Source organism: Prionailurus bengalensis, chromosome C2, assembly GCF_016509475.1.
Source record: "Prionailurus bengalensis isolate Pbe53 chromosome C2, Fcat_Pben_1.1_paternal_pri, whole genome shotgun sequence".
NCBI lineage: Eukaryota > Metazoa > Chordata > Mammalia > Carnivora > Felidae > Prionailurus > Prionailurus bengalensis.
In genome coordinates, this window is record NC_057350.1 from 2,139,833 (window position 1) to 2,275,880 (window position 136,048).

Genomic DNA, 136,048 nt, shown 5'->3' on the forward strand with positions numbered 1-136,048 from the left:
TGAGAGCCATTCCACTGACTGAAAGCACACGGCGGAGGATCAGTTAATATTTCAAGAGACAGCAATCACGCAGAGCTCTGGGGGGGCAGGCACGGGCGGTCTGACTTTGGCTTCCGAGTATCCCAGGGCCTCTGTGGGAACGTCGGTGAAGGGGAAGCAGTACGTGAAACAGGCTGCTGACCAAACATCAGCGCTCATGTCGCCCCTGTGGCTCCTTCCCTTCCAGAAAAAACCACACATTTCACAAGAAGGCCACGTTGCATCTGCCAGGACGCCGTTGCAAGAGCAATTATGAAACATCCCATCCCATAAAAATAAAGAGGCGTTTGGCCATAAAGCAGGAACGCAGCAGTCCTGACTTTGATTGCGACTTGGCTCACATCCAGCGAAAGGAAACGCGGAGGACGTTTTCACGGCGTGGACAACACGGCCAAGGTAAAAAGTTCTGGCAGCGAAAAGAAAACTCAGTCAGTGAAAAAGAGAGCAGTCTGGCCACGTGGCATGGGCATGCTGTGGCCGGCCGTGAATAATCCACGGGAGCAGAGAAGCTGGCTGCTGGGGTGGGTCCAGGGCGTGGGGCGACAACACGGCCAGAGTCTAGGGCGGGGCTGCAACGGCTTCTCTAAGGGCCACTGGTAACGCTTCAGGATCCGCAGGCCCAGGGGCTCCGTTTTAACTACTCAGCCCCCTGCAGCCAGGAAGCAGCCATCAGCCACAGGTACATGGATGGGTGTGGCTGTGTGCCAATAAAACTTTATTTACAAAAACAGGCAGTGGCTGTGGCTTGCAGAGCCCTGGTCCGGACAGAGCACCAAGAGAAGTGGGCTTCATGCTGGGGACACCATCGTCCCTTCATGCCTTCATGCCTGAGGTTGACAGATCATCTGCATTCTGGGAATGACCTCTCAGAAAGGACGGTTGAGATGTGATGGTGACGAGGGAGCAAATCGGCGCAGGGGCCAATGCCCTGCACCACGTGCCTTCCCGACAGCCATAGCAGGCAGCGCGTTTCCAAGCAACAGATATGGGGACAGAGCTGGGAAGGACCCCGAGGCCCAAACAACCTCTCAGGACACTGTGTTAAATGAACACATGCAGGCTACTCTTCTCACACAAGCCGCGTGAACGAGCCCGGACCCCACTCAGGTCTCCAGAGACGGCAGCCCTGGTCCCCAGCCCCCGGCCCCGGGCCCACAGCCTGACCCCACGAGAGGCCCCAGACCAGGCCAGCAGCCCCACGGCTCCCAGATTCCCGCCCCTCAGGCACCGTGAAGAGGTAATGTCTCCCGCCGTCAGCTGCTAGGTTTGGAGCCATTGTTACATAGCTGCGGATAACCAGATAACCAAAGGGTTTGGAGGTTGGGGTAGGGGTGGGTAGAGAGAAGGGAAGCTAGGGGAGAAGCTGGGGCAAGTCCCAGTCACCCCCGGCCCCGCGTGGTCAGAACACGATCGCCAGCAGGCCCAGCGTGGAGTCCCCCACCAGGCACAGCATGGAGGGAGCAGGCAGTGGTTGTTGCCCTCAAGGGTATTCCTGGGTGTGAGAGACAGCTGGCCCCACGCTGGCAGGCGAGGCCTCAGGGAGCCCTGGACAGCCGGCTCGGGGAGACGGGCCAGCGGCTCCAGGCCGCCCGAGTCCGGTGCTCTCCCAGGAGCCCCAGGGAGCTCTGAGGCCGGGTGGCCCTCCAGCTGTGCACCCAGAGCCACAGGGCCCGCCTTTGTACCCCAGCAGTGATAGGCCGGGGGCCGTGCCCGGGAGGGTCTCAGCTGAGAGCGGAGGCAGAACCGGAGGCAGAGTGGCTAAAACACACGGAGGCCGAGTCCCCAGAGGAAAACCAGGCAGGAGGAAGGTAGGCAGGTCTGGGGACGGTCCACCCTGGCGTGACCTTGCTGGCTACTGACAGTTTCTGCTGCCATCGGAGAAGCAGAGCTCACACCTGGAGGAGGTTCCTCCCTCTCCACCCCAGGACCTTCTTCTCTGCCACCGTCCAGCCCAAACACCCCGAACTTTCCTCAGTCCCCACCTGCTGTGGGGCAGCCCCCTGGGGATGAAGGCGGAGTGGTCAGCCCGTCCAGGGTCCTGAGAGGAGAGCAGGCCCTGTCCCTGGGTCCCTGTCACGCCTGCTGGAGCAGTGCTATCTCCCAGACTGCACAGGGGCCAGGACCCCAGCAGAGGGAGGACCATGCCTCCCGGCCTGGAGGCCACCTGGCCCCTCCCACTCCCCCTCCAACCCGGGGGCTTCAAGGAGCCACAAGGAGGAGACGCTGGGGGTGTAGCTTCCAGAAGCTCACAGGAGTTCGGGGAAGCCACGCGGGTCTCTGGGATGTGGTGCTGGCAGAAATGAAGCTCGTGATTCAGCTGGGCTAGAAGTGAGGGAAGGACACTGTCCTACAGTAGCCAGGGCCACGTGGGAATCCAGTGAGCAGAGCCCCAGAGTGACCGCTGGGAGAGGGAAGTTCCCTTGGAATAAGGAAGTGTGTGCAGGGGACACAAGGAGAGAACGTGGTGGGGGCAGAAGACAAGGCATGTTCGGGCTGTCACCTCTCCCACAGCAACCGCCAGTCTGAAGCAGCGGGTTCCCTTCTTCTCTGATGTTCCTCTGGGTCACTTCCCCTCCCTCACTCCCATCATCCACCTTGGGCATGTGGCTCAGGCCGGAAACCCGGGCTTTGCACAGCCAGCCACAGAGCCGGATTCGGGGTGCATAGGACTGATGCCAGGCCAGTCCCCAAACAGGCACTTGAGTCACTGGGAAAAGCTTGCTTTCTGCTGGACTCAAGCAGCCACGGTGCAGGCCTGAAGCAGAGGGCAGACAGCATCTGATGCGGGCGAGTGTAAGCTGGGAGCGGGAGTAGAGGCCGGGCCCCAATAACGAAGACCGAGGCCCTGGATCCAGCCACACTTGAAGCCACTGCCCTTGGCTTCTTGACGACGGGAACCGGTGTTTCCGTTTTGGTTTAAGCAAATTGGTGCTGCATTTCTGCCTGTGTCAGGGTTCATTCCAGGAAGCAGGAGCCCTGGGAACACGGCAAAATAGGAGATGTGTTACAGGCGCTCATCTTTACACAGTAGCGGGAAGGAGCTGGGGACACAGAAGTCCGGGAGAAACTGGAGAAGGGGGAGCGAGAAGCAGTTCTCCCAGGGCAGGGGGGCAGATGCACAGGAGCGAGCTTGCAGGGGAGCTGGGGAGCTCGGCGTGGCCAGCTCTGGAAGCAGGACCACGAGGGGGGCTGTGGAGAGGTCTGTGGACGGCGGTGGCCTCCTCAGAGCTCTGCCACCGTGAGTTTGCAGCAACAAGACCTGCTGGCGGCAGGTAAGGCCACTGTCGGCAAGAAGAGAACAGACTTCAGGGAAGACCTTGGGCCCCCACCCCCACCCCACCCTTCTGAGTCCATCCATCTCTCCCCATCTCTGCCCGGGACGGCCTTCCACCTGCTGTCTTCCACCTTCCAAAGGGCATGCAAATCTCTCGTCGGAGCTACACGGGGAAGGGAGTTCTGGGGATGCACAGGGACCCATCCAAACCGACACACTTCTACTTAAGCAGGCACAGAATCCTCACTTTACAAGAGTCACCTGAGTCACCAGGACCTTCAACCGGTTCACACCCCAGCCACCCTCTTGAACAGCCACACAGCCAGCAGGGGCTGCAGAGGCCCCCAGAGGCCAGAGGGCCGTAAGCACACCTGTCTCCTCCTCCCCTCTGTGTGGGTGCCTGACAGGGGCCCATCCTCAACTTCCCAGAGGCCCAGGCCGCCTGGACTCAGGGCCCAGTGGTTCCTGTTCCCCAGTGGTTAGTACAGGGAAATCCACACACCCTGAACCTGAGGGTCGACCTACTCCAGGCAGACCTGCAGGGTCCTCACACCTTCCCCTGTCACCGCCATCGCCTACACAGAGCCTCCCAGGTGCAGCCCTGTTGCCGAGAGCTGGGGCCTGTCCCACAGCCTCCCTGGCGTGGCTCATGCCCCACCTGGTCTGGTTCTTGTACCTGGACCACACCAGTCCTGGTAGGAGGAGGAGAGGCCATCTCAGCCAGGTGGGGACAAGCAGGGCCAGCAACTGCAAAGCCCCCTTCCCACATGTCCCCGGCCCACGGCCACAGCACACCGTGCCCTGCCTGTTCCGCCTTCCCCAGGACTAGCTTCTGCAGATGTTGGCTTCCATCTGCTGGTGGCAGGTCACCCACACCTTGGGCAGACTCTCCTGTCACCTGATGCGGCTCCCAAGTTGGGACAGCCAGAAGGCCTCTGCAAGCTTGCACAGCCTGGGCTTCTTGGACTCTTCCTGCCACTCTCAGTGAGGCTGCACTCCTGTCCTGCCCTGAGACCTGGACAGGTCGCCAGAGCCTGATGCTAGACCCATGGTCCGTCTGAGAGCTCCGACTGGCACTATTTACGGGCTTCCTTCCTCCTCAAAGAACAGCACTGCTCTCTGTTGCCTGAGGAGGCTCACACACCATTTTGGGGGGGCCACCTCACCCATGCACTGATGAGAGGCCTCAGGGCAAGAATCTGACCGATAAACTGCTCACGGCACCCCGTGGCCCAGCAAAACACAGCACGTGGACAAACCCCACAGAACAGCAATAATTGCTCAACTTCCATGGGCAGACTTTCCTCTTTGTAAAATCCCTATGTCGTCTTTGTGATACAAGCAGCAGGGCTGAGAGGGACGGGAGACCCCATGGGAAGTCTACTCTCTCCCACGGCGTCTCCCCCTCCTGTCGCGCAGTAGGCCCCTGGTACGGGCAGGCCCTCCACCAGTCTCAGGGGCCCTGGGCTTCAGAGGTTGCTGTGACGTCCTGGGAAAGCAGTCTCTGACCTCCGCTCAAGAAAAAGTTATTCTGACACTTCTTAAAACAGTAAGGAAGACTTTATTCAAGGCTATTGGAATAGGGGAGAGAGGCTGGCCTCAACTCCAAATACAAAGACAAATGGGGTTTACAGCCAAGGTCAGCATGGGGGGGGGGGGACCCAGGGGACGGAAAAGTACTGAGACATCGCGGGTCGGGGGTCTTGCTAAAGGCAGGCGGAGAGGATCAGATACCACCTGCAGGAGAACCGGATCAGACAGTGAGCGCGAACAGACATCAGGGGTGGAGCGACTTAGCAGGCTCTGCCGATGGGCCGGGCAGGCCAAAGGCAGAACAGGGGGGCCAGTGGAAAAGGGGACAGAGGAGGATGACTAAAGCTGGGTCCTGTCACCTTCAACAGCTCTGAGATCCCAAAGACAGTCAACGTAAGCTGCGCCTCTGGCTTCTGAAACGCCTAATACGGGGTGGGGGGGTACCTTTATGCTCAAGGGGAAAGGGAATCCACCCTGGCCTAGGGCTGGCTTCTTATCTGAACAGTGTAAATCTCCGTTATTCAGGGAGTCAAGACACTGTCACGTCTACGTTCCAGGCTCCGAGCTCGGGGGCTCAAGAGCTAGAAGGCTCGGGGCTGGGGCGGTTCAGGATCTCAGGGCTCGAAGACTCGGAGCTGGGGGCCTCGCTGCTCGGTGCTCGGTGACTCGGTATCGCGGGTCTGTCCCGACGAGGGGCCTCACCTGGGTCGCAGCAGAATTACGTCAGAAGCAGACACTTCTCAGTCCCCCGTCCCCCCACGCCGCGCACGCGCAGGCCTGGACGCGCGCAGCCGGAGGGGCGGGGCGGGGCAGGCGAGGGCCGAACCAACGCGTTGAGCGCTTGCCCGGGCGGCCCCACCTCGCTCGCGCCGCTTCGCCCCTCAAGGAATGGCCAATGGGCTCGCAGGGCCCGCCCCTGACGACGCGGGCCCCGCCCCCTGGAGACAGGCCGCCATGGAGCCGGGAACCCGTGGCTAGCGGGCGGCTGGTCCAGGGCAGGGCCGGGCCGGGGGCCGGGGGCCGGGGGCCGGGGGCGGGTTCCGGGAGGCCCTCCACCATGAAGCTGACTCGGAAGATGGTCCTGTCCCGGGCCAAGGCCTCGGAGCTGCACAGCGTGCGGAAGCTCAACTGCTGGTGAGGGCCCAGAGCCCGGGGCCGTCCCCTCACGTCCTTCCGGCTGCCCAGCACCCCCGCCCGGCACCTGGGCTCTGGGCGGGGGGCGGGAAGGGCCTGCGGAGCGGCCAGAAAAGGGTTCGGGACGGAGGAGAGCAAGTGCCAGGGCCCGCCCGCCCAGCATGCAGGAAGTGCTGCCACCAGCCCAGGTGGCCTTTGGCAAGGATCATTCCAGAATCTTTGCCCCCGCGGAGTGGTGGTGCTTCAGACCCAGGCCCCAAACATGCACTCATTGAGACAATTGGCATTACCGCGAAGTCTCTTTGTCAGCCCTCTAGATGGCATTGGGTCCAATGCAATGGACAAACGGGTAGATGGGGCAAACGGGTCCCCTCTGGAAGGGTCTGATTTCTGACATTGCCAGCCACTGGGAGCCAGGTCTACTAATCGGGTGGGGGATCGAGGTGATTAACACCATTTCTAGTGGGAAAGAGAGAGAGCTGAGACTCCCAAGTAAGGAATCCATAAACATTCTTGTAACTGGGCCCTGTTGGGGAGGGGCTGTCCCCAGGTGACTCCCTGTCTGGGGGGTGACCAGGTCTGGCTGGGCTGAGGAAGGACCAGAAGCACTCCATGAACTCTGGGAAGGTCTACAGGTGTTCACTGGGGACTCAAAGCAAGGCTTCACGCACCCCTGTACACTGGACAGTTCAGGTGGGGCGTGGGGAGCCCAGCCAGGGGCAGACCGGCCTCGCAGGAAGTGTGGGCAGATTGACCGAAGTGGGCTCTGCCTGTGCATTAAAAAGCCTTTCCCTCTGCCCTGGCACTTCTGACATTTGGCTCTGCCGTTTGTTCTCAACAATACGCTTCTTTGTCTTGCGTGGGGTGGCCATGCTTCCCCAGAGCGGGGAGAGACAAGGGCCCTATTTCAGGCTCTCTAGTGTTGGTCTCATAAGCTGCGTGTTCAGCCTTTGAACGTGGCCTGTTACAAGGACTTGCTTGTCTGCTTACATCAGTGAGGGAAGTGGTCCTGCCTTGCGGCAGCCTGGAGGGTGAGTGGGTCTTTGTGCCCTCCAAGTGGGGCAGCCCTCCGGCTCCTCAGTCTGAGAAGCACCCCTCAGGCACCAGACATAAACAGTTTTCAGTCGTGTGACAACTTTCGACACCTTTGTGAGTCATCTGGGCAAGATTTCCCTCACTTTATCATTGGAATTATAGAATTTTAGTTTGTAGACATTTGTCACTAATTTGTGTCTATTTGTTTTGTTACTCAGCTTTAACAGAATTAAAGTATGTCTTCTCTCTCCATAGGGGCAGCCGCCTCACAGATGTAAGTATTCTGCTGATCATCTCCAGATGCCCCCTGGTCCCCAAAGGTGTCACCTGTCCCTCAAGAGAACTGTTAAATTTACAGAACCGCACACATTCAATTCAGCCCCTAATCTGGTACTTTGTTCATTTAGCAGTGCTTGGAATATAGAATGACTAATGAAAAACATACCCCCAAGTGCCCAGCTTTATTCTGAAGTTCCTTTCAGTATTTAGTCGATGAAAGGCTTCATGTCCCAGGTCTCCCAGGGGAGGGGGAAGGCTTTGGGTCACTGAGGAGTTGCCCGTTTTGGCCCTGTTCTTGGTCAGATCCAGCATTCTGCTCCCCACCCCCACCCCCACCCCCACCCCCCGGGCCGTGGCGGGAAGAGATGGGCACCTGGGGTGGGCGGGGGCAGTGCCCCGAGCTGAGCTCTGGGTCTGTGAACGGTCTTGCCTTCTCCCTCTCCGAGAGTGAACGTCCCGGACTTACACACGGATTGTGTACCTGTGGTTTCTTTCTCACTTTTGTAACGTGAACCGTCCCTTTCCTTGAAAACAGTCAGAAGTGCTGCTGAGACACTGGGCTATCCAGAAAAGCTGATTCCACCTCCTGCTATAGCTGAAATGCTGCATATTCAGCAGCCCCCAAAAACCCCTAAAACCCAAAAATGCCACTGTAGCAGAAAACAAACCCATTGCACATGTAAAGCACTCTGAGCCAACCGTGAGCCTCTGGAGGTCAAGGGCCTCATCTGGCTCCACGCCTGGCACGTGGCATCACAGACGTTTGTGGGGGCTGTACCCCCCATCGGCCTTCCAGGCTGACTTTATGGACCCAGCCAAGCGCCCCATTGGTCTTTTCCCTGAATCAACAGTATTAATGTGGTGTGAGGTCCAGTTCCAATCCTGTCTCCCTTTTGCCCCAGCTCCGTTGGCCAAGCCTTCTCCCCGTGCCTCAGGGACAGCAAAAGAAAGGTTCTCTGTCTACGCAGGGGCCATTGAGGTCCCCGCCCCTGATGTCTTCTGCGGGCATCTCAGGGATTCTGGCAGCCTCTGATAGCGGCGATGCTCTCCAAAGTCCTAGAGAGAGCGCGTGCTTCTTCATGTTGAGGGAGTGTCTGGGTGCAAAGCGGAGTGTCGTGCGGAGCCTGCCTGCTGTCACGTGTCGTGTCAGCCCCCATGAGGCCAGCGGCTGCCCCGCGTAGGCGCGGAGGGCTGAGATGGGGCTGTCTGTGGTGCCACCCCGTCCCTGTGCCGGGCCCGTGGAGAGAGCGCCTGGCGGTGTCTGCCATCACATTCCTTTCCTTCCTAGGTCTCGATCTGCCGGGAAATGCCCAGCCTGGAAGTGATCACCCTCAGGTACCTAAACGCCTGCTGTGCTCTGAGTCACGGGGCTCAAAAGGAGAAGGCTCAGATCCCCTCAGATAATCTGAAAGCTCCCAATAAGAGTCTGTCTGGGGGCGTGGGGGTGGGGAGCTTCTGTGCGCGGAGCAGGGTCGGCGGCACAAGGCCTGGCTGTGCCTCAGCCCCCCTGAGCTCTGCCTCCTTATGAGGGTCCCCGGCCGTCCCCTCGAGCACGCCCCGCTGCATCTGTGCCCAGCCTCACCATGCTCAGTGGGTGCAACCCCCACGTGATGAGCAGCTGCCCTCGAGGTGGCCACGTCGGCCTCCAGCACCCCCACCATTTCTGCCCTCTGGTTCCGGAGCTGCCAGGAGCTCCACCAGTGTCCCCGCAAAACACGGCCTCTGACCGATCATAGCCACCTCTTCCGGAGACCTTGGCATCTTAACAGACTAGGGAATCCGTGGCTGAACCAGGTGCTGCCGGGACTTCTGGCAGCTGGGCTGTTTGGAGAGAGCCCGTGAGTCATCACCGCTTGCCAGATGCCGGCCCTCCCACGTCGGGCAAGGCTCAGGTCCCTGGGCCTCAGTTTCCCTATCTGTAATATGGGAATAATACCAGCGCCTGCCCCTTGGGGGCAGTGAGGAGGGGCTGCAGCGCTGAGCCAGTGCGCACACACCAGCTGTCACTGTCACTGCCTCGTATCAGTGAAGCCGAGGTTTGAGCCCACACCCCAGGAAGCCTTACCTGACAAATAAATATATTGCCTTCCATTCCCCCAAGTAGCAGGAAACCTGGAGGTAGGCGTGGCTTGAACCCCGGCTCTGCCGTGCCTGGAGTGGTTTGGGGCAGGTCGCTGGGCCTCTCTGAGCGCCCTGTGGACGGCTCTGAGAAAGGACAAGGCCCTGGGGTTGTTGACTGAGCCCAGGTTCCAGGGCCTGGGTATCTGGCGGCACTGGGACTGGGTGTAAATTGCCTTGTGAACACAGGGTGCCGGTCTTTGGTGAGGTGTGGTCATTTCCCTACGGTCTTAGACCTCGTGTGTACAAGGCCTGTCTCAGTCCATTCTGGAGCCGCAAGTCCAAGATGAGGGTGTTGGATTTTCAGTGTCCGGTGAGACTTGTTTTCCGGTTCACACGCCATTTTCTCGCTGGGTCCTCAGGTGGGGCCGGGAGCTTGGGAGCTCGGGGGTCTCTTTCCTAAGGTCCCGTTGTGAGGGCTCCTCTGACCCAGCCACCTCCAAACACCGGCACCTTGGGGGGTAGGTTTCAACGTATGAGTTTGGGGGGCACAGACATTCAGTCCAACCACAGATAGCCCGGTGGTCGACGAGGAGGACCGGGCCAGCGTGTAGCCTCGGGTCCCACCGCACCCCTGCCTGTGCCTTGGGCAGCTCCCGCACACCTTGAGCGCTGGTAACTGCAGTCAGTGAGTGTTCAGAATTGCAGGGGTGTCCCTGGAAGAATCAGGACATCGCTGCCAACGCAGATACAGACTCCAGAGAGAATGTTCTAGATAGGTCTCGTCGGGCAGGGTCTCTTGGAGTGGCCGCACCCGTGCCCTCCGGCTCTGCAGGGAGCAGCAGCGTCCCCAAAGCTGTGGAGGAGGAGCTCCCACCAGGCCCACGAGGACGCTGGGCTCTGAGCTCAGCTGGACACTGTGTGAGCATGTGTTCATGGTCCGTTTGCTTTTGTGGAGGTGCGAGCTTTCTGCTTGTGTCCGTTTAGACCGTAGAGTCTCTGCCTAGATGCCTGGGCGACCTTCTGTCTGTGATGTGCTCACATCTCTGCGGAAAATGTAAACCCATATACCCTGCTGCTCAAGTCGGGGCTCAGAAGTTCGGTGCCCAGCGTGTGTAGGGTAGGGCTTCCTTGTATTTGCTGTGGGTTCTGCTGGCTGCTGCCTGCTTTGGGGCACGGAGACGGTCCCTTGGAGGCCTGTTTCCTGTCCTGTGAGGGAGAGTGGGCCCTCCTACCTCCCCATTGACTCGGTGAGCCTAACAACTCACCGAGTTGGGGGTTGCTCACTGCTGCCCGTACTCCTGACGCTTTCTCCTCGCCCCGGGCACCTCGTTGAACGTGACTCGTGCCTCCCAGCTTCGATCAGCTTCCCTGGGGAGGGCGGATGGGCGCGGGCCTTACAGCTGACACCGTGCTGTCCCCGTGCAGCGTCAACAGCGTGTCCACCCTGGAGCCCGTGAGCCGGTGCCAGCAGCTGAGTGAGCTGTACCTGCGGAGGAACCGCATCCCCAGCCTGGCGGAGCTCTACTACCTGAAGGGCCTGCCGCGCCTGCGCGTGCTGTGGCTGGCGGAGAACCCGTGCTGCGGGCCCGACCCACACCTCTACCGCATGACCGTCCTGCGTAACCTGCCGCACCTGCAGAAGCTGGACAACCAGAGTAGGTGTCCGCGCCGCCCCGACGGGGGCCCCTCCCCTCCCCCGCCCTTCCCAAGTGTTGCTGATCCTTGTGGACCTGGCAGGTGTACCCCACCCCCCACCATGGTCTCTTGGGGGGAGCCCCCAGGTTTGCACTCCTCACTTTGCAAGCGTGAGTGGGGCGAGGGGCCCCGGGCACGGCCCCACGCTGCCCACGGGCCCCACGCTGCCCACCGGCCCCACTGTCAGAGCAGAGTTGTTTCCGCTGCCCTTTTATTGTCAGAATGCACTGCTGCACTTCCCTGAGCGCCCTGGCGAGCGCGTCGAGGGTCCGGGAGGGCTGGCAGCGTCCCTGCAGGCAGAGGGGACCCTTGCCCTCCAAGCACCGGGTCCCCTGGTTTTCCTGTTGGAGGCGGGAGGGCGCCTCCCTGCAGCCCGGGTCTGCGCCACACCCGTTGTCCGGGGCCCGTGCCTGTTTCCTGGGGTCCACTGTAATGGCCGTGCCGGTCCCTGGCCCTCCCCACGTGTGCAGTTCTGTTCCCCCGGGTGAGCAGTTTTCATATACGTTGACTCCGGGAAATTAAGCCGCGTGTGAGTGAAACGGACTAAATGTTGTGCACTCTGTTCCTTTTTAAAGTGTACCTTAATTTCACTTCTTTTTTTTTTTTTTTGATGTTTTATTTATTTTTGAGACAGAGAGAGACAGAGCATGAGCAGGGGACAGTCAGAGAGAGAGGGAGACACAGAATCCGAAGCAGGCTCCAGGCTCTGAGCTGTCAGCACAGAGCCGAATATGGGGCTTGAACTCACGAACTGTGAGATCATGACCTGAGCTGAAGTCGGACGCTTAACCGACAGCCACCCAGGCGCCCCTCACTTCTTATGAGTACTTGCAGAACTGCTGAAGTTCAGGCTCTCATCCGGCACATGCCAGGGTCAGGGTGTGACAGGCACGACCCCACCGTGCTGTTGAGCTGGCCAGTGGGGCGGACAGGCATGCCTCTTGTCTAAAGCAGAGCCGAATGCTGTGGTCCAGGGGGCTTGGGGGCGGGGGGGAGGGAGGGTCCGCACTGATGCTTCTGCTCCCTTCCCGTCATCTGAAGCGGTGACCGAGGAGGAGCTGTCCCGAGCATTGCTGGAGGGAGAGGAGGTCACGGCCCCCGGCGGAGAGGGAGCAGGGAACGGCCGAACCGAGCTGTCCTACGGCCTGAGCGCCCTGAACACCGCCGCCGAGACCCAGCGGGACGCGCTCAGCTGTGGCGAGGAGGAGGCCAGGTGAGGCCGGAGGGACGGCAGGCCTGTCCCTGGGGTCCTGCTGTGGGGTCAGTGGGCCTTTCCCAGGCCTGCATGACTGGGGAGTGAGGGAAGGGAACCCCCCAGGGTGGTTCTTCCCCATCCCGGGTGCTCCCCATCCCAGCCGGCTTTCTGCTGTGTGTCGCAAGGCTCAGGGCCTGGGGCCTGTGTGGGTCTGGACCAGCCCTGGCAGTGGAGCAGCCCCAAGGTGGGGGCGGGTAGAGCGGACCGGCGGGCACGGGAGCGTTGCTGGGCCCAGCACTGCAGAACCTGAGGGAAAGTCACGTGGCTGTGACCGTGGCCTGCTGAGCTGCCACGGGGGAGGGGATGGGAGGGGCGTGTGCCCCGAGGGAGGGCCCTCTGGGCCACAGCACTGCCGACACGGCTGACACGGCTGACGTGGCCTTGGGGGGCGGGTTGCACTGTCGTGGGTGTTTCTGAGCATAAACCGCACATGGGGAATGTTGTAGAAACCGTTGCTCCCAGTGAGGCTGTCGGGCTGAGTCCAGGTGACGGCAAAGCCACCTGTTCCGTTTGCCCCGCGTGCGAGGCCATATGGACGCCACCTTGGGGGCGGGCTTTGCAGCCCCTGCTCTGCGTTAGCTTTGTGTGTTCAGAGCCCCAGCCCCGGTGGGAGCCCAGGCGCAGCAAAGTTGTCTCTGGCGGGGGGTTGTGGAGGGTAGACCCACCGTCCCCCTGCCCCTTCCCCACCCCATCCCCCCAGTCCCCCTGCCCTTCCCCTGCCCTGTCCCCCCCACCCCACCCCCCTGCCCCTACCCTGCTCTGTCCCCTCCCATCCCCCCGCCCCTCCCCCACCCTGTCCCCCAGAAACATCACAGAGTGGCAGTCTGCCTCCCTCGCTGCGCTCAGCCTCCGGAGGGTTTGACATGGGGCCCCGAGCAGGTCAGGCTCACACACCCTGTGCTCTCTCTCCCACCTGCAGCGTCCAGGGCCAGCTCAGCCCGAAGCCCCCTTCCCGGGACCCGTTCCCCTCCTTCTCACAGAGGGAAGCCGTGAGCGGTCGCAGGAACAGGGTAAGTGTGACAGAGACAGCCTGGCTGGAGGTGGCTGCCCCTTCCCTCTGCCCAGGATGTGGAGAGTGGGGGCGGCGGGGTGGGGGGATGGTTGGATGGGCTGGAGACACCCAGGGACACCGAGCCAGGCCCCAGAGGGCGGGACGCTGGCTCTAAGCTCAGTCAGTGGGAAGGAGCCGGCCTAGAGAGAGAGGAGACCCCCCCCCCCCCCCCCCCCCGCCGCAACAGCTGCAGGAGAGCCCTGGCTCTGGCCTGGGGGCGGGGCGGCTGCTGCGGTGGCACGAAAGCTGTAGGGGTTCGCTGCTGGGGGGCCTCCCGCCTGCAGGTGGACACGGTCCTCATCCCTGGGAGGAGTAATGGGTTGTTGACAAGAAGTCGGTTATGTGGGCAGCTCGGTCAGAGACCCCGGCCCTTTCCAAGTGTCTGTCTACCTCCTGTGTCGTTCTGGCTCGTGCTGGGGCTTGTTCCCCTGCTGGTCACAGGGCTGGCCCTCCGATCCAGGCTCACACCGTTTCTTCCCGTGTGTGTCCCCTCATTGGTAAAGAGCAGCTGTCGCGTGTACCCCCAGCCAGCAGGCCCGGCTTCATCAGCTGGAACTGCTTACGTCCCCAGTGGAAGCCGTCATTGGCCAGGAGGACAGGGTTACCGCCATTAGCTTGGCCCAGTGGGGACCCCGCCACCTGGTCACGTGGGAGGGTGCTGCCTGAGCAGAGCCATGGGACTGGTGCGGGCCCACGAGGCAAAGGCTCCACAGTCGGGGGGCGGGGGCTGCCAGCACCCCCTCGAGGAACTTGTCAAGCTTGTGGGGGGCACAGAGGGAGAGGGACCGAGGCCCTGTGCCGGGGAGGGGCCGACCCACCCTCCGGGAGAAGCGTCCCCCCAGAGCCGCCGACAGAAGTGACCGCAGACTGAATGCCAGTCTTGGCAGCTGCCCCCGGGGCCTGGGGACCACACCCTGCACAGCTGACGGTCCCGCGCAGGGTGTGTGCGTGGGGTCAGCTCAGCAGTCTGTGCAAGCTTCTCTGACACCTTTCAGGAGGAGCCCCCCCCCGTACGCAGCCCCGGGGCAGGGCAGGCCCTGCGGGCAGGCCCAGGCCTCTGGAGGGCACTGTGGGGGGGGGGCGGGGGGAGCCCCGAGACTAAACACTGACCCAGCTCAGTGCCCTCCACAAAAGCAGACTCAGAGTCACCAAAGCAACTTCTGGGGACGGGAAAGAAGGAGGCCCTGGTTCTGCTGTGAACGTGGACCTGGACCATGGCTCCTCCCTCCCCCAGGGGTGGGCAGGGGGGTGTCCTGCAAGCCTAAGTGCAGAAGGCCAGGGGGAGCCTGGAGATGTAGGGAGACGGGGGTGGAGCGGGACACCCGAGCGTTGCTGAGGCCACGGGTCAGCGCTCTGGTGCGCGCAGGGACTCTGTGTCTCAGCCAGCGCAGGGGCTCTGTGGCTCAGCCCGGTGACCCTCTGAGCACGTCCCTTTGCTCACACATGACTCTCCTGTCACCCCACAAGAAGAACGAGCTGGAGTCCTCACGTGCAAAATCCTTTCTTGCTCAAGTGCAGACAGAAACCTGTTGTGGGTGCACGTGTGCTCACGTGTGCCATGCGTGTGTTGTGGGTGCACGTGTGCACACGCATGGCACACCTGAGCACACGTGTCTGGTCACACGTTACTGATCGCCGTCCCGGGCCACTCAGCTCCCTTCTGCCTCCGGCTGCCTGGCTCGCTGTGTGACTGAGGGCTGGCCGCTTAGCCTCTCTGGGCAGTGCCCGCAGGCGGCCACAGCTCTGTCTGCCTGAGGGCCTGCCCGGTGTCTCCTGTCTGGAAGGCTGTTCACCCGGGACGTGCACATCAGGGTGGGGGCAGCCTAGCCGTGCCCGGCCTGGCCCTCAGCCAGCGACTCTGTGCCCCCAGAACAATGTCCTGACCGCCATCCTGCTGCTGCTGCGGGAGCTGGACGCCGAGGGGCTGGAGGCCGTGCACCAGACCGTGGTCAGCCGGCTCCAGGCTCTGCACAAGCAGGAGCCGCAAGAGGACGTGGAATGACGGTCAGCCGGGACCCGAGCCGCCAGGCCTTCCTCCCAGGACCCTGTGCCCCAGCATCTGGGAGGTGTGGGGTCCACAGCCACGGCCTCCACTGCATCCTGAGTGTCCGCATGCGGGCTGTGTCCCCAGAAGCTCAGCCCCGCCTGGGAAGGCCACGCCCCGGGTATAGAAGGCGGGAAGGGCGCCGGGCACTGCGCCGGGCTCGCTCTGCCGTGCGGGGCCCAGGCGTGTGCCGCCTGCCTCACCTCGCCTCGCCTCACCTCACCTCTTCTCAGGTGGCGTTGCAGCCACTGTCCCTAATAAACATCTTCCCCAAGTCCAGTCTGGAAGCAGACGTTTCCTAGGAGGCGGACGTAGCCTTGACGTTGTTTTGAAGCTAAGGGCCACGTGCACGTGCATTTCCCCTGTCGGCTCTCCCACCGGGTCGGGGGTAGATTCCGCCCAGGATGGTGCCGTCCTCGAAGCAGCAGCGGCTCCGGGCTCCGCCTCAGCCTCGGCAGACCCACGCGGCCGTGCCCACCGCTGCCCACGTGTTTGGCAGGGTGCAGGGGTCTTGTACGCCGTGCGGGGGGAGGCCAGGGGTGGGCAGGCCCGCGCTCCTGTCTGGAGACTCAGGTACAGCCATAGGACAGGCAGCGGGGCCGGGGAGGATGCCCGGAAACCCCATCTAAAACGTGTTCTCCCGTGGGCAGAGCCACAGGCCTTGCCGTGGTGCACAGGCCCCGAGTGGTAGTGTTGCAGCCCGGGGCCCTTCCTCCTGCCCCCCAGCAGCTCCGGGGGCCGGGGAGGAGCGTGGCCTCTGAGCCATTAGTCTTACTGGTGCTGAAACGGCGGGACCGGAGAGGGGGGTTCCCTCCGCCCTGGCTCCCGTTAGTGTCTGTGTCGCCCTGTAAGCGAAGGGGTGGGACTTCACCCACTGTGTGCGAGAACCCAGATGGGGTGACTGCCGGGGAGACCGTGGCAGGCCGCGCTCGCACTGGCCCGGCCACACTGGGCGGGTGGTGGATATCGGGTGTCGTGGCTCCTCGGGACCTGGGGGGCGGAAGCAAGGGGTCGCCACGTGGGGGTATCCGGAAGGGGGGCCGCAGGGTCCGCGCGTGCCTTCTGTTGTACGTCTGGATGGTTGTCACACTCAATAAAGCGTTGTCTTTTTTAGAGCCAGTTGGGGTGGTCCTGTTAAATCCAGAACATCTTCCCTTTCCTCGCCCACCAGGCAGCTCACACCAGCTTCCCGCCTGCCCACGACCTCGGTTAGTGACCTTGAATCCGCCCCACCAGGCAGCTCAGAAGGGCCTGAAGCCCGGTGGTCCCGGTTGACATCTGTCCCGGCTGTCCTTGAGCCAAGGACCCAGCTAGGCCGTGCCCGCGCCCCTGAGCCTCTGTGAGTCACAAACGGGGTTGTTGAAGCCTCTGTGTTTGTGGCTGGAAACCAACACCGCCTCCTTGGGCGGGGGGAGCAGAAGTCCTGAGGGAATTCCAGCCCACAGCTGAGCCCTGCTGCCTGCCCACAGCCCCTTCCCAGGCACGGCCCACCGCCCGCTCGCCACGACCTTCCTGCGGTGCCCGCCCCACCCACCCCTGTGCACGGCAGGACCCACAGGAGGGATCCGCCGTGGGCTCCCTCCCAGCCACGTGCGTGTCTGGCTTAACCAGAGGCAGACTTGTCAGGGCCTCGGGTGTGCGCTCCCCAGGAGTCTCTCGCCTGCCCTGGGCGGGGCCTCCCACGGCGGCAAGCCCCTGGCCCTGGGTGCAGAGGGCACATTTGTTAGCGCACTGTGGCCAGGCCACACACCCCCTGCTGGCACCTTCGGGGAACATGGGCCCTGCACCTGACACCTTGTCATGCTGGCCCCACGCGTGGCGTCCTCGAAGCTGAGCCGGAGGGCAGAACCCATCGGGTCTGGGTTTCGAAGCCTGCCCTCCAACGTGGGATGGCCCCAGGACACCCAGGCCTGGGGGGGCTTCCTCCAGGACAGGGAGCCCCCCTGTGCTTGGGGAGCCGGGGCCTGGCTGCCAGGAGGAGCCGACGGGACAGCAGGGGCCGGGCCGCAGTCGCGGCCTGCGCGGCAACCCCCAGAAGAACGTGTCTCCAGACACGGCACGTTCAAGAAAAAGTAGCAAAAACATCCTGGAAAGTTGGGCTCCCAAGCCTCTCTGGCTCCCTCCCTCCAGCCGGGCACTGGGTGCACTGGGAGGCCTCACTGGCACTTGGAGGCCGGGAGGTGGGGGGTGGGGGGTGCGGCTGGCAAGGGAGAGGTCAGCAGGGAGCAGAGCCTGGGCCAGTGTGGCGTCTGGGCTGGGTGTGGCCATGGGACCGACCGGACTCGCGGCTGTACCCTGGAGGGTGTCTGCCACAGCCAGGGTCTCCCCCGGGAGTCCCCACCCCACGCCTAAGTACACCCGCGTGCACTCACACGCACAGACGTCCACGCACGTGCACACGCACACACATAGGCATTCACACACAGGCACACTGAGGTTTCCGGGACCCAGGAATTTGTCCCTGGTCTCTTGAGACAGGGGTTTAAACACTTGGGACCCGTTCCTTGGCCTGCCCCAGGACCACCCAATCTCGTGGCAGGCAGAGCAGACCAGAGGCACCCCAGCTCCAGCAATGGGCACCTGGGAGCCCTCAGGCTCTGGGGCCCGCACGGTGAGGAGGGTGTGGTCCCCTGGCAGGGGCCCCAACCACGCCTGCCGCTCCCCGGGGAGCGACCACACGCACCCTGCCAAGGTCGGGAGGTGCAGGCAGCCGGAGGGACAGCGGGCACCAGCAGGGGCCCTAGCCCTGGATGTGGCCTGTGAGCCCAAAGGCCAGGGGCTCCCCACAAAACCCCGTGGGTCCCAGGCCCTCCTCTTGAGCCTCGGCAGGTGCTGAGGGCAGGTGCCCAGGCAACCACAGTGGGACCAGAAGTGCGCTGTGCGGTGACCTCAGGAGGAACGGGGCGGGGGTGGGGGGGTGCCCAGAAGTTCAGGTGGTGTCACTGAGGTTCAGCTTCTCCTCCCGAGACCCCGGTGCCGCGTCATGCTGCAGAGCAAGCCTCCGTGCCACCCCCAGAACCTGTGCTGGATGGATCAGCGGGTGACGTTTCTGCCTCCCTCGTCACCCACCTCCACCAGTGTCTCCACGGATACTCCCTCGCTCAGATCAGCCGCTTGCCCCTGGGTCTCTGGCTCTGTTGCCGAGACCCCAGCCCGGGCAGCCTGGGGACCGTTCCAGGAGGGTGCCCAGGGCTCAGAGCCAGGCTCAGAAATGCTCCCAAGCCTGGGGGAGGCCAGGCCCTCCCTGTGTGTGCAGGTCGGGGGGCACCACCAGCTGCCCACTGCCACCCCCCCCACCGCCCCAGATCACAGAGGGCCTGCTCCCCGCAGACCGGTCACCCTCCACAGTCAGGTGACTTTATTTCCAGAAAAGGTGACAAGCTCTCCTCCAGGGTGGCCAGTGCACACAGAAGCAGGGTCACAGCAGGGCCCACAGCAGGACAGTGGTGTCCCCACATGGAGGCCCCCTCCCTCATCCCCTCCCCCGGGGCAGCACTCCCCCCGGCGGGCAGCGGAAGAGAGGGGGAAGCCGTGGGGCCAGACCCAGAGGGCTGCAGCCCCCGCCCACCCACCGCCCGCCCGCAGACTCCAGGGAGGGAGAGAGGGGGCGGGGAGAGGCAGCTGGGGCGCAGCTTCAGAAGCCCTTGTCGATGCTGAGGGTGCGGCGGGTGACGTGCTCCAGCTCCCCGGACACGTAGTCGGCCATGCTGATGCGGTAATGCGCCAGCATCTTCAACATGAGCCGCAGGTTCAGCCACCACTGCTCCCGCGGCATGCGGTGCCTGGCGGAAGGGCGCGGTCAGCGCTGGGGACACCGTCCTCGGAGCACCGGAGACCCCCTCCCCTGAGCACCCCCAACACCCTGTCCTCTGAGCCCCCCGACACACGACACGCCCTCCTCTGAGCACCGGAGACCCTCTCCTCTAAGCACCAGATACCCCCTCCTCTGGGTACCCCGACACCCCCTCCTCTGAGCACCAGATACGCCCTCCTCTGTGCACCGGGAATCCCCTCCTCTGAGCACCCCTGACACCCCCTCCTCTGAGCACCAGATACGCCCTCCTCTGCGCACCGGAAATCCCCTCCTCTGAGTACCCCCAACACCCCCTCCTCTGAGCACCGGACACCCCCTCCTCTGAGTACCCCGGCACCCCCTCCTCTGAGCACCAGACGCCCCATCTTCTGAGAACCCGGGCACCCCGTCCTCTGAGCACCGGGACACCGCCTGGAGTGGAGCCAGGCAGCGGTATCTGGGGTGTCCGTCTCTGGGGGCTCAGCACAGGCTGGCTGGGGGAGCGAGGCGGGTGTCCGCAGCCGGACCAGCCCGCTGACCCCACCCTATGGGAGGAGCCCCGGCCTGGGCTCAGGCCTGGGCAGGCAGACGGGGCAGCCCGGTGGGGTCAGGGCCCGAGCGTGGCTGGGCAGGCCACCCCTCTCTTCGGAGGCACTCACTCAAAGTCGGTGTCCTTCTTGAGCTCGGTGACGGGGCTGAAGGCCACCGCCTTCTTCTGCAGGCCGATCACGCAGGCTGAGTCGGGGGCGTTGGCGAACACCCGCCCTGTGGACACAGGCCGCCCTGAACCCTGGGTCCGGGCAGAGGGCGAGGGCAGGCCCGGAGCCGCCACCCCTTCCTGCCACATACGCACCATTACGGTAGACGGCCCGCAGCTTCTCCGACATCCAGAGCATGGCCTTCACCCCAAGCTTCGTACCGTAGTTCCGGTCAAAGGGGGTCGGAGCTCCGCCCTGGAAACGCAGTGGGTGAGGGCGCCTCCATCGCGCCAGAGACGGGGGGGGGGGGGGGGGGGGGGGGGGGGGGGGGTCTGGCAGGAGCCCAGCAGAACGGCCCCGCCGTGACCGCAGGAGAGCCCTCCCGGCTCCTGACACCCCATCCCGTCCAAGCTCCCTGCATCTCTGTCTGCGGCGCCCCAGCCCTTTTGTCTACCCCAGTCCAGCCTAAGAGCCATCTCCAGAGGCCGGGCGGTGGGCTGACTGCCCGTCCCGTCGGGCGGCCCCTGTGGGCCCCGCACAGCGCAGGCTTCCTGCAGGGCCACCAGGAGGCCACGAAGGAGGGGACCAGGCAGGGCGGAGGTGGCCACAGGGGTCCCGGCCCTGCCCTGTCCTGGTGGTGAGGACTCAGGGGGACAGGAGCCTCACCCCCCACCCCTCACACGCACGGAGGGGTGACGAGCAGGTGAGCGCGGGCATGAGGGGGAAGGGTCGGGTGCCCCACGAGGTCATGCACAGGGAAGGGTCCCCATCCTGCCATATCCTCCTGGGGCCCCTCAGCTCGGGTCAGATGGAGGCAGAGGCCAGAACCAGGCCCCTGGGCCCCTACCTGCTGCAGGTGGCCCAGGACGTTGGTCCTGCAGTCAAAGACGCCCTTCCCCTCGGAGGAGTACAGGTTATACAGAAACTCCGTGGTGTAGTGTTCATGGCACTTCTCGTTTCTGGAAAGAGGGCCGGGGCCGGCTCGGGTCTCGTCCAGACGCTGAGCCCCCGCCGGGCCCGGCCACAGACCAGTGCTGGGGGAGGGTCCGGTGCCCCTCAGCAGCCCCGAGCCACCCTCTGGGTCCGGCAGCCTCACCGAAGCACCAGGCCCCTCTGGATGTGTGTCTTCATCTTCTCGGTCATGTGCTCCACGTTGGCCTGCGGGCATGGGGGGTACACAGGGTGAGCCCGGAGCGAGAACGGCAGCCGCACAGCACCCACCCACAGCCCCAATGCTGTCTGGGAAGGAATATTCCAGGCTAACCGCAGGGCCAGTGTGACCCAGGGGTCACGGGGACGCACGCAGGTCGGCTGACGTTGGCGGGGCCCTTGGTGATGGGGCTGGGCCGCGAGGCCAGGTGGGTGGCTGGGGCCAGGAGGCCACGGCAGCGACAACACGGACGCTGGGTGGAGGTCTGCACGGGGTCGGGGAGGAGGCGCTGGGGGTCATGAACGGGGTCCCCTCGCCGGCAGGGAGCCCCCAGCCTGGCTCGTGTGTGTCTCAGGAGAGGATCCCCGCTCAGCCCCGCCGGGACATCTATGGCAGGAGAAGGGCTCGGGGCCTCGGCTCACTTTTAAGTCTTGGATGTTGAAAGGGTCTTCGAAGACGTAGGCGGCGTCGGCCCCCACGGCGATGCCCGTCACGGTGGCCAGGTAGCCGCAGTAGCCCCCCATGGTCTCCACGATGAACACGCGGCGCTTGGTCCCCGAGGCCGACTGCTTGATGCGGTCACAGCTCTGGGGGCCAGAGGTGGTCGGGGACTTCCCCGTGGGCCACAGGGAGCCACTGCCCCTCAGGGACCCGGGTCTCCCCCCAGAGCTGCCCAGGGTGTCACAGCCCACACCGCATGCTCTCCACAGGGCCCTCAGAATCAGGTCCTCAACTGGGGCGACTGTTCGCCCGGGGGACAATGGGGGTGTCTCCAGCACCTAGCGTGTGGAGGCCAGGGATGGGGCCGGGAGGCTCTGACGTGGGGCCAGGGAAACACTGGGCCTCATTCCTCTCATCTGTACACGGAGCGACGCTCCAGCCACTGTAGGGTCATTGTAACAAGGGACGAGGCGACACGTGAAGGTACACATCCTACAGATGCCAGTGATGATGCGACACAGGATGATTCTAACCCAAATGTTCAGAGTTTGAGAAAAAAATTATAACATTAAACAAAGAATTGAGAAAGGACCAACAAGACCAGTGGGTTAGTGGGATCTGAACCATGAGGCTAAACCCCAAGTAAGAGACAACCAGCAAAGTGGAGGAAACAGCTCCAATGTTTGCCAAAGGATCGGTGTCCTACATACATAAAGAGCACTGACAAATACAAAAGAAAACTCACCAGGAGGAAAATGGACAAAATACAGAAAAAGGTAATTTTCCATAAAACCCATAAATGGGCAATAAATATAGAAACAAAAGTTCAACTTCATCAAAAATCAAGGTACAGAGGAAAACAACACAATTCTTCCTGTCGTAGAGGCATGAAAAACAGGACGATGTTTGGTGCTGGTGAGGGGCAGAGGCACAGAAGTTTCAGAGGAGCCGTGGGAGGCCCCTATATAGCTGCCAGGATGGCAGGGGTGGGGGTGAATTTGAAGAAAACCCCTGCAAGACCACAGGTCCGGGTCAGCAGATCAGGATGGGGCGGGGGAGGTCTGTAGTCTTTTGTTTGCTTTATTCTTATTTTCTCCTTTCTCCTTTCTCTAGCGTGATGCAGAAGCTGCTTGGGTTCAGTCCCCGGGGCCCCCTGAACACAGAAGTGCTGGACCCTGGGGGAAAGCCCCCTGTGGGGCCACGGATGGCGTGGGAGAGGTCTAGAGGTGGAGAGCCGTGAGGAGGCCCCCATGGAACACCAAATGGGGCCAGCCCTGCTCTAGGGACGGCACATTCTCCCGAGTGCCCACCCTCCCACGTCCCAGCCACGGGGCTGGGCTCCCCCCCGTCCACGTGTGGCTGCTCACTGGACAGAACCGTGGCCCGACGTCCACACGTGCATTAGCTCAGCTGAGTCAGCTCTGGCCCTGACAGCCACCGTCCCCACTCCGCAGTGACCCCAGAGCCAAGTCCTGCCTGCCACCCATGAGGCCTCGAGGGACAGCCCACCTGGGAGCTCGCCACCGTGCCACTCGCCACTTTCTCCTGGGGCCACCCCACGCCCGCCCGCGTCCAGCCTGGCACCCCACCTACCTCCATGGCGGCGTTGACGGCGGTGTCCGATCCCAGACTGAAGTCGGTGCCCGGTACGTTGTTGCTGATGGTGGCCGGGATGACGCACATGACAATGCAGAGCTCCTCGTAGCGCCCACGCGCCTCCACCAGCTGCAGCACCCCCTCGTAGGCCTGCGGGCACATAAGGCTGCGCTGGGCGGCGAAGGCGGGCTCCCGGCCCGGGGGTGCTTCGGCCCTGCTCCCCAGCTGACGCGCTATGTGCCTGGGGCTGGGTGCCGGGACCCCTGCAACCACCCCGGGGCCGCGACCCGGCGGACCCCACCCAGGGGCTCCGCAGCCCGTCAGCCAGGGAAACGGGGCCCCAAGGAGGACAGGAAGGAGACTCGCCCACCCTGCTGGGACCACCTTCGACACCGGGCAGGCTGCAGGGGGCCTGGGGCACCTCAGGGAAAGGGCAAGAATGGGCATTTGTCACTGGGGCTGGCCAAGCACCATGTCACACCAACGATGGCCTACCATGCACAGCACAATGTCTGCGAGCTGCCACAGGGACACCACCATCTAGGAATCCCACCTCCCAGGGGCCCCACCTCCCAGGGACCCTGCCTCCCAGTAGTCACACCTCCCATGGCCCGCCTCCCAGGGACCCCGCCTCCCAGTGGTCCCACCTACCATGGCCCCGCCTCCCAGGGACCCCGCCTCCCAGTGGCCCCACCTCCCAAGGGCCCCCGCCTGCCAGTAGCCCCCGCCTCCCAGGGACCCCACCTCCCAGGGACCCTACCTCCCAGTGGCCCCACCTACCATGGCCCCGACTCCCAGGGACACTGCCTCCCAGATGCCCCGCCTCCCAGGGACTCCACCTCCAAGGGGCCCCACCTCCCAAGGGCCCCCGCCTCCCAGAGACCCCGCCTCCCTGGGACCCCGCCCCCAGGGACACCACCTCCCAGTGGCCCCACCTCCCAGGGACTCCACCTCCCAGGGGCCCCACCTCCCTGGAACCCCACCTCCCAGTGGCCCCACCTCCCAGTGGCCTCACCTCCCAGGGACCCCACCTCACCAGGACCTCACTTCCCAGGGAACTCACCTCCCAGTGGCCCCACCTCCTAGGGACCCCACCTCCCTGGGACCCCACCTCCCAGGGACCCCACCTCCTAAGGATCTCACCTCCCAGGGGCCCCACCTCCCAGGGACCCAGCCTCCCAGTGGCCCCTCCTCCCAAGGACCGCGCCTCCCAAGGGACCCACCTCCCAAGGGGTCCCACCTCCCATGGCCCCGCCTCCCTGGGAACCCCACCTCCCAGTGGCCCCACCTCCCAGGGACCCCACCTCCCAGGGACCCTACCTCCCAGTGGCCCCACCTCCTGGGACTCCACCTCCCTGGGACCCTACCTCCCAGTGGCCCCACCTCCCTGGGACCCAACCTCCCAGTGGCCCCACCTCCCAGGGACCCCACCTCCCTGGACCCCACCTCCCAGGGGCCCCACCTCCCAGTGGCCCCACCTCCCAGGGACCCCACCTCACTGCGGGGGGGGGGGGGGACGGGGGGAACAGGCCAGAGCAGAGTGGGGATGGACCAGGAGGCCACAGGGTTTCCTGCCCTGGGGCTGCCCACCCCCACCAAGAGCTGCTGCTCAGAAGGTCAGAGCTGCCCCCCACCCCCCTGCTTCTCCCCTCCCCCTCCCCCTCTCCAGCACCTGGGAGCCAGCACGGATTTAAACTCTGTGAAGCCTATAGGAGAAGGTAAAAACCTTCCCAGAGCCGAACACCACACCGAGCCCCATGGCCCCATCAGTCGGCTGACTGGTGTGACTCCCCAGCCAGGAGCATGGGGATTCCAGAAGGGCCACCCCAGCGGCCCCAGGCAGAGAAGACATTCTCCAGGGTCCTTGCCCCAACCTCGTTCCCTGCAGTGGCCCGCACCTCAAAGCCGCCGATGACCAGCAGGGCCTGGATGTTGTAGGTACGGATGTTTTCCACTACCTTCTGCATGTAGCTCTTGGGCAGCGTCCTGCAGTGGACAGAAGTCAAATAAACGTGGCCCAGAGCGCCTGGACAGAAGGACACGCTCCCACACGGCACCTGATCGAGACGCGCGGGTGGCGGTGGGGGGAGCCAGCCCTAGATGTGCTGCTGTGATTCTCGTTCAGCGCCCGGGCGTCAGTGGGGCCCACAGTGGGACAGGGGAGGGGGAGCTGCCCGCCAGCTGCCTGACAAGATGCTTTCTGCGGGCGGGGGGCCACCCGGGCCACTCTCCTGTGCACAGGTGGTCTGGGGAGGGGGTGCAGCCCACCGCGGGCCAGCCGCCAGCCAGAAGCTAGGACCTAGTCCAGGCCACGGGGCTGGTTTCCCCCGGCAACGTCCACTCCTCCTGAGCCTGCCTCTGGATCCCCCGCCCCCCGCTGCCCACGGTGGCCAGGGAGCCGGGCCCATCAGCCAGCAGCTCACCTCTTGGTCCCCAGCATGGAGCCGCCACGGCCCAGCCAGCCGGCCACATCGTGCCAACTCACTTCCTGTACCTGCGGTGGGGAGGTGCAGCTGTAGGGGGCCGGGCCAGGCGCTGACCATCACTGCAGGTCAGAGCAGAGCCCCAGGCCCCTCTCCCGAGGGCCTCTCATCCGCTTTCTTCAGGGACCTGCCCTGGGGCATTGCCTGAGACTTCTACCGTGAGCCCCCCGGTCCTTGTTACAAGCTGGGGGTGGGTTATAAACACACCAGCACACACGCGGAACCATTGGTTGCCGTCACAGCCGCACCTACCTGACCCTTGGCCAGGCCTTCAAAGCCATCGTGCACGACATACACCGTGTGGCCCTGGGAGATGCCAGACCGCACCGCCGAGCGCACAGCTGCATTCATGCCGGCCGCCGGGGCGCCCACGTTCAGGATGGCCAGGGAGAAGTTGGTCTTCAGACAAGAGGAAGGAGACGGCAGCGTGAACACGGGGCGGGGGGGAGCCAGCCGGCCCAGACACAAGTCAGCGAGGGGGCGGCCCCCGGAAAAGGGGCCAGGCTCCCCTGCCTGCCTGCACACCGTCCAGCGAGTGGACTCCGCTGGGAAGGGCACACATCTGTCCCACAAGTTCCTGGCAGAGACCCAAATGAGCCACAGTGCAGGCCCGCCCGGCTCATCAGCTCAAGTCCTCTGGTCGCTCTCGGCCAAGTGCAGCTCGTGGGGGGCAGCGCGCGGGTTCGGGCCAGAGCCAGCGCCTGTCCTGAAGCCTCCAGCAATCACCCCACACCCTGGGCTCAGAGCAGCCAGCGCCCCAAGATCTTGGCGAGCGGCACGGATGCATAGCGGAGGGGGCCACATTCATCAAGTGCAAAGAAGCGGGTGACGCTATCTTAGTACCGGAGTTGTGGGAGGTAACCAAAACATCACCCCGACCTAGAATCAGCCGAAGAAATTACCAACGGACTATTCCACGGTTTTCCAGACCGTGTCCCCAGAACCCGGTGTGTGTGGCACATACAGCCCACCTTGCTACAGGCAGCCTCGTGGCCAGGACTCCGTGGTCACATGTGGCTCTGGTGGGTCCTGGTCACACAGCCCTGTGGCCCCAGATGTGGTCACGCCAGCGGTTCCAGGAGGGGACATGGAGACAGCTCTGCTGTACTGGGGGTACGGCCTGTCCCTGACCAGCCCCTGGGACAGATGGGGGCCAGGGCCCCGCTGGCTGGGACAGTCCCAGCGGGACCCTTTCCTCATCCCCGGGTTTCAGAAACAAGTCCCGTTATCATTCTTATTTTGAAGAAAGCCCATTTCATGAGGTTTTGGGCTGTTTTATGACATTTCATAAGCACTAGCTCCCCTCTGTCCTGACCTAAGCCTATAGGCCTGACTTAATTTTCTCCAGCTGTTTGATACGTGACCGGTCAAGGTCACCTCCAGGCCCAGACGCCGGCTGTCTGGGACCCGCTGGTCAGGCAGAGGCCAAGCCTCTCAGCTCATGGCTCTGACCCAGACAGGAGGGAGGGTCCATAGGGCCAGCTCAGAGCTTCCTGCTCCCAGGGCAGACCCCGGCTCCGCGGGCGGGCGGACCCAGGGGCAGGCTCCAGAGGTGACGGTGACGAGGGCCCTGCGGCTCACCCCCCCTCACCTTCTCTGTGGAGACCTTCTGGTGTGCGAGCAGCTTGTAAATGTTCCAGTTGTTCTCAAAGCTCCTGGAAGGGAAGCCGGTCATGCCTCATGCAGCGCACAGCCCACAGCCACACAGCTCAGCACAGCCCGTGGCCCCACCACGCGGCCACGAAGAAGCTGGACGCCAGCGTGGCTCACCACCCCACTCTGGTGGCTACAAAAAGCCCCGAAGAGCACGGCCCCCACGCCCCTCTTAGCAAAGCGACAGCCCCGCATCCGGCCTGTGCAGGGGGGTGGGGAGGGGGTGCTGCGGGTCCAGCCCTCCCGGCCGCTGCAGGTTGACCCCCACCTTCCTTCTGTGGACGCCCCTCCGGGTTCCCGCCCCAGCCGCCCCTCTCCCCTCCACCCTGCGTGGCAGCTCCCGTCCACCTCGCAGCCCGCCCGCTTCCCCCGTCACAGGGACCCTGAGCCTCCGTCCTGCTGCTCCACTTCCACGCTTGGCCACACACACTCGGAAGGAAGGGTCTCTGCCAGGGCGTGCGCCCTGAGGGCCAGGGGCACAGCCACGTGGGCGTCTGCCGAGGGCCTGTGGAACAGACTGCGCTCGGCGCCGGGCCCCGGGAGCCCCTCACCTGCCGCGGAGCTGGATGGCCTCGTCGAACCTCTTCTCATCCATGGCCTTCTGTACCTCCTTTGTCTTCACCAAAAGAGAGGTACAGGCTGGAGGAAGCCCGGGGCACGCTCACGGCCGCCGCCCGACTCCAGGAGCTCAGTGAGCTCCGGCCGCCCCCACACCTCTCGTGGGGCCCACCTTGAGGACACGCTCACGCCTCCCTCGCCTCCCTGGAGGGCTGTAGGCCCCCGATACCCCGAAATGCGACAGGAGGTGGCATGTGACAGGGGAGCAGCGGGACAGGGTGGGGACATGAGGTGGGGACGGGGCCTGTGCCCTGACAGGACCTGGAGGGACGGGTGGTCCCGGCCAGCCGGGAAGGGGGCGGGTGAGCAGAGCAGGGGGGCAAAGCCCCCCCCCCCCGGAGGCATCTCTGCAGGGAGCACCCCCACCCTGGCCGGCCCGAGGCGGGGCTGGTCACTCACCACCTGCACACACTCCATGAGGGGCAGCCGCACGGACTGGTTCCCCGACAGGCTGACCACGCAGGCCTGCGTGTCGGGAGTGGCCTCCAGAAGCGCCATCACCGCCTCCATGCCCATCTTGCTGCTCTGAGCAGGGAGAGGGGCGGGCGGGGCTCAGGGAGGGGCGGCCCACCCCCGAGCCACGTGCACCCACACACAGGCCGGTCCAAGCTTCTGGAGCAGGTGATCCCAGAAATGACTTCATGTGACCACCGTTCACAACAGCCCCTCCGGGGTCTCAGACAGCCCCACTAGGACACCACAGTCGCTCAGCCTGACGGCGACAGGTGGGAGGCAGGATGGGCTTCCAGCGCCCTTTGCTCTAACAAGGCCGCTGGCTTGGGCTCCATGTCACGGCTCCTGTGTCCCCACCCCACACCTCAGCATGCGTGAGAAGGAGGGCTGGTGGGCTGGGCTGGCCAAGACATTCAGGACCTGCTCTCCTCTGTCTCTGACCCGGGCACCTTGTGTCTTCCACCAGCTTCTACGAAACTGGCAGGCCACTCTTTTCTTGTAAGCAGGGGACACCTAGACCCGTCCCCTCACATCTCTGCCCCCCTGGTTTGCGAGGAGGACAGTGCTCCGTCCCGCCGTCCTGGGGCCCTCAGGAGGCTCTCCCAAGTGCTGAAGCCTCGTGCAGGCTGCAAAAAGTGCCCAGCCAGGCGGGCAAGGCCCCTGTCCGGGGTCAGCGTCCCTGCTTCTCTGTGTGGGACTAGGGGGACAGCACACGGGGTCTCCTGGGGAAGGCAGGTGCAGGCCCCAGGCGCAGGGTAACCAGCCCTCGTGTGTGGACACTTTACCACCCGTGGGGACTTTCCGGGCCCCAGACCCTGTCTCCATCTGGTGGCACAGGATTCCCACTTTGCAGAGGACGAGGTGGGACCCAGCAGTGATCAGCTGGGCTGATCAGTGACGGCACTCAGGCCACAGGCCAGGTCTCTGCCTCCCCAGGGCCTCCCCCAGGTCATAAGAGCTGTTGTGCTGGCACTGTGGGCCACACTCAGAACCACCAGACTTCAGACCCTAGAAGGGCGGAGCCGGGGTCCTGCCCTCCACGCACCGCCCCCTTTTCCGGGGGCCAAAAGCCATCACCGGGAGGCCCGGGAGCCCAGGTTGCGGAGGTGAGGGGCGGGGACACAGGTCCCCAGCCCTGCGTTTCCCACCCACACAGAAATGGAGGGGCCCTGTCTCCATTTCATCTGTGAGACCAGCGGCAGCGAGAAAATGCCCGCCGCGCTCACCCACTCGTGCACGCCCGGGACAGAGCAGCGCCCCACCTACCAGGATGCGGTCAAACGCCGAAGGGGTCCCTCCCCTCTGCACGTGGCCCAGCACAGTCACACGGGTGTCGAAGCCCAGCCTCTGGACCACCAGCTGCTCATGGGGAGAGAGTCGGGGCCGGGGGGGGGGGGGGGGGAGGGGTCCTTGGGTTCAGCGCCCACCCTCACTGCCCTGCCACCCCTCGGGCCCCTAACCCTGGTCCTCGCCCCTCCCGATCTCAGGGATACCAGGGTGTCAGCCCCCCAGGGCCCCGTGAGCTGGCTCAGGATTCGTGCCCACGGGGCGTGTGTGTGTGTGCATGTGGAGCTCCCGTGGGGCGGGGGGGCATTTCTCTGCATGTGTGGACGTGTGATGGTGTCCCTACAGCCCCGGTCCTGTTGCTGGCAGCATCCTGGTCCTCAGCCCCCCGGGTCAGGCTCCCCCAGGCCCTGAGTCTGTGCAGACGCAGCAGGTGGGCTGGCTCCTGACCGGGGACACGCGGACAGTGTGGCAGCCAAGAAAGGGAGGAGAGGCTCCCAGGGGCTGTGCCCTGTCAGGACGGGGGCCCGGGGCCCGGGGGGTGGACCGTGGTAGGTGGGTGGAGGTCACAGGGAAGAAGGGCTCCCCGCAGTCTGTTATTGGGCTGTGAGCCCTGCACAGGGTGGGAGTCACCGTCCCCCCGAGGGGTCACCGGCAGGGGCAGGGCCCCATCGTTGGGATGGCACTGGGGGCCTGGACTCGGCCTCTGGGATGGGGAACGGGCCTGGCCCTGCAGGGAACGTGTTCTGAATGGAGACTGGGAGCCAGGGGCAGGCGGCTCGCGACAGATGTGGGGCCACACCTCAGCCTCGGGGCCGGGCCTTCTCGGGGGGCCCCTGGCACACCTACCCCGCATCTGGCTATCACCGGGAATGAAGAAGCTCCCTCCAGGAGCCTGCTGTCTATGGGGTGCTGGGGGCGGGCCCCAGCAAGAGCACTTGGCACTGGAGATAAAGGGGTGCCCATCCCACCGAGGCCCCACCCACCCCATGTGACCCCCCCCCCAAACTCACGTCCTTCACGTAACGGGACGAGATGGGCTTCCCGTTACGGTCAATGGCGCCCTCCGCGATGATGATGATGTTCAGTCGGGACCCTCTGCTCCGAGTCTAGGTCAGAGATGCCCCAGGGCTCAGCGGCCCGCCTGCAGACATCTGCCCGGGACACCTGCCGTCTGCGAGCCTCCCCTGGGGTCCACACCAAGGGGCCCACAATCCACATGAGAAGAGGGCAGGCGTGGACTGAGATGTGCCAACGGGGACCCTACTCCCCCTGCCGCCCCGGGGGTGGGGGAGGCGCTGGAGGAGGGCTCTCTGCCCGCACACCTGGCAGGTGGGGGCAGCAGGGGAGGACGGGGGGCCCTGGGGCTGGGAACCGGGCAGACGGTACAGGGAGGTCGCTGCACGTGCTCCCAGGGAACACCTGCAGCCCCCTCGGGACTCGGGAGCCAGGAGCTGGGATGGGGCCAGAGGGACCCTGAACTTAGGTCCGCGAGCCAATCAATCCTCAGGCAGCTGGCCTGACACACTGAGGCAGGCCTCCGGGCCTCCGTTTTCTTAGCCCTAGAATGGAGTGACCTCACAGCGCTGGCCACCACCCAGGCCTCCCTGGACACCCGGCACTGTTGGCGTGAGACCCCCACCCCGGGCTGTGGAGGGGCCAATGGGGCACCGAGGGGACCCACAGCATCCTACACCAGCCCTTGGTGGGATTAATCATCACAAATCCAAAGCTCTCTGGGGAGAACACTTCTCAATCATTTCTTTCTTCGAAAGCATACAAAATATTCACTCTGGCCGACAAGCCGTGTCTGCCCCCCAGCATCCAAAGAGCCTCAGAGAACACAGGGCCTGAGCCGCTCCTGTGGGGTCCAGGGCAGTGGGAGGGACAAGTGGGAGTGGAGGGCTGCCTGGAGGAGGTGATGCTGGTACAGGTGAGGTGAGGGAACCAGAGGCAGGGCCGCAGGTGGAACAGAAGAGGCGGGGAGGTGGGTAAAAAAGGGGTAGCACCCGCACCTCACAGAGGGTGTCTGAGGCTCAGGGAAGCCTAGGGAGGGCCCGAGGGCCTCACACAGCAGGAAAGAACTGACCCTGAGGGCAGGCACCTCAGGAAAGGCCCAGCCCCAAAGTTGTAGCGAGTGAGCCAAGGCCGAGGTCAGCCAGAGACCATGCTACAGAGCCTCACTCCACGTGGTGAAAGCCACGAGGCCCCGGACTCTACCCAAGGACAACATGGGCCTCCGGCCAGCCCCACCCGCTGGGCTCCGCGTGGCCCTGCCCTCGGCTTCACCAGCCCTGGGCAGAGATGCAAGGCCAAGGGGATGGAGGCAACATCGCAGTGGATGAGACTGATGCCACCCTCACCGTCACGCGGGGACGGGGACACTCGAGAGCCAGCCCCGGGCCCACCCGTCAGACTGACCTCCCGGGGCTCCTGAACTGAAGAAAGGGCCAAGCCCCTGGGCTGCCTTGTGCTCGCCCTGAGGTCGCAGTCCTGGCCTGAACGTGAACTTCGGCGCACAACCGTGAGGCCCCCTGCCTCAAATCCAGACCGCAGCCCCTTGATCTGAAGGCCCCCCCCAACTCCCACCATAGTCCCCCCACCTCAGGGTCCTCCTGTCCTCCACTGAGCCCTGGCCTGGCTGAGGGGCCAGCCCGTGCCGGCTGGGGCATCTTGGGGGTCCCCGGGGCAGACTCCATCCGGGGGCGGCCCGAACTGTATTCCAAACACCCTGCTCCTCCCCCAGACAAAGCCTCAGCCCCCACTGCCTTCCCATCCTGCCCCCATGGCCCATTTGGGGCCTCGTCTGCTGGGGTCACTGCCCGGTGTCCCATCCACCCATCGTCATGAGGCTACTTCCCTTGGCTCAGGCTCAGCGGCCACAGCCCCCGGAGGCCGGCACGACCATGTCCCACGCCTGCCCTCTCCCCATGTCAGCACTGACCAAGGAGCCGAGCCCAGGCCCGCCCAGGCCTGCGTCCTGAGCGCCCTCCCCTGCTTCCTCTGCCCAAGGCCACGCTCCTGGGGGACACCCATCTCTCTGTGTCCCAGCGGCTCGCGGCAGGAACCTCCAGGAGAACCCCACTCCCCCACACTCACCTCCCCAAGTCTCTCACACATGAAGTTCTCCCAGCCGTCCTCGGGGGGCGCCTCGGGGATGAACAGCCAGTCAGCCCCCGAGGCCAGGGCGGACACCAGGGCCAGGTACCTGGGCGAGCAGGACGCTTAGGGGCTCCAGCGGGCGGCGGGGTGTAGCCAGCACCACGTATGGCTCTGAGCTGTGATGGGACTCACCACACCCGAGCCCCCAGTCCCTCGGCACCAAGTCAACACCTGCACCGTTCGGGCCCCGCGGAGGCGCCGCAGCCCCAGGCCTGCTCCCCAGGAGCCCCTCCCCGCCCTCCCGCCCGGCAGGGCGGTCCCCTTACCCACAGTGCCGCCCCATCACCTCCAGCACAAAGGTCCTCTGGTGGCTGTGGACACGGAACAGGGGGACGCGTCAGTGCCGCCCCTGGGCCAGCTGCACGAGCGGGCACAGCCCAGCAGAAGCAGCCCGGGCACAGGGGCAGTGCCACGCCGCCCACGGCCCCCGCCCTGCCAGGGAAACGCCCTGGAGACACAGCAGATGTAGGAGAGACGGCCTTTCCCACGCCCAGGGCAGCCGAGACCCTGCAGTGCGGGCCACCCGTGGCTGGGCTCACAGCCCGCCTTTGGGCCAGTTTTCACTGATCTGCTCCTGGGGCCGAAGGCCACGAGCCCTGCCTGGGCCCGGGGGTCCCCGCCGGCAGCCTGAAGGCCCCTCGGGGACGCACGGTTGCTCCGGGGCCGGCGGGCGGCCTAACGGAGACTGGGTGCACAGCTGGGGCCCCGTGGCTGGGAGACGGGACCCCAGCTCGCTGGCGGGGGAAGGGGGGCTCGCTCACCTCTGGGCGGTGGTGGTAATGGCGTCGATGACCTCCATGATGCGGTGCAGGGCCGAGTCCGTGCCGATGGTCATGTCGGTGCCGCAGAAGTCGTTGTCGATGGAGCCCACCAGCCCCACGATGTTCAGGTGCGAGTAGGTCTGTGCCGTGCTCTCTGAGATCTTGCCTGCACGAGGAGCCAGCCCTGAGGCCCCGCCGGCCTGACCCTGCTCCCTTGGCCCCCTGTTGCCCACCCCCAGCCCCCTAGCAGCGTGGCCCCCCGCCGGTCCCAGGCTCCGAGGCCCCCTGTACCGCACCGGGTCCCCAAGTCCTGCCGCAGGGGTGGGGGAGGGGCGGGGCGGCTGAACCGCAGACGCTGAGGCCACGAGGCCTCCCAGAGAGCCTTGGAGGGGGCACCCCTCATCGCCAGGTCCCCACTAGGGCCACCGAACTGAACTCCAAGAGGTCACTTTCCGACTGGCAACCTTGGGACTCTGTCTTTCGTTACCAACGCTTAGTTCTTCTGTCCCCGAGAACGGTGACCAGGTCTGTAACCCACGCCCGGGAATCAGTGACAGACAGGGCGTGTCCACACAGCAGAGGATGTCACCCTGGAGCCATCGTCCCCACCAGGAGCACAAACGCTGCCCGGGGGTCCCCGACGCTGCGCTCCCAGAGGCCCTGGGCTCGATCACTGACCTCACTCCCGGCCGAGCCCAGCCCGAGGCTCCCGGAGACGGCCGGGGTTGCCCTGACCTGGGGCCAGGCCGGGCCCCCTCCTCCCGGCCAGCGGCCAGACGCATCTCACCGGCCCGTCCCCACTGCCCTGCAGCGGTGGCACAGGGGTGCTGGGGGCGCCGTGCCCCCCCCCCCGGCCCCAACCCACCTGCTGCCACCAGCTCCTCCAGCAGGCTGCCCCACTCGCGGCGGAAGATGTTGGCGCCCGTCAGGCTGCCGTCCCCGCCGATGACACACAGGTTGGTGATGCCACGCTGGACCAGGTTGTAGGCCGCCGCCAGGCGTCCCTCCCGCGTGGTGAAGGCCTGGCAGCGGGCACTGCCGATGACCGTGCCGCCCTGTGGGGACGAGAGGGAGCCTGGGGGCGCCGCGGGGGCGCCGCGGGGGCACCGCGGGGGCAGGGAGGGACGGGCAGACCCTGCACAACTCGGAGAAGGCCAGGGACTTCTCTGGAAACCTGGGCACGCGTCCCCACCTCCCTGTGCCTTTCTCCTCATATTTGCAACGAGGAGAAGGATCTCCCCGTGTCAGAAAGTGAGGAGGCTCGGAAATCTAGGACATGCGTGTGCACGCACGTACACATGAGCGTGAGCACACAAGTACACGTGTGCACACGGGCGGGCTCGATGCGGGGAGCTCCCCGAGCCCCAGGGGGACCTGCCTTCAGTCCCGGGCTCCCCCGGCACACGGCCCTCACAGGCTCCGGCCAGACTCCTGAGTCAGTGGGCTGGTGCAGGGGCACCACCCTGGAGGCAGAGAGCGAATCCTCCCCGTGTGCCCCCAACAGCACCTCGGGGCGGGAAAGGAAGGATGGCGGGAGCTTCCCTGGGGCCCTCCTGAAAATGCCCAGCATTCCTCCCGAGAGCCCCTCCTGCCCCCTGTCTCCCTCCTGCCTTCTCTGTCCCCTCCTGCGCCCTTATGACCCTCTGTCTCCCCCCTGCCCCCTCTTGCCTCCTTCCTGCCCCCTCTGTCTCCCTCCTGCCTCCTCGTCTCCCTCCTGCCCCGTCTCCCTCCTCCACCTCTGCCCCCTCTTGCCTCCCTCCTGCCCCCTCTGTCTCCCTCCTGCCCCTCCTGCCTCCATGTTCTGGGCTCCCTACTCCTCCCCCAAACACCAGCTCTTTCCAGCTCCCTCCACCTGCTGGCCTTTAGGCAAGCCTCACAGCCCAGTTTAGTACTCGGCCCAAAGCCCCCTCCCCGGGGCTGCTCACTCAGAGCAGAGAGGCCACAACCACCCTCAGACACAGAGTTAGAGAAGAGTAAATGGCCAGATCGGGGTCTGAGGCCTGAGGGACGCCTCTCTAGACCCCTGGGGTGGAGGACAGGGGAGTGGCCAGGCTGCAGCCCCACTCCAGGATGGGGGGGGGGAGCGGGCGGGTCTAATGACGCCCGAGAAGGAAGCTCATCCCCACCCCAGTGGACTGAACGGAACGGGGACAGCAAACTGGACCTATCCCTCAGGTGCCCGGAGGGGCAAGGTCCACAGGTAACGCCTGCCCTGGGCAGGAGGGGTGGGCAGCACTGGTGGAGTGGCCATGCCTGGGCACCGGGGTCCAGCCCTGGCCCCCCACCACTCCCGCTGACCCATTCGGGGCTCATGATGATAACTGGCCACTTGAATACACAGGGCGTCAGCTGGCAGCCTGGGAGAAACAGGTGACAAGGATGCACACAACCCAGCTCTGGGGGCAAAGACCACCCCTCCCAGGAGCCCCTGGCCCCGGCAAGGTGGGGAAGGACAGCAGCAGCCTGCCTGCCGCCTCAGTCACTGGGAAGCTCAGGACCATGACCACGGGGAAAACCAGGTGGAGGCTGGGAGAGGCCGTCCAGAGGCCACGGCACACCTCTCCCGAAGAGTCCTGCCCCCCTGCCCACCCTGCTCTGAAAGCTCCGTCATCTCCTGTCGCAGAGGCCACCTGTCGAGGGTCCCCATGACCCCGGAGCAGCCGATGACCTGGTCAGTCTGGAGCCTAGCCGCCCGAGGTGCAAGGCGTGCATGTGTGTTTCCGTGAGCGCGCACACACGTGTCTACACATGTGCCCCCGGGCAGGAAGGGGCCGTCCCACTGCAGGCCTTACCAGCTGGATGATGTTGGACACGCTGAGCCAGTTGGCCTGCTTAATGTTCTCGCCTCCTTCCACGAGGCCCTCGTAGCCCTGAAACCAGAGAGGGGCGGGGCGAGACAGGCGCCCCACAGCACCGTCGGCTGCGGGCAGGGCACTGGGGTGTTCTGCCCAAACCCCGTCTGGCTGGAAGTGGGCCCACGGGTCCTGCCCCCCGAGGTCCCCCCGCCAAGCCCCGGGCCCTGGGTGATGAAGCGGGGTGGCCAGCAGCCAGCGGTCACGGGCTGTTGGCTGGAGAGACCCAGGTGCCCAGCTGGTCCTTCCAGAACACCCTCTGCAGGGCTCGAGAGCCTATTTATCAGAGAGTTTACACAGGGCAGAGGCTGGTGTTGGAGCCGGCCGCCTGCTGAGTTCTGGAGCCACGCACACCAGGTCACCCAGACCGGCAACATAACGAGCCCAGTGCCCAGCGGCCCTCTGCCCGGGACCCTCGTCGCAGAGGAAGCCGCCATCCTGCCTCCTAAAGGGATTGATTGGATGGGGTGGGGGGACGGGGGGGGGGGGGAGACAGCCAGAGTGTCTGCTCTTGAGTCTGGCTCCTCCCCCTCAGCCCGGTGTCTGCACGGGTCCCTGTCATCATGCGGTCCCATAGGGCTGCGATCCGTCCGCTGCTGATGGGCATGTGGGAGGTCTCCAGTTTGAGGCTTAGAGACGAGGCTGCTGAGAACACACACGCCCAAGGGGGATGCCCGTGGTCTCCTGGTGCGTGAGCAGCGGACCGCATGGCCACACATGCTCGTGGTCCCCTCCCCGCCCACCAGCAACTCGGCCGGGACTTCTGGGCCAGTCTCCATCCCGGGGGGCTGCGCGTCAGTCCCTGCAGGTGGTTCTGGCTTGACTTCCCTGATGGCCCTGTGCTGCTTCCCTGGGACACAAGCCACCTGCCTCCTGGAAGGCCCTGGGAGGAGGCCTGTCCTGCCATCAGGGGGCCCACCTGTCTTAACTGGAGGTCTCCATACCGTCTGGACGTAAGGCACGTGCACTTATAAACAGCGAAAAGACTCAGCCCCACTGCGCTGAGAGGAACGGGGCCACCGCCTCCCTGCAGCCCTCCCAGCTCCTCCAGTGAAGCCGTGAGTGAGCCACTGTCCTGCCTGGGGCCAGAGCCCAGTGTGGCTCTGGATATCTGCCCCGCCCCCTCTGCTTCGTCCCCTCCAGCCAGTTCACCCTGTTTCATCACCCGGGGCTGCAGGGTCTTGGGCAGCGGGGCTCTGGGGCAGACAGGGCAAATGGTCCCATTCCTGGCGGTGGAGGTGGGGGGCAGGTACCCCCCTGCCAGGAGCCAGAACCAGAAGAAGGCCCTTGGGGCCACAGAGGGACTGTGGCCCCCAGTCTGAGGGACCACCAAGCTACTTTCTCCCACTTAGGCCAGGCCAGGACCTTTACCCCCCCTGCCTCCCCGACTCCCTCCAGAATTTTCTGCCACTAGGACACAAGCCAGCCCCTCCCCACAACCCGTGCAGAAAAAGGCAGGAAAATGACCTGAAAACCCGCAGCAGACCCTGCCCAGAGCAAGCAGCTACAAACAGGCAGATCTCAGTCTGCAAAAGCCCAGGACTGGGCACCGAGCCCAAGCAGAGTGCCGGTCTGGCCCCTGCCCCACTGTGCGCCCAGCATCCCCGGGAACCCGGAGACAGCCGGTCAGCTCAGCTGAAATCAAAGTCTGACTGACACAATTGTCCTTTCCTAGCCTCAGAACCTTCTAGAATGTCTTTGCATGCTCCTATGCACTTCGTATCACCCCGCCCCCCAAGCCTTCTCCCTCTCCAGCCCCTCGTGCGGGCCCAGCCCTCTGGCAGCGAATCTGTGAGGTCTGGTGTTGGTTCCTGGGCCAGTAAAAGCAATCCCTCTTCCTGAGCCCTCGTGGTGTCACGACTGTGTGACGAGTGCTTTCACTCACGATGTCACAGCAGTTGTGCCCCGACATCCCCACCTAACAGAAGAAACGGAGGTCACGGAGATGAAGGACACACCTGTCACGTGCACACAAGCCCAGGGAGGAGGGGCGGGGACCTTCCTGTCTGGAGGCTGCTTGTCCATGGAACGAGGCCACTCCCTTGAGAATCCCACCCTGTCCCCCTGAACATTCTAGACCATTACCAGGGCGTGGGCCCCCCCCCCCCCCCGTGAGGCTCCTGAGACTTTGAGACCTGGGGCTTTGCAGGAGCCCAGCCACCCAAGCCTGGTCGGAGGGTCCAGAGCCCCATGGGAGGGGGCTGCCTAACCACTGGCTCATTCACTGCCTCCGACATCCCTGCACCACCCAGCGCAGGGTGTGGACCGGCCTACCCTGGGGCGGGGGTGAAGGGGCCGCGGAGCCAGCCCGCGGTGGCAGGGAAGATCGGGGTCGCTACAGTTTGCTACGGTCCTAGTCAAAAGTGAAAACAAAGTAACACAACACAGGCAACACAGTGCAAGGGATTCCACATGTGTGGGTGTGGGGGCACCAGGCTGGAGGGAAGGGTCACCCCAAACCTGAAATAGGTGGGGGGGGGGGCAAGGGGCCTCCATTCTGCAGAACAAAATGGAGCGATGATGCTCTTGCCCTGTGATACTCCGTTACCCGGTGATACTCTGTTGCCCAGCTGTTATTACTAGGTAATTCACACACACATTCACACGCACAGTGTGCCCAGTGCTGCTAAGGGTGCAGGAGGGCTGAGTGGATGGAGGAAGCCAACAGAAGGACAACTGGTGGGGCTGAGGCCCCAAACCCCTGAGGGCCACAGCTTCCTACCCTCCTGCATGTCAAGGGCCACGGTCTCCCCCACAAGCACCCAGGGTGGGCTCCTTACCTGCTCCCCAGAGCCAGGGCCCAGCCCCTCCCCGCCTGTCACGTCCTAACCAGCCCCCACGTCAGCATCCCTGCTCTCTAAACCACGACCAGTGGCCAGGTGGCCCAGTCCCTCCCCACCGTGCACGGCCCCCTTTAGTGGCGGTGTGGGGGCCAGAGACCCTGCACGGCGCCTCACCTCATAGATAAGGAAGACTTTGGCTCCCACGTAGATGCCCATGCGCGTCACAGCTCTGACAGCCGCGTTCATACCTGCAAGGGGGTCGGGGTGACATCCATCAGTGGAGGTACAGACACATCAGGACCCGGGGACTTCCTCCACTGCACCTCACAGGGCACCGAGCCAGGGGTTCGAGGTCCAGCCCCGGGGAGCCCGGTCAGGCGCAAGGTGAGCCGCAGCAGGAGCATTCGGAAGTGGGACGAGCCAGAGACCCAGAGGAGCCATTCAGAAGTGGCCCGAGCCAGAGACCAGGTGTGTGTGAACGTTCCAGACCCTTTACCGCCTCATCCGCTCCCAGGTTCCCCGTGCGGCCCCTGAAGCTCAGCAGAGCGACCCCCGCCCCCTGCCCGCCTCCTAGACCCACAGGCCAGGCCCTGCCCTTGGGGGAGGACAACGAGGTGGGTGCTTGGCCCAAGATGAAAAGCAGGGGCCGTGAGACACAGGACAGCACCTTCCAAACCCACCTCTCCCCCTCTGCTGCAGAACCCCCCAGCCCATGGCACTGGGGGGCAGCTCAGGGAGCACACCAAGGACAGCGCCCACTGGCCCAAGGCCACGAGCTCCCTGCCCCCCCCACCCCCGGGGGAGGGCTATGAGCCGGGAGAGGACGGTGCCCCCAGGGCGGCCTCTACCAGGGGACCCAGCAGCCTCAGGCAGTGCAGCTAAGTGGGCCCCAGCTCCCGCCCTCCAGCCCACACGTGCAAACAGAAGCCACCAGACTCTAGCAGGACCCCCTCTTCCCCGTCACCCAGCCACACCCCCCTCCATGCCCTGGCAGCTGCCCGGGGGCAGGAGAAGGCGCAGCAGGAGGGAAATGCTCCAGGCCCAGAGGAATCTCAGCCCCCTTCCTCACGGCTGGTTCTGAGACTGACACCCACAGAGGGCAGAGGGGTCTGCTTGAGGTCCCCTCCACGGGGGTCACGGGCCCCCACCGTGACCTTGGGCCCCAGCATACAGTGGTGCTTACGAGATGCAGTGCAGCTGTTGGGGGCGGCCCTGTGGGGGCTGCACAGTGGTCCCCCCGCTGCTCTCTGACGGTGGGACGGGGCCTGGCCCAGGGAGCAAGTGTCCCAGTGGCCACATGGTCACAGCAGCAGCCACGGAGGCTCGGCAAAGGCCGCAAGGACCCTGCCCAGTGGCCCCAGAGCCACGCCCCCTGGGTCCCATCTTCTGACACTGGGTCTGGGGGCCAGATCACGGAGGTGCCCCAGGCTGGTCTCCCCCAGAGGACCACCCCCCCGTTCATCCCGCCTTCCTCCCTGTCAGTCCCCGCCTGGAGCACGCACACACATCCCGTGCTGTCCCACGCTCACGGAGCCTTTTCCCTGGAGGAAGACTGGGTGCGTCCAAGCCCCCCGAGCCCCCCTCTCTGGCCCCTGAGCTGGTGGAGGCAGGCAGGGCCTATGTGCTCGGTGTCCTGCGGGGGCTCCACAGCGTCTGGGGTCCCTCACAGTGTGTGGGCTCCTCGTGGTGACCCCAAAGTGACATCTCTGGCCCTTTACCCCGGTTACACAAGCCTCGCCGGGTGTGCGGCCTGGAAGGCAGTGGGGAGACAGCAGGCCCCAGACACCCCAGCTGCACGGCGGCCCTCAGGAGGAGCCAGTGTAGGCTCACGGCACGGGGCTCCCCGGAAAGCAGGTGCGCCCACCACTCTCTCCATTCTACAGACGGGAAGCCAAGGTCTCAAAGGGAGGCTAGAGGACCTGGGGAGCCCCAGCGGGGGAGGCCAGCAGCAGGATGTACCCCGGACACCTCCTCAGTCACAGCGAGCGGAGGGTCCTGCTGCCCGATGTCCATTGCCAGGGGGTCCAAGTGCAGGGGCACCCAGATGTCGGGGGCAGAGCACAGAGGCCAGCCGGGGCCCGAGCCGGCCACGCTCACAGCTTTCACGCTTGACTTTAGCGAGAGAACCCTATCTCTAAAGGAATCACAAATGTCCCATGAACCCCCAAAGGGAGGGAAGTGGAGTGTCAGAGAACAAAATCAGGGCAGGGGCCCAGAGGGCACCGTGCACCCAACAGCTGGGGTGCCCTCGATGAGACACCAGCACAGCGTCCTCCCCCCACGTCCCCACCCCAGCCCCAGGCCCCCAGCCAGACACCTGGCTCACTGGCCCTGGATGGCCCAGGCTTTCTGCTCCCTGGTACCCTGGGGCGAGGCCAGCTGGGGCCCACTGTGGGCTCAAGGTCCAAGCCCCACCTCTGACACAGGAGGTGAGGACAGAGGGCACAGGTGGGGACCGGGGGGTGGGAGGGCACAGGCTGGGCACCCAGGCCCACCGTCCAGCTGGAGGTCTCTCTGGGTGCCCCCGGCTGTGCGTGCCACTGGACGGGCCAGCCCCGCAGTCATGATCGCCTCACAGCCTGCCCGGCGGGCCCGCCTGGAGCCCCAGACAGCAAAGGGCCTCCGGGGCTATGCTATGCTAACACGTTCAGCCTTTCAGACCCGGTTCTGTCTCAGCGAGACTCAGAGCAGGTCTGTGCTGTCCCCACAGAGGCCGGCCTGAGGGCGGGTTGCCCCTGCCCTGCACACCTCCCTGTGCTGCGTCTTAAAAGGGCCTTTTAATTGTCCTTTAATCTGCTTTTCTTTCTCAAAATAACCCCAGCCCTAAGCCGGGGGGGGGGGGGGGGGGGGGGTTCAGAAGAACAGGAGGCTGCCGCCTCCCGGATGCTGGATCCCCCTCCCAGACCCCCCCCCGACCCACCCCTGGGACCCACCACCCACCCCCCTGCTGCCAGAGGGACCGCTGTGAAGTCCATGCGTCTGCTCATCACGTGACTTTTTTCAGCAGCTCCCAGAAAAATAAAACGTGTGAGAAAGTGGTGGCCATGCAGTGACACTGGGCTCAGACAAGCAGCTTTAATTGTGGGTTCACTTGTAGCCGAGCCGGCTGGGACGCTGAGAGGGGGAGGGAAGCGGGCGGGTCCTGGCCTACAGAGACAGGACATCCCGGGCCACACCGATCACCGGGAACAGGCCGGTCCTGCGTGTTTCTGGGGGGCAGGGAGGGCCCCGCTCGCCCCAGGGGAGACCGACGGTGGGGGTGGCAGGCAGACCGTGCCGTTTTACAGTCTTCTAGTCACTTCTGCACCAAGTGCTCCTGTGTCCTTGAACAACTGGCTGACAGGAAGGGTGAGGCTGCACACCCCCCCCCCTCCCGCCTCTGTTTACAGAAGGGGAAACCAAGGCCCCGGGGAAGTGCTCGGGTCACGGCCCAACCATGACCAGGTCTGGCCCTCGGCTCCATGAGGGTGTCTGGTTTTCGCACCTTCCAACAAATGCGGACTTTGGCATCCGGGGGGAAGTGCACCTCACGGGTCCCACTCTGCACGGCGGCTGTCTGCCCGGCACCCACACGGGAGGTCAACCTTTATTTGGAAGGCAATGGGGAACCCTTAAACCGAGAACCTGCCCTCTGGAGCGACATGGTCAGGGCAGCCCTGGCAAGAGAGCGGGCCGGCCCAGGGCGGGCACCCACTGCCCGGTTTCGGGCCTTACGGGACAGAAAGGCTCCACTCTCCCCGGAATAGCAGCTGGCCCCTGCACCTTCCTTCCAGGGTCGGCCCTGAGCCCTAAACCGGAAGTCTGTGGAACTTAGGTCCCCCACCTACACATCACAGAGAGCACACAGGAGAGACGCAGAGGCCGCCCGGGTCTGGGGAAGTGAGGACGCCGGCGGGGAGAGGGTCGAGGCAAGGTGGCCGCGGTCAGCACGCAGGTGCACGGACAGCCACCCTGCATCCGCGTCCAGGAAGCACGGCCCAGAGGGGCCGAGGCACCAGGGCCGGGCTGGCTGAGTGGAGACCCGCAGCTCAGACAGGCTCCGCTCTCACCCGCTCCGTCTGTCAGGCGGGCAGCACCCTTGCTCTCTGACCCCTCAGCCGCCCCCACCCATCCCCCAGCCTCTGTTCAGTCTGTGCCGGGAGAGGGCAGGCCCCGCCGTCCACAGGGCTTTGCACCCGTGCCTAAATGCGTGCCGTTTCACCTTCTCAACCCCTCAGGGGCTGCCGTTCCATCATGGAAGAAGGGACTCAGGGACCCAGCGCTCCTGGGATGTGTCTGGCCTTTCCCATGGTCTGATCTCACGGGTGATGCTTCTGCAAGGCCTCCCTCCACTCCACGGCTGCTCACCTCAGCCCCTGGGCCATGCCCTCAGGAGCTGACAGGCCCGGCCAACGGGCACCAAGTGCTCTGGCCACGAGGGGCTGTGGACGTGCAGCAGGGCACGCTGCCCGCTGACCACACCAGGCCTAGAGGGCTCAGCACACACTGGAGACAGCAGCTGACTCTGCCCTCCTGGGCTTGGGAAAGCCTCCTCCTCCTCCCTCTTCCCTGCTTCCGGATGGGGAGTCAGGGGAGGAGAGGGGTGTGTCTGCACTCCCTCATCTGGAGGGAGGCACCCAGGGGCTCCCAGGTGGAGGGTCCGAGGCAGACCTGGTCCCACCGCACAGCAGTCCCGGGTTCCTCCTGGGACTCAGGACAGGTGCCTCACCGGCCCTCCCAGCCCAGAGGCCCACCGCGCAGCACCGAGGACAAGAGCAGGCTTCGGGGACGGGGATAGACAGCAGCCCAGCTCTGCCAGGGCTGGGCTGTAGGACCCTGGGGGTGGGGGGTCGGGGGGAGGGCAGGCCACCAGAAGGCTGCTTGGGCTTCCCCTGCACCAAGCAGGTGAGAACAGCTCTAGAAAACTTCCCAAGCTCCAGCCAGCACACCTCCAATCCTGCCCTCTTCCCCACCCAGGCCTCCAAATAGAAGGGCTGTTCTGGGTGTCCGCCACTCCCAGCGCTGCCAGCCCGGACGGGGGCGGGGACGGGGGAGGGGGTGCGGCGGCAGAGCTGCCCCGAAGGCCGGGGAGGCGGCGGTTCGGGGGCGGCACGAAGGCCCCAGGTATCGGAACCAGGAAGGGCGAGGCTCTCCGCGCCTGCGGGAGGTGGGGAGGCGGCTGTCCAGCTCCAAGTGACCTCGGCTAGGCGACCTCCGGGAAACGGGGTCCGGACACGCGCTGCCCGGAAGGGACGCGGGGAGCGCGCGTCCCGGGGCCAGGGCGGCCGCGCAGACACACCCCCGGAGGCGGGGGGCGGGGCGCAGAGGCCGTGGCCGGAGGCACGTCCGCGGGCGGTCAGGGCGGTCGGGGCGCGGCGGGCGGGGAGGGCGCCGGCACCGGGGGCGCGGGCTGCAGCGCGGGGTCGGCGGGCCGCGCGCCCCCGGGTCGCGGCCGAGGGGGACGGGCGTGCGCGGAGGGACTCGGGGACCGGCGGACGCCCCCCGCCCCCCGCCCGGCGACAGGCCCCGCGCCCGCGCCCGCGCCCACCTTGCGCGTCGCCGCCGCTGGTCAGCACGCCGATGGCCTTGCCGGCCCCGGACATTCGCAGCTTCTCCAGGTCCACGGTGGCCATGGCGGCGCCGACACGGGCCGCGCTCGCTCCCGCCGGGGCCGCGCACTGTCGCCGGGCCCGCCCCGCGCCGCTGTCCCCGCCCCGCGCCACGTGTGAGGTCATGGCCGGGGGCGCCGGCGGGGCGGGGAGTGCGGCGCGGGGCGGGCTCAGGCCCGGGTCCGAGGACGCCGGGCATCACCCCTGCCGCCGGGGACCCTGCGACCTCGGCCCGACCTGGCATCTTGTTCAGGTCCCCAAACCTCTCGGATCCGCCAACGCGCCGCGTTACCCGGGGTCCGCGTCTGTAGTCCAGGCGCCGTCAACCTGCAGCAAAGCTTTCCCGGGCGGGAGGGGAGGCCTGGGGGCGGGGGTCGCACAAACAGCCCCCTGCCGCACTCCTGAGTGTTTGCAGTTCTGGGCCAGGGTCGGCTTTAACTCCGCTTCTCTGGAAGTTGGTAGCAGGAGCCCAGGGACCCCTCCCTCCTGTTCAGGCACCCAGGGAGGGCCTTCAGTCTTCAGCCGCGGGCCCACTGAGAGGACACGGCTGCTCGGTCAGGAAAACCAGCCAGCCTCCATTTATTCATTGTTTCCTTACTTCCGCAAATATCTGCTGGACCCCTGGAAAACCCACATCACGTGGGGGTGGGACCTGGGCCAGGACGGGGGGCCTCCACCTTGCACGGTCAGGTGGAATGATGGAGCCCCTCCTGCGAGTCAGGCCCCCAGGAGTGGGGACCCAGCCGGGATAGAACAGACCAGCTGCTGCTCTCGGGGAGCCTGGTCGTGACAATCCCTGGAAACCGAATCAAGGGCTCTGGGGCAAAGCAACCATCCCGGGAGCCCTGACCCGGGGCTGGCGGCCGACAGCCTTGGCAGGCAGGTCACACTGTGTGTCTTGAGCTGAGTGGCGACATGCTGTGTGCACTATGAAAACTCAGCAAGCTGACCGCCTATGATTTGTGCATTTTCTTCGCGTGTGTTACGTTCTGTTAACGGTTTGCCTAAAATCATTCTCTTCTGGGGGCGAAGAAACCGGGAGGTATTAGTCGCAGAGAGCAGAGGTGGGTTTTGCAGGACGATGCGTCCTGGAACCCCACCCTCCAGCCTGGCACCTGTTGACGATTCTTCGATTCTTCTGTGTGCCTAAAACTCCTGCTGAGGGTTTGCATCGCAAACGAGGACAATAACGATGATGGGAGGAATGAATGAAGAGGGTAAGACAAAACATCTTTAATTTCTTTCCACAGAAAAAGAAATATGGGGGAAGAGTAGAGGTTTGGGATTGGCAGGGAGGCAGGGGGCCTGGCGAGTGGTGAGTGTGAACACGGACCATGCCTCTTATTTAGCTGTGGAAGTGAGAACACAGTGAGCTCTGTGCCCAGGATGGAGAGCGTGAACATTCTAGTTTTACACACGTGTGAGTGCGTCTGTGTGTGTGCCTAAAAACACGTGGTTTAGCTGTGAAAAGCCAAGTGGCAAACACAAGGGTCACTGGGCAAGGAAAGGCCGCTGTAGCCACTGTTGGCTCAGGGCTCCCAGCCAAATGGAACGCTCTCTGGGCCACCGTCTGCCCGTCTCCCTGAGAGCTGACGGTGTCAGATCCCGTCGCTCCGTGACAGAGTGCCCCAAAACTTGCAGGCCTGTGAAGCGACATGCATTTGGTATCTCCTTCTGAGAGCCAAGGCTCTGAGAGTGGTTTCATGGGCGGTTCTGGTTCAGGATCTCTCGTGAGTTTGCAGTCAGCTGGGGCTGCGTCATCTGCAGGCTCGACTGGGGCTGGAGGGGCCGCTTCTGGGATCACACTGCACGTGGCTGTGGACGTGGCTGTGAACGTGGCTGTGGATGTGGCTGTGAACGTGGCTGTGGGTGGGACCTCACCACAGGGCTCCTTGCACGTGTTCAAACATGGTGCCGACTTCCCCAGAGAAAGCGATCCCGGGGAGAGCCCCAGTGCTCCTGATGATCTGACCCCAGGAGTCACACATGGCATGACCAGCACTGTTGTTTGTTTTTTTTTTTTTAAGTTCATTCATTTATTTTGAGAGAGAGAGAGAAAGAGCAGGAGCCAGGGGAGGAACAGAGAGAGAGGAGAGAGAGAATCCCAACCAGCTGTCAGCACAGAGCCAGACACGGGGCCTGATCTCACCACCCTGGGATCATGACCTGAGCCCAAATCAAGAATCGATTGCTTAACCGACTGCGCCATCCAGGTGCTCCCGGCACATTCTATTCATTAGAAACTGGTGGCTAAGTTCAGCCCACGCTCAAGGGAAGAGCTATGAGGTATAAAGCTGCCCTTCTCAGAGACGGATAGCAAGGAACGTGCTGACATGTTTTAAAGCCACCACCAGTCCCTTCCAGGGAAGGCATGGGCAAGGCGGTCGCCAGGGGACCAGTAGTGGGTCCCCAGGTCAGCCACACTTCTGCCTGACTTGGCCACATATTGGGGGTTCCAAGGACTCCCCTTCCTCAGGCGTGATAATTTGCTAGAGCAGCTCATGCAGAACTCAGGAAAGCACTTTACCTACTATGCTTTATTGTAAAGGGTATGACAAAGGACGCAGATGAACACCCAGATGACGAGGTCCATAGGGCAAGGTCTGAAAGGGTCCCAAGTGCAAAAGCTTCTGTCCCATGGAGTTGGAGTGTGCCACCCCCTGTGCTTAGAGTTTTTAGGGAATATCCAGCGTGTTAACACAACCGATTAAACCACTGACCGTTGGTGATTAATCTCTGGCCCTTCACCTCTCTCTGAGGTTGGGGGTGGCTGAAAGTCCCCACTCTCTGATCACTGGTTGCTTCTGGTGACCAGCCCTCATCCCCCAACAGTCCACTCGCTGCCACAATCTCAGGTGTGGCTGGAAGGGGCTTGTTATGAATAACAAAAAGTGCTCCTCTCAACCCCCTACATGAGGAAATTCCCAGGGTTTTAGGAGCTCTTGTGTCAGAAATCTGGGAGAAAAAAAAGACAAATACATATTTCCTGTTACCCCAGAGGGGAACTAGGAGCCTTATCAGTCACAATTACACCGAGTCAGGTCGGATAGGAGTCTGGGCCACTCACCTGCCCCTCTGCCCCCAGACGAAGAAGATGGAACGATGGTGGGGACAATGTGTTTCTGAGGAAAGAGAGTGCTCAGACTGTGCCCCGAGGTCTGCTGCCCCAGCATGGACGGCGGCCATCACCGTCAGGTGCACAGCTGTCACCCTGGGATCTCTGCCACCGTCAGTGGCCCTGGTGATCCTCAGGGCCACCAGCTCCCAGATGTGGGCAGGTCACATCTCCTAGGAGCTTCCTGATCCAGCACCCGAGGGAGGCACTGCATGTGTGGAAATGGCATTACGCACCCCGACGCCTGAACGAAGGTCTGCTGAATACAGAATCGTAGGTGAGAAAGCATCTTCCTACACAAGTGCCGAGGCCTGTTCCATTGTTCTGTTGCTTCCAGCGTTGCTGTTGAGAAGTCAAAGCCTCTCTGACGCCTCCTCGCTTGCACACGACCCGGTATTCTCTCTCCAGGAGCCCGTAGAATCTTCCTTTCCCGGGTGGTGGAATCCCACGATGAAGTGCCTCTCGCGGGCCTGCTTCCCACCGCGGGGCTGGGCCCGCACTGCCCCTCCCAGGGCAGAAGTGCATGTTTTCTGTCTGGGACAATTTCCTCTTCCTGGAGCACCTGCCACTTACAGCTTGGACTTCCGGGTGGGGGTGCTGATCGCCTTGTATATTGCCTGTACTTTCCTCTTTTCAGCTCGTTGCTGCTCTGCTTTCAGAGAGAGATCTCTCCCTTGACATCCCAATCTTGTGTGAAGTTCTTTGTTTCCTCTGGCGCAGTTATGATGTCCTAGAGCCGCTGTTCTCTGAATGTTCCTTTTTTGCAAGTTTATTTCTTTATTTTGAAGGTGGGGGAGGGGCAGAGAGAGAGAGAGGGAGAGAGAGAATACCAATCAGCTGTCTGTCAACGTGGGGCTCGAACTCACCAAGCATGAGATCATGACCTGAGCCAAAATCAAATTGGACCCTCAACTGACTGAGCCCCCCAGGCGCCCCTCTCAGTGTTCTTTTAACAGAGTTTTATTCTTCTTTCGTAGATAGAGGGCCAGAATCCCTAAGGGTCTTGCTGGTTTCATTTAATTGTTTACCATTCTCTCCTCCCTCCCTCTCTTGTTTCATCCACTCAGCCTTATTTCTTTTTGTTCGTCTTGGTCTCAGCCATGTTAGAGGACTTCCGAATGTCTGGGGGCCCTGGGTGTCTGTGATTAAGCAGTGAGGCCTCTGGCTGTGACAGGGGATTTACAGTCGTTGAGCCTGGTAGGGGAGCTTGTGGGGCCATTTGTCCCCCCCCCCCCCGGGGGACATTGTCCTTTCAGGCTGGTCAGACTCAAGGGAAGAAGCTTCTAGTCTCTTGTCTGGAGCTGCATGAAGAGATGGGATGAGTCCCGACATTCACCGTCCTGCCTGTGGTGACCTGGCCACGCGCGTTCCGTGTGGAGCCGCTGCCTCGACTGTTTGTGGCTCTCTCGGGTCCAGACACTCTGCTTGCCCCAAGAACAGACCTCCCGACCTCTGCTGGGGTGACGGAGGGGCCGCACCTACTCCTCCGCCAGCTGGCCCCCTCCCCTCCACTGAGGTAGGGTCCCCGGCAGGCACATCTGCCGAGGCCTCAGAACCACCCAACGCTGGCCTGGGGATCTTCTGAACACCAGGCATGGGAGTTGGCTTGCAGACATCCTGGGAGCCCCCCGGCCTGCCCACCCCGGCTCTGAACTTGCCCAACCTGGTCATCTGCACCCGCTGTGGAAGCATCCAGAATGCCTGCACCTCAGCCACAAGGAAGACCCTTTCCAGGGTTGCCTGTCCCTGGCTCATGGTCTGTGGGCCACTGGGAGACGCGGGTGCTGCAAATGGGGTACAGAGTCTGACACGGGGACCTACCCGGGGAGGTGGCGTGGGTCAACAGTGAGTGTTGAGATGTGTCCTCTGGGAAGGTTGGCAGCAGATGCGGCTGCAGACTGAATTAGCAGCTGTGATCACCTGCCTGCAGCCTGGGGGAGGCCAGAGGGTCTGTCGGTGGGGTCTTGTCTTTGCTCCTGGGCTGGCTTCCCCATTTCGCTGTGGTGGGTTTTGCGTGCACTTGAGTAGAGATCAGTAAAATGGCCCCACGTGCCCCCCACCCCATCCCCTCCTCTGACGGGGCTTCCGGAAGGTTTCTCTGGGTGGAGAAAGGAAGGGAGGGGGCAGAGGCAGTGGGGGTGGGGGGCTATCGTCGGAGGCACAAGTAGTGCTGGCCAGTGGTGATGGGAGAGAAGGGGACAGGTCTGTAGGGTGTTTGGGGCCCAACCAGAAAGCCTGGGAACGTAGGGTGGGACGGTGGAGGTGCCAGCCAGGGCCAGATGGCCCCGCATGGAGGTGTGCCACCCTGTCCTCCCAAGCGCCCGTGTAGCGTCTCCCAGGCTGCCTCTCACCTCTGTGTAAGGTCGGTGCCCGTTGGCAGCGTGATGGCTCTTCAGGGAACAGGGAGCCAAAGCCCCAGCTCTGCAGTGGGAAACACCACTCTGAACCGTGGGATGGCAAGGCGGTGCTCGCTCACTCATTCGTTCACTTGTCCACCCTTTCCCTCTTGCACAGGCTTTGTGGAGACTGGCAGGCCTGGGCTCCGGCCAGGGGGGCGGGCGATCCCCGCCCACGGGCTCCCAGCCCTAGGCACGCGTGCCCGGCACGAAGTGGGTGCCTTTCAAGACTCGGACTTTCACAGTTATTTAAAAACAGTCTGAATGACGGAACACTTTACAAAAGAAAAGTCACCTATAATCCCTGCTCTAACAGCCTGTCTTCACCGTTCAGTGTTTTCTTCTGGTGTTTCTCTCTCTCTGCGCATGTACACACACCCATACACACCCGTACGTGTGCACATATTCACATACTCGCATATGTGCGTGTATGCATACACATACACATATTCTCCTTTTGTATGTACCCTGTGCACGTACGTTCTATATATCTTCTTTATATATATATATATATATATATATGTACTCTATATATGTATGTGTGTATACATAGATATTATACATGTAAATGTAAATATACAAGTAAGCAAATTTAATTTAAACGAATACTCACTGGTTTACCCACCAGCTTTGTACTTGTCATTTTTATTGTCTGGATGATATCCCAATCTGTGGCTATAATATTATTTCTCAAAATATTCCTTGGATACTGAATGTTTGGTTCATTTTCAAAGTCCTATTCTCTAAATCTGCAGGTGCTTAGCAACCGCCCCCGCACCGGCCCTGGTAGACCTGGGCCTCACCATGTACAACACAGACCTGCCCCCAACACACACGGTGTGGGGGCGGCAGGCAGTGAGCAGGTGACTAGACAAAGGACGGTCACAAAGGGAGTGTGCGCTGAGGGAGGGACACAGCGGCGGCTCTGGGACGGGTGGACAGCTGTCCTCATCACATGGGAACGGGCTTCCGCTGGCAGGGTATTTCTCTCCAGGGGGCTGAGGCGCCCTGGCTGGGCTGCGTGAGCACATCGTGCGGGTTCACCTGTTATCAAGCACCTTGGGGCCAGTGTGTGGGTGGCGGCTGGGGAAACTCTGCACGTCCCTGCGGCCCCTGTGAGAGGCCACCAAGACGGGCTTTCGGAGTCCCGTAAAACTCGGCGGAGGTGCAGCCCTCAAAACTGTGCTCGAAGCACCGGATCGCAGTCGGTGACACAGAGCGCCTGTCCCAGGTACGCCTATGAGGCATGAGTTCAGTCCAGTTCAGATTACGGGCGGGATCTCCAGTCCTGATTTGCTATCTTGAGTCTCTGGCCAGGAATACTGCCTTTTCCGAGCCCAGCGGGCACGTCTACGGGCAGCAGGCTCTTTACCCACATGGTGGTAACGTCTGGACCCTGAACCTGCCCGGCCCCCTCAGTCCGCCACACGGGCCCGGGCACGTCAGGGCAGGACAGGCACAGGGCCCGGCACAAATCAAAACTCAGACCCCTTGCTCGTAACTTGTTAATAATTTCAAAACAGTGACAATGAGCCTCCAACCACGCGCTGGCCTGTCCACAAGGCCTTTGCTGCCTCTTTGGGTCAGAAGAGCTGTTGTTGATATTCTGGCCTAACTGTGTCCCCGCGTTGGGGAGAAAAAAGTACTCACCCCATTGCTAACAGGGGTAAGGGACTTTTTCCAGGGAACCAGCCAGCAGGGGGGAGGTCAGGCGCAACTCTGACCACAGCCCCCAAACGTGTGACTTACGGAGGCCAGAGAGCAGGAGACGTGCCTCAGGGCGGATGGAGGAGACACCCCGAGGCACTGGGCCCAGCCTCTGACGGGACCCTTACCGAGAACAGGCCAGGTGATCAGCATGCGACAGTGGCCCCAGCACCAGCACGTGATGGCATCTGGAGACAGGGTCTTACAGAGGCGATTGGGTTAAAATGAGGTCACAAGGGTGGGTCCGACCCCAATGTGAGTGGGTCCTTATGAGAAGAGATCAGGACACAGATACACGCAGAGGGAGGGCCAGGTGAGGACTATGGCGGGGCGGGAGTGGGGAGGACAGAGCCAGCCCCGCCCCTGCCTGGTCCTCGGACATGCAGCCTCCAGGACAGAGAACGACAGCTTGCTGCCTGAGCCGCCCCCCTGTCCACCGCGGGAAAACAGTGAGGCTGGTGTGTGTCTGCCAGACCCGTGATGCTGGCTCATTCCAGCACGAACCGCTCACGTGCTTGGCACACAGACGCTTCAGGGTATTACAAAGGCGGCCGCCGTTCCAGAGCTGGACGAGCCAGACAGACTTCGCCCCCGCAGAGAGACAGACAAGAACAAGTAGCCACAGGATCGCTGCGGGAATGTCAGCTCTGGGCCGGGCCCACCTGGGAGGCCGCCCTGGTCACTTGTGTTACTGTTTACGGTTCCAGATACCCCCCGGGGAAGGTTCCAGGCGATGGGAACGCAGGCTGGCACCCGGCCGGGAGTGAGAGACGGAAGACAGGCGCGCAAGCCCCTGCCCGGCCTCCCCCACCCTGCCTGGGTGGGGTCCTTCTGCAACCCCCGTCCATGCGCGGCACAGGGCGAGCGAGCCTGGGCCTGCGTGTGGTGCTCCCTCCCAATCCCTGTCTCTGTCTGTCCCCGCCAGGAATGTGACCCACCCTCTGAGCCTGACCGGACCTTCAGCACTGCTGTCCCAGGTAGGCCTGCCCCTCCCCCCCCAAGGGGGACCTGGAGGTCTCGGGAGTGACAGCCAGACCCCTGAGAGGCCGTGGGCCGTGGGACCCTCCTCCTGCTGTTGTCCCCACCTGAGCTTTCCTGGGCTGGGGACACGTGTCCCAGCTCTGCAGCCCACACGTGGCAAGGCCTGTGGCCACTCCCTCTCTCCCCATCCGGGCGTTCTACCACGGGGTCCCTGCAGGTGGGGGCTCTAGCAGCACCGACATCTTCTGCCAACAGCACTCCAGCAGCTGTGCCCTACACAGGGTCCTGGGTCCCGGGCCCCCAGCCACGACCCGTCTTCTGACTGTGGCAGGTGCCGTGAGGAAAGTAAGGCACGGTGCTGTCCGCGTGGCCTGCTGCCCCCCAACCGCCTGACTTCCTGTCTGTCCCTCACACCCTGCCTGCTCCCGTCTCCGCCTCGTCCTGCTTCATGCTCCACGGTGGTCACCCCGCCTGAGGTCACCTGCTTCTGGCACGTGATCTGTCCCTCCCACTGGAATACCCCCCTCAGACCCCCATGCCAGGACGATGTGCACCGTAGAGATGACCCACAACAGAGCTTTCTCGAGTAAATGTCCGACCGGACGAGGAGGTGGCACTGAAAGGGACGTATCATGATGAGGAAACAGACGTGCCAAGGCCCTGGGGTGGGGATGAGCTGGGCCCTAGGACGGGGGAGGAGGGAGGAGCCCATGGGGGTGCAGCAGAGGTGGGCGGGCCCAGACCTCACGCTTGGACCATACTGGGGGCTCTGGGGAGCACTGGAGTGCTCCCAGCAGAGACAGGAGCACGCTGTCCACTTCTGGGGGCCATTCCCACCTGCGGGTGTCTCCCTTCCAGCCAGTGTGACCGACACTTCAGGCAGCAGAAACGCAGGGGCACGGAGCTCCCAAAGCAAACACACCCCTTGAAGAGCACATCGAAACCCCACAGAAGTGGTTTTTATTTCAGTGCGCACAGCGCTCTGCATGTCCACGAGGACAGGCTGTGTCTGCGGGCCCAGTGTGGGCAACACCTGGACCTTTCGGTTTTTCTCGGTCCTAATGTGACCAGCTTCCGGGGATGGGAAGCGTGTCCTGTCGGTCCCTCTCAGGGCGGGTCACCGTGAGCACGAGTGGGAACTCGCTGGCATCTGTTGATTCGGAGATGGGAGGGAGGGTCCGCTCTCAGCTGAGGCCGCGTCTACGGGGGCCTCCCCTCCCCCGGTGCTGCCCCGCAGACCCACGCCGTGCTGGATCAGGAGGGGAAGGTGGGCGCCTCGGCCAGCGGGCGGGCCATGCTCTGGATGGCCCACTGCAGGATGCCGTCAAAGGAGTGCTGGAAGACAGGAGCGCAGAGGACTGGGAGACCTGCCTGAGCCCCCAGGGGACAGGTGCACACACCGTGGGTTCCAGCGTCCCCTGGAGTCACGAGCATCCCGCCCCGCCTAGTCACAGGTGGGGAAACTGAGGCCTGAAGCACCACAGGGCACGTGAGGTGAAGGAGGACTCCTCTTTTGGTGCTCTGCCATAGCATCCTGCAAACACGGGGCACGGCCGCCACGGCTCTTCTGCCTCCGTCTTCTTCCCGGCTCCGAGGCAAGACCGGTTCTTCCATCGTGTGCTCCCGCAGGACGGAGGGGGCACGGGGAGACCCAACATTCCAGCATAATGGGGCGACTGCTCCCTTTCTCCAACGGCATCAGGCGACCGCCCCGCCAGAGCCACAGGGCCAACATCCAGTGCCCGGGGTCACCCTGAAAGACTCCTGCACTGAGACCCACCCGTGCCCAGCCCACCGCACCGGGCAGGGCCCCACAGCCCCAGGAGGCCACGGGCGGGCCACCTGGGTGTGGGAATGGCTGGAGGAGTCTGACCTCCTGTCAAAAGAACATGGAACCCCAAAAAGGCCCATTTCCTTCACAGCGACTATAGCTGTTCATCTTAGGGTGGAGAGGCTGGGGCTGGGAGGGGCCGTGAGAGGTCCACCGGAGGCAGAGGTTCCGGGGCGCCCACCCCCCCCACCCCCAGGGGGAGTCATGGCATCAGAGTCAGACTTCAGCGGTGCTGGTGCTGAGGTCCTGCAGCCACTGCCTCCCCCCCCCCCCCCCCCCCCGATCTGGGAACTCTGGACCAGGCTAGAAGCAGAAAGGGCTCAGGGGCTCCTTTCAGCTCCTTTGTGCACTAGGGGCTCCCGCATATGCTGGGGGGCCAGAGCCGTGCCCGAAGCAGCCTGGGCCTGTGGTGCTCAGTGCACCCAGCAGGGTCTCCCAGGCCCTCCTCTGGCTCCCGTGCTGGCTGCTTGGGGCTGGGGGGAGGGGGGGGAGGGGAGGAGAAGGAGGAGCCCCAGCCAGGTGACGCATTACCTCGCTTAGGAGGGATTCCAGGTCGTCCCTGTGCACACCCGGCTCGTGACCAGCAGAACCGTCCCCTGCCTGCAGCCCAGGAAAGGGAGGTCAGCCCAACTCCTGCACCCCTGCCGGGCACAGCTGGAACAAAGCGGGATGCCCTGCAGAGGCAACAAGGGTCTAGGGGACAGTGGCTAATGCCAGGACAGAGGGCATGCTGCCCCCAGCAGGGCCCTGGGAGCTGAATTCTAACACCCAGCTCCTGCCAGGGTCGTGGGCACGAGCGAGCTTGGGGCTCTGGAAGCTGTCTGCCCAAGGCCCCCAGGCCTGCCTGCCTCCACGTGCTGCATGCAACCTTCTGGGGAAAGCCAGGTGACTCAGAACCAGCTAGAAGGGACCGTTGGGGATGGAGAAACTGAGGCCCAAAGAGGAAAGCGTCTGGTGTGGTGCCAGCCATTCATCCATCCGACTAGCATTGCCAGGGCCAACCGTTCCCCCTCCCACCCAACCCCTCCCTTAAGGGGCCAGAGCCCGGCAGCAGGCTGTCCATGAACAGCCTAGGAGGGAGAGAGGACCATGCTAAGTGGACCCACATGAGACTGCCAGGTTCTGGCTCAAAATAGCCAAATCTGAGCTCCTAAACACAGGCCCTTGGAGGCAACATCAGCCCCTGGGGCGTGAAAAGGGACCCAGCTCCAAGGTGGGGGCGGGGGGAGGGGGCTGCTGGGGAAAGCACTGGGGCCACACCCACATTTTCAGGACAGCCCCTGGGAAGGGAGCCAAGGGGCTGGGACTTCTTAGTCTCCAAAGTCGTTACATTTTACATCACAAAGACAAGGGGGTCTTTGCTAAATTGAGAAAAGAACCCAAGAGTCAATGAAGAAGCATCTTCTGGAGGGAGGGACCCTCTCTGGGGCGGGGTGGCACCCGGCAGGGTGCACACAGGTGTGGGCTGAGCCGTGGGCGAGCACGTAAGCCCCCTCGTGGGCAGAACAGGGGCCCCCCGTGCCTGGGCTGGCATCGCACAGGCACAGTGTGTTCGCGGGAGGATGCGGCGCGGCTGGGGAGCACGACGGGGCACCGGTGGGGTAGGACTTGCCACCACCCAGGGCCCTGAGAGGTTCTTGGGGGTGGGGCGGCAGGGACACGGTCAGGCAGGGTGAGGTGCGCCACCTCGAGGCTCCTGGGAACACACGGGTTCTGAGGGAGCCCGGGGTGACTGCTGGGTAGGAGGGCAGAGGGAGGCCACTTCTCCCCGACGGCGACGGCTCCTGGCCGCAGGATGGGGCTGGACAGGGCCCCGGCGCAGGGCCATGGGGGGACTGGGGTCACACTGGGGAGTCAAGTGGGCTTGCTCATCCCCGGTGGAGCCTTCTTGCTGCGGCCGCTTCACCCCCCACCCCACTGTGGGGATCGTGCGCCCCAGGCACTGGGAGAAGGAGGCCTCGGGGGAGCCCTGCGCTGGGAGACCAGGGGCCTAGGGGGGGCCCTGGCTCAGTCATCACCAAAGAACAGCCATCCCACAGCCGCTGGTTTCCAACACACGTGATCCGAAGGGAAGCTATTTAAACAACTAAATTGTATGAAACAGTGAACGCAGGGCCACGGGGCGCGGCGCATCCGCCAAGCTGGCACTCGAGTGTCCCTGGAGGTGTGCTCGCCACCTCGACCCCGCGGGGTCCCCGCCTCCCTGGGCAGCACTGACCTTGGCGGGCCCGGGCGCGGCTCGGGCGGGGGTCGGGGCGGGCGCGCCCTCCTCGGGGGCCGGGGCAGTGTCTCTGGAGCAGGATCGGCAGCGCGGGACGGCCCTGCGCACAGCGGAGGATGGTGTCGTGGGCTGCCGGTCCCCCGCGGTGTCCCTCCCGGTCCTGCGCCCAAGCCGCCGCACTCACCCGGGCCGCGCTGCGCCCGCGGGGAAGTGGCAGCGCCAGTGGAAGGCGGCGGCGCAGTGCGCGCACCGCAGCGCGTCCGCGCCGTCCCCGCACACGCCGCACCGCGCACCTGCCGGGCCCTGTGAGGGGACAGAGTGGTCACGGTGGGGGGGAGGGGCGCCCACGCCCTCTGCCCCGCCCCTGGGAGCCCAGCGACACCCAGCACCTTTGCTCTGCAGTCCCGAGACACCTTGCTCCGCCTTAGTGGACCCGGACCCCCTTTAGGGCTGGTCAAGGGGACCCCAGAACCGCCTCCCTTATTGTCCTGCCCCTGTGAGGGTGGGCTGGGGTAGGGATTCCAGGAACCGGGGCGGAATGTATCACCCCTGCTGGAATCCCTCCGGGAGCCTCCCCTCCCTGGTTCTGCGTGCACAACCCCTGCCCCCCAACCCCCGTCTGGCTCCTCCTCCCTCAGCCCTGACCCCAGCCCCCCACCTGACTACTGCCCCCCTTCCCCGCATGTCACTCCTCCTATTTAGGCTCCGTCTGGTTGTCCTGCGGGCCCTGAGCTCCCAGAAAACAGCCACCCCCACCTCAGCACCCCCTCACCTGCTGCCCCTCGGGGCCCACACACAGTAGGGGGCGCAGGGCTGAGGGGTTCAGCACTGGCAAGGGGGCTGCAGAAGGCGGGGCCAGCAGGTGCTTGTAGGGGCCGGCAGCGTCCATCCCGGCTGAGGGCTCCCTGGACAGCCCCTTGGCCTCTTCCCCCGTCAGCTTCAGCCCCAGGAGGACCTGGAAGCAGAGGGCCGGTGCTTGGAGAGGCCACGGTAGCCTGTGCCTCACCACCCAGGGAGTCAGCGATCACTGGGACCCGGGAAAGCCCCGGGGGCTGGCGTGGGAACCCCACATGGGGTTGGAAAGGTTTGGGTGAAGCTCCTGGCTCTGTCTCCTCAGCAAGGTACTTGACCCTTTTGCCATCTACAGACGGGGTGCCCGTGGCCCTCACGGGCTGTCAGGGAGGACTCCGGATCTACCTGGACGTGTGTTGCATCATTCCTGTCTCTGTTGCAACAAAACGCTTAAAACATTTTTAGAGAATGTTATTAGTAGCCAAAGTGCATCCCCTGAGCCGGGCGACAGAGCCAAGGCCCCACATGGAGCCATTTCCCAGTGTTAGAAGCCAAGCTGATGAGGCCAGCCCGGGGGTGGGGAATCCCGGTTCCAAGCCTGGGGCCCCACCCATAGGAGTGGCCGGGAAGCCGGGGGGGGGGGGGGGGGGGGGGGGGCGCTGCGGGGGGCCTGGGCCTGGGCCCGGGCGTACCTGGGTCTCCGCGGGCGGCTCCTGGGGCTGGGGCTCCTTAGCCTGGGGAGGGTCCCGCTGGCCTCCTCCCCGGAGACAACTGTAGCACCTCCAGGTCCCACTGCTCACGTGGCCCACGTGGTCACCAGCCAAAGACATGCAAGGGGGACAGAGGGGACCACAGACTCCCAGATACACAGGCAGGGGAGGCCTGAGGTCTCCTCCACGTTGCCACTTTCCTTTCGCAGATGGGGAAACTGAGGCCCAGGCTGGACAGTGGGCAGAGCCAGGATGGGAGGACTGCCCCGGCCAGTGAGCAGGAGGGCCCGGGAGGCTGGGAGGCTGAGCCCCGGGGGTCGGAGGGGGGGTGGCCCTCGCCAGTATGGTCAATGTTCCCTCTGCTGAGCCCCAAGAATCTGGACATCTGTTGACCTGCAGAGCCCCGTGCGTGGCTCTCGCTGGCCTTGCCCTCCCGACGGGGCCTCTCTGAACTGGGGACCCACCCCCATTTCCGCAAGGGGGACAGTGCCCAGCAGAAGGGGACACGGTCAAAAGCAGGAAAAAAGAGAAGATGACCGCCCCACCCCTGGAGGCGAATGATGACCTCGGCTGGAACGCCCTCATTTAGTGACAAGCATCAGAGACAAGTGGCCTGGTGAAGGCCACTCAGGGAGCAGGGGCAGGGCCAGGGCTCGAAGGTGGGTCGCTTCTCCCACGCAGGCTCTTCCCCGCCAGCTGTGGTCACCCGTGGGAGCTGGCAGTAGAGGGCAGGACACGGTGGGCGGGGGGAAGGGAGCGCCAGGAGGTAGACGCGGGAGGACTCTGGCCCTGCCCAGGACGGGCACCCACTCTGCCCGACTTCAAGTAGGACCTTGTTTGGAGGAGGGGGGCCGGCTGCTTGTGGGACTGTGGGCTGGGGGTGTGTGGAGAGATGGGACAAGGTGGCCGCTCTTCACTGGGGGGCCTCATTCTGCTTCTCTGCCCTCTGGGGCCCTGCCGGCCAGGCTGGGAGGACCCAGCCTGGGTGACCCGAACAGAGACACTTCCGGGCAGCCCCACACCCAGGTCAGTCGGGCAGAAGTGGCCGTGAAGCCAGCTGGGGGCGGAGAGCGGCCTGCCGGGCTCACCTGGGAATCTCCCGGAGCGGCGGGGACAGGCAGGCCAGGTGGAAGGCCCGGGGGCAGCCGTCACAGCAGATGAGCTCCCCGCCGTCCCGGCACACGGCACACTCATCCTCGTTCTTCTGACACGGGCAAGACACGCGTATCCTCTGGGAGACCCGGGGCGGCGCGGCGCCCTCCCCGAGAGCCTCCCGCAACAGCTCCGCTGCGGCATCCCCAGGGGCCCCCTGCCTGCCCCCAGCCCTCCCCCACGACACTCTCCCTCTTGGAGACCCTAGTCCCCTGCACGCACCCCCGGGCCAGGCCATCCCTCTTGGGAGGACGGAGCCTCCAGAAAGCCCCGCTTCCCGTGGGTGCCTGTGTCCCCAGCAGCGTCCACACTGCCCGCCCCGCACGCCCTTCTTCACAGCGCAGCGGAGCGATGGCCGGCGGCGTTGCCATCAGCCCCAAGCACCCGCCGTCCCCGCGCCTGGAGCCTGGACGCTGCCTGTGCCCCTGCCCGAATGGCACCACAGGGCCCTCCGGGATGCCTCCTCCAGGCCAGGCCGCCCTGCACAGCGATGAGCTCGCTCACTGTAATCACCCCTGATCCTGCCAGCCGGGAGCTTGGAGGGGGGCAGGGGCACACGGGTCCTGCTCCCTCCTGGGCGCCCGGGGCCCAACAGCGCCTGGCGGGGGGCCGGAGGCGGTCAGATCTGTGGTGGCTTCTGTGCTGTGCTGGATGCTCAGGTCCCTGGCTCCCAGGAGGGGCCACCTCCCTACCCGCTGGCCTTCTGGGAGACTGTGAGACCGGGGACAAGGGCACCCAGCTCAGACCCGTGGTTTTAAACACCTGGTAGGACTCACTTTCTCTGAGTTATTTGAACACAAGTTGTGTGTTATCAGGAAAACTGTTACTAAACAAGGAAGCTCGACCCTGTGAACAGAAGCTTAAGGCTCCGTCCTCATCACCCAAGGGAGAGCCCTGGACAGGGGCAAAGGGGCAGAGGGACCCCCCGTGGACGGTGGAGACGAGGGAGTTCCACTGTGGCCTGGGCATTACCTGGTGGGGCTGGGGCTCGCTGGGGAGGGCGGGAGGGGCCTGCACCCTGCCCTGTGCGCCTGCTCTCGGGTCGCCTCCACCCTGCTAGGGAGAAGGGGGCGGGTCACCGGAGTGCGGAGCGCCCTCTGGGCAGGCCCAGCCCCAGCTGAGCTCTGTGTTGGGGGGTGGCTATCAAGGGCAGGGCTTACAGGGGCGGAAGCCTGGGTCCCCTTGGCTCGGACCAGGGTCTTTGGGCCACCGCTACGGGCCTTGTTCTTCCCCGCACCGGGGTCTTCGAACTTGCTGGGAGTATAAAACTCCCCCCCAACCTGGATGCACTTCTTGGAACCACCTGGGAGGAGAGGGTGGCTGACCTGGGAGGCCCAGGAGGGTGGGGGGCAGAGTGGGGGGACAGAGGGGGGGGGTGGAGTGGGGGGGCACTCTGCAGCTGGCTGCTCCCCACCCCCCACCGCCCCAGCCCCAGGCAGCTCTGGGACCAGGGTCCTGGGCACAGCAGGGGTCCTCTGCAGGGGACGAAGGGGGTGCTGCACCTGGCCAAGCGTGTCCACCTGGAATCTCAGAGTGTGGCCTTATTTGGAAGCAGGGTCTTTGGTGATGGGATTAGTTAAGATGGGCTCCCGAGGGACACTGAGTCCAGTGACGGGTGTCCTCAGGAAGAGTGGAGAGGATGCAGACAGATACAGGGAGGACACCCTGAGACTTGGGGGCAGCGGCTGCGGCGGTGGGGCCCGTAGCAAGGACTGCTTGCGGGGAGAGGCAGGAAGGACTCTGCCCCGGGGCCTCCGGAGGGAGCACGGCCGCCCACGTCTCCACTTTGGAACCTCCTGCTGTTTTAAGGGCCCGGTGCGTGGCCACTGGTTATAACTGCCATGGTGAACTACTTCGGGATCCCCGGGACCCTCCCTGGGGGGTGAGACCAGGGCCCGCATTGGCTCCCGGGAGCCAGCTGGCCCTGGCCGTCCGCAGCATCCCCGGCCAGCGTCTAGCAGGAGGGAGGGGAAGAGGGTGGTATGGGGGTGGGGCAGGTGCTGGAGAACTTCCCGGAAGGGGATGAGCCCAAGACCCTGAGGGGCCCCTCAGGGTGGGCAGAGTGACCCGGGAGGTGGCCCTGGACCGCCGACCTCCCAGAAGCCCAGGAGCCCCCACCCTGAGGGACGCCCTCGGTGCCCGTCCCCCCTGCAAAGGTGGCCACCTGCGCGCCAGCTGCACGTGCACCCGGGGCCTGCGTCCCCCTGGCAGCACCCTGGCCTGGCAGTGCCGTCTACCTGACTCAAACACCTGCTGGATGAGGATGCCCTCCACTGCCCCATGGGCTCCGGGGACGTCCCCAGACGACACGGTCACGGCTCTCTGGACCGAAGTGGACGACATGGTCTGAATTCCTGGGGAAGGGAGCACAGGGCGGGGGGCGGGGGGGGGGGTCATCGATTGGAAAGATGGCCCCTGAGCACCCCCTCCCTGCAGGCCGTGGGGAGTGAGAGGCGCCTGGGCTGTGGAAGCCTTTCCTTCTGTCCAGGGCAGGCCTTGGAGGGGGCCCAGCCCCTCCACGGACAGACAGACAGCCAGCCCATGTGTAAGTGCAGAAACAGGCCATGGGTGTGTGTGGGGGGTGAGGCTGTGTGGTGTGTGTGTGCGTGTGGAGTGTGGCATCCGAGCTGACCTAACACAGCAGGCAGGGCCGGACAGGGACCCCCAGGACATGGCCCCGGGCGGTGCTGGGAGGGAGGCCGGGTTCCCAGGGTCTGTCTTCAGGTCAGGTGACTCAGGTCTCCGGGACCCCGCACCCTGGGGCAAGGAGGGGACAGAAAGGGGCCAGGCTTCATCCGGCTGAGGGACCAAGAAGGATTCTGCGGAGGAAGCAGTCTGGGCCGGCCCTGAGGACGGGGACACCGAGATGGGCACACGTGGGGTAACCCGAGGTGCCCCTCTTTCCCCAGTGAGGCTGTGCAGCCAAGGCTGTGGGGTGACATGCCAGGCCTGCAGGGTCCCGGCTCCCAGGACAGGCCGGCAGAGGGTAGCACCCCACGGGGCCCTTGACTCGGTGACCCCAGCCCAGGAGGTCGGGAACCTGGCTCACCGTTCCCCAGCAGGGGGCGCTGCGGCTCTGCGTTGCTGTCCGGCTTCCTGGGGTGCTTGGCCTTTGCCTGGGAGCCTGCAAGGGGAGTGTGCAGGGGGAGCCACACCAGCCTGGGCCTCCGCTCCCCACGGAGGTGGGGGGCGGGGGGGGGGGTGAATGCTGGCAGCCAAGGGCGCATGCATGCGGGCGGGGCCTCCCAACTCCCGTGGTCCCCTTGCTTTACCGGCTCTGGTGTCCCCGTCAGTAAAAGGAAGTGACCCCCACCTGCCTACTTCTCGGGGTCCTGGGACGAGGGCCGGCTGGGCTCACCCACGAAGCACCCACAGGGATTCTCCGCAGCCCCGGCGGCTGGCCGGGGCGGTGGGGAGAGGGGGGCTCCACCGCAAGGCAGGAGGGGGACGGCCAGTGGTGTCGGGCCGTCTGTGACCGACCAGTACCTCCAACCAGATACCTGGGTTGGAGGTGCCCCTAGGAGACAGTGCCCCGGGTGGGGCGGCCCTGGGCTCCTCCAGGGCCTTCCTCTTGGAGGGAGGTCTGGGCAGCAGCACTGGGGCCTTGGGGCCCGTCGGGGGCTTTCTCCCCTTCCTCGGCTGGCTGAGGTCCACGTCTGCGGGGCGAGCAGGGACCGGGCCTCAAGACCAGAGCCGACGCCCTGGCGAGGTGCGCGAGAGCTCGGCCCTTTGACGCTCAGGAGCCAGGACGGTCCTCGGTGGTGTCGGGGGCTCCCTGGCCACCCCCCTCCCTTTTACAGTCCGGCTGGGATGACTCCAGCCGCCCCCGGCTCCCGCAGATCCTCCCACAGCACCCCCCCCCCCGACCTTTGGGGAAACAGTCTAGGATGGGCTGCAGCCGGGCGTATCTCTCCAGATTGTAGTCCTTAAAGAGAACCCTCCAGAAGTCCAGGATGGCCGCTGCGTCTTGGGTCAGGAGCCACGAAAGGAGCGCGTGGAAGGCCTGCGGGCAGCCTTCCTTCTCCTTCAGGCGCAGGGTCTCCTGAAGCGAGAGTGGGGGCTGGGAGGCCCCACCTCCTGCCCCCCCCCACAGCACCCGCCTCCTGACCCCCGCCACTCCACACTCCCCCCTCCTCCTGACTCCCCCCTCTTCCCGCCCCCCCTCCTCCGTGGCACCCCCACCTCCCGACACCCTTTCTGTCTTTCTGGAGGGCAGAACACCATCCCAGAGGGTGCTGCAGGTGACCTGGGCACCGTGTCCATGCCCTCAGCTGGCAGCGGGCATGAGGCTGCCTGGGGGTGCTGGGGGTGAAGAAGGCCCGCCTGGAACTCATCCTAGGGGAGCCCCTAGCTTAGAGGGCAGCTTGAGGAGGGCTGGGCAGGGGCGCTGGGGAGGCACAGGAATTCGCCCTGGAGACCCTGTGCCTTCTCCTCTTCACCAAAACAGCCCGCCCACACCCCCCTGCCTTCCCCCCCACGGGCGGGGCGGGGTCCGTCTGGAGCTCATCTTGCCAGACACTGGCTGGATGGAGGGCAAGGCTTGGGGAAGGCGAGGGGGACATTGGGGGTCTGTCTGGGCCCACCTGGAACTTGTCCTCGGGGACCACGTCGTGGTCAGCCAGCGCGTGCAGCAGCGGGAAGGCGCTGTCCACAGCCATGGCGATCTCAGTGCGGTACAGCCTCAGGAGGTGACGAAGCACCGTGTCCCCACCTGCCTGGGCCTCACCCGCCGTCGCGGGGTCTGGGGGCGCGGGGCTGGGGGCCCCCTCTCCCCGCCTGGGGTCCCGCGGCCTTGGGGTACCACTGGACTTGTGGGGTGTCTGGGCCATCTCTGCCTTCTGGCCCCCGCGCTGCCCCTGACCTGCCGGGCTCCCGGGCGGGCACGCCTGGTCAGGCGCACCTGGGGGGGCACCTCTGTGAGCCAGAGCCCCGTCTCTATTATACTAGGCTCCCCAAGGACAGAGCAAAGGCCGTGTTTCCCTTGAGCCAATCAGGGTGGGAGGGAGGGGCAGGGATGGAAACTTCCCTGTGACCCAGTAAAGAGAAGGTCCCATCCGTTCCATTCACACCTGCCAGCAGGCTGCTGGCCTCTCTTTCTTCTGTAAAGGAAGCTTCCGGACCAGGGCCCGACCCCTCCGTGAGAGGGCTGGGAGGGCTGTCAACTCCCCAGCTGTGGTTCTGTTCAAATGGGAGACAGCCAGGACAGATAGGTGCCCTTGGCCTCACCTGGGGCCCCGTGTCTTGGGCACCAGCAGGCACTGTCCAGGTGCTCCGGGGACCGTGGGGCGGATGGGGGCAGCGTCCCAGGTGGGGAGGGGGCATTACCATCCCCACCGCGCCAGCTCAGAGCCCTGGGGCCGGGCTATAGGGGGGGCAGATGGAAGAGTCCCTGTCTGATGGAGGACCGGGCATATGACGAGTGTCAGTGGGCACAGCAGTGGGCGTCGCCTGGAGGCTGTGTGATGTTGGGCGAGTCATTTTCCTTCTCTGAGCCTCAGCCCCTCATCTCTAACTTGAGCACATCCCCCACTGGGGGACCCAGCTGCCCCCTACCCTCCCCTTCCTCCAGGTGTGTTAGAAAAAAGGCAGCTGACCCCGTGGACTGAGGCCAGTGAGTGCCTTGTCCCGCTCACAGCCCCGGGGGAAGGGAGGGACGCCCCAGGAGCCTGCTAGGGCTGGCGACAGAGGCTGGGGGGTGGTGTCCCAGAGGGGGTTGCAGCAGAGGGGGGCCGCATCCCAGGCTATGGCGGGCAAGGGCCGGGGACTGGGGTCTGCAAGATGGTCACCCATGGCGGCCCAGTGTGGCGGGGGGCGGAGGGGCCAGGCCGTCCCTGGGCCCAGCCACAGAGCCACAAGAGGACTTCCGGAAGAAGGACCTGGTCAGGCTGGGGCGGAGCTGGAGGTGAGCGCAGGTGCTGGGAAGCCTGGGGTCAGCACAGCGTCACGTGCAGAGGGGCCAGGATTTCTATACTGACATGGGAGCTCGGGCTGGGGAGCTGACACGGGAGTCCTGTCTCAGTGTGTCCCCCTCTCCAGGCCGGGGTCCCTGGGAGTTCAGTCCTAGACAAGCTGAAGCTGTCCCAGGGCGGTGTCCTGGGGCGTGTGGGAGCAAGATTGGGCTCGGTGGGGCGGGAGTGGTGGGGCTGTGGGGCTGGTCACCTCAGAAAGCTGGGCCCTGTGAGGGCAGTGAGGCTCAGAACAGGCCGGGGCTGCCATGGAATGTTCTGGGGCTCTCGCCGGGGAGCAGGGCCCTTGGGCTGCCCGCCTCTGGGGCTCCGAGCCCCCGGGCTGCGGTGCTGTGGGTGGTGGCAGTGGAGGTGTGGGACTTGGGGCGGGCCCGCCTGTCCCGCACTGTGTGACCCGCAGACACCCAGAGGGGACGCCCCCTCGGGCCCACACCGGGGCTGCCCTCTCGGAGGGCACGGGCTCGCCCCAGCCCGGGCCTGGCAGCTGCCTCCTGGCCTTTTCCTGTGCCCTCTGGCATGTGTACATCCACGGAAGCACCTGAAGGAAAGCAGAAGTTGAAGTCGCTCCTGAACGCCCCGTCCTCTGGGGCAGCCCTAGTGTCCTCACTCGTGGGGGTCGGGTCTCAGGGAGCAAAGCTCCTTCGTGGCACCTGCTGGGCCTGCCAGGTGCAGAGTTCCCACATAAAGGCCCCGGGGCTCTGGGGCCCGGGGGCTCAGCGTCCACCTCCTTTGGGCCAGGCTGTCCCCAGTGCCACTCCACGCACGGCAGAGTTTTCCCTGTGGCCGACTGACCAAGGGACACTTTAGCCACCAGACAACGGTCCCCGGGGGATTAGAAACGGCCAACAATATCAAGGTCTTCACCTCGCTTTTCTGGAGCCACGAAAGCCTTGTGGGTGCACCTGTGTCAGCAGCCAGGCCTGGCTCTGCAAAGAGGCTCCTTGGAGAATTTTGGACTTTCCGCCAGGCAGGGGGTTTCCCTGGCGACCCCTCGCTGCAGGTGACCTGGAGCCACCGGGGCTGGTGGGGGCGGCCTGTGAGACCCACAGAGGGGCCGGGCAGGGGGCCCCGCCCTGCCTTCGGCTGGTCACTCCTCTCGTGGGGCTGAGCCTCACTCCGTGCCTCGGCGAGCCACCGGGCACGGCGACATGCCTGCCCCTTGACGGGCCATCTAAGCCTCTGTCCTCGCCTCTGAGGCGTCCCTTCCTCCGGCACGGTCGTTTTATGTTTCAGACACGGCTAGCCCACCCTGCACCACGCCCTGTTGTGGGCACGTTGCAATCACACTGTTCTACACATGAGGGGGGTGAGGATCGGAGAGGCTAAGGAACTTGACCAAAGTCACACAGCAAGTCAATAGCCATGGATGGATAGTGTCTGGGCCCATGCTCTCAGCACACAGGACACTCCTCACGTGCCCAGGCCATGTTGGGTATGTCAGCCGCAGAGAGCGGGGGACGCTTCCCGCGTGAAGTGCCCACAGATTGGGGATGAGTGAGGTCCCTACGGCAGGGTAGGGTGGGGCCTAGAGGGACCTGCTCCTTGGCCGCTGGGCCTCGGCTCCCTCAAAGAAGCCCGGACACAGTGATCTTCTCCCCTGCCGCAGAGGGACGCTTCAGTCCAAGGGGTTCCCCGGAAAGGGCTAGGCTCCCAGCGGTAAGGAGGCACAAGGTCCCTCAGGAGCCTTAGAACACCAGCCCAGGCCTCGGCTGGGGGACCAGGGCAGGAGGGGCCCTGGGACCTGTCCCCTGGGGACTTCCCAGCTGGTGGGGTATCAGGGCAGGTTCAGTCTCCTGGTGACACTCTGTCTCTCGGCCACCAGCTAGCTGTGGGACCCTTTCTGGGTCTCAGTTTGCCCATGAAAGATGCTCCACATCATTACTCATTAGGGGGTGCAAATTAAAGCCAAATGAGGTGCCACCGCACCCCCAGTAGGAGAGCCACTATCAAAAGACAGAAAAGAAAGTGTTGGCGAAACCCTGGAGAAATCGGAGTGCTCCTGTACTGATGGCAGAATGCAAAATGGTGCCTCCACTGAGAAGAGGGTTGGGTGATTCAAGAAGTTTCTTAATAAGTTAATTTTTTTTTAAGATTTGATTTTATATTATTTTTAATTAATTAATTTGTTTTATTTTTAGAGAAAGAGAGAGAGAGAGAGGCAGAGAGAGAGGGAGACACAGAATCTGAAGCAGGTCCAGGCTCTGAGCTGTCAGCACAGAGCCCGACGCGGGGCTCGAACCCACAAAATGAGAGATCATGACCTGAGCCAAAGTCGGATGCTTAACCAACTGAGCCACCCAGGCGCCCCTTAAGATTTTATTTTTAAGTAATCACATCCAGTGTGAGGCTGGAACCCACAACCCCGAGATCAAGAGTTGCATGCTCCATTGACTGAGCCAGCTGGGGGCCCCAAAATGCGAAGTTCTTAAATAAGAATTACCATATGACCCAACTGGTCCCCTCCCAGATATACCCCCCAAGAACGGAAAGGAGTTGTTCAAACAAAAATGGGTACACAAATGCTCACAGCAGCATTACTCACCACAGCTAAAGGGTGGAAATAACCCAGATATTCGTCTACAGAAGAATGGATCAATCAAATGTGGTCTGTCCACAACAGAATTATTCAGCCATGAAAAAAGATGAAGTGTTGACATGCATTACAATGTGGATACACCTCAAAAACATTATGCTAAGTGAAATAAGCCAGACATAAAAGGCCACTTATTGTATGATTTCATTTATATGAAATACCCAGAGGAGGCAAATCCACAGAGGGGATTGGGGCTGGGGGGAAGGGGTAAGGAGATTGCTGATGGGGATGGAGTTACCATTTGGAGTGACGGAAAGCTCTGCAAATAGACAGTGACGGTTACACAGCATTACAAGATACTAATCGCCGTTGCATTATCAACTTCCATAAAAATTATAAATTTTATGCGTATCTTACTACAAATAAAAATGCTAAAAATCAACCGGACATATTTGTGTGGGTCTATTTCTGGGTTCTCTACTCTGTTGCATTGATCTGTGCGTCTATCCCTCCACCAGTACCACACAGTCTTGACTACTGTAACTATATAATAAACCCAGTAGATCGCTTCTCAGCCTTTTGGCTAAGATCAAGTGTAATATAATAAATTCAGTAGACCATCTCCTCCCATTTTATCCTTTGTTTTCAAAATTGTTTCAGTTTCTCTAGTTCGTTTGATTTACCATATACATTTTAGAATAATTCTATTTATAAAAGATCTTTCCAGGATTTTGATAGGAATTGCATTAAATCTATATATCAGTTTGAAAAAATAGGAAAAAAGGGGGGTGCCGGGGTGGCTCCGTAGGTTAAGTGTCTGACTTCAGCTCAGTTCATGATCTCACAGTTTGTGGGTTCGAGCCCCGTGTCAGGCTCTGTGCTGACAGCTCGGAGCCTGGAGCCTCCCTCCCATTCTGTCTCCCTCTCTGCAGCCCTCCACACTCTGTCTCTCTCTCAAAAATAAATAAACATTAAGAAATTAAAAAAAACTCTATATATCAATTTGAGGGCAATTGACATCTGGGTATTGCAATCCATGAACATGGTCTGTCTCTCCATTTATACAGAGCTTCATTGATTTCTTTCATCGGTGTTTTGTAGTTTTCAGCAAACAAGTCTTAAACATGTTTTGTTAGACTTACACCTAAGCACTTACTTTTGAGCAAGTGTAAATAGTTTTGTGATTCTACTTCTGGTGTCCACCTGTTTGCTTATTATTAGCATACAAATGCTTTTTTGCATATTCATCTTGTATCCTACAACCTTGCCGAACTCCCCCTATTGGTTCTAGAAGTTTTAGGGTTTTGTTTTGTTTTGTTATAGAATCTTTGGGATTTTCTACAAACAAAAATCGTGTCATCTGGAAATAGAACACTTTGACCTCTTCCTTCCCCATCTATATGCCTGTTAAATTCCTTGCCTTGCCTTACTGCACTGCCTAGAACTTCCAGCACTATGCTGAATAAAAAACGGTGAGAGAGGCGCCTGGGTGGCTCAGTCAGTTACGCATCTGACTCTTGATTTCAGCTCGGCTCATGGTTCATGAGTTCGACCCCAGCACTGGGTTCTCTGCAGTCAGCACAGAACCCACTTTGGATCCTCTGTCCCCTTCTCTCTCTGCCCTTCCCTCCCTTGCTCATGCTTTTTCTCTCTAAAATAAGTAAACATTAAAACAAAACAAACTAAAAAGTGGTGAGAATGGACATCCTTGCCTTGTTCCTGATCTCAGGGAGAACGTCTCCAGTCTAGCATATTAAGTATAATGTTAGCTGCAGGTTTTTGGGTAAGTTTTCTTTATCAATTTTAGAAAGCCCCTTTCTATTCCTATATTTATGAGAGTTTTTATCATGAATGTGTGTCGAAATTGTCAGATGCTTTTTCTGCATTGTGATCAATATGATCATGTGATTTTTTCTTCTTTTTTTAGCACTTTTAAAAAATATTAATTTATTTTAGAGAGAGAGAAAGAAACAGAGCACAAGCAGAGGAGGGCAGAGAGAGAGAAAGAAAGAGAGAGAGAGAGAGAGAGAGAATCCAAAGCAGGCTCCAGACTCTGAGCTGTCAGCACAGAGCCCAACGAGAGGCTCAAACTCACAAGTTGTGAGTTCATGACCTGAGCCAAAGTTGGATGTTCAACTGACTGAGCCACCCAGGCACCCCTTCTCCCTTTTTTTCTTTGTCAGTCTTGCTAGACGTGTATTGATTTTTCAAAAAAATTTCTCAGAGAATCAGCTCTATTTCATGGATTTTCTCTATTATTTTCTGTTTTCACTTTTATTGATTTTTGCTCTTATTTTGACTATTTCTTTTTTTCTGCTTGCTTTGGTTTTATTTTTCTCTTTTTCTTATTATTTTTAGAGAGAGAGAGAGAGAACACAAGTGTGGGAGAGGGACAGAGGGAGAGAGAGAATCTTAAGCAGGCTCCACACTCAGCACAGAGCCCGATGTGGGGCTCGATCCCACAACCCTGGGATTGCGACTTGAATTGAAATCAAGAGTCAGGCATTCAACCAACTGAGCCACCCAGGCACCCTGCTCTTTTTCTTCTAAGTCCTTGATGTGGGTGCATAGACTTTTGGTTTGAGAGGTTTCCTCTTTCCAAGGTCTGCATGAGTGCCACAACATTCTCTTAGCTCTGTTTACCTGCATCTCACAATACTGGGTATGTTGCTGTGTTCGTTTTCATTCAGTTCAATGTGTTTCTCTTTAGCTCAGGGATTATTTAGAAGCATGGTGTTTAGTTTTCACGTGATTGGAGACTTTTCTGTCAGCCCTCTGCTATTAATTTCTAGTTTGACTCCAGTGTGATCGGAAAACACATTTTATACGATTTCACTTCTTTTAAGTTTGTTGGGGTTTGCTTTATGACCCAGGATACAGTCTGTCTTGGTACACAACTGTGGACACTTGAAAAGAAAGTGTGTGTGCTGCTGTTGGGTGGAGTGTTCTGTAAATGTTGATTAGATGTTGGCTATTAGCTGATGGTGACGTAGGGTTTCTCTATGCCTTTGCTGAGAGAGGGATGCTGATGTCTCCAGTTACCTTGTGGATTTCTCTCTTCCTTTCAGTGCTATTCGGGTTGCCATATATGTTTTTCAGCTCCATTGTTTGTTGCATACATGTCTAGGCTTTCATGAATTCCTGCTGGATTAACTGTTTCATCACTATAAATGGTGAAAGGGTCCATTTTCATTGTTCTGGTCATTTTCTTTGCTTTGAAATGTACTTTAATATAAGGTAGCCATGCTGTTTTCTTCTGATCAATGTTTGCATGATACATCTTTTCCCATCCATCTGTGACTTCCCATCTACCTACATTGTTATAGTTGAGGTGAAGTTCTTGCACACAGCATATAGTTGGTCATTTAAAAAACTCTACTCTGCCAAACCAGGCTTTTCACTGGTATACTTAGAAAATCGACATTTCATGTAATTATTGATGCGTTGGGACTTAAATCCTCCACTTTACGTTTGTTTTCTGTGCCTTCTCTCTGCTTTTTATTTCACTGTTTTCTTTTTCCTGCCTTCCTATAGGTTATCTGAACTCTTTTTGGAGTCCCATTGTGATTTGTCTATTGTATCTTCTTGTATAGATTGTTTGTGGTTGCTTCAGGTATGATATTCTCTATACATAAATTATCACAGTCTACCAGTGTCGACATTTTACCAGTTTGAGTAAAGTGTAGAAACCTCACCTCACTCTGTCCTTTTAGCATCCCCATTTATAATGTAATTGTCTTAAATATTTCTTCTGAGTACATTTAGAACCAGTGTGATAATCTTTGCTTCCACTGTCAGACATAAATCTGTAAAACTCAAAAGAAGAAGGAAAATGCATTTACCCACATTTTTACTCGCTTCATTGTTCCTCTTTCCTTATTGATGTTCCAGAATTCCTTCTTTAATCATTTCCTTACTGGTTGGGTGGGTTTTGTTTTTTTTGGTTTTGTTTTCTTTTTTCCTGTTTGGGTATTCTTTTAGGGTCAGTCTGCTGGTGACAAATCCTTTTCGTTTTCCTTTATCGGAGAACGTCTTGGCTCCTCCTTCATTTCTGAAGGAACTTGTCCCCGGATACAGAACTCTGGGTTAGCAGTTCTCCTTTCTCAACGCCTGAAAAATGGTTCTGAAATTTGGTGTCATTTGAACTGTTTTTCCTATTATAGGTATGACGTCAGATCTCACTGCTTTCAAGACTTCCTCATCTTCAGTTTTCACAAGTTTTACTGTGATGTGTCTCGGTGTGGATTTCTTTGGGTTTGTCCTATTTGGGATTTGTTCAGCTTCCTGAATCTCTAGGGCTTTTTGACTTTTGCCAAAATTTGAGACCTTTCCAGACATCGTTTCTTCAAGCACTTTTCAGGCCCGTGCTCTTTCTCTCCTCCTTCTGGGGTGGCGATGATGAATCCTGTGTTGGAATCACCCAAGTCCCTTGGGCTCCATTGACTCTCCTCAGTATATTGTGTCTGTGTTGTTCAGACTGGGTACCTCTGTTCTGTCTTCCAGTTCACCGATTCTTTCCTCCAATCCCTCCATGGAGTTATACATTTTTTAAAAATTTTTAGGTATTTAGTTGTTATATATGTAGCTATTATATTTTCATTTCATTTTCACTGGTCTCTTCTTTGTATCTTCTGTTTCTTGTTGAGACTTTTTCTCGACTGAAACTTGCTATTTTTCCATTTGTTTCTCACGTGTTTGTAATTGTTCACTGAAGCATTAAAATTTTTTTAATGTTTATTTATTTTTGAGAGAGACAGAATGCAAGTGTGGGGGGGCAGTGAGAGAAGGAAACACAGAATCTGGAGCAGGATCCAGGGTCCGAGCTGTCAGCACAGAGCCTGACGTGGGGCTTGAACTCACGAACCTCGAGATCATGAGCTGAGCCGAAGTCGGACACTTAACCGGCCGAGCCACCCAGGTGCCCCAACATTGCTATTTTAAAAGCATGTATTAAATACACACTCGTCCATCCTGTGCGTGGCTGCCCAGGTGGTGTTTGCTTTGACAGAAGGTTCTAAGCTTTCTTTGCTTCCATTTTCGAGCAAGAGGCATCGGTGGGGGGACACCAGCATGCTCCCTGCTACAGACCCCAGGTGAGCCAGGTGTGCGTGCAGTGTGAAGTGAAGAAGCATTTCTTTAGCACCTGCTCTGTGCCAGGCAGTGTTCCAGGAGAGCAAAACTGACCAAACTCCCTGCCCAGGAAGCTCCTACTCTGGCAGGAGACTATAAACAAGTGACCCACACTGCATCCGGGGGTGGTGGCTGCAGAGGAGGAAAACAGAGCAGGACAGAAGAGACAAAGGGGTCCGGGGCAGGCAGGGCCAGTGTCTACAGAAGTGAAGCAGCCTGAGCAGACAACTCTGAACAAAGATCCTGAGTAGGGTTGCCTGGGTGGGTGGGTGGGGGGGGTCCGAGTGGGGAGTTCTCTCTGTGGCTCCCCACTCACAGCCCCCCACCACCTCCACCCCTCCCTGGCATTCCACTCCCAGGACCAAGGTCAAGCTTGGGCGTCCAGCGAACACGCCGGGAGCAGGAGCCCACCGCTTTGAGGCCCGCCGTCTTCGTGGGCATTGCCTCCCCTCAGCCCCTGGAGGAACCCAGCGTGGGTGTGGGTTTCCAAGGGTTTGACGAGCAGAGCCCCCCTGTCCCCTCGGCACCTTCCCTGTGCCCGGCCAGTGGCGGCGCAGGACCTTCCCGTGTGGCCCCGGCCCTCGGCGGCCTCTCCTCTGCCAGGCCTTCTACCCAGAGCCGAGGGGTGGGCGGTGGGGCATCAGAAGGACCCCGGCTCTGAGCCTCGCCCCGGACGTGGACCCAGCCAGCCGCCGGTGTGTACCCGGAGCCCTCACTCCTGGGGGGTGGAAAGCACACCACAAACGGCTGGCACCACAGAAAAGCCCAGAAGGAGACATGCCAGGCGCTGAACAAAGGGGGAAGCACGTTGGGGCAGTTGGGGTCTCGTCAGGGGCTTCCCACGGACAGCCCCACGCGGCGGGGCCGTGACAGACGATGGGACGGCAGGACCGCTGATGTGGACTCAGATGGGAAGTGATGCCTGAGCCCTGACGGCAGATGGGGCCAGTGGAGCCAGCACAGGGGCCCCGGAGAAACGTGTCGTCCTGACCCAGCGGGGGTCATGGTCTCTCATGTGAAGATTCCCCTTTGCCAAGACGCGCCTTCCCTGCTGGCCGCCCCGGGCAGCCCTCATGGCCCTTCCTCTGAGCCCTGGCTCAGCCTAACCTCCCCTCGCCCCCCACCCCTGTCCTCGGGCCCCTGCCCGCCTGGCCACCGGCTCCCGCCCTCCCGGCCTCTGCCAGGGCCCGTCCCGGAGCAGGGCCACGCCGTGCTCACCAAGAGGACAAGGGGATGAGCCTCCCACCCGGCCAGGTATGGGGGATGGGGAGCCAGCCCAGGAAGTGCTCGTGGCCCAGTGCTGGGGAGAGTGGAACCCTTCTGGAAGGAGGGGGGCAGGGTGCTCCACAGCATGAACGGGAAAACACAGTCAGCGTTTCGGGTCAAAGGGCCTCCAGAAGGCGCCCCCGAACCAGCGTCCCAGCCTCCCCCTACCCCCGCCCCCCAGGGCAGACCCTGGCCACTCACTGGCCCTGCCGGGTGTCTGGTGGCAGGGACCCTGAGCCACGGCGGTTGTGGACACACTGAGACCAGTGTCCCCTGGGGACATCACTCCCAAAGCACATGGCGGGAGCTGGCCCATCCCTACCTGCCTCTGTCCTGCCGAGTCTGCGGAGAACAAAGGACAGATGTGACCCGCTTCACGGTTGCTGGGGAGGCCCCTGCTGATTATGAGGAGGAAGGGCTGGAAACCACCAAAGTGTCCCTCGACAGAAGCAGGTTAGCGGCCAGACAGAGCTCTCCACAGACACTGGACAAGCCGGCAGGGGAGACAGGGCGTGAGCACCTGCCCGTGAGCATTAACTGACTGCTGTGCGTGGTGACCCAGCGTGTGCGGGGCGATGATTGTGGAGAACACAGAAGAAGGAAGGATGCTTCTGCATCTGGAAGGATCCCTAGCCCATGTGAGCCCTGGGTCACTGGTGGGGTGGGGTTCACTGTGCAATCAGTATACTTCAGTATGGCTGGAGCTTTGTAATATGCATCTATATTCATTTTTCTGTAAAAAATAGAGGATAAAAGGTAATGGAAAATATTCACAAGACCAATCAAAACATCAAATAATTAGAAATAAAGATAAGAAACGTGCAGCACCCACTTTATTTAAAAAGCAGCAAGAGGGGCCCCTGGGTGGCTCAGCTGGTTGAGCGTCTGACCCTTGATTTCAGCTCAGGTCATGGTCCCAGGGTCGTGGGATTGAGCCCCAAGCTGGGCTCCGTGCTGAGTGTGGAGCCTGCTTAAGATCCTCTGTCCCTCTGCCCCTTCCTTGTGCACGCGCGCACACACACTCTCTGTCTCTCAAATAAAAAATTAAATAAAATAAAAAGAAGAAAGAAACAGAAAGGTAGACCATTTTCCTGGATTTAATTTCTTTAAATATTTTTTTTAACGTTTCATTTTTTTCTTGAGAGAGAGAGACAGAGCATGAGTGGGGAGGGGCAGAGAGAGAGGGAGACACAGAATCCGAAGCAGGCTCCAGGCTCCAGCTCCAGCTGAGCTGTCAGCACAGAGCCCGATGCGGGGCTCGAACTCACGGAGTGCGAGATCATGACTGGAGCCGAAGTCGGACGCTCAACCGGCTGAGCCACCCAGGCGTCTCCTTCATTTTCTTGACGGTGGATCCACAGCCCAGCGAACCCAGGACCAGCACGTGGCACCGGGGTTCCGAGGTCCCCTTCGGGATTCCTGAACACTGGACGGTGCAGATACGTCGCCTGTGCACAGGTAACAGGCGCCTCGCACTTAATGCCCGTAAATGTGCCGTAAGGACGCTGCCTCTGCATAACGCAGGTTAGCAGAGTGAGTGGATGTGTCATCGTGGCGCGTGTCCCCCCCAGTCGCCCGGCAGCCCCATTCCCAAGGCCCCCACCCCCCGCAGCAGCCCCAGATGGGGTGCTGTTGAGAAGGGGCGCAGTTCTGGGGCTGGCTCTCTTTAGGAACCTCATCCGGAGGCGGGGGCTGGGGGGCGGCCCATGGAATCCCCACTTCAGCCAGGAGAGGGGGATGTCTGGTCACTTTTGCGGGTGGCGTGTGCTTAAGCTTACACACAGCTTGGAAGGGCATCTTGCGTCTTTCACTCCCAGTCACAGAGTGGCCTTGTCTAGGGTCGTCGGTGTGCAGCAGGAGCACACGGGGCCCGGCCAGCTCTAAGTTGTCCGGGCCGCCTTCTCTCCCCTACGCGCATCCGTCACTGAAGCTCTGAACCCACAGTTGTTCGTCCCTGTGGCCTCTGTGCCCAGCCTGGGGCCAGCGGCCAGCAGCTTCTCCCTGCTTGCGGAAATACGGTCACACGGAGCCTTGGGAACAAGGTCTGGTGGCCAGATTGGCCCAGGACATGCTCGTGCCTGTCCTCTGCTTGGGGATTCGTGACTCCCTGCAATGTATAAAGTCTCTGAGAAGTCCTGCGGGAGACGTGCCAAGCCCTCCATCTGCCCAAACGTGCTTAGCAGAGGATGTTCCCCTCACAGTGCATTTAAAAGCACTACACGTGAAATTGTGTTCACGGAGCTCCGGGAAATCAGCTCCAGAGCGTCGGGTGGTGACTGGGCTCAGCCTCTCCCCCGTCCCCCAACCCCGCTTGCCATCTAGGGAGGTGTGAAGTCTGCGAGCTCCCGTACCCAGGGGCCGTTTCTGTGTCGCCTCCTTCTGAACGATCTGCAGGCAGGCCAGGAGTTCCCCACTGACATCTGGAGAAAAAGTTGGACACTCACACCCTGTTGCTCCCCAGAAGCTGCTTCAGGGGACTCCTGCCGCCACCCGCCCCCGGCCAACAGGCGAATCAGGTGAGTCTCATGCCAGGCCCCCCTCTCTCGGCTTCATTCGCCCGAGGTTCCCCTCCGGTTGCCTGGCGTGGGGCCCCGAGCCCCTCCTGCTACTCCCAAGGCCACCGCAGAAACACAGGACAGCGTGAAGGCTGGTGTGGGGTGGGGCGTCTCTCACCGTTGCCAGGATCCAAGTGTCAAACCTGGTCGGCCCCCTGGAACCGGGGTGGGATCCACCCCCAGACCCAGCTGGGCCGGGGGCCACCTGGAGTCTGCTGGAGGCCCCCAGACCCCAAAGCATCTGAACCCACTGAGGATCAAGCGGCGGATGACCCTGCCAGGCCGGAAGAGGGCGTCAGCGGCCATCTGAGAGTCACCATCCGGCCAAGCGGGGCCTAATCACATAGCCCCTGTGGCTCGGAGGGTGGAGGGGCTCCCAACAAGAGTGTCAGTGGGCACCAAAGCTGTGGGTGCCCTGGCCATGGAAAGGCAGGGGTAGCAGGCAGCCTGGTCTGGGTTGGGCGGGGCTGGGGCTCACCCGGGAAGCTTCAGAACCACCCCTCACGGGGCACAGAGGATGCTGGGTGCACGGCCGGGGCTGGAGAGGTTCGGGCTCAGCGAGTAATTCCCGTGGAGCTGGAGAAGGCCTGTGTTAGGTCCTGCCCTTTGCTCCCACGTGGAACCTTCCATATGTGGGATCCTAGGCCTCCTGGCGTTTCCCTGGGTGAGAACAGGTGTCCGGAGGTCCACCCACGCCTGGCACCCGTGGCCAGCAGAGTGAGCCTGCGCACCTCAGGGTCTGATCTTAGTGGTGGCCTTAGGGACTGAGCCGGTCACCAAGAGGCCAGCACCTCTGAGGCCTGTTCCCATTCCAGCAGGGTGTCCTCTCTCTGTTCCCCGCTCCAGACAGCCACCACGGGGCACACGGGGACCCCAAGACTGACAGGAAGGCACCTGCTGTGGGGGCATCCCGGGCCACATCCTCCCACCTTGTCCTCCCACCCTGGGCAGAACCTTCCGTGAGCCTCACCGCTGCTCCTGCCCGCCAGGGTGCTCCTCCTGCTGGCTGGGCCCAACAGTGAGCACACCGTCCCTCCATGGAGCCCCCAGCCCCTTCTGGGAGCAGGAACAGTGCGGACGGGTCAGGGGTTCAGGCGCGATCCTGGGCCAGGCGGTAACTGCTCCTGGCCCTGTGATGATTTTCACTCTGGCATCTCTGTTAAAAAACGAAACTACGCTAAATAAAGGCAGGAAAAAGCAACAAAGGCAATTTCCATTTAAACAACTTAGAATTATGTAAGTTATAATGTCTGTATTGCCCAAAGCAACCTACAGGCTCAAAGTAATCTCTAGCAAAACTCCAACGGCCTCTTTCACAGAAATAGAGAAAATGATCTAAAATGTGTATGGAACCACAGAGGACCCCAAACAGCCAAAGCAATCTTGAAGAACAAAGCTGGAAGCATCACCCGTCTTGATTTTAAACTATATCACAGAGCCGCGGTCGTTAAAACAGCTTGATATCGGCCTAAAAACAAACACAGATCAGTAGACAGACACAGAAAAGAGAACGCAGAAATAAAGCCACGCACACATGGCCAATTAGCTTATGACAAAGGAGCCAAGAATCCACACTGGGGAAGGGACGGTCTTCAATCAGCAGTGCTGGGAGAACCCGGCTGCCACATGCAGAAGAATGAAACGGGCCCCCTATCTTATACCCACAAAAATCAAGTCAAAATGGATTAAAGACTTGAATGCGGGGCGCCTGGGTGGCTCAGTTGGTTAAGCATCCGGCTTGCTCAGGTCATGATCTCATGGTTCGTGGGTTCAAGCCCCGTGTCGGGCTGTGTGCTGACAGCTTGGAGCCTGGAGCCTGCTTCTGATTCTGTGTCTCCCTCTCTCTCTGCCCTCCCCTGCTCATGCTCTGTCTTTCTCTCTCAAAAATAAACATTTAAAAAAGTTAAAAAATATCTTTTAAAAGACTCAACTTTAAGACCTGAAACCATAAAACTCCAAATTTGTGAATTCTGTGTCGATAAGGTGATAATATTCCAAATATATAAGGAACGCATATAATTCAATAGCAATAAAACAATCTTATTTTAAAAATGGGCAGCAGATCTGAACAGTACATTTTTTTTTCACCGAAAACCTACAGATGTCCCACAGGTACATAAAAAGATGCTCAACATCACTCATCAGGGAAAAAGATGCTCAACATCACTCATCAGGGAAACGCAAACCAAAACCACAACGAGATCACCCTACATCTTCAGAATGGCTAGAATCAAAAAGACAAGAGACGTAGGTGTCGGTGAGGATGTGGAGAAAAGGGAACCCTTGTGCACTTCTGATGGGAACGCAAACTGGTGCAGCCGCTGTGGAGAACAGTGTGGAGTTCCTCAAAAAGTCAAAGATAGAACCCTACGAGCCAGCAGTCCCACTTCTGGACATGTAGCCAAAGAAAACGAAAATTCGAAAAGATATCTGCACCGTCCCCACCCCCGTGCTCACCGCAGCTTTAGTTGTAACAGCCAAGACATGGAAACACCCTAAGTGCCCAGCGATGGATGAATGGATAGAGAAAACATTGTGTAGATGCACCGTGGAATATCACTCACCGTAAAAAAGAAGGACATCTTGCCATTTGCAATCTTGCCACGGACCTTGAGGACGTTATGCTCACTGAAATGAGACAGAGAAAGACAGATACCATACGATCTCTCTTCTCTATGTGGAATCTGAAACACACACACACACACACACACACACACACACACACACCCTGAGCACGTAGATACAGAGAACAGGTTAAAGGTTGTCAAAAGGCACAAACTTACAAAGTAAGCAAGTCGTGGGAACGTAACATGCAGCATGACGGCTATAGTTAATGACCTTATATTGTAAAAAAAAAAAAAGTAATAATTTTAGAACAGTTTTATACTTACAGAAAATTCGCAGAGCTAGTGATACACGGTTCCCATAAACCCCGGAGCTTCCGCATTATTAACTCCTTGTGTTCGTGTTCGTGCGACAGCTTGGTTACAATTAATGAGCCAATACTGATATAGTGTTAACTAAACGAATACACCACAGTTTAGTCCCATTTTCTTAGTTTTCCCCCAATTCCCTTCTCTGTCCTGAGATCCCACGTGACATTTCCCCATCAGGTCCCCTGAGGCTCCTCTCGGCCGTGATGGTGTTTTGGACTTTCTTTGCTTTTGATGACTATGACAGTTTTCAGAACTTCTAGGCAGGTATTTTTTTAATACATAATTTTCTTTTTTTTTAAGTTTATTTATTTTGAGAGACAGAGAGAGAGAGAGAGAATCCCAAGCAGGCTCTACACCATCAGCAGAGCCCCATGTGGGGCTCAGACTGACAAACTGTGAGATCATGACCTGAGCTGAAATCAAGAACGGGACGCTTAACTGACAGAGCCCCCCAGGCACCCCTGTGGGCAGGTATTTTGTAGGGTGTCCCTCAACTGGAATCTTCTGGTGATTTTCTCATGGGTAGAGGTAGGGGTCATGGGCTGTTGGCAGGAAGGCCACGGAGGTCACGTCGTGTCCAGGGGACATGCAGTCAAGGCAGGCCGTCACTGTTGAAGTCAACCCTGGGCACCCGGCAGAGCCCTGCAGAATTACACCCCACCCCCCGATTCTGCAACTTTTCACGGGGAAGTCGTCACCAGGCCCACACCCAAACTGGGAGAAAGGGAGTTATGCCCCCTCCCCAGGTGTTTCCCCAACTTCTGCCCAGCACCATAACCGTCCTGAGGGGCAGCCGCTGCCAGGTGGCCCCCTGCCTCTGGGCACAGCCCCTGCGCAATCCCCAGAAGGGCCCAAATGAGCCCCTCCAACCACGGCCACCCATCGGGTGTCCCCGGGCCTGTCCCACCTGCAGTAAATGCCCTCTGCCTCCTTTTTCCTCACCCCTACTCTGGACACCACTCCCCCCACCGGCTACCTAGCCTCCACAGATCTTCCTCCCCCTGAGCTTTGCCTGTCCTGCCTCCTCCTGCTGGAGCCCTGCCTCCACCCCAGCCCGGGAGCACCAAGCCCTCTAAACCCCGCCCCTGAGTCCCTCCCCCCACCCTCCCTCACTGGGCCCCCAACCCCCATCCATCAGGAACAACCCCCCTGCCCCCCTCCATGAGCCCGCATCCTTCACCGCCTGACAATGAGGGCTTTCTCGCCCCTCCCCCGCGCCTCCCCGCCCCCGTACGTCACGTGGCAACCTTGCTCGCCCCCGCTCCCCCCCCCCCCCCCCCCCCCCGACAGTGCTCCTCTGCAGGTCCTGTACCTGTGGCCCCCAGTCCTTCCACCCCACCTGTCTCCTGCTGCTTTCTGGGGAAACCCCTTTCCCGGCGTTCATGGCCCTCTCCCGGCAAGGGACCCTGAGCGTGGAGACCCTGGACGGCTCAGACCCTGACCCGCCAGAGGGGAGTTCCTGTAAGCCCTCTCTGCTCCTCCCAGCCTCATGCGGGGTGGCCTCCGGGGAGACCACCAGCTGTGGTCTGGGGGACACCGTGGGAGGAAAGAGCATGGGGGTGTCCAAGGGACCCACGGGGGGCCTCCATCGCCCCACCCCTCCCAAGGCCCCCTGTCCTCCCCTTTGTGGGGAGAAGCCCACCTAGCCCACCACTGTGGCAGGGGCCTGGGCAGGGAGGGACGCCGCGGGGAACACACTGAGCCCCCGTCCAGATCGGCGCTCACCATAGGTCCTCCTGGCCCCGTGTCCTGGGTCCCCTGGGTCCCGAGGGAAAGGTGTCACCAAAGGAGGCGGGCGGGGCCTGAGCTGGGGCCAGGGGCTCCCAGGCAGCAGCCGACAGGCCATTTTTCCCCTCTGTTTGTACGCATCCCGTTTGCCCACGTGGCCCCAGTCCTGGAGCCAGAGGCAGAGCACCGCACGGACATCATCCTGCTGGGCTCCAGTGAGCCTTCAGAGCTGTCATCCCCCGCTTCCCCAGGGCCCAGCAGAGGTGAGGTGTCTTCCCTTAGGAGGTCAGCCCCAGGCCTGGCAGTGTCTGAGGCCCCAGGCTTCTGGAATAGTCACACCTCATTCACGAGCCCCCTCCACTCCTGTGACATCACTTCTGGGCCAGATTTACGTTAGAAAAAGCAGGAGAGGGAAGGATCCCCTTTTGTTCCCTTTTCAGAGCTCATTGCCTATGAAGTCAAGGTCAACGAGAGGAACATAGAAGGTGAGCCCTTGCCCAGCTGAGGGGGAGCAGCTCTGGAAAGACTCAGGCGCGGGGACCCCACCCTGGTGTCTCCCAGATATTTAGAGTTGTGCAGCCAGTTTTAGGGCCTTTTCAACACCCTTGAGAGAGACACTGTTCCCATTAACAGCCCCTCCCCACCCCTGCTGCTGCCTCCCCTTTGCAACCACTTTCTTTCCCTATGGATTTGCCTGTTGTGGATTCCTTGGGTTTCCACACGCAGTTCAGGATCAGTTCGTCAATTTTTGCCAAAAAAAAAAAACAAAAACAAAAACCCAAAACATTGGGGATTTTGAGAGGGGTCTGGGGGCCCTCTGGGGAGGCCTGGCCTTCCAACTGCGGTGTCTTCTGACCTTTACCCAAGGTACCCAAGGTACCTGCCCACTTCTTTAGATCTTTCATTTCTGTCCACAGCGTTCTGTGGTTTTCATTGTACGGGGCCTGCTCTCCCTTTGTTACATTTATTCCTAACCCTGTTGCTCTGTTTGCTGGTGTCGTGACACGCGTTGCACTGTGGGTGCCCACCTTAGACATCTGCATCTGCTGTGGAAGTTTCCAGGTGCACACGCAGCACCCTTTGTTTGAGGGAGGGATGTGCGCTCCGTGCAAGGTAAGCGGGGTGGTGGGGTGGCTGGGAGGCAGGGAGCCTGGGGAGGTGGGGAGGCTGGGAGGCTGGGCAGCAGGGAGGTGGGGAGGGGGCAGGCCGGGAGGCTGGGAGGCGGGGAGCCCGGGGAACTGAGGAGGCACCGGCCAGGCTCTGCCCCTTGCCAAGGACAAGTTCCTGGGCCGCCTGTTCCTGTATGATGATGACGGGTACCAGTCCTACTGCTCCGTCTGCTGCTCCGGGGACACGCTGCTCATCTGTGAGAACCCCGACTGTACCCGGTGAGCCTGGGGGCAGCCCCGGGGCAGGTGCCACCACCCACCGCCCAGGCATCTCCGTCCTCGGGCTCCTCGTCCCAGAGTGTGGAGGACGTCCCCCCAAGACGAGTTCCCCCCGCGCTTCCCGTTTCCATCCCAAATATTTTGTTCAGTGTAGAGCCTTCACACGGGGGAGGCGGGGCATCGAGAGATTTGTGTTCCTGAGTTTTGTCTTTATTATCGTCACCGCCAGGATGGGCGGCACCCTCAGCGGGGACGGGGACGCGAGGGCTGGTGGTCACGGGCAGGGGCCGGGCGGGGGCAGTTCCCCGTGGAGCTCCAGCGTCCGTGGTACTTAATCTCCCTCCTCCCAAATCTGCCCCCCCCCGCCCCCCCAGCTGGCGTCCTTGACCCCGACTTCCTGCAGGCTCTGGAGGTGGGGAAGACGGGCGGCCCCCCACCTCACCGACGGCAGATGGCTCCTTCCTGCCTGCCCCTCGAGGTCCCTGAGACGGGCCGGACCCCCTTTCGGGGTGACGGCTCCCCCTCGCCCCCGCCCGGTGCCCGTCCGCCTGAGGGCGGCTCCCGTCCCTCGTCCCCCTGCCTGGCGGCCAGCGGATGTCCCTTCGGTCGCTGTGATGTTCTGTTTGGCTCCAGGTGCTACTGCTTCGAGTGCATGGACACCCTGGTGGGCCCCGGGACCTCGGGGAGAGTCCAGGCCGTGAGCAACTGGGTGTGCTTCCTGTGCCTGCCCTTTCCCCGCAGCGGCCTCCTGCGGCGTCGCAAGAAGTGGCGGGGCTGGCTGAAGGCCTTCTGCGACGGCGAGTCGGTGAGGGGCGGCAGGGGCGGGGGCGGGGGCGGGCGACCGTCAGTGTCCTCAGGATGCCCACCTGCGCTGACACCTGCCGTGACGGAGGCCCGGCTTCCAAGTCTTCCTCTCCGGTGCCGGCTCCGCGGGGTCTAGTTGGTGGAAGCGACTCTGGCCCGGCAGTTTTGCTGCTTCCGAGCGGGGGAAGGGGGACCTGGCAGGAGGCGGACCCAGCACAGATGTGCCTCCAGGTCCGGCACGTGGGGACAAACACCCAGTCGGAGGACAGGATGGGCGTGGAGTTGAGGCACAGACGTGGGGCACGGGCTCGGGGCACGGAACGGAGCACAGCTGCGGGACCTCCTGCGGGAGGCCAGGAGCCGTGAGCCAGGCGGGACCTAGGGGCTCATCAGAGCAGGTTGCAGTATGTCCCCCAAGACCTAACACCCGGTACCCGTGAATGTGGCTGATGCTGGAACCAGGGCCTTTGCAGATGAGGTCTTCCTGGATGGGCTGAGGCAGGAGGACAGGTGTCAGAGGGAAAGCGGAGGGGGATGGAGACATCCCGGGGGAGGCTGGCCACACGACACTGGGAGAGGGGCTGGAGTCCAGCCCAGGACTGCGGCCAGCACAGGGGATGCTCGGGGGAGGCAGGAGGACCCTCCCTGCGAGCCCCCAGAGGGAGCCAGACCCGCCACACCTGGACCTGGGACTTCTGGTGTCCACATAGAAATGCGGTAGTGGTTTTGTGCCACGGTTTATAGTCACTGTTACGGCAGCCCCGGGAAACTAAGGCTCGGGAGGGACCACCCTGGGAAAGCGGGTGCCGCGTGGGGCCCACACATAGGTCTGCAGAACTAGGGATCCCCGGGGCCTCTCAGCCTCCTGCCCCCGCCCCTGCCTCTCCCTCCCCCTCAGCCTCACTCTCTCCCTCAGCCTCTGGCTGCTGTTTGGTGGGAGCAGGTGGGGGGAGAGGGCCGTCCGGGCCCTGGGTGTGCCCCTGCCGGCTCTCACTGGAGGGGCGGGGGGCGCTGGAAGGGGGTGTGTGCTGACCCTGGGGCACCTCCCCACCCCCATGGGCGCCCCTCTCTCCTGGAGCCAGGACTCCCCCCCACCCCCCACCCTTCCCGGGTTCTCGGCCACCAGAGTTCTGGGGACTTGCTGGCCTCCAGGCACAGGCCCTGAGGCTGGACGGCGTGGGCCCCGTGGCTGAAGTGTGTTTATGGTGCTTTTCCGAAAAGGAGACGCAGCCTGGTAGTGCTTTTTTTCTGCTCCATGGGTGGGGTGCGTCCCAGGAGGGGCCATGCTCCCCAGTTGCAGGAAGTTTCCTTTCATGTTCGCAAGTGTCCTTAATGCTCCAGTGCTGGGGGGAGAGAGGGGAGGAAGGAGCCCCCCGCCGACAGTCACAGCAGAGGGGACCAGGACGCCCCCCCAGTGTCCATCAGAGCCGCACCTGTGCTGGACCAGCTGCCCTCCTCACGCCCACCTGCAAACTCACCGGCCCCCCAGCCCGTGGGCTCCAGCCGCAGGCAGGCCCTTCCCCACGTGGCTCGGGGTCTCCCACTCCGGCCCGGCCAGTGCACGTTCCTGGGCGCGGGGGGTCCGGGGTGTTTGTTTTACAAGTGGGCGTCCTGGGAGGGGTGGGGGGTGGTTACCCATGGGCTTTCGGGTCCTTTGTCCTCAGCGGGCAGCCGTGAGGGCCACCAGGCACCTCGGGGCCCACACTGAGGAAGGACAGTCAGGGGATCCCCCTGCTGTCCATATGCAGGATCCCCCAAGAAATCCAGAGGAAGTGCTTCCTCTTGGGATAGAATTTTCTTCCTCTGCGATCAGGAAAAGCCCCTTGCACCTGCCTTTCCTGTGCTGGAAATGGCCCGGCGGGGGTCAGGGCCAGAGACCCCGGCCTGGGGGAGCCAGCCTGCCTTGAAGGCGCGTTCAGGGGTGTGTCCCCTGGTGGGGAACTGCCTCTGCTGGGGCAGAAAGAATTTTCCCTGGGCCTCACGGGCTCTGCAACCGGGCCGCGGTGAGAACTGCGTTTTCTTTCGATAGGAGAACACGCTGGAGACCTACAAAACGGTGCCCGTGTGGAAGAGGGAGCCGGTCCGGGTGCTGTCCCTGTTTGGGGACATCAGGAACGGTGAGTGCAGTGGGGTCACGCTGGACCGCGACGGTCTGCCCCCAGGGAGGTCCGCGGGGGACCCGGTGTGTTCAGGCAGCTGGCAGGGAGGGAAGGACACGAGAGCAGCGGGAGCTCACTCCTTCAGAATTGCCGACAGGAAGCAAGGACGGATGCGAGATGCCACCAAGCTGCGGGGCCCAGGCTCCGTGCAGAGGGCAGCAGTCCAGGCCAGGCCCTGCCCGTGGCCACCCCACACACCTGACCACCCGCAGGGCTCCCTGCCCCTCCCTCTACCCAAATGTCCCAGCCTGCCCAGGCCGGCCACGTGATGCGTCCCAGCCTTGTCCTGCCCACCCCCACCCCCGGGCCCTTCGCGGACCCCCACTTGCTGGTGCCTTGGAGATCCTGTGGATGCTTCTGGGCCCAGCAGACCTCAGAATCCATGAAAACACTCCTTAGTCTCTGGCCAGATAGAATCAGGACGTGCCCCACTTCCTGCACTGTGCCACCGCGAGTCTCGCGAACCGTGGTCACAGCGGCCCCGCGTGCACCTGCGCTGCCGACGGGGTGTCCGCGAGACATGGGGGGCAAAGCCTGCCGGCTGAAGGGGCGCAGGAGTCACGACCCCAGGCCACCCCGGCCTGCGTCTCCCCACCCGGACCATGCGTCCCTTACTCCCGTTCGTAAGGTCCTTTCCGAACTCGCCTTCCCGCCCCCAGGCCGAGGACTCTCCGAGGCTGTGACGGGGAGCCTGCAGGTCACGCCCGCCGGGTCACACGGCCAGGCTGGGTGACCTCAGCGTGGACACCACGGCCTGGCGGATTTCCTAACCCAGAGCACGACACAGTAGCCCACGAAGGCCTGGTTTTGCGACCAATTGCTTGACTTTCTTAAATCCATCCAACTCAGCGGAGTTGGCTGCTTAGCGGGTAGCGAACGGAAACTTCATCCTTCCTGCCGGTGCCCTGTCCTTGAAAAGACAGAGTTTGCTCATTAAGACAGAGACATGTTGTCTAATCAACCCTCGGCCTTCGGGTCTGTGCGGGGCCAACGTCGACGCCACCCTTCTGAGCCCTATTTCTCCCCGCGCAGAACTAACGAGTTTGGGCTTCTTGGAACCCGGTTCTGACCCAGGAAGACTGAAACACTTAGACGATGCCACCGACGTAGTGAGGAGGGACGTAAGTACCGTGGGGCGCCTCCAGATGCCAAGATGAGCGCACACGTGCAAGACCCCCGCGGGTGCCGCGGGGGTCGGGGTCCCCGAGCCAGGGGGTGCGTGGGGGGCCCGCAGGAACCGGCGCCCCGCAGGCAGTGGGGGAGGCGAGAGGGCTGTTTTCGTGGCCCCCACGCCGCCCACGGCCCAGAGCGATGGGCCAGAACCCCGGTTCTTGTGGTTGTCATCCAGGGGCCCGATCCCAACACAGACGGGATGAAATGCCACCCGCCCCTTCAGATAAAATCGTGAACTGAACAGCCAGTCACTGTTTGGGGGCATTCTCCAAACACAGCCCGGAATGTTCTGGTTCCCTTGAAGGCTGTTTCCTGCTGTCCCGGACAGTGACCTTGGAGGAAGTGCCTAAAAAGTGACTCACTGGCATCCAGCTGGGCCAGGAGCCCTTGGCGACGGATGGCAAGGGTCTGGGAAGCCTCCTCCTGGTGGTCCCGGGACAGGAGGACCCGGTCCTTCGGTCTCTGGGCCCAGGAGAGAGGATTAGAGCCCATCGTCCTGAGAGCCACCGACTGTGGGCAGAGGGTCTGGGGCCAGGAGTGCTGGCCGTGGAAGGGGCCACAGGAGGGGGCCGACGTGGGGGTTCTGTTCTGCCAGGGGCCGGCCACGGCCTCACCTCTCTGCTCCCCGTGGGGCCTGGGAGCCTGTGGTCCAGGGGGCTAGCGCCCCCCTCTGGCCATGCCTGGAGAAGCCCCACAGCCTCGTCCCACCGGAGGCTCCCCTGCCCGGAGGCCCCGAGGACGGGTCTCCTCGTGGGACAGGGAACACCTGAACCTCATGACCTTAAACTTCATCACCATGGGCCTCATCCAAGATCCCACACGCTGCCCTCACCCCGACCCCTTGAGACGACCGACCATTTCCAGAATCTGTCCTGCAGGCACGCCCATCCTGCCTCCTCCCCCTCCCCCGGGACCAGAGTCCACCCTCACGGGACAAGGCAGGGTGTGGAACATGACGGTGACACGGGCCTCCCCGGTAGCGGGGCTGCAGGGGACACCAGGGCACCGCCCTGCACGCCAGCTGTGGCTCCCAGACACCCCATCTTCCTTAGAGAGGCCCACTGCCAACAGCAACGGGCACCCGCTGTCATCCACAGCAAAACGGGGCCCCTGTTTTCTCAGTGATAACCTGGCCTCTATTAGCAATAGGAACATGTCACACCCCCTATGACAGCAATGTGGGACCTCTATTTCTGATCGTGACACTGGAAACCTGTTTATTGTAGCCACGTGTGACACCCGTGAGTGACACCCGTTACCACAGTAATCACGACTCAGGTGCGTGCAGCATCTCTGAGCGCCCCCACCCCACGCCTCCTGACCTCACCTCTTTCCACGAGGCCTGTGACACGGGCTGTGCCCTTGCAGCCCCTCCTAGAGATGGGGGGTGGCCGGCTCCCACCTGCTCCTGGCCGTGGGTTTCTGTTCCAGCCCGGAGTGGGGGGCAGACAGCCTGGGGGGGGGGACCGCGTGTTCCCTCCAAGACTCCGGTGTCTTCTCTGTGAGCTGCTTCATGGCAGCACGTACGGGGGGCCAGCGGGTGGGGGACTGCGGGAGTGCTGGTCTGGGACCGCCCGCCTGTGCTCGCCTCCTTGCTCCCCTCCCCGACCGCCCTGCCTGGACAGCACCTTCGCGCCTTTGCTCCGGTCACTAGGCCGTGACGGAGGCCGGTGCCCAGACGCCCCCAGTAGCTCTCGGGGACACGGGAAGGTGCCGGAGGAGGCACAGGCTCGGGGGCTCACCGAGGGATGCGGGCTTTGGTTACACGGTCTGGGGGACGGCCCGGGGAAGGGGGTCTGACCTGGGGCAGGACCCGTCAGAAAACCAGCGATCCAGCACCTGGGTCTCTGTTAATGTTCCTTTAGTAGAAAGACGGGGGCTACGATTGTCATTAACGGGAGTCCCTCGGGTCCTGCAGGAGAGGGGCACGTGGGTCACTGTGGTTCCGGAGCATCCTCGTTGGCTGAGGCACGGTTGGAGGGGCGGCTTCCTTCCCCCCGCCCGCAGTGACCGGCTGACTGTGGCCGGTCAGGGAAGGCTGTGGCCCCGCTGTCCGCTCCCGGCTGTCACGTCAGGCGCACGTCATATGCTTTCCGGCAAAGCGCTGGGAATGCGTGTGAATCCCGGGGTCCACGTGCCAGCCTTCCCGGGGGCGGGTCTATGAGGCCAGCGCCTGGCACGAAGGGCTCGCCTCACGTTCCAAGTGCCCTGCGGGGGCTGGCCTCCCCTCGGGTGACGGAGGCCGGGCTCCGTGCGTCCCTGAGGCCAGTGGCGGCTGTGACCTGCGGGGTGTCACTGCTCCCGCCAGGGCGCTGTGGGGGCTCGGCCTCATTGCGAGCCACTCACCTGGGCGCACAGGTGCCTGCTGCGGTGGGAGCCGCTTGGTGCCCGGGAGCCACCTGCCAGAACAGGCCGTCCCCACCTGCCTTCTGTGTGCCCGTGTCCTGCAGGTGGAAGGATGGGGCCCGTTCGACCTCGTGTACGGCTCCACGCCCCCCGTCGGCCACGCCTGTGACCATCCTCCGGGTAAGAGACCGCGGTCTGCGGGCGTTCCCTGGCCGTCTGGTCCCCAGACCCGTTTGCATGCCCCGCCCTCGGTGCTCTGCGTCCCTGTAGCAGGTGCTCCCAGTGGGGTCATTTGCGGGAGGACGCGCACGTGAGCTCCCCACGCCGTGTTCACTGCCCTGTCCCCTCATAATGGGGGGGACCCGGGCCCTTGAGGCTCAGCCGCTCTGGCGGGGACAGGCCTGCCCCGGGGAGAGGCGGGCGCCGGGTCCGGGCAGTCACCCCGCGCCCCTCTGCCGCGACCCCACGGGCGGAGCCCACACGCACCCGGACGCCCCTCCCCCAGTGTGGTACCTGCTCCAGTTCCACCGCGTCCTGCAGTACGCGAGGCCCCGGCCGGCCCGCCAGCAGCCCTTCTTCTGGATGTTCGTGGACAATCTGGTGCTGACCCAAGAGGACCGGACCGTAGCCACTCGCTTCCTGGAGGTACGTGCCGCGCTGCGGTCCGGGGTCCGGTCCGGGACAGGCCGGCTTCCTCGGAGCCCGGCCCCTGAGCCTCCTTTTCACCCGGTTCGCGGGGGTCACGGCGCCCCTGGGGCACAGACCCTTCAAGGTGGCCTTGGTCGGCGTGCCCTGCACGCTGCTCCCGCACTTCAGGACAGGCCAGCGTGGGGCCCTTCCTTTGAGCACACGCACGTCTCGCACACCGCACACACATCACACGCACTGTCCCCCTGGGGCACCGACAGCCTTGTGTCTTCTCTCCACCGACCCGAACCCTGACCACGAGAGCAGCCGCCCGGGGCTGACTGGCTCAGGGCCCTGGCCGCAGGGCCCCCCCATGGGACAGCCCCCGGTGGGGCCTGACGCCCCCCTCTCGGGAAGTCTCCCTCATGCTGAGATGCTCACAGAGTCACGGCAGAAAGTCTCCTCGCTGCCCGCCCCGCCCTGTCCCCCTCGCCAGTCCTGTCGCCCGGGGACGGTGCTTGCCCCTGCTCGCAGGTGTGCGGACGCCCGCCCCGCCGAGGGCTTGAGTCACTTAGCGACCACCCTGGACGGGCCTGTTCTGGGCGGTTTTACTTTGGACGTAAAAAACGTATTGGATCTGTTCCTTAGTGGGAATGGGGCCGCTGTAGTCTCGAGGTCTAACAGACAAGACCGCGCTGCGGGGCGTGCATGGGGACACCCGTGGGACGGTTCCAGAAGTGACACCGCTGGGCCAAGTTGTGGCGTATTCGCTGCTGCGCCCACCTGCCCAGTCGGGCTGTCCCAGCCCCTAGACCCCTGCAGGGACGCAGGGCCCACAGGGTCAGGCTGTCCTGTGCAGTCTCGCTGTGTTTCTGCCCGTGCGTCACCGCACCTTACGTTCTCCTAGAGTACAATCTGTGAATTATAGTTGTTTTTATTAAAAAAAAAATTTTTTTTAATGTTTATTTATTTTTGAGGGGGGGGAGGGGCAGAGAGAGAGGGGGAGACAGAATCCGAAGCAGGCTCCAGGCTCCGAGCTGTCGGCGCAGAGCCCGACGTGGGGCTCGAACCCACGGACCATGAGATCGTGACCCGAGCCGAAGTTGGATGCTCAACCGACTGAGCCCCCCAGGCGCCCCCTGTGACTTACAGTTTTAAAAGTCATTTTCACAGGGCTGAGCAAAACGTTCCCATGATTCTTCTACTTTCCTCTGCGTCTGTGGTTATTCTCCTCGTTAGGAAGTCTGGAATCTTTAAAATAGCAACATGCCCCCCTAGAAGCTGCCAGGACCAGGTTTGAATCCTGATTCATTTATCAAAAAAAAAAAAAACAAAAAACAAAAAAAAATCTAAGAGAAGTGATAACGGGTCCAGCCACAAGGTGAGGTTCCAAACCCGGATGCCAGTTATCCGCACGTGTAGAGCCCATCAAAAATCCTGCCTTTGGATGGCTTTGCACACACGTTTGGGAGGTCACAACTGGTCCCAAATCAGGAGGGCCAGGAAGGGAGCATCCCACATTTCCTGTGACCGCTCCCGTCTCGCTGTGGAACATCGCTCCTGCTGAAGGCAGGGAAGATCTAGACGTTTGGTCTCCTTCGGCTCTGGCGAGTGCCGGGCCATCTACTGTCTCTCTCCCGGGGAAGTGTCTGGGTCCAGGAGGAGGCTGGGGTGTCCACGGGCGGGGGGGGGGGGGGGCCAGGAACGGTGCACATGGGACTCTGTAGGCTCCCTGGGTCCATGTGAGTGGGGTCAGCCTACCGTGCGTTGGGCGTCAGGGGCCAGGGGGCTTCTTGTCTCGGTGTCTCCTCTAGCCTCTCCCCCTCCCACTGGCGGAAGGTCCATCTCCCTCCCGCCCCCTCCCCTTCCAGGGCCCTCTAGGGTCCAGGCAGCCCGCTTGGCTCCTGAAACACCGGCACTTTAGAAAACCCTTCGTTGCCAGCAAAGCCTCTTATCTTCCTGAGGCAGAAAGGCTGTTGGCTCAAAGATAAAGGACCCCTTTATCCTTCAGGGAAGTTCACCTCCGAGCTGGAGCCCGGGGGGAAGCCCTGCCCACGTGACCTCTGGGACTGGAAGGTCTGCTGGTAAAGGTTTCCCAGCGATGTCTCAGCCTCTTTCCCGCAGAAGGTGATTTCTAGGAAATCAGATGCGAGACGTCAGCAACGGTGACTGACAGCCACAGTCTGTCTAGAAAGGTGGCTGAGGCCTGTGGGCACCGTGAGGGGCAGAGGTCATTGCCCGGGTCACGCCGAGCCACAGCCCAAGTCTCCCTCCCCCAGGCCGACCCCGTGACCATCCAGGACATCTGTGGCAGAACCATCCAGAACGTGAACGCAGTGCACGTGTGGAGCAACATCCCGGCCGTGAGAAGGTGCTCCCGGCGCGTCCCAGGGCCCTGGGGCGCTTGCAGTGGGGGTGGGGACGCCGGCCTGGCATCAGCGAAGTCTGGGAACACGGAGTTTTCTAGACAGAGCCATGCCCGGGCAGCCTCCGTGCCCAGGTCAGGGGCTGTGTCCGGTGTGCCTCTTTTCCGCCAGACTCTGGGCTTGATTCAGGTCAGGAACGCCCGCTCCCACTTTGGGAACCTTTCCCCAGCCTCTTGCATCAAGGCTACCTGAGGCTGTCCCCTCAGGACTTTGCAGGGCCTCCCTGGGTCCTGAGAAGAAAGTCAACTCCCGGATACCCGTCACCTGGCCCTGGAAACCACCCAGCCTTCTGGAGCTCTGCCCTGCCCTGCCCTGCACACATGCACACCCACTCCCACCCACCTGCTCACACTCATTCACACACACAGGCTCACACACACTGTCACACTCACATAGGCTCACTCACAGTACATTTCTGGCCTGTACGAACCACTCAAACACACCAGGCCTTGGGCCCTTCTCTGTTGCCAGAACATTCCTGGGACCATTCATTCTCGTGAGCATCCAGCCCCCCGCCCCACGCCCCCTGCCCCCTCCCCTGGATAGCTTTCTGCTCCTCGGACACCTGCCCTCGCTCGTCCGTCCTCACCCACACAATGTGCCCCAGAGCCCCTGAGGACACGGCCGCCTCCCTCCCCCACAGCCCACACCATGCGGTACCTGCCCTGTGGTGAGCCAGTGTTGACGGCATCTGAGCTAAGCCACGCCTTCTGCTTCTGAGAGCTTCTGGAAACTCCTATGCCCCCCCCACCATGTCCAGCATTCCCCAGCTTGAAGTGTGGCGTGTGCTCATGGCAGGACGTGCCAAGGCTTGGTGTGTGCCAGGCCCACACCCAGGCTCCGTGTTCAGTGGAGCGGAGCGAAGCAGCTTTCCCCGTGTCTTCGGAAGCGTTGAGCGTCAGGCCTCCTCCTCTCCCTGCCCTCCTCCCTCTCCCCCCCCCCCCGGAGTTCTGCCGGTGCAGGCGCCTGGTTCCCAGAACAAAGCTGGAAGCAGCGTCTTCACGTGGGCCTTTGCCTCCAGGTCATGTCTCAGTAGCGAGGACAGAGCCTCACGCTCGCTGAAAGTGGAAGCATTGAGCTGAGACGGTTGGCAGCTGCCTGTGGATGGCCACGGCCACGGCCACGGTCATCCCTCAGACAGTAGGCCTGCCCCCGGGGAGGCATTTGGGGAGGGTGCTGGGATGGGCGCCGTGTGTTTCTGCCGCCTCACCTGTGGCCTTCATCCCCGACGTAAACCCAGTGATGTCCCCCGACCCTAGTGTGGGTGCTGGGCACCAAGTCCGTGAAGACTTGAGTCCCACGGGCGACATCAAATCGCAGGCCAGGGTGCACGTGATCTCCCCATGCACCTGCCCCACACACAGGGCCCCCAGCACTGGCGGCCACGGCACCCTCAGGGGACATGCGCGGTACCGTCCTGGGTCTCGGGAATAGGAAGTCCTTGGGAGTGATACACGGCGCGGTCTGGCCAACCTTGGCCGCGCAGTCCCGCCCCTTCTTGTGTGCGGGTTCTCCCCACGGTGGCTCTTCACACTGAAAGTGGACTGCCGAGCTGGGCCCGGGGCTCCGGCTGCTCCCCAGAGGAGCCATCTGGTCCCCTGCTGCCCAAGGACAGCTTGTCATTCTACACTGGCTGGAAAGCTTACGGAAGATGGGTGGGGGCTTCCAAGGATGTCTGTCTCCGAGGCCCCTGGATAATCCGGTGGGAGCCCGTGCGCCCACTCACGGCGCCATCACCCACCCCCCCCCCCCCCCGGGAGCCTGTGTGGGGCCCGGGTTGGTAATGAGCCTCCTTCTCTCCTTTGCAGCAAGCATTCCGCCCTGGTTTCCCAAGAGGCACTGTCCTCGCTGGCTCAGGACAGGCGGAGAATGAAGCCCCCCGCCCAGGGGCCAGCCAAGCTGGTGAAGAATTGTTTTCTCCCCCTGAGAGAATATTTTAAGTGTTTTTCAACAGGGCTCACTTCCTCTTTATAAGTGATTCATTTTACCATGAAAAAAAAAAAGTCTTCCTAGAAACGGGCAACTTTCCTTGCATTGTTTCTTTTTTTTCTCTCTTCAAACTATTATTTTATCTGGCTGACTTTGGATTTCCCAAGGTGGCCTCAGACAGAGGCACCTCCTGCTCGGTGCGGTGATGCAGGGCCCGGCCCGGCCCCGCCCTTTCTCACGGGGGCGACATTCTCAGCCTCTAACCTTGGACAAGACCCTGACGTTATGAAGCATATTTGTTGCTGAAAACATTTGTGTGTGCCGGTTGAGACGTTACAAATATATTCATTGTGGTTGTTACTGGTCATATTCTGGTGTTTTTATGTGCAAGGATAGCCTTTCTTTTATCCCGTAGGACGTGGGAGTGTGTGTGAGGAAGATAGGCAGGACAGGTTGTCATGGTGGGTGTGGCCCGTGTCCCCTGTGCACATGTGGCCCCTGTGGGTTCGTGACTGCCGCCGGCTGAGAGTGAATACCGCTCCCCCCGGTGATAGCCACACCAAACATCCCAAACCCTTGCAAAGCGTAGACTAGGACGGTTGGTAAACAAAGGGAGAAAGAGCTGAATGGACAGCACAGAGGCCAAGGTCCGATCCCCGTTCGAGGCCTGCAGCCCACGGGTGCTCCTTAAACCAGAGGCAATTGCCCGTAGGAAGTGGGATTCCCGCTCGCCACGGGCCCCGGTGAGGACAGACGTGTTACAGAGCACCGACTCAAGCTGGCTTCAAGTCACATGTAATGAATCCTAAAGGGACCTTTCCAGATTAGCCAGAAACTCCCCCAAAGTGAGGTAGACTTAATTAAACAGACCCAACTGATCCTGGGCGTCGCAACTGGGGTGAGGGGAGCCTCGGGGCCCACGCTTTGCGGGAGAAAAGTGGGGTTCAAATTGGGCCTTCTCAAGATAAAAAAAAAAAAAAAAAAAAAAAAAACCTTGAAGGAGAATAGAAGTTGTAATGGTTTCGACTTGGCTGGGCCACGGGGCCCGGATACTTGTTCAAACGTTATTCCGGACGCTTCTGTGAAGGTGTTTTTTGGATGAAATTGACATTTAAATTGGTGGGCTCGGAGTAAAGGAGACTGCCCTCCATAATGCGGGTGGGTGCTACCGGCTGAAGGTCTGTGTCTCCCCAAGATTTACATGTTGAAATCCTAACCCCCGAGATGGTGGTGTTGGGACATGGGGCCTTCGGCAGGGGACTCCAAAATGGGACCAGCACCCTCATCCACGAGGCCCTAGAGGGCCCCCTCGCCCCTTCTGCCACTCGACGCTGCACTGAAAGTGTGTGATGAGGAAGAGGGCTCTCACGCGACCCTGCAGGCCTCCTGCCCTCAGACTTCCCGTCTCCAGAACCGTGAGCAACATGTTCCGGCCCTTTAGAAGCCATTCGGTATATGATAGTGTGTTATGGCAGCCCGATCAGACCGACACGCGGGCCTCTACCGGTCCACCAAAGGCCGACTAGAGCCAGCTGACCTCCTCCGAGCAGGGAATTCTTCAGCAGGCCGCCCGCGGGCTCCACTCCTCCCCGGGTCTCTGGCCAGCCAGCGCACCCCCAAATTGTGAGCTTACCAAGCCTCCATGATCCCATGAGCCCCTTCCTTGAACTAAGTTTCCCTCTGTATATATAGGCACATCCCGTGGGTTCCGTTTCTCTAGAGAGCCCTGATTAATTCAGAGGCCTTCACGGAATCCCCAGGAACCTTCTCTCCTGGGTGGACGGGAGGACAACGCTGGGCTTTGATGTCACAGGTCTTGGGTCCAGGGGCTAATTTAGCATGATCTGTAATGGAACGGAGGCCACAGGAGCCCCAGAAAAGGTGGGGAGTGGAGACCACATCATACAAGCACAGGTAAGACCTTCCCGGTAGGTCAAGTTCTGGGGCCAGTCTGACAAAAATGTGAGCTCATCACAACTGTCTGGACAGGGTGAGGTGACGGGGGTGGGGGGGATAGGAGGGTGGGGAGGGGCTGACTCCAGGCTGCTTCCACCCCAGGGAACCAGTGCTGTGGGGCCAATGTGTTAGTGTCCACTTTCTTTTTCTTTCCTTTTTAATTTTTTAATGTGTATTTATTTTTGAGAGAGAGACAGAGAGACAGAGTGCGAGTGGGGGAGTTGCAGGGAGAGAGGGAGACACAGAATCGGAAGCAGGCTCCAGGCTCCGAGCTGTCAGCACAGAGCCCGACGCGGGGCTCGAACCCCCAACCCGGAGGTCATGACCTGAGCTGAAGTGGGACGCTCAACCCACCGAGCCCCCCAGGCGCCCCTGGTGTGTGCTTTCTATCAGACTGCTCCCAAGTAGGGGCCCAGAGCCGCTCAAACAGCAGAACACTGTCGATCCTCAAATACCTCAAAATTCTCCAAGTATTTAATCCCACCCACAGATCCCAAAAGATGTCCCTGTCCTACTCCCTGCAGCCTGTGAATGTCACCTTATATGGCAAAAAAAATGTAGCTGACATTGTGAAATCGAGATGGGGAGGCTGTCGGGAATTACTGGGGGGGGGGGGAGCTAAATGTGATCACAAAGGTTCTTATGGGGGGAGGCACAGGGAGACTTGACCTCATACAGAGGAGAAGGTCATGACCCTGGAGACAGAGAAGCAGCTGCAAGCCGCGGGAGCCTGGGGCCACCAAGAGCAGAAGACATGGGAAGTAGCCTCATGTCAAGTCCCCAAAGGAGCTCTGATTCCAGACCTCCAGCCTCCAGAACTTCGAGAGAATACATTTCTGTTGTTTTAAGACGCCAAGTTTTGGTGATTCGTTACGGCTCGCCCAGGAAACTGGCACACGCACCAGAAGGGTGGGCTCTCTGGGACCAGGGACGCCCACGTGTCAACAGCAAGGCGCTGTGCCAGACCCCAAGGGAGCTGCTCAGGACAGCTGACAGGAAGCCCGGGTCTCCAGCAGCAAAGTGCAGCCTGCTCCTTCCTCGTCTGTGCCAAGGACTTCCAATTCCCAGCACGAATACAACTGCTGCTTGGTGCCCAGGGAGGCCTGGATGTTCTCTCTCTCCGCTCTCTGACCGCCTGAGAAACAGGGTCACTGTCAAGGGGAAGAAAGGGAAACCTTTCCTCCGCTGCAGGAAGCCTTCAGAGGAATGTTCTGTTTTTTTCCACTTGTCTTAAAATCCTCGTGCCAGTATTGGTGTGAATGTTTTATGTGTATCCGCTCACAATAGCCACGTATTAAGTCAGCTGCTTTTCTGAGGAAGGTGTTGTAACTGTCTCCACTCCGCAGATGAGAAAAGGCAGGCACAGAGGAGTTAACTAACTTGTCTCAGGTCACACAGCTCCTGAATCCAACATGCACTCATCAGGCTGAGGTCCCTGAGACTGGTCTTGGGTGCGCCACTTCCCCCAGACCCGGGTCCTGCCCGGATGCCCCTTGCGACCCAGCTGCTGCTCTCCCTGCCACTCCTCTACCTGCTCAACAAACAGCGCTTCCTTGGTCCGAGTCCCCATTCTTGGCTGGCCTGGCAGCAGCACTTGACCTTCTGGGGTCTGCGGCGAGGGGTGGGGGCGCTGCTCAGGAAGCAGAACCTGGTGCCTCCCCACCAGTCACAGCACCCCTCAGCTCTGCAGATTAGCCCCTGCAAGCCCCCTCCCTCCCGCCTCCCCGCTGCCGTGGGGCAATGCGCGGGCTGCATCGAGGGCCTGCGTTTCCGGGGCCCACCCGACTGGGCACCTTCCTCCCACTCGCCTGCGACTCCGGCGGCGATCGCACTGGGTGGGGGTGGGGGGGCAACCAGACCCGCGGAGTGGGGCTCCCCGGGGAGCTTCCGGAGGTGGAGCGCCACCCAGGCGCTGGCCAATCAGTGCAGCGTAGCCCGTCCCCCGCCCAATCAGAGGGAACCCCGGCGCTTGTGGGCGGGGCTGGACCCGCGAGGGCCGGGAGGTGGAGTGGCTCCCACCCGGCGCTCTCGCTCCTCACCCGCGGGCTCTCCGCTGCCAGTCGCTGCCAACCCAAGGGGCAGCAAGGCCACCCGCGTCGTGTCCCCTTCCGGACCCGCTGGGTCTGAGCCGGTGCCCTTCCCCCAAGAGTGTCCGGCTGCGCGCAGAATATGGCCCTGGCGTTCTGGTTCCGGGAATAGGAAGCGTCCTGAGACCTCTCTAGGATTTGATTCACCCCCACACCCTGCTCTCCCAGCCGTATCTTACCTTTCCTGCGGGCCCCCATCTCCCGCCCCCTTCACGACGCCGCCACACGCCGAGTTCGGACGGCCCGGGCCCTCTCCGGACACGTGAATGGAGCCCTGGCCTGGCCCCCTGGCCCTGGCTCCCCGGCTAAAACGGAGGGCGGCCCCGCTTGGTCTGGGCACGCCCTCCACCCAATTTCCCAGAGGCCCGGAAGGGGTGAAGCCCCAGAGCTTCGGGACTGCCGGCCCCGCCCCTGCCTGGCCGCGGGTCTCACCTGCAGGTTCCGCCCCTCCCCGGCCGCCCTCCCCGGCGGTCTACCCCAGTCTCCCGGGCCTCGCTTCCTCCCTTGTTTCCCCGGGAATGTTCACTTTCCCGGGGCGGCCTGTCTGGTTTTAACAGTCGGTCCTTGGCGCTCACAAAGGACCTGGCCCGCGGTGGGTGTGCGCTACATCTTTGGTGAACGGAGGACGGGCTGCTGGAGGTGGCTGCGCTCAGGGGACCCCTCCTCGTTGGCCCTCACCTCCAAAGGCCGGCCTCTGCCTCCCCATCGGGGCGCGGACGTTCTGCGCGACACCGGGGGGCAGCACTTAGCCTCCCACGGCCCCGCCAGCCCCGCCAGCCTCCCGCAGAGCCCTCGGCCGCCCTCCTCCCCGGGACCACGCACCACCCTCCCAACTCGGCGCCCAGCGGCTGGGGAGGGCTTAACTTTGTGGAGCCTGTGACTGAGCTTCCGTTTTTCCGAGCCCCGCCTGCGGCCAAGGGCGTGGGAGGGACTGGGCAGGGGGTGGGAACAGGGGCGAGGCCCCGGGCGGGCGCCGGGTAAAGTCAGCTCTTGCGATTCACTTAGCGCGCAGAGCGTTGGAGGCGCGCAGTGAGACCTGGGCTCACGCGCTCCGACGGCTCCCGCGGCCCGAGGTCTTTCTCGCTCCGACGGCTCCGGCGGCCCGAGGTCCCGCCCCCACCATGCGGCTGACAAGGTGAGCGTGCGGAGGCGGGGAGGACGGGTCCTGCGGGTGCACCGGAAGAAGAGAAGCTGGAGCAGGGAGCAGGATCCCCAGGGGGCCGGGTATGACCCCCCCCCCCCCGCCCACCTGGCGGCGCCGGCCGGATCCGCGGGCAGGGCCGGCCGCTGGGAGCGCCGCTGCGCCGGGAGCCCTACCTGCAGGAGGGTGGCCTCCGCCCAGCGGCGGGGCGCGCTGTGGGGGGCCGACGGCGGCGCGTGGGTGTGCCTGGGGGCGGGTGCCCGCCGCGAGAGGGCGAGAGCGAAAGCTAAAGGAGAGCAGCCGCGCGCCGCACTAAGGGGACGAGGTCACGGACTGCCCAGCGGTGGGGCGCGACCTCGCAGTGCCGTGGCCGCTCCCTCCAAGGCCAGCCGGTGCCCACTGTTGGGTGACATGTCCTCCCGTCGGCAGAACCAACCCGGAGGAGGTGCGAGGCTGGCACCCCGGCTCAGCTCACCGCTCGCGGTGCGGGCGGGAGAGCTGGGTGACTCTGCCTTGCTCTCCGCTTTTGGCCAGAGCGCCCCCTTCAGGTCAGGTCGGGGGCGTGCCCGCCTTGATAAGCTGGCTGCCACCGGGTGTCCCCAGTTATAAATGCAGGTAGTTACAACCATTTTCTCAAGCGAAGAAAATACATCCTCATGGTCACCCACACCCCAGAGTCTGGGGTGTAGGCTGGGGACCAGGTGGACCAGCAGGGGGCCCAGGGCGCACCCAGGGAGCAGGCCGACCCAGCTCCCTCCCCAAGGCCAGTGCTTGTGACTCAGGTTGCCCCCAGACAACCAGAGGAGGCCCAGCAGGTGTATGCTCCCTGAATCCTCAGTGCAGAAGGGGGTCGGAGCCACCAGGGTGTTCGCAGCTCTTGTGTTTTGGAAGGTTGCTCTGGCTCCAGGGAAGGGGGCTGCAGGTGGAGGTTATGGGAGCTGTCCCCGCGAGCAGCAATGGTGGCCCCAACAGAGACAGGAGAGACGACAGGCCTGTCTGCAGGCTGTGGCCTCTGGCGTGAGGGAGCCCCTGGTGGCCTGGGCCCAGCTCGGCCGGACAGCCATGCAGACCTGAGTTTACTCGGCAAGGGACATGCGTCTGTGCACATTCAGATGACGGCTGTGGCGGGCGAGGCAGGGGTTTCTCTGGGGCCAGAGCTCAGCGGACACAAGCCTGGGAGGCCTTCAGGAGGGGGTGGCTGGGCTGAGCTGCACACGGTGTGGAGTCCCTGGGGTCGAAGGTCTGGGTCGAAGAGCCTCGGAAGTCCCCAGAGGGGTTTGCTGGCCCCGGGCAGCTGAGCCACCCGCCTGCTCTGGAAGAGCCACCAGATGTAGTTTCAGAACAACCGTGTCCTTTCAGAACGCCGCCCTGCGCTCAGTCGACCCTGCCGCGGGGCGTGTTACAGCCTCTCTGTCTCCCCAAACCTAAGTGTAACTCTGACTAGAAACACCCTGAAAGTGTATTCTCCTTTTTTCTTTCTTTTTGTTTAAGATTTATTTACTTTTGAGAGAGAGAGAGAGAGAGAGAGAGAGAGCACAAGTGTGGGGGGGGGGGCAAAGAGAGAGAGGGGGGCAGAGGATCCGAAGCAGGCTCCAGGCTCTGCGCTGACAGCAGTGAGCCCGACGCGGGGCTCCAACTCACACACCGCAAGATAGTGATCTGAGCCGAAGTCAGACACTTAACTGACTGAGCCACCCAGGTGTCCCTGAGAGTGTATTTTTCTGATTTCATATAGTCTTTTGGAATCCATCCCCGGCAAAGGCCAGGCGGGCACAGGGTTGAAGGCAGTGGCTTGGGGGGTGGCTCCCTCCACCCTGTGAGCTGGCTGGTGGCTCAGGACTTGCTGTGCGTGGGGGGAGGGCGCGTCCGACGGGCTGGGCTGTGGGTGTGTTCACATTCCTCTGTGGGCATGAGCACCGCTGCCCACGAGGTTTGGGAGGAGCGGGAACTCACCTGCCTTTCCGGTCGTTTCCTTTCAGCGCTGGAATGTTCCTGCTCCTGTTCAGCGCCCTGCAAGCCAGTAAGTTCAGAGAGGCTCCTGCCGGGGCTGCGGATGCGGGTGCCACCTCACTGCGGCCCTTCTGGCCTTTGCAGGGGGCCCTACGGGAAAGCGGGGCTCGGCGCCTAGGGGAACGTGCAGATTCAAGGCCACGAAGGGGCCGCTTGTGCAGCCCCTGCAGTTCTTGTCTTAGTTCGTGTTTAGCGACAGTTGCTTCCATCCCTCCGCGTTCCAGATGAGCTGGGGCTTCCCATTTCTCTGGACCCCTTTGCCCCAGTCAGCCCCGGGGAGCCTCCAGAGCCACCACCTTCCAGAAGAGCAAGGAACAGGGATCTGGCACCACAGCCGAGGCTGAGACCTTGCGGAGCCTTCCAGCCCCGAGGGTGGCAGGACAGGGGACACGGGCATTGCCACGGCCGCACCGGTGGTGCGGCGGCTCTAGACTCGGCACGTGGGCCTTTCTGATGCCCTGCAAGCAGCGTTTTAATACAATGCTGTTGCTGAGAAACTGTTTTCTTGTAAATGTCCTAATTAAAAAAAAAAAAAAAGCTTTTTACGTTGAGTTAATTATAAACACCCAAGAGGTGGCCCAAACCGTGCAGAGCCGTCCTGGGTGCCCGCCCCTCCCCCGACTCCTCCCGATGCCGGCCTCTCCCACCGGGGCGGAAATCCACGCTGGAGAATATAGTGCTTTCCCAAACTGTTTGAATTTTAAACATGCTAGCACATTCCTACGTCTATTTGATTAATGCATTAACATTTCTTTTCTTTTTTTTTTTTTAATTTTTTTTTCAACATTTATTTATTTTTGGGACAGAGAGAGACAGAGCACGAACGGGGGAGGGGCAGAGAGAGAGGGAGACACAGAATCGGAAACAGGCTCCAGGCTCTGAGCCATCAGCCCAGAGCCTGACGCGGGGCTCGAACCCACAGACCGTGAGATCGTGACCTGGCTGAAGTCGGACGCTTAACCGACTGCGCCACCCAGGCGCCCCTGCATTAACATTTCTACTGAAATGAGTCAGAATAGGTGTCCGATTGACCCTTGCTACCAAAAAGCCTCCCTCCCCCTAGTTAGAGAACTTCGCGGGCTGGGACTCAACCGTAGCAAGTAAATGTCGTGCTTTCTGAACCACAGCAGATGTTCAAGAGAAAGAAGTCAGGGCGCTGGTGGGCAGCGACGTGGAGCTCAGCTGCATTTTCCCCGAAAGACACAGTTTTGATTTAAATGACCTTTATGTGTACTGGCAAACCAGTGTCGTCGGCACACCGAAGACCGTGGTCACCTACTACCTCTCCGGGAACAGCTCTGCGGGCCACGAGGACAACCGCTACAGGGACAGGGCCCGGCTGTCGCTGGAGAGCATGAAGCGGGGTGATTTCTCTCTCCATCTGCACAACATCACCCCCCAGGATGAACAGAGGTTCAACTGCCTGGTGTTTAGGAAATCCCTGGAGTTAGAGAAGATTCTGGATGTCGTGGTGACGTTACACGTGGCAGGTAAGACCGTGGAAGCTGACGGGACAGACCCCACCCCAGCCTTGCGTCCCAGAGAAAGTATTAACGAGGCCCATTCTCGGGCTCATTCACCTGTTTCTTCCGTAAAGAACGTCCTAGTCTCTGCCGGCGGGTTTCTGTCCAACCGAGCGGGAAGCTGAACTGGTTGAAAACTCATTCAGCTCCTGGGAAGTTTTCCGTAGCCTGAGGTCACCTGGTGTCACAGAAGAACTCCTAACCTTGCTGTCTGGGCCTTAAATTCTGCATCTCAAGTCCAACTAGGTGTTCTTAATGAAATTAGGAGAGAATGCTGCGAAGCACCAAGGGAGATCCGAGTTTAGGAAGAAAATTAAAGTCAACCAAGGACCCCGGACCCTGTCCCCTCCGGAAGGCCTGCGAGCCTCCCGTGTCACCGGAGATCCACACGCGCCCCGCCTGCTCACATGGGGGAGGGGGTGCGGGCCCAGCAGCCCTGCTGGGGGGCGGCGGTGTGTGCGGGCTGCCCGGCCCGCAGCCCCGGTCCTGCCTCTCCCCCGCCGTCAGGGCACGCTGGGCCACCTCCCCTCTACCCTGGCCCTGCGCACCAACCACGTGCCCCTCTGTTTCTGACCTTCAGAACCTGCCTCCCTCACCACCCATCTCCCCCCTGCAGCCAACTACAGCATGCCCGTGGTCAGGGCCCCAAGCGGCCCCTCCGAGAATGAGGAGCTGACGTTCACGTGCACGTCCGTGAACGGCTACCCGAGGCCTAACGTGTACTGGATCAACAGGACGGACAACAGCCTGCTGAACGAGACCTTGCAGAACAACACGGTCTCCTTGAACGCACAGGGCTTGTACGACGTGGTCAGTGTCCTGACGATCCGGCGGACCCCCAGCGTGAACGTCGGCTGCTGCATAGAGAATGTGCTCTTGCACCAAAACCTGACGACGATCAGCACTCAGGCAGGTAAGGTCCCCCGGGGTCTGTCCCCTGACACCGACCCAAGACTGTGGGCCTGCGGTGACTCAGGAGGTCCTCTGAGCCAGAAGACCGAGCCCCTGCAAGGTGCCTGGGCAGTGGCTTCCGGAAGCTGGAAGGAAGGGGGAGGAGGTGACAGGCAGCACTCGACGACGAAATTCACCACGGCTGCCGAGGGCAGGAATGGGGCCGGGCGCTCAGTGCTTAAGTGGTTTCACTTAATCTTTGCTCTCAAGCTCAGGTTTGGTGACTCCACAGACGAGGGGCTGAGGCCTGGAAGGTTGTGTAGGACCGGGCAGCGGCGGCATCAGGGTTGAAGGCATGGCTGAGCCTCTGCCGCTTAGAGGGCCAGAGCACCCCTGCTGGGGTTCCAGCCGCCGGCAGCTGGCCTGGCTGCGGGCTCGGGGCTTCCCCGTGGGAGGGGTGCAGGCAGGCGACTCCACAGAGGCCACGGGCTCTCTCATTCTGCATCCCTGTCACTAGTGTTGAGATGACAGGTCCCCCTGGGTGGAGGCGGGAGAGCTCCACGATGGACTCTGTGGGCCTGCCCGTGCCCTATGGGGCCCCGCACAGGTTGGAGAGAAAGCATAGCTCCTGGTTCGGGCCTTATGAGAGTCCCAGGGGGCAGCGGCAGCAGTCACGCCGAGCACAAGCCCCTGAGTGTGGGCCCGTGAGCCCGCCTGGGTCGCATGCTGTGAGACTGGCCCTGACCCCCAGGAATCCTTGCGGGCCCGACATCTTCCTCCCTGAAGTCAAGGCACGGCCTCGTGACCCAGTGGTCCTGGCCTCTCTGCCCAAATGGACCAAGACAAGGGCTGTACCAAAAAGCCTGCCTCTGATGGCCGCCTCCCAGCAGTGGTCTCCCCGGCAAGGCGGCCCCGGCAGCAGGTGAAAGGGGAACCAGAAGGTTCTCTTAGGGCTGTGGTCTCGGCTCCTGTGCTGTGGGATGGCTGGGAAGCCCGTAAAAGTCCCCAAGCCCCGACCCATTGGATTTGCTCCCCTGGGCTAGCCGGGCACCAGGACATGTTTAAAGGCTTCCAGATGATTCCAAGGTGCATTCAAGACCTAGCCACTGAGTGGTTTCTCCCATTTTGGAGACGTACGGGGCGTTTATCACGAGCTTCCCTTCCTCGTGTGCCCGGGAGAGCCACTTGCCAAGGGGCTAAGCAATCACGTTAAGAGAGGACGGATGAACCCTTCATGCAATGTGGGGGGGTGGGGGGGGTAGGGACGCAAAATGGTGCAGCCACTTTGGAAAACAGCCTGGCGGTGACTCTGAAGGTCGTCGTGGCGTTTCCATGTGACCCAGCAATTCCGCTCCTGGGTTGTACACCCGGCAGAATTGCAGATGGACTCACATGTGCGTGAATGTTCAGAGCAGCATTACTCACAATGAGCAGCGAACGGATTAACACTTCCGTCCAGGCACTGATACTCACTGCCACGCGGCTGGAGCTGGGGAACGCCGTGGTCAGTGAGGAGCCAGAAAGCACACACGCCGTGTGACCGCGTTGATATGAAATGTCCAGAATAGGTCAATCCTTAGAGATGGAAAGTCCATGAGTGGGGGCGGGGGCAGGGGAAGGGCAGTGGCTGCCGATGGAGACGGCGTCTCCGGGAGCGACGCAGAAGCTCTGCACCCAGACGGTGGCGATGGCCGTGCCCCACTGGAAACGTACAAAATGCTGCTGCTGTGTTCACTGCGTTATGTGACTTTTGCCTTTCTTTTTTTAAATCTGTCTATAAAACTAAATAATAATAATAAAAATAAAAATAAAATGATACATTAAATCACAGTAAACATTTTTTTGAAAGCCAGGAGGACTCTGTGCTTCCCACCATGCCCTGCCCAGGTGGCGGCGGCTGGAAAGGGCTGGGGTTCCAGGTCGCAAAAAGGTGGAGTTCCACCCCTCCCCGCCAGAAGAGCCGCAGATTTTAAACGTCACAAAGCAAAGCCAGGGAAGTTCTGAGGCCTCGGTGCCTCCCTCCGTTTTCTCCTGCTCAGGATGGAAGGGGTCCCTCCCCTTTCCTCCCCACCCTTTCAGTCTTGTGTTATTTTCCTCTCCCGTAGAAACGGTCACCGGAACGGAATATGGCATCACCGAGAGCCGAGCCGATGCCCCGAAGAAACAAGGGGCGGTCCTCAGCGCCCTCATCGTGCTGGGCGTGGTCGTGGCCGTGGCCGTGGCTACAGGCTGGGTGTGCCGAAGCAGGTGCCCCCCGCGGGATCCACGCAGGTACCCGTTAAAAGTTCTGCAAGACGTCGCTTTCCTGCGAAGTGCGGCTTTAATAGCGTTCACGCTCACGAGTTCTAGCGGCTCCCCCACCTCTGGGACGTGGGTCCTGGGCGTGGCCCCTGATGTCGTGGGCTCCATATTTCTGACACAGCCGAGCCGAGGGCGCCGTGTGAGGCTTTCTCCCAGTGTGGGGTGGGAGTGCCAGCTTCTGAATTTAGACGTCAGGACGGAGCCCATTTCTATGGAGGCCAAGCCGCCTTTGGTCCTGACGAGGCTGTTGAACTCTGGCCAAACTCAAAGGGGTTTAGAAAGATTGAGAAAGGCTGGGTGTTGACCCTACAAAACAAAGCAGCAGAACTCACAGAAGAGGCAGGAAAGCCCAGAACATGAACACGGTCACAACCATGTCAACCAGGGTCAGTAGGGAAGGCCCTGAGTGGGGGGCACAGGGAAGAGACGTCTCCCCAGCTCGGCCTGGTGGGCATCCCCCAAGATACTGACAGAGTTGGGGATCTTCCGGGTCTTCCAGGAGGGTCGGGGCACGGGGAGCACTGGTTCCCTGATGTAAGTCTGCATGTGCTGCTGGAGTTTCTGGTTTGTTGCCAATGCCTTCATCCCAGAAACACTTCCCACGGCCCATGGCCCACTGCCGATCTGGCCAGGCCCTGGAGAGGCGCCTTGAGTCCGGAGCACAGACCTCTTACAAAGCATCTTCCCGGAAAACCAGGTGGCCCGAGGGACCCTCCCCTGTGAGTCTGTTCCTGCTGTGCGTGGCACCAGGGGCCACTGGGGACTCTAGAGCAACGCCTCTCTACCCCTGCTCCCTGCCCTGAGTGTTTCCGGTTTGTTCCAACAGGAGCTGGGCTGCAAGGCCAGAGCAGACGTTCTCTTCGGTGAGTTTGCCAAGAGGGAAGGGGGCCCGTGGACAGCAGGTGCGGGTTCACGTGAGCGGATGGCTGGGCGGTGGCTTTGTCAGTGTTGGCCTCTGGCACGAGCTATCCTCGATGACGGGGAGCTGGAGGTGGACATTTTCAGAAACACGATGAGCCCCTAGAGAAGGCGGGTCACGCTTTCCCCTTTGGCGTGCAGTCCTATCCTTGTATACGCTTGCTGACTGACATTGGGTCCCAGAATTCTCCAGACATCCACGAAAGCAGTGAGCCTCTGATGATGACCCCCAGGCACGTCTGCCAAACTTCATCCCTTCTCCCTGGGCCCCCTCCTCCCTACCCTTCCCACCCCACCCCCACGGGGGTCTCAAGGGAGTCCGGACGCTAAGCCCTTTGTCACAGAACAGTTACTCCGGTCTCCTGGTACAAGCAGGCAGCCGCTGTCCCAGGAGCAAAGGTCGAGTGATTCCCACCCAGTTTGGGAAAAGCGTCCACACACAGAGCCTCCAGTTTCCCAAGCGGCAGGTGCCTCAGGCTGCAAAGGGCAGTGGGGCTCGTAGGCGGGCTGGCCCGCACTGGACGCTTTTGGCAGACGGCCACCCCTCTCTGAGCCCCGTCTGCACCCCTGTGAGCCACACTTGTCCTGGGGAGGCTGGGCCGGGCTGAGCCTGGTCACACCGGTGCTCCTGAGGCCACGCAAGCCAGTTTCAGCCAACTGCAGAACACAACTTGCCAAAACACCAGGGCCCGCCTGTCAGGCAAAGGACACTGTTTGTGGGTTTTCCGAGTTTCCGGTCCTTCGTTTCCACCATCCTATGTCCTGAGAAAGCAGCCGCCCGCCCCCCAGAGGAGGGAAGCAGTCACAGTGCTCCGTGACGCTCTCCCTTCTGTTTCTTTCCAAGACCGTGTCTGATGAGAACTCACCACCCGGAGCGTGGACAGGGTTTCTGTGAGATCCCACCAGGAGGGATGGCGGATGGCAGCTTGGGAATTGACTCTGGCGGACCTGGTGGCCAAGAGGGGACCATCTGCCCCCATCGGTGCCATTAACAAGGGGGCTTCACGGACACGGAGGCTCTCTGGCCTGGAAGGGACACGTAGGACCGTGCCTGATCCCAGGGAGAATGTTCCAGGTGCCGCCCGGATCCTGGAACGAGGACCTCTCACAAGGGCCAACAGCTCCAAACGCACATGCCCCCAAGTGAGTGGGCTCCCCGCCTTTGCTGCCAAATGCAGGAGGAAGGTGCCTCGTGATGGCTCCTCCCCCCGCCCCGGCCCCCCGGAGCCCACGGAACCCTTCTCAATCCCAAAAACGCGTGGGGGTTTTGGGGGATGGGGGCTTTCTGAGACCAGAGGAAGGGCGGCTCCTTTAGGAAGGAGTGAGGCGAGCTGGGTCTCCTCCAGGACCTCCCCTGCCGGCTGGAGGTCACTCAGGGCTGTTGTGAGAGGCGCACGCGTGGGGCCCCCTCCCCTCCTGCACCCTGAGCTGCGTGTGCGTGTGTGTGTGAGTACGTGTGTCTGTGCGTGTGTAAGTGTGTCCAGAATGCAGGAACCGGTCAACACCGGAAGGTCCCTGGGAGCTACTTTTCCTCTGGGATCTTCACCGGGGAGAAAACCTGACCTCGCTTGTCTTAGTCGAAAGCTGGATGTCCCTCCTAAAAAGGCACAGTGGAGTTTTTTCGAGAAGACAGCGTGCTGCTGGGACCATCGTGACAGAAGCAGGGAAAAGAGCAGAACGCAGAAACTTGCTCAGGCAGGACTGGGGACCCGTGTTTCCAGTGGACACGGGCTTCACTGCGTGGCCATCGAGGTCCTTCAACTTGGTGCCGTGAGGCGCACGGAGGGGGCGCTCTCCCCGCAGAGTGGCAGCCGTCCCAAATGTGGCACTAATTCCATGCCACCCTCCGCACCTGTCACCTTCCCCCGGGACCTGCACGGCTGCCGTGGAGCCCACGAGGCCCAGCGGGGGACGGGAGAGGCGCGGTGGCCCAAGTCCACCCAGGGGTGTGCGGCCCATGGCCTCGACCCTCGCCGCGTGGTTTCCATGTTGTTGCCCCCCCTGAATCTAGCAGCTGACATTTCTGGAAGGTTCTGCACAGCCGGCTGCCCACTAACCCTGGTGTGCACGCCCCTGGGAAAGGCGGTGTCCCGCCTGCGGTCATTCAGCACTGGTGGCGGGCGTGATGGCAAAAACAAGGACCAGGCTCAGTGGGAATGCTGAGCCCAATCCGTTGCAAGAAGCGTTCACTGTGTTTGTACCCAAAACTCCTTGCCTGGCTGTCACAGCGTGCCGTGGACTGCACCCAGACTTTACCCGAAAGCATCAGGAGAGGCGTGTTCCCAAAGGGGGACGAGAAGGTCGCCGACTGGCATCCGGAGCAAAAAGCAGAAGGACCATTTGGGTGCAGGCAGGGGCTGTGGAGCCCGCCTATGGCCTCGGGCAGGGGTGCCGGCATAGCCGCCCTCCCCAGGGGCCCCCCGAGTCCAGGCTGAGGGTCCCGCACCTCCTGCAGCCCGCCCGTCCGCAGCAGACCCTGGTCACTGGGCGCCCACCCAGACGGGACGGAACGGGGTCTGTTTCCGGCGCTCCCCTGTCCAAGCGGGCTTCTCCCTGGGGGTGGGGGGAAGGGGGGCCAGCTGCCCAGACCCCCAGCCGCTCTCCCACCACTGCCTGTTTGTGGGTCTGCCTGGACCCGGGGCTCCCAAGGGATGCCAGCAGGGTCCCCCCACTCCCTCGGGCCTGGGAGGGTGCACAGTGACCCCTTGCCCTTCGGCCTGGACGTCTCTGTCCACTCCTTACACTGCACTGTGGACAGGCCGAAGGCCAGTGTTTTTACATCTGTTTCTGGAAACCTGATTTATAAGAATAACAAGACAGAAAGTGGTGTCTGTGTCCAGTGGCTTGGGTCAGCGTGACAGTCACCTGCACGCGCAGCTCAGCTCTTCCTTACTGTCGGTGTCAGGGGTGCCTGCAGGGCTCAGCCGGGTAGGCATCTGACTTCGCCTCGGGCCATGATCTCGTGGTCCGTGGGTTTGAGCCCCGCGCCCGGTGTCGGGCTCTGTGCAGACAGCTCTGTGCAGACAGGCCTGGAGCCTGCTTCGGATTCTGTGTCTCCCTCTCTCTCTCTGCCCCTCCCCCATTTGCAATCTCTCTCTCTCAAAAATAAACATTAAAACAAAAAAACCTTACTGCCAGCCTAGGGACCCTGCCCCTGTCCCATTGGTTTTCACCCAGGAAAGGTCTGTCCCCCAGGGGACGCTGGACACGGTCTGGTGGCAGTTTTGGTTGTCACACCTGGGGTTGTCACTGGCCTTTAATGTGTAGGGGCACATGGGATGGCCCAGCACAGAGAAGTAGCCACGTTAGAGGTCAGTGGCCCGAGAGTCAGAACCTGTGCCCTCCGTCGTCGCCTTCCTGTGGGAGGCGGGGGGGGGGGGCGCTTCCTGTCCCCATCCGCGCTGGGGCCCCTGCCCACGGCTGGCTGTGGCATAGGTGAGGGGTTCCCGGTTAACAGGTCCAGTCTGGGGAACGCCCTCGCTCAGGGTTGGGGGCCTCCTTCCCACTCAGCTCAGCCCGCTGCCTGTCTGACCCTCCGTGCGGGGCCCGGAAGCTGCCCGTCCCGTTGCTCTCGGAGCCTGGCCGGTGGGCGCCTGGCGGTGCTGTGGGCAGAGGCCCCGCCGGACACGCGAGCCTTCGGGAATCCCGCGACGCTGCCCGCCTGCGCATAGCAGGTGCGGCGAAACCCATGGGGAGGCGGAGCCAAGGCCAGCAAACAGCGTGGCCCATCACTAGGGCAGGGGACAGAGCAGGGTCAGCTGCCTGTGTGACCTGAGCACGTCACTTCTCCCTGCACCTCGGTTTCCCCTCCTGTGAGGCGAGGAGGCTGGAACTAGGCTCCGCGAACGGGCCCCTGCCGCTCAGATGCTTCCTACGACCGACTGGGGCCACTGCGGCCATTCTGTTCGACCCGGGGGAGGGCAGCCGTGGCTTTGGAATGGCCGTTCAGGCCCGGACTCCTCGAGAGAAGACCCCAGGAGCTGGTCAGGGGCAGAAGCCAGCAGGCTGACCCCGGGCAGTGCTGAGGAACCCCCAGCCGCACATCTGGTTTTCACCCCCCTCCACGCCCAGCTTTCCCAAACAGAAGGCGGCTCTCCTGATTTAATCTAATTCTGTCCTTAGAGAAGGAGTCCACCCTGACGGCCCCTGGCCCGTCAGGACCCACACCCCAGCCCGAGGGCCGCCGCTGCATTCCTGAGCGTTCTCTGGCCCTGGCACAGCCCCCCCCCGCCCCAGCCCCCTCCTTTCCCAGCATCGGGTCTGCTCACTCCCACTCTCCCAGTGAGGGGTCCCCCTCTCGGTGAATCCAGGGGGGTCCTGCCGGAACCGGGGCGAGGCAGGCAGCTGGGGGCAACTGTGAGGGGGGCAGGGGCAGCCCAGCTCCCGACACGGGGGGCTGGATTCCGAGCCCCAGGGCCCGGGGGTGCTGTAGGCTGACAATCCAGGGGCCTCCCGTGCTGTCAGCCTGCCTTCCGTGTCCAGAAGCTGAGCTGGGGGGGGCTTCTCCTGCCACGGTCCCTGCTGGGAGGTGCTGGGGAGGACCCTGGGCCCCCAAAACATGCACGAACAGAAGCTCTGACGTGTGGGTGTCCTGTCACATCCTGCCAGCCGGCTCCCTGTATGACCGGGCCGGGCTGGACACTGCAGCAAAGGCCCTGCACCCTGATCTGGGCCCTGGGGTGTGCAAGCCGAGACCGGTCCAGGGCCCTCCTTCCCTCCTGTGTGCTCCCTCCCCGTCCTCCTTCCTACTGTGTTCCTGCCCCCTGCCCTCCCTTCCCCACTACCTTCCATCCCCCCTCCTCCCCCCCACTGTGCTCCCTCCCCCACTGTCCTCCCCCCATTGAACTCCCCCCATTGTTCTCCCCTACTGTCCTCCCCCACTGTGCTCCCTCCCCCCTCGTCCTCCCTCTGACTTCCCCCCCTCATCCTCCCTCCCATTGTCCTCCCCCCCATCCCCTCTCAGGGTCTTGGCCTGAGCTCAGGGCTGCACCCCTCCCCTGGGAGAGTGTGATTCATCTCCCTGCCCGCCCCCCACGACCCCAGGTCTGTCGGGGCACGTGCCACCAGGAAGGCAGAGGACACCTGTCCCATCAGAGTGGCGGCTCCTAGGCTGTGAGGGGGGGGTCGCCCAAAGGGCCCCGTGGATCTGCACTCGAGGTGCCCGCACAGCGTAGCTTCTCAGAGAGTGTAGACGCCACAGGTGTGGTCCAAAGTGTGGCCAAGAACGGACCCGTGGTGGGGACAAGGGGACGGCGAAGACTCGGGCCCTCGGATCCGGGCTGAGTCCCTCTCTCACGCTGTCCTTGAGCCCAGAGAGTGACCAGAAGGTAACAAGAGCAAACGCCAGGATTCGGCAAAATACAAACCCAGGAGCTTCGGGGCCCAGATGGCGAGGGCCAGGCAGAGGCTGTGAGGCCGCAGCCCAAGAGGAAGGTGCTGGCGGGTCGGTCCTGTGGGCGCTCAGAGGGAGGACCCTCAATGCCCCCTCCAGCTGCCGGTGGCCCACAGCCATTCCTGGGTGAGCTGTGCCCCGTCTCTGCTGCTCCCCGCGTCTGTCTCCCCCAGAGCACCACACCCCGACCCAGGCTGACCTCCACTCGACTAAAACTGGGGCGGGGGGGACACCATTCAGCCCAATCCAGCGGCCAAGAGGAGGAGCGGAAGAGGGAGACAGCAGACAGGGGCCAGGGAGCAGGTGAGGAGAGGGGAGAGGGGCCCGGATGGGGGTCCTCAGTCCGGCTGAGGCCCAGACGCACTTGCGGGGTGTGGGGGCAGCACGGCGCTCACCGGCCTGGGTCCCGGCTCCATGTGGCGTGGACACCCGTGTTCACTCCTCTCCAGGGAGCACCTACCACGGGGAGACCCAGCGGTGAGTCCCCGCCCTGACCCTGCACCGGCCAGGGTCCCGCCCTGCCGGCTCACCCGCTACACAGGCACTGGCCCTGGCACCGTGTCACCCTTCCGTGGCCCCACTCTTAGCCAGTCTCTAACGGTGGGGACTGGGGTCGGGCCGTAGTCCACAATGCAGCTGGCAAGGGAGGCTGACTGGGGAGCGGGGCATCCCAGCGCCCCCCAGGCCCCTGCCTTCCTTAGAGCCCATCCCCCTCCCTGCAGGGGCCTCCCCACCCAAGGACGTGCACTCTGGACACGGCTCTGCTGCAAGGGGTGCTGGGAAACAGGGCTGGGTGCGGCCTGGGCTGAGGCCAGAGGAAGCTATGGGGGTCTGGCGGCAGGGGTGGGGCAAGGCTGGTGGGGAGTCCTTAGAAACAGAAGTGGCCCAGAGGTGTGATAGGGAAGATACAACACGTGGCAAAGGCCACCAGGGAGGGGTTTCAGGATCAGGAATCCCCAGGCTCTGGAGGACTGAGAGCCAGCAGAGCCCATTTAACCGCAAACATCAGGCTCTGGCCTCGGTGGCCCCACCCCCTGCCCTGCGAGGCCCCCACTGGCAAAGAGCGACGAGATCCACGGAGGCCAGCCTCTACCTGGCCAAAAGGAGGCCGGTGGCCCGACTCTGGCCGGGGTGTAGACGTCCCTGATTAGATTTCACTCCAGACTCCAAGAGCAAGAGGCTAGAGCCACACTGTAGTCTTTAGGGGGCGGAAAAGTTACTTTTTAAAAAAGTCACTTCCTAGAAAATCAAGGGTGGGGAATGGATCGCAAACCTGGGATGTAACGGCTTTTCTCACTTAGCTGTAGGTGAGGCGCAGCGATCACGGCAGAGCCACAGCCCCGTCAGATGTCTCAGGGCCGTGCTGACCACGCAGGGCGCATTTAGGGTTAGTGCAGTCTGTGTAGGGGCCCCCGGACTCTGCCGCACGGTGTCAGGGGCGTGTCGGGCAGGAGGGCCGTGGAGCCCGCCACCCGGGGAAGGCGTGGGCTCTCCCACGTGGCCCGGCTGCTGCCTGGCAGCCCGGCACCCGGGCTCGCCACGGACTCTGCACGCTGCCCTCAAGCCCGGGCAGGCCACCGCTGGGGCTGTTTGCACAAAGGGGTTCAGCATCTCAGGCTTCCGGGCAAGTTTCCACTCGCTCCTGTGCCTGTAATCGAGATCCCGGAGCCCTCCACGTGTGTTTTAACAACTGACTGGGTTTCTGTTCGTCCTCCAACAAAACCTCCAAATTTGAAAAAGAAAATCGGTTCCTGTGAGTCTCAGCAGACCTGGCGGGGAAGGAAGAGAACTCTGGTCACCATCTAAAAGTGACCTGTCCCCTCCGGGGCCAAGTGGAAACGAGACAGAGGGTGAGGCTGGCGGGAACCTGCGCGGAGGAGCCAGCACTGTGTCCTTCCGAGGACAGGAAAGCCCACCGGGGCGGGTTGTTTATAAAACAGACTTAATGACGGACACGCTCGGGATTCCTTTTCCCACTGGAATAGAATAAGCATCAAGCAAAGGCTGGGAGTAACATATGCCGATAAAGGGCACGATGAAAGATCGCTCATTACGAGGGCCCGAGCCTGGGAAAGGCTACTGGCTGCAGACGGGGGACCCCCAGTAGAGGGGAGACCCAGAGTCAGAAGGGGACCCACAGTCGGGGGGGACCCACGGTCAGAGGGGGAGACCCATGGTGGGGGGAGACCCAAGGTCAGAAGGAGACCTGTGGCCGGGGGGAACCCACAGTTGGGGGAGGACCAAGGTCAGAGAGGGACCCACCATGCCCTGAGGAAGGGATTGTGCTGGGTTGTTATGAACAACTGTGACACAAGATCAGAATTTGAGCTGCTCGTGAACAAGGCGTTCCAGCTGAGGACCTCCTGGCGACGGCTGCCAGCTGGCGTCCTGGCCTGTAAGCCCTTCTCGGGGGGCAGCGGGGCCTGGGCACCGGAGAGCGAGCGCGGGGAGCATTCTCTTCTGGGCTCGAGTTCTGGGCTTTGGGAGAGTGGCTCCGAGCTGCCCAGGACACATGCTTTAACCAGCGAGCACGTTCCGTGTGGGCCAGAAGCGCCCTTGACAAACGTTGGCAACGGCCACAAGGAAAACTGCATAAAACCCAACCTGGTTAGAGGAAAAGGCAACAGACTTTTAGTTAAAATTACCTCCCTGAGCTTCCTGTCTGCTCTTTGGGCCAGAAAGAGGAAGTGACACTTTCATAGCCCAAGATGCCAATTCGGAAAGGACCCTCTCGAACTTGTAGGATTTCCCAGAGCCGGCCCTGCTGCTCCTTCCAGAACAGGGAGAATTGCGGTGCGGGGGGGGGGGGGGGGGTGGGGGCTCCCCAGTTCCCATGGAGGCACGGGGCCAGTTGGGCAGCCGCAGCTGGGAGCCAGGGCCCAAACCAGCCAGTCCTGACCGCTATGCTGTGCACTCAGCCAAGTGACTCAGCCCCTCTGTGGGGACAAAGGAGAGGGCACGCTCTTCCAGCAGCCTCTTGACTGAACTCCTGGGGCTCCCCAGAGAGGCTGATGGTGTCCCATATGGAGGTGAGACTAGTAAGGTCAGGGGAGGGGGTCCCACATCCCTCCTGGACCCCTGCTGTGGGCCTTCAGAAGTGTGCGTGGGGCCACCCATGGTGCCCCACCCAAGGGAGGGCCTGTCCGGGGCCACAGCCGGTGGACGTGCAGCCACGCTCCAGGGTTGGTCCCTGCCAGACCACAGGGTGTCCCTGAGCCCTGAGACGTCAGCGGGTGCAGTTCACAGCATCATGTGCAGACGCGAGCCCGGCAGCAGGCAGCCCAGGGAGGCAGAGGTGAGGCAGCCGTGTAGGAGGGGAAGGTTCAGACAGGAAACCACGGGCAACCGATGGACACGATTACATAAATATACAAACCAGTTTTCAAAGTTTTTGCATCAAATTCCACAACGCTTGCAATTTTTTTCCGGAAAAAAAAAAAATCCAGAACAGCTGGATTCCCCCCTCTAGACCCTCAGGCCAACCTCCTGATCTCACTCCGCAAACGAGAGGCTGGGCTCCTTCATTCAGACACGAACATCTAAGAGATGGACCCCAATCCCTGGGGACCTCGGGTTCTGCTGGCGGAGGGGCGGGGGAGGGGGAGAGGACTGGCAGCTCCCGGCAGCTCCCTCCGCAGGGGATCCATCCGGCTGCGCTGGGCTCAGGGCCCTGACGCAGGTGTGGCCACTGCAGGTGCCCACACACAGCCGGAGCAGTCACGCTCTGTGGCTTGCGTGTGTGTGTGTCGCCTGTGGGCGCTAACACCCCCAGACGTGGAAACAAGCCTCTCGGCCCTATTGTGCCTTCCTCTGAAGCCACACCACCAGTGGGGAGCATTTGCATGGCAGGTTGTTAGAAGTCACGGCTCATTGATCTTCATAACACTGTTGAGCAGGCAGAGCAAGCAAGGTCGCTCCTTCCCAGTGGCAACAAAAGAAAAAAGAATCCCATCACAGAGCTAATGGCAGAATCTTCCAGTTCCACATTATCGAACTGCCGCACCAGCTGAGCTCCTCGGTGTCCTCCCGGCGGGTCCAAATGTTGGTACACATGCCGGGATCATGTTAGGACTTCTTGGGCCCTGCTAGCAAAATCTAGCAAAATTCCACCCCAGGCCAATGACATCACAAGGTCTGGAGCAGGCCCCAGGCACCGGGTGTTTAAAGCTCCCTGGATGAAGAACCACTGTGAACGTTCCGGGAGCCAACCCAGCCTGGCTCTGGGGACCGGGGAGCTTATGACAGCTACGACTGAAGGAAGTCCCAACCCCCAATTTTTCTGAAAGGTCAGGCCCCAGGGTCTGTGACCCAAGGCAGGAACTGAGTGGGGCCCAAGTCCAGGACGGCACCCAGGGGGAAAGTCGGAGGCAGTGTTCACCCACAGGGGCTCAAACCCACCAGCATGCCTCCCTATAGCTTGGTGCTCCGGGCACGGTGCCTCAGTGCCTCGTTCTGGCCCTGCTGACCCCAGGCAGTGGGAAACAGTGGTTGGGTGTTCAGAAATTCTGCAGCCGGTTGAAAGGGGCTGGTAGCGTGCAGATGGCTGCAGCAGGTAAGTCGCGCTCTGGCTGCAGAGATTGGCACGTGCCGCAGGGCGGCTGTGGGGCTCCACCCGGTCTTGGAAGGACACTTAGCCAGCACACACTGTTGCCGGGTCTCTGAGCCTAGGACCCTCCCCAAGTTATTCATCTGGACCTTTGCATTTCCCGTCCAAATGTCCTACCTTGTGGAGTGCTGCTTGTCGACACAAGTCAGCCAAGGGCATTTTGTCTCAATGACTACCCTCTAGATGAGCCTCATAGTTTATGTGCAAAGCCCAGTGTCTTTTTAAAATGTTGAACAGCTGCTTTCCGCAGGACCACCCGCCACCCCAAAGGACTGCCAGCACATGCACAGCTCTCCCCGGCAGCAGAGGTCACTTAGGCTCCCCCAGGGAAACCCCCAGAGATTACACTGTGGGCTCAAGAAACAGTCCTCAGCTCCTGGACACACCACGTTTGTGGCTTGGTCTACAGTAGTTCCTTTGATACGGGGAATTTCCATCAGTTCGTTACAAAACGTTTTTAACAGCCTCTATTTTTAACACTTTCAGCTAGGCCCCCTTTGTCTTTGTGAGTCCAGGATCCAAGTGTTTTCTCTTCTCAGAAACTGTCTTGTTATAGCAGTCTTGACGCAGCACATGTGGTGGCTTTCAGTCATGCTTGTATTCATCCACCCATCCATCCATCCATCCATCCATCCATCCATCCACCTACCCATCTATACATCCACTCACCTACCCACCCACCTACCTATCCATCCATCCATCCATCCATCCATCCATCCACACCCACACAGCATCCATCCACCATCCACCCATCTACCTACCTATCCATCCATTCACCCATCCACCTATCCATCCATCCATCTACCCACCCATCTATACATCCACCCACCCTCCCACCCATCTATCCACCCATCTACCTACCTATCCATCCACCCACCCACCCATCTATCCATCCATCCATCCACCTATCCATCCATCCCACCCACACAGCTTCTATCCACCATCTAGCCATCTACCTACCTATCCATCCATCATCTACCCATCCACCTATCCATCCACCCACTCATCCATCCATCCATCCACCCACTCATCCATCCATCCATCCACCCACTCATCCATCCATCCATCCACCCACTCATCCATCCATCCATCCACCTACCCATCTACCTACCATTCATTCATCCATCCACCCACCCACCAATCTATACATCCACTCACCTACCCATCCATCCATCCATCCATCCATCCACCCATCTATACATCCGCTCACCTACCACCCACCCACCCACCCATCTATCTATCCACCCACCCATCCATCCATCCATTCATCCATCCATCCACCCACCCATCCATCCATCCATTCACCCATCCATCCACCCACCCATCCATCCATCCATTCATCCATCCATCCACCCACCCATCCATCCATCCATTCACCCATCCATCCACCCACCCATCTATACATCCACTCACCTACCCACCCACCCATCTATTCATCCATCCATCCATCCATCCATCCATCCATCCATCCACACCCACACAGCATCCATCCACCATCCACCCATCTACCTACCTATCCATCCATTCACCCATCCACCTATCCATCCATCCATCTACCCACCCATCTATATACCCACCCACCCACCCACCCATCTATCCACCCATCCTTCCACCCACCCATCTACCTACCTATCCATCCACCCACCCACCCACCCATCTATCCATCCATCCATCCATCCATCCATCCACCTATCCATCCATTCCACCCACACAGCATCTATCCACCATCTAGCCATCTACCTACCTATCCATCCGTCATCTACCCACCCACCTATTCATCCATCTATCCACCCACCCACCCACCCATCTATCCATCCATCCATCCATCCATCCATCCATCTATCCATCCATCCATCCACCCATCTATACATCCACCCACCCACCTACCCACCCATCTATCCCCCCATCCATCCACCCACCCATCTACCTACCTATCTGTCCATCCACCCACCCACCCATCTATCCATCCATCCATCCACCTATCCATCCATCCCACCCACACAGCTTCTATCCACTATCTAACCATCTACCTACCTATCCATCCGTCATCTACCCACCCACCTATTCATCCATCTATCCACCCACCCACCCACCCATCTATCCATCCATCCATCCATCCATCCATCCATCCATCCATCTATCCATCCATCCACCCATCTATACATCCACCCACCCACCTACCCACCCATCTATCCCCCCATCCATCCACCCACCCATCTACCTACCTATCCATCCATCCACCCACCCACCCATCTATCCATCCATCCATCCACCTATCCATCCATCCCACCCACACAGCTTCTATCCACTATCTAACCATCTACCTACCTATCCATCCATCATCTACCCATCCACCTATTCATCCATCTATCCATCCACCCACTCATCCATCCATCCTTCCATCCATCCATCCATCCACCTACCCATCTACCTACCATTCATCCATCCATCCACTCGTCTATCCACTCATCTATCCATCCATCCATCCACCCACTCACCTACATATCCATCCATCCACCCACCATTCATCCACCCACCCACCCACCCAGCATCCACCCACTCAGCATCCCTCCATCCACCGACCCACCCACAAAGCATCCAGCCATCCATCCATCCATCTACCCACCATTCATTCACTTGATATTCACTCTGCCCCCCCCCAGGAGGGTTCAAATGTTCACTGAGTTGGGGCAGGAACTATTCTAGACATTGGGGATGTGGGTGTGCTACAAGGAAATCAGGTGAGCGCCTGCCCTCTCCTGACATCACCACCTCCAGCTACACGGACATCAGGTGAACAAGAGACTATCAGAGTGGTCGGGACTCTGGAAGAGAATAAAGATGGCAGCAGGGTTGAAGGACACCTTCCTGTGTTCTTCAGAGGGTTCTGAGGAGGTGATGTGTGTGCAGATGCAATCCCTGTATCCACCATGCATTCATTCCAGGCAGTGAGGAGCAGTGACCTGCTGGAGAGAGGACACATGCTCAGCTACCAACCCTTGCCCAGGGGTGAGCCTGAGCCAACACTCACTGATGGAGAAACCAGGAATGTTCCTCCCACAGTGGTTGGGGAGGCCAGTGGAGGAGGGGAGCTTCGCCTACAGGGGCAGGGCTCGCTCAGTGGTGAGTCAGGACTCGGGGCCCCGCAGACCCACTCCTTAAGACAGAGAATGGCTACGGTTATCTTGAAGCTGGTGGGTTTTTGAAGAGTTAGAACATATGCTAAGTTGATAAGGATGTTCCCTCATGGAGACAATGAATGCTCCTTGTTCCCTCACCTTTCCTTAGTTCTAGCTGTGTGTCGTTTTGCCTGAATCCACAGCCCGCTGGCTTGGGAGGGCTCTTCCTGCCAGGGGGGCCCCAGTCATCCAGGGACCTGGCTGGGTGTGTCACGAGTGCCCGATAACTGCGTGGGGCTTGCCGCCCACAGCATGACCTGTCTGCACAGGCTCCAGATCCCCTGGGGTGTTTTGGCACTGGTGGGGGTGGGGCCGGGGGCTGGCACGCATGTCCGGAAGGGTGCTGGGTGAGCAGGGTGGGAGCGCCTGCCCTCTCCTGACATCACCACCTCCAGATGCTGGAAAGGCCCCAAATCTCAGCGTCTCGGCACTGTAAGGGCCTGCCCACCGTGAGGGCTGTTGGCAGGGAAGGGCGGGGACACAGACTCTGAGACAGCGGTCAATTTTCCCTTGGTGGGTGGAGGAAGGAGGGAGAGCTGAGCCTCTCTCTCATGTTGGATAGGAGCCTGGTGAACCTTCTTTCAGAATCAGTTCCGAGACGACTTCTGACATTATCTGGCATGGGTGATGCCTCTGTGCTTCAGCCACAAAAGACCTGGAAATGACCCACCAGTGCCCTTGGCTTTCAGGTCCCAGTGGTCTGTCAGATGTCCACGTGATGGGGCCCTGCTCTGTGGTCCAGACCCCCATGGGGCCCACCTCTGTGGTCCTGATCTCCATGGGCCCCACCTCTGTGGTCCCAACCCCCACGGAGATATGCTCTGCAGTTAACGGAACAAGCTATACGTTCATCTTCTGACCTGAAAACACAAAAAAGGAGTTCGAATGATATGCCCAGGAGAGTCCCTTAAGCATATGCCTGTGCACCCAGGGGACGGCCTTCTGTGAGCAGGAGGAGGCACGGAAGTGGACACCGCTGAAGGGGACACCCTCCAGGTCAGCGTCCTGATGTTGAGCCTCTGCCCCCGTCTCCAGGACCAGACTCACGGCTGTGTTACGGGCCCCCCCACCTCACAGAGCTCACGTGACCAGAAGACAAGACGGCCCCGGGTCTGTGTGGCACGCCAGGGCCCGCTGCTCCGTTCGCCACCTCCGTGGGCTCACGCCGTCCCTGGCCTTCTGAGGGGCCTTGATTCCCCCCACGGTGTCCCCTCACCTGCCCTGCCTCTGCTTCCCTCCCGGGCCCACCCCACTCACGCGTGCCTCAGGCCCCCTGGGGACCCCCACGTCCCGCACAAAGCCTTCCCCGTGGCTCCAGTGGTGACAGCAGGACAGGATCCCATCACCTCTGCAGGAAGCAGAGAGCAACAATGTGGGGCCCAACGGGTCACCCAGGCCTGGTATTCTTCACCTGCTGCGAGGAGCCCGAACCCAGTGACACGGGTTTTAACACCACCACCCCCTGCGACTCATTCTGCCGCCGTGTGTCCCAGGAGAGAGGACAGCTTCTCCAGGCGAGGAGGAAGGACGCGGAGGGACAGGTGGACACAGATGCGGATGGCACGCCCACCGCAGCCGGGGCTGAAGAGAGCAAAGTGGGTTTGGGGGGATGTGCCGAGCAGGACGGGTCACAGGGCAGTGGGCACGGGTGACGTCAACATGCCAACGTCAACCCGAGGAGTTAAGTGCAGGCTTGTCTAGAGTGGGCTTCTCCCCAGGCTCCACGGACTCCGGGGCCACGTCACTCTCTGTCCTGGGCGCCGTGGGATGCGCGGCAGCCTGGCCGTCCCCACCCCTTGCCGGCAGCACCGGGCCCCGGCGGTGACAGCCCAGAATGCCTCCAGACTCTGAGTTTTGAGAACTCTTGTGTGGGCCAAGCTGTACCCCTGGATACGGACAGTATCCTAGCCGCCCGGCCCCGGAGGGTCCGAGTTACCCAGCTGGGCCAGGGCGGTGGTGACACTGGTCACTCTGTGTGTGCAGCAGACCCCCATCTTCCCGGTGGCCGCGACAGTGTCGGGGACGAGCACACCACCGTGCGTGCAGATGAGTGGCAGGGGGTCCCGGGGGACAGCGGCCTGTGTGGATGTGAGCTTCTGCACCACAGCCCCCTTCCCCCCCACCCCTGCCCCGAAGGAGAATTCGCTGTCTAACTTCGGAAAACCCCTCCAGAAAAGCCTGATAAAAGCAGGTGTGTGGTTTACCGTGGGAGGAAATAAAACACAACAGAGCCGCGTCGAGCTTGGGCAGCTGTCGGTGAACAGCCGGGGCCCGGAACCCTTCCTGCGCGGGGTCAGGGGGCGAGGCCGGGCTCAGAGCTGGCCCGGTGCGCTTGCTGGTGGTCTGTCCCTCTGTGGCCAGGGCTGGGCGGCGGGGTCTCCCGGGAGGCGCCAGCAGTGTGAATGACCGCCCCCCGCCTCAAGTGATCTTGTGTGTAGGGCCTGTGGCCGGGCGGCCCTGCAGGTGCCGGGTGGGTGGGGCGGCCCCTGGACAGAGCGGAGGTCACAGACCAGGCAGGCCGTGAGGCCCAGCCCACCGACGCCCGCTCGGATTACCATCACTGCCTTTGTGGCCGGCAGTGCTGATACTGGATTCTATGGCCTGGGAGCAGCACGCGGCAGGGGCCACGTGAGCGGTCGGGCGAAGAGGGGCCGCTTGAGAAGCGGCTGCGGCCCGCTGGGCCCTCCAGCCACCTGGAGAGGGGCCAGGGCTGAGCAGGTGCCAGAGGCCTTGCTCCCGGCCCAGGCCCCAGTGGCGCCTTCTCTGCATGGCCACGGAGGAGGCCCCGGGGGTGCAGGGCCCCGGCTGCCCCGGTGTGGGGCCCCCACTCGGGACCTCACTGGCTCACGAGGAGAGCGGGCCGCGTCCCCCTAGATGACATCCTGACTGCCGGAACCAGCCGTTTCCTGAGGCCCCACCAGACCTGAACAGGCCTGCTCTCAGGGGCTCATTTCCTCTGGTTTCAAAGCTGATTATGTCTCGTGGGATTACAGCCATTTCCCCCATGAGCACTTTGACTTATTTATTTTCTTGAATCATGAGTAAGTAGTTGGCACAGGTGTTTGGATCGGCAGCCAAGAGGCCGACTTTATATCCAGAAGTTTCTATTTCACAGTCCGGACATCACACAAGCTACAAGATAATCTTCGCCAAGAGGTAAAATCATGTCTCATACAGACATAAAAAGAATGCGTGTTAGAGATTTCACGTAACTTATTGTTAGCGAGGGACCCGGTAAGCCCTTCCAGAGAGTTCGGAGCAGAAGCGAGAAGGCATAAATTCGAGGGGAGCAAGGGAATGGCAACAGGAGTTCAGGAGCGGGTGGGCGGCTTTCCCAGGGGTGGGCGGAGGAAGCTGACCGCAGGGCAGAATTGACCTGCAGGCCGAGTTAGCCTGGGCGGTGGGGGGGAGGCTGGCCCAGCCTGGGTAGCTGCAGCCGAGCAGACACTGGCACTCTCAGGCTCTCAAGGTCTGGAGGCCAGGAGTCTTAAGTCACGGGTCCCTCCCACCTCCTCCCCAGCTGCTGTTGGCAGCCATCCCTGGCCGTTCCTCCTGTGAATGTCCCGTCTCACACCTCCTTTCCTTTCTCTGACAAGCACACCAGCCTTGGGTTTTAGGGCCAGCCTAATTCAGGATGATCTCATCCCAAGGTCCTCACGTTGGTTAACATCTGCCAATTCTACTTCCGTTCATCCGCGCTGGGGGCAGGGGGCAGGCGGCAAGCATCTCTCTTTGGGGCCAAGGTTCAACCTCGTCCATAAGTAAGAATTACCCGCTTCAGGCTATCGGTTTTGTATAAGGTACAGACAGCAGAACTGCTCAAAGGCAGCAGAAGCCTAGCACTGGAGACCCCGGGAGGAGTTCTTGTTCCTGCAGGACACCAGCTTTGGATCTTTGTGGCGCGTCCGAATTTCCTTACACTCAGTTGCTAGAAACCGAATTAGGCCCCTAGAATGACAGACGTGCCCTTCACACCCACTGGTCGCTGGTCAGCAGGGGCTGCAGGCACACCTCCCGGGGACCTGGTAAGCTCTGTCTTGGACACGGGGCCTGAGGGTCCCAGGGTAGGTGTCCCAAGAACCCGCAGGCCTGAGTCACAGGCTGAGACTCGGGAGTTTGCGCTCAGGGTGGGGAGGGGCACAGATGAAACCTTAAAAAAGACCCACCCCGAGAGTCCCTGCTCTCCCCTTCACCTTTCCCTTTCTCTCTTACCCTTCACTTTCTCTTCCCCGAATCTGTCCCCTCAGCACCCAAGCACAGACATCATTCCCATCCCGAAAGCCCAAACTCCCACCAGGAAACACCAATCTTCTGCCCTCCCCTCCCTTCCCCCCCCCCCTCGTTCCTTCAGAGCCTGCAGAGGGCCAGCCTGCCTCCAGGCCTTTGCATCTGCTGGTCTCTCCTCATGTGCCCCTCCCTAGGCATCTGGAGGAAATTCCTCACTCCAGTTGGTCTCTGCTCCAAGAGGCCCCATGGACCCTGCTCCCGTCCCATCCCCACAGAGTCATGGCCAAGCTGCACTGCAGTCCTGGGGAACTTTGTCTTCTCCACTCCAGGGCCCCAGAGCCTAGACCAGTGCCTGTCCTGTAGCTGTCACGGACAATGCCCTCGGTGCTCAGCAGACACCGTGTCCGCCGATGAGCGAGGAGCCCTTGCTCCTCTGGCCTGGGGGAGGTGGCTTCCTCTTTGCCTCCCTCTCCTCCCACCCAGGTCCACCTCCAGTGCAGCCTTCCCCCACACCCTGCTGGGCTGGCCTTACGTTGACTGGTGTCTGGGTCCCCTCTGCCTCCTCTCTGGGGACAAAGAGCTTGAAGGGTCATGGGAGGTGGGGTGTTCACAGGGAACACGGCTGGGTGGGAAGTGCTGGGCTGGCGGGGGGAAGTGCTGGGCAGTGGGGGAAGTGCTGGGCTGGCGGGGAAGTGCTGGGCTGGCGGGGGAGTGCTGGGCAGGGGGGGGGAAGTGCTGGGCAGGGGGGATGTGCTGGGCTGGGGGAGGGAGTGCTGGGCAGGGGGGGAAGTGCTATGCTGGGTTGGGGGGGAAGTGCTGGGCTGGGGGGGGAAGTGCTGGGCTGGGGGGGAAGTGCTGGGCTGGGGGGGGAAGTGCTGGGCTGGGGGGGAAGTGCTGGGCTGGGGGGGGAAGTGCTGGGCTGGGGGGGAAGTGCTGGGCTGGGGGGGAAGTACTGGGCAGGGGGGGAAGTGCGGGGTTGGTGGGGGAAGTGCTGGGCAGGGGGGTAGTGCTGTACTGAGTGGGAAGTGCTGGGCTGGGCAGGGAGTGCTAGGCTGGGGGGGAAGCTGGGCAGAGGGGGATAGTGCTGGGCTGGGGGGGAAGTGCTGGGCTGGGGGGAAGTGTGGGGTTGGGGGGGAAATGCTGGGCTGGCGGGGGTGTGCTGGGCTGGGGGGGAAGTGCTGGGCTGGGTGGATCAGGAACCTGGGGAGACAGCAGGGTCACAAGAGAGGAAAGTGGGGGGAAGGGCATGCTACCACCAGGTGTGATGGACTCACCGCGGTCCTGGCACACCTTCCATCCCACATGGGCTGAGCCAACCTCCAACAGGCTGCTCTGCAGCGGGCTCAGGTGGTGTCCGTTCCTAGGCGAGGGACACCAGGCCTCTGCAGGGGTGACTGGAGGGAATCAGGTGCAGCCCGGAGCTACCAGCTCTGGGGGTGCGGCGGGCAGTGCTCTGGGTCATGGCCTTATCCCCACCTCGAGCCACCTGCTCCTCCTTCTGTGGAAGCCACCCCAAGAGACTCTTCCAAGGTCAGGGTGAGTCTGGGGGCTCCGAAAGAAACCTGGACAGTGTCCCCAGTGACCATGGACCGAGTAGACTGGAATCTCGGAGGAAATTCTAGGGATTTTCAGGAGACCAATGGATGTTTCTCTTCCCCAAACACTCACAGGGAACTCAGAAAGCCCCAAAGATGAGGGCCACTGGGATTTGTTCTCCAGAGGAGCACATTCCAAGCCTGCACTCTGCCCGCAATTAATGGGGTCCAGTCCCTCCGTGTCCATGGGTCCCAGGACAGCAAACAGAACCCACACGGCAGGGTATCTACCCAGCCCTAACCCGAGGCCCCTCCAGGCAGCACGTGCCTTGTTGGTCAATTCATTGTTCTGGCCACCCCTCTGCAAGCATTTACTGAGTGCCCACTCCAATCTCGGCACCAGGAACTCAAGAGGCAGGATGGTGACACAGACAGTATCTGTCCTGGGTGACTTCTATCTGGTCCCCTCTCCTTCAAGGAAGCCCCTCATTCTGCGGGATTCCATGAGAGGAGGCAGGGTGCATGTAATAAACAGGAAAGAGCCCCCTGCTTCATCAGGGTCAACCCGACTGGGCGTCAACAGGCGGAAGGGCGTTGCATCATGGAGCATCTATTTGCACAAACTGATATTCAGGGGCTGGGGTCACCTGGGGGAGGTGTCACGACCAGCTCCCAGGGAGAGAGTGGAGAGGTTGGGAGGAAGAGGGGTGGGTAAGAAAAAAGCAAAGCAAAGCATGTAGAAAGACCGGGAAAAACATAAGGCAGTATCGGAAAGGCAATCATAACGTACCCCTGGTCTTTGCTGTAAGCAGTATTTACTTATTCGGTCAAAATAATACAAAACATCATCACTGTGGACTAAAAATCCTGACATCGAATGAGGAGCTAACATCAAATTACTCATAGCAAAAGGCCACTAAATAAGGTCTGAAAATGGTATCGCCCAGGTGGCAGGCTATGTGGGTTGTGGTTATGGGTGATGCCCCGGTGCACTCACAGCAGTGTCTACAGGGCGCACACACCTCCCCGGGGCCCCTGGGAACCCCCCAACCCATCAGAGGGGTGCCACAGTGGACCACTGGCAGAGTCCCTGACTGTCCATCCTTTGTAGAACACAGAGCTCACCCCCAGCACTACCGTGGTGGAGCCATCCCCCACCACGTAGGGCGCTTAGCAGTATCCCCAGCCTTGACCTGCTAGGTGCCAAGGGCAGATACGTCTTCAGGCACGGACGCGTGTTCCCTGCCAAGTGCCCCCGGTCGAAAACCGTTACGGACCTGATATTCACTAGCCTGTGACCACCAAAGCGGAGAGAGTTGAAGTATGAACAAACAGCGGGCTTGAAATTCTGAACGGATGACGTCAGCCGGCAACGTTGTGAGCAACCGGAGGTAGTAATTACACGTTTATACCTAGTGCGCAGGAGGAAGCCCACCCAGCAGGCGCTCAGATCCCACAGAAAGCCTAAAACGCTCTCTGCCGATCAGGCTTTCCTTAACCAGAGTTCCGCATCTGCACGGAGTGCAGTGGTGCTTGGTACATTTGTAGACCAGGCCTCTTCTTATTAATGGAAACGTGGCTTCTAAAATTTTCTCTCAGGAGTTGGCTCTTCCCTTGCATCTACTTTTGGAAAACTCGCTCTGTTGATCCTGTAAGGGAAGTTCTGTGTTGTCCAAATTTTTTATAAACTGACACCGAGACTCGAAAGGTGGTTACCAGGGGCTGGGGCTGGGGAAGCAGGCAGATGTTGGTCGAAGGGAACAAGCTTCCAGTCACAAAATGAGCAAATTCTGGGGATCTAATCACAGCACGGCGGCCATAGTTAATAATACCGTGCTATACGCACGAAGTTGCCGAGAGACTCGCCCTTAAACGTCCTCACCACAAAAGAAAGGGTAACCACGTGAGCCGGCGGAGGTGTTAGCCAGCATGACAGCGGTCCTTGTTAGGCAGTAAGCGTGTCACATCAACACGCTGTATACCTTTTAAAGAAAAAAAATTTTTTTAACGTTTATTCATTTTTGAGAGACAGAGCAAGAGAGCGTGAGCAGGGGAGGGGCGAGAGAGAGGGAGACACAGAATCCCAAGCGGGCTCCAGGCTCCGAGCGGTCAGCACAGAGCCCGACGCGGGGCTTGAACCCATGAACTGTGAGATGGTGACCTGAGCCGAAGTCGGACGCTTAACCGACGGAGCCCCCCGGGCGCCCCACGCACTGTTCACCTTAAACGTATGAAATGTTACCTGTCAATTCCACCTCAAGAAAAGTGGGGAAAGATGAAAAGTCACACGATGAGGAGAAGGACACTGAGGGTCTCGGACTGAGGTAGGGCAGTTAACACTGCTTCTCCGGTGAACTGTGCAGGAGCGCCCGGCCAAGTTTTATTTCTATTTGGCCAGCAGGACAATCAGTCCCACATAAAGTCTGTAAATGGACTCTTGTTGGCAAAGACGTTTCACAGAAGAGAGGAAAAGACGGCTGGATGGTCACCGTCGGACTCCATGAGAAAGACAGAAGCCTCCCACGAGGGTCCTCGGGTTCCCCGCAGCCGGTGTCCCGGCTGGAGAGGACCTGGCCGCCCTGGAACCTGCCGCGGTGCCGTGTGCGGGTGCCAGGCTCTCCCCTCCAAGGGCTCTAACGGGCACCGCGCAAAACCTGGTCTGAGCACAGCTTCTTTCTCAGTCGTCAACGGGGTGTTTTCATACCTGTTTTCTGGGCCGTCACGGGTTAATCCGGTTTTCTCGGGAGGAGCCCTGTGTCCAAGAACGATGGGCTCCAGCCGGCCAGCTTCCAGGACGGCGGGTGGTCACTCCAGGAAAGCCAATTTCACCACAAAGAACGGCATTCCTGGGGAGTTTCACATTCTGGAATCCAGCGAGTGGGACTCTGGCTTGCTTCGCTCCATCTGTTAACCAGCCCCTGCTCTTCGTGCTGAGTAACTGCTCCCAGCTGGGAGCGGGGCGCTGGCCTCGGGGGGCGCACGCTTGACATTGAGAGAGTGAGGTCACTGCAGATCTGGGTGCTCCTCGTCAAGGGTCCCCAGCAGCCCACAGTCTGGACCGGGCCGCAGAGCACCCTGCATCCCGGTGGTTTTGTTTCTGGGGGTCTCTCTGAACCCCCGCCATGTGGGGCAGCTGGGAAGGAAGGTGGGGTCGGGCCTCTCCTTCCTCTGTCCCCGCCTTCGCGGCTGCCGGGGCCGCATCTTGTCCTGGAGTGACCACCCGCCGTCCTGGAAGCTGGCCGGCTGGAGCCCATCGTTCTTGGACACTGGGCCGCCAGCCCCCGGGGCTTGGCCGGCTGCGCTTGTGTGGGAACATCTCCAGTGACGCAACGGGGAGGCCGTCTTACTCTCCTAAGTGGCGAAATACGTATCAGAGTCAAGGTCCCGGCTCGAGGCCACCCCGTTTGTGAAGATGTGTGTGCAGCAGTCGGTTAGGAAGCTGCTTGACTAATTACTTCTCGTTCTCCCTTGGCTTCTCCCTAGTGTGGTCTTCGGACGTGAGCCGTATAACCACGACCCAGATGTCCGCCCTCTCCCGCCGCTCAGGAGCCTCGTAGGGAAATTTGACTACGGCAGGCTATTCGTCCCCTACTGCTGCCGTAATAAATCATCACATTTAGTGGCTTACAGCAAATGCCCCCGTCGCCCTACCGTCCTGGAGATCGAGTCCAAAATCAGTCTCGGTCTCAGTGGGCTCAAATGAAGGCATCGGCAGGGCGTGATCCTTCCGCAGGGTCCAGGGCAGGACCCATTTCCTGCCTCTTCTGGTTTCTCGAGGCCACCCTCGTGGCCACTCCCGCTGGCATCTCCCTCTCTCTCTGTCCCCTGCTTCCGCCGTCACACCTCCTCTCTCTGACTCTGAGCCTCCTGCGTCCTTTATAAGATGCCTCTGGTGACGCCGGGCGCCAGGTAACCCAGGATCACCTCCCTGCTCAAGCGCCCCAATTTAATCCCATCTGCAAAGCGCCTTTCTCCTGTAAGGTGACTCACTCACAGGCTCCTGGGATTAGTCTGTGGGTGGAATGGGCCATTGTTCCACCCACTACACTGAGGCTGTGTGAGTGTTCACCAAAGCCTTCCAGTTAAATAGGAAAATATCTGAAGATTAAAAAGAAAATACCAAGACGGGCCCCCCGGGTGGCTCAGTCGGTTAAGCATCCGGCTCTTGACTGCAGCTCAGGACACGATCCCAGGGTTGTGGGTTCAAGCCCTGCATCAGGCTCTGTGCGGACAGTGCGAAGCCGGCTTGGGATTCTCTCTCTCCCTCTTTCTCTGCCCCTCCCCTGCTTGCTCTCTGCTCCTCCCTTCCTTAGAATGAATGAATAAACAAACTTTAAAAAAATACAAAGAGTAGCAGAGACGACCCTCAGAACCAACAGCAAAAAGGGTCAGAAGTAGTCCTTTTAGGGGCCAGCCCCGGATGTAGGCAGCATGGGGACACAAGCCCTCCTCTCTACAGACTTTTCAGACTTGAAGTTTTTTGGGTGGCGGCGGGGTGTGTGTGTGTGTGTATTTTTGTTTTAGTAAACGCAGCTATTACAAAGTAACCTTTTTTCAATGACAAAAACAAAACAAAATGACTCCACCAGGAACAATGGCAGGTCTCCTGTCCCCAGGACACTGGCAGTCGGTGGAGGAGACCCGCCTGTGCCTCACGTACAGGTGGAGGACACCAGACCAGGCGAGGCAGGGGGACAAGGGGCCAGAGCAGCGGGGGCTCTCTCGGCTGCTGGCCTTCATACCGAGGGCACAGAAGTACCCCTTCCCCAGGGGCACACGCAGGGGACCAGCTGCCAGAGCTTCAGCTTCTGTACGTTCCTTTCTGGAGACGTGGGGACATTCTGGTGGCCAGGGAGTCGGAGCCGGGGGGTGGACCCCCCAGGCACAGCAAAGAGCCCGGCATGAGCACCAATTCTGTGTGCTCGGGGGCAACCCCCTCCGCAGCTGCCCGCCAGCCTCCCGGGGCGGACGCGGCCCCGGGGTCTGGGAGCTCGGCGCACGCCTCCCAGCGCCCTGCACAGAAGCCACGTCTCCCGCGGCCCGCCAGCTGAGACGAGCGTGCCCTCCCAGCTGGGCTCCGGACCAGCAGGTCTGGGCCACGCGATCCTTTCTGTTCTACCAAACTCATGGCAAAACTTGACCTCTGTGGTCACGGAATCAATCGTGTTGACCTGCTCGATGCTTGACTCTTGCGTAATATCGAATGAACACAACGTCCGGGTTCGGGCACAACGCGTACACCCACACTCCCTCGTGGGTGGGTGGACCCGAACCTGACACGTCCTCACACACACCCAGCGCACCAAGGAACGCTGCAAACGGCGATGAGGGTTTACGATGGACTGTGAAGGCAGCGGCTAAGCACAGCACGCTCGCCGTTGCCACCCGCAGCTCCCGTGACCTCTGAAGTTCATGCTGGTGCGAGTCCATGAACTGAGAGCCGAGCCCCCGGCTGGCAGGACGCACGGCGGCCGGTGAGGCGGCACAGCGGATGCTTCCCGCTCGCCCGGGCCCCCGATGTGTAGTTTGGGGTTTTCCGACAAAAACACAATCGATGCACCTAAAGACATGTTTATAACTTAATCGATTTTACAACGGAGGAATGTATAACGAAATGACCAAGACTTTTACAAAATTTCCCAGCCTTCTGTGAACAGGTTAAGGAACTAGCCTCCGAGTGTAAGAGGCCCCGACAGCCACCCCGGGACGGGTCCATCCCCAGAGATTAAGACGACAATGCTGTATCTGGCTGCAGAAGGAACCCATTTGTAAACCGCGAGATCCGGGCTCTCCAACAACCAAGAAGGGCCTCATGGCGCTGACACCTGGCAGGGCCTCACCAGCCATTTGTCCCATGACTGTGGCCACTCACCCAGACACTTTGCTTTTCAATTTTCAGTTGCTGCAAAACCCCTTCCCATCCCATGTATAAAATATTTTTATAATTTTTTTAGTGTATGTTTAATTTTGAGAGAGAGAGAGAGCGCGCGCGAGCGAGCGTGAGTGGGGGAGGGGCAGAGAGACAGAGGGGGACACACAGTCCGAAGCAGGCTCCAGGCTCTGAGCTGTCAGCACAAGGTTCACACGGGGCGTGAACTCGCGAACCGCGAGTTCATGATCTGAGCCGAAGTCGGGCGCGTAACTGACTGAGCCACCCAGGCGCCCCGCCATGTATAAGATGAAGGAAAAGACCAGAGCTCTGGGTCGGCAATGAGAAAGCTCGTCCCTAGAAGCACAGCAAAACGAGGCCTCCCTCACCCCCTACAGAGACGCCCTCCCACCCGAGTCTGACTGGTGTGTGTGACAACCGCTCGTCTAAGAGAACACGAGCCGTGTTCATGGAACACATACCGATCTCCTACCGCACAACCCAGAGGAAAAGTTGAAGCGTTTAGAGCCTCGCGGTCCCAGGAAACAAAACGGACTCTGCTTCTCCGCTGATGGAGGATTTTGCTGCAGAGCGGCAAGAAAGTGGTCAAGAAAAGACCTTCAAACAAAAGCGGGTTGGAAGAAGGTTCTCTGGGAAGAGATGAATGAAAACGTGACCTCGAGGGGGAGAGGAGGGCAAGGTGTGAGATTTTCCGTGGTGGTGACAGGTCTGGTCCCGTACGTTCGGAAGCAGATGGTGGGGGCGTGAAGCCGCCGGTCTTGGGGTGCACAAGCGTGACTTCGGGGTCACCTCTCCAGGGTCACCTTTCACAGTAGCTACTGAAGCTTAAGATGAGACACTGCAAAGAGAGGAGAGCCGGAGTGGACGCCCAGAGCCCTGAGCAGCCGGCCAGCACCCGTGGGCCACCCTGCAGGAAGGTGGCCTGCTGCCTCCAGTGACGGCGACAGTGACAGCCCCTCCAGCTCAGGACCAGATCTGCCCCACCCAGCCCCAGGGGTGCCTGCCCCCCAGCCTCCCCTACCCTGTCCCCTCAGCTTCCCCGCCCCCCACCCGCCTACACCTCCCCCATTCCCCCCCCACCTCCCCCATCTTCCCCCTCCCCCGCTCCCCCCCCTCCCTCCAGATTCCCTCACCCCCTAGCCTCCCCCACCCATAGCTCTCCCCCACTGCACCCCCTGCCTCTCCCCAGGGTCCCTGTCACCCACCCACACCTCCCTCACTTCCCCCCTCCCCTCCCCCAACTTCTCACCGCTCCCCAGGCTCCCCCCCACCCCCATCCCCACCCCCATCCCCTGCCCACACCACCCCTGCTTCCCCCCTCCCCTCCCCTCAGCTTCCCCCACCCCCTCCCCTCCCCCCAGCATCTCCCCGCCAGCTTCCCCTGCTCCCCAGCCTCCCCCCCCCACAGCTCCCCGCCCCCCACCGCTCTGCCTCCCTACAAGCACAAGCAGTCCCTCTTGCCCCCACCCCTAAATCGGCCCACAGGATGCCAGGGGGACCCTCCTGCTAGAGCAACCTGGAAAAGAACCTTGATTCGGGTGGTTTTTGTTAACTGTAGAAAGTGCTGGGGGGCACAGAGTGTCTCAAAATGGGCTCAGGACCTTGTGAAAGATGGGGCCTGGAAAGGAAACCCCTGGTCCGGGGGAGAAGTGAGGGGCAGCACAGGCCGAAGAGGGCCCGGGGCCTGGTGCGGGCAGGTGGGCAGCAGCCCCAGGGACACACCGGTCTCCTCAGCACCCACGCTGCATCCGGGGGGCAGTGGGGGCCACGAGGGGCTCGCGGGGGGTGGGGGTGGAGCGCGGGACCCAGACACAGGAAGTCAGCCGCCGCTGAGGGAGGCGAGGCAGGTGCCGGACCCCAGGGAAGTCGAGGGCGCCCCAGAGGCTTAACCCCACACGGGTTCCCCTGAGCACCAGAGTCCAAGAGTCTAGCCCGGGGTGTGTGACAGCTCCTCCCTCGGGCTCCGCCCTCCTCCCCCCCCCCCCCCCCCCCCCCCCCAGGCAGGGAGCGCAGGGTGGGGACAGGGCAGGGCTATAGCGCCAGGCCCAGAGGTGGAACCCTGTCACTTCCGCCCCTGCTCAGTGTCAGGGCAGCTGGGAGCTGTGGATTCGCCGCAAAAGGACAACGGCTTGCTCTGCATACGGATGGTCACTGCCCCAGGCCGGACTGGGGACACTGGTCCACGGCCGGCCTGCCCCTCCCAGCCAAGCTGAGGCACCATGCCACCTCTAGGACCACCTCTACCTGGGTTTGAATTCCAGGCTCCTTCCTGCTCCCCAAACTTGGGCCACACCGCCAGGCACTCTGACCGTCACCTGCCACCTTGTTCATGCCAGCATCTGTCATGGGACACGGTGGTGCCCACCCACTCTCGAGACAAACTGAGCACCTCCAATTCCACGCTTGGTTACCCTTTGCTTTGGGGAATCGTACTGGTCAGCATCTGCTGCAGCAACAAACAGCCCCAGAGCCTCGCGACAGGAAGCGTGTGTTTCCGGCTCACTGCCCTTGCGCCGGATGCAGCTCTGTGGGCGCTGACGTCGGAGGGCCCGGCTGCATCCCAGGGTCTTCTGGAACATCTGTTCGCATGGCGGGCGCTACAGCCAGAGGGAAGAACCGAACGCGTTGACGGTTTTGGCTAGGGTGCGGCCACGTCCCGTCAGCCAAAGCCAAGTGGCCTGGTCAGGCTCCACAGCAGTGGGGCCAGGGAGGCCGGCAGGGAGGGAGGGAGGGACACCGGGTGCCCCAGAGAGCACCGGCCTCTCCTGACACCACGGCGGTCTTCTCTGCCCTTACGCCCTGTCCCCAGCAGCGAAGAGTAGACTGTGGTGCTGCTCTCTCCTTCCCGCCCACCCACCAGCAAAGAGCCGCAACGGGACGCACGCCCACAGACCGAGGAGAAGGGACAGCGACAGCAAGGGGCGGGGGAAGGTGAGGCTCCCGTGTTGGGTGTTGCCACTGACACTGTCTCTGTCTCCTGGAGTGACCCGGGAGGAAGGCAGGAGCTGAGCCCTTCAGGCCTGGGTTTGTCTCCCTAGAACATTCTCCTGCAGGCCTGAGGGGTGACCCAGAGGCCAGGGGAGGCCCCAGGGATAGGAGGCAGACCAGGAGTCAAGAAGGAGCCACTCACAGGTCTATTTTTCTCGGGGTTTTCCTGGGACTCTCTGGGGACAGAAGAGAAAGCCTGACGCGTCAGTCCCTCTCAGCATCCTTTCTGGACAGCAGGCTCGTGGCCGCTGGGCCCCTGTGATGTCCTAGCCTGTGCATCTGGGAGGCCTGGTGGGGAGCCAAGCCTGTGCCTGCAGCTGCTAGAAGTTTCTCAGAAAGAAGCCGGATGGGTGAGGACTGGAGGCAGAAGGGGGTGAGGAAGACAAGCCCCCACCCAGGCACCTGGGGCAGAACCCGTCTTCCTGTCAGCTCCCCCAGGTGTGCCCCCACATCTGGCCACCGCCACGTGCTGTGGGGTGAGGAGCCCCCACCTGGCAGGGCCCGGCCGGGGCTGTACAGCTGGGCAATGGAAGAGCTGGGCTTGCCCGGCGGCCCCGAGACACAGCTGCACGCTGTCCCCTTGGGCCACGCGACCTGGAAGTTGTGGGCTAGTGATGGCTGAGATCTAGAACATCCCACCTGTGCGGCCATGTTGCCAAGCTCCTGGGACACAAAGACCGGCGGTGAGGGGTGGAGGGGGGAGCCCTTGACCCAGGGGAGTCCCGGTCCCCAGGCCTGACGCCCAGGAGGACACCTGTGCGCGGCTGGAATCCCTGGATTGTGAAATTCAGAGGTGACGTCTGCAGAGGTGGGGGGTG

The 136,048-nt window shown here is 61.6% G+C and overlaps 5 protein-coding genes and 2 long non-coding RNA genes across 12 annotated transcripts; 3 read left to right on the plus strand and 4 right to left on the minus strand.

Moving 5' to 3' along the window:
• Positions 1-336: 336 nt before the first annotated feature.
• On the plus strand, positions 337-16,519 carry CFAP410 (cilia and flagella associated protein 410). Of its 5 annotated transcripts, XM_043593464.1 has the most exons (8): positions 337-435; positions 771-1,276; positions 7,271-7,289; positions 8,583-8,629; positions 10,781-11,010; positions 12,092-12,263; positions 13,222-13,315; positions 15,227-16,519. In XM_043593464.1, the coding sequence occupies exons 4-8, from the start codon at positions 8,601-8,603 to the stop codon at positions 15,356-15,358; spliced, it is 657 nt and encodes a 218-aa protein (XP_043449399.1). In that variant the 5' UTR covers positions 337-435; positions 771-1,276; positions 7,271-7,289; positions 8,583-8,600; the 3' UTR covers positions 15,359-16,519. The 5 variants fall into 5 exon arrangements, with proteins under 5 accessions (XP_043449399.1, XP_043449398.1, XP_043449395.1 ...); XM_043593463.1 differs by lacking the exon at positions 337-435 and having other exon boundaries at positions 443-1,276; XM_043593460.1 differs by lacking the exons at positions 337-435; positions 771-1,276 and adding an exon at positions 5,762-5,980.
• LOC122491106 lies at positions 2,506-5,746 on the minus strand. Its single transcript, XR_006299279.1, has 2 exons — positions 5,549-5,746; positions 2,506-3,015 (listed from the first exon to the last, which is right to left on the minus strand). It is a non-coding gene; the product is annotated as an uncharacterized LOC122491106 (long non-coding RNA).
• Positions 4,855-5,542, minus strand: LOC122491107. The gene is made up of 2 exons (XR_006299280.1): positions 5,291-5,542; positions 4,855-5,050 (listed from the first exon to the last, which is right to left on the minus strand). It is a non-coding gene; the product is annotated as an uncharacterized LOC122491107 (long non-coding RNA).
• A 2,216-nt stretch (positions 16,520-18,735) lies between the features above and the next one.
• PFKL (phosphofructokinase, liver type) lies at positions 18,736-44,812 on the minus strand. The gene is made up of 22 exons (XM_043593466.1): positions 44,655-44,812; positions 39,302-39,375; positions 36,285-36,362; positions 34,358-34,547; positions 33,493-33,658; positions 32,998-33,042; positions 32,669-32,777; positions 30,583-30,678; positions 29,552-29,644; positions 28,232-28,357; positions 27,766-27,830; positions 27,153-27,216; positions 25,814-25,960; positions 25,502-25,572; positions 24,977-25,064; positions 23,076-23,228; positions 21,464-21,628; positions 20,988-21,049; positions 20,739-20,850; positions 20,047-20,146; positions 19,853-19,958; positions 18,736-19,182 (listed from the first exon to the last, which is right to left on the minus strand). Exons 1-22 carry the CDS (start codon positions 44,737-44,739, stop codon positions 19,035-19,037), a joined length of 2,343 nt encoding a protein of 780 aa, XP_043449401.1. The 5' UTR covers positions 44,740-44,812; the 3' UTR covers positions 18,736-19,034.
• Positions 44,813-53,839: 9,027 nt separating this feature from the next.
• AIRE (autoimmune regulator) lies at positions 53,840-64,449 on the minus strand. Its single transcript, XM_043595960.1, has 14 exons — positions 64,204-64,449; positions 63,488-63,662; positions 63,121-63,276; positions 62,670-62,744; positions 61,858-61,974; positions 60,781-60,923; positions 60,593-60,673; positions 59,557-59,672; positions 58,451-58,550; positions 57,739-57,921; positions 57,151-57,269; positions 56,964-57,066; positions 55,277-55,345; positions 53,840-54,249 (listed from the first exon to the last, which is right to left on the minus strand). The coding sequence occupies exons 1-14, from the start codon at positions 64,447-64,449 to the stop codon at positions 54,169-54,171; spliced, it is 1,764 nt and encodes a 587-aa protein (XP_043451895.1). The 3' UTR covers positions 53,840-54,168.
• Positions 64,450-81,388: 16,939 nt separating this feature from the next.
• DNMT3L (DNA methyltransferase 3 like) lies at positions 81,389-94,905 on the plus strand. Its single transcript, XM_043595961.1, has 12 exons — positions 81,389-81,467; positions 81,737-81,997; positions 82,175-82,219; positions 82,768-82,847; positions 83,010-83,122; positions 83,756-83,927; positions 85,956-86,043; positions 87,118-87,206; positions 89,709-89,784; positions 90,110-90,249; positions 92,511-92,602; positions 94,466-94,905. Exons 1-12 carry the CDS (start codon positions 81,389-81,391, stop codon positions 94,629-94,631), a joined length of 1,401 nt encoding a protein of 466 aa, XP_043451896.1. The 3' UTR covers positions 94,632-94,905.
• A 3,672-nt stretch (positions 94,906-98,577) lies between these two features.
• Positions 98,578-110,240, plus strand: ICOSLG (inducible T cell costimulator ligand). Of its 2 annotated transcripts, none has more exons than XM_043593467.1 (7): positions 98,578-99,764; positions 101,750-101,790; positions 102,908-103,270; positions 103,920-104,216; positions 106,300-106,465; positions 107,322-107,358; positions 108,258-110,240. In XM_043593467.1, the coding sequence occupies exons 1-7, from the start codon at positions 99,751-99,753 to the stop codon at positions 108,306-108,308; spliced, it is 969 nt and encodes a 322-aa protein (XP_043449402.1). In that variant the 5' UTR covers positions 98,578-99,750; the 3' UTR covers positions 108,309-110,240. The 2 variants fall into 2 exon arrangements, with proteins under 2 accessions (XP_043449402.1, XP_043449403.1); XM_043593468.1 differs by having other exon boundaries at positions 98,614-99,764; positions 102,911-103,270.
• Positions 110,241-136,048: the final 25,808 nt, after the last annotated feature.

What these genes read in the sequence shown, in the direction of transcription:
- CFAP410 (XM_043593460.1), top strand. Translation starts at nt 5,904, where the DNA reads ATGAAGCTGACTCGGAAGATGGTCCTGTCCCGGGCCAAGGCCTCGGAG. An exon ending in GCAGAAGCTGGACAACCAGA is followed by an intron (nt 11,011 to 12,091) that starts GTAGGTGTCCGC and finishes CGTCATCTGAAG; the next exon opens with CGGTGACCGAGGAGGAGCTG. An exon ending in TGAGCGGTCGCAGGAACAGG is followed by an intron (nt 13,316 to 15,226) that starts GTAAGTGTGACA and finishes CTGTGCCCCCAG; the next exon opens with AACAATGTCCTGACCGCCAT.
- PFKL (XM_043593466.1), bottom strand. Translation starts at nt 44,739, where the DNA reads ATGGCCACCGTGGACCTGGAGAAGCTGCGAATGTCCGGGGCCGGCAAG. An exon ending in AAGTCTTCCTTATCTATGAG is followed by an intron (nt 36,363 to 39,301) that starts GTGAGGCGCCGT and finishes CTCTGGTTTCAG; the next exon opens with GGCTACGAGGGCCTCGTGGA. An exon ending in GCCATCCAGCTCCGCGGCAG is followed by an intron (nt 27,217 to 27,765) that starts GTGAGGGGCTCC and finishes CTTCCCTTCCAG; the next exon opens with GAGCTTTGAGAACAACTGGA.
- AIRE (XM_043595960.1), bottom strand. Translation starts at nt 64,449, where the DNA reads ATGGCCCAGACACCCCACAAGTCCAGTGGTACCCCAAGGCCGCGGGAC. An exon ending in TAGGGGCACCTCCAACCCAG is followed by an intron (nt 62,745 to 63,120) that starts GTATCTGGTTGG and finishes CTCCCCTTGCAG; the next exon opens with GCTCCCAGGCAAAGGCCAAG. An exon ending in GCGAGCCCCAGCCCCACCAG is followed by an intron (nt 59,673 to 60,592) that starts GTAATGCCCAGG and finishes TGCCCGTGTCAG; the next exon opens with AAGAACGAGGATGAGTGTGC.
- DNMT3L (XM_043595961.1), top strand. Translation starts at nt 81,389, where the DNA reads ATGGCCCTCTCCCGGCAAGGGACCCTGAGCGTGGAGACCCTGGACGGC. An exon ending in GGATGTGCGCTCCGTGCAAG is followed by an intron (nt 82,848 to 83,009) that starts GTAAGCGGGGTG and finishes CCCCTTGCCAAG; the next exon opens with GACAAGTTCCTGGGCCGCCT. An exon ending in GAGAACCCCGACTGTACCCG is followed by an intron (nt 83,123 to 83,755) that starts GTGAGCCTGGGG and finishes GTTTGGCTCCAG; the next exon opens with GTGCTACTGCTTCGAGTGCA.
- ICOSLG (XM_043593467.1), top strand. An exon ending in CCCCCGCGGGATCCACGCAG is followed by an intron (nt 106,466 to 107,321) that starts GTACCCGTTAAA and finishes TTGTTCCAACAG; the next exon opens with GAGCTGGGCTGCAAGGCCAG. An exon ending in CAGAGCAGACGTTCTCTTCG is followed by an intron (nt 107,359 to 108,257) that starts GTGAGTTTGCCA and finishes TTTCTTTCCAAG; the next exon opens with ACCGTGTCTGATGAGAACTC.